This window comes from Aythya fuligula, chromosome Z, assembly GCF_009819795.1.
Source record: "Aythya fuligula isolate bAytFul2 chromosome Z, bAytFul2.pri, whole genome shotgun sequence".
Taxonomy (NCBI): domain Eukaryota; kingdom Metazoa; phylum Chordata; class Aves; order Anseriformes; family Anatidae; genus Aythya; species Aythya fuligula.
Window position 1 is genome coordinate 50,681,185 of NC_045593.1, and position 144,179 is coordinate 50,825,363.

Below are 144,179 nucleotides of genomic sequence, written 5' to 3' on the forward strand. Positions count from 1 at the left end.
TTAAAAAAAAAAAAAAGTCATTCTGAAAGAAATGACACTGAATTCATAGAAGTCATGTTTCCTGGATATACAGTTAAGGACAATCATTTATTAGAATACATCTGGATTCCTGTAAGTCATGACTTTTCAGGAAAATTGTATAACCCTATCTTATTTTACAGAATGCATCTTGGTAAATCTTCAGAATTTCTCTAGTGTAGGACTGAATTGTTACGCATTGCTGGTCTCAGTCCATTCTGTAGACTGGCTGAGTATCCTCCTGGGTACTCATTAAAATAAAATAACTGTCTGAAACAATACAACTGGTCTTCTTTAGCTTTTCAGCTTCAGCCCTTTGCTTGACCTCCACATAATTGTGAGAGATGTTTACCACAGAGCAGGGAATAGTGGTTCCTTGGCAGACTTTAGGCTCTCCCCTTTAATGTCACCCCAGTAGAGAGAGATGCATCTAAACATTCAACTACTTCTGACTCCTAGGAGGAAATCTGCTATTTCACTCTCAGAGGCTGCTTGCACTCCCTAGAGTGACTGATGCTGTGCATTGCAAAATGACTGACACTCTGCATTGTCTTCTGGAGCTAGCAAAGCCTGCTCCAGGCTTTCAGATGGTCCTGGCACTACTATTTCTTGTCACCTCCTGTCATGGCCATCCAGGAATGGCACTGAGTAACTCACTATGGTGGAGTGGATTTACACTGTAGATAGACCAGGGGTAACAGCAGTGTACTGGATTCATGCCCTGAATCTGACCGTGACGTAGATTAGATCAGATTGTCCTTACATTCCTGACATGCATTAAGTAAAACTCATCTACTTTTTAATTCAGGAGAGGGAGAGAGATTCTCTGAGAGAGAAGGGATTAAAAAAAAAAAAAAAAAAAAAAAAAAAAGATGTAAAGGATGATTCTTAACTTTAAAGATATACCCAGAAGTATATCCTACTTATTTTAGCAATAAAAATGCTACCTCTCAGACATGGCAGGACACTGAATTCCTTTTAACTGCTTGAAAGCTTAAAACTTATTCCATGTAATATCCATTCATTGCAGGCCACTTGGAACCCAGCCTGTTGCAGGACCATAGCTAATGGGCTCTCTAGACAGCAGCTTACCTAGGGGCTTGGCTGTAAGTCAGAATTTGCCAGAGGAAACAGACTAGGGATGAAGTAGCAGCACCATCAGAACTGAATGCATTGGTCCCAGCAAGTGCACAACCATGTGCTGCGCTTTGGCTCCACACAGCTAAGTCAGAGCTCAGTCAGCTACTCTCTTTCAGTCTGTAACAGGGACTGATAGCCTGGCACAGATGGGAGTTCAACAGTAAAACTCCCATGTAATTCACTGGAGTGAGATTTTGCCCATACAACTACTTCTGCACCTTGGGAATTTTAATATATTAATCCTTGCACAAAAAAATTGCAGAAATAAGGTTTGCAATCTTGACAACCATGTGTTCTTTTTAGTATATGGAAACTACACGGCAACATAACAATCTAGTAGGCTACTAATCCTGATTAGTAGGGTTTTACAAGATTATGAGTAACACATCTCCTGTTATGTGTCATTTCTAGTGATTTTAGCAATTTTAGTGAAACTGCTATTTTTAATCATATTTATTAGTCAAATATGGCTACTAAGCAGTAATAGAACTCTGCAAGTACTTCTGCTCACCCAATTTTAGACTATTTTTCTTTTCCCAGTAAGGGTCTTGAAGTAGCCTGAAACTTGGTAGCAGGTAACACCTCCTCCTCCAACATCCCTCCCTGCCACACCTCACTTAAGATGTCTGAAACTACTGAAATTAGGTCTGGGGTTTTTAGGTTAGCCAGAGACGTGAATTGGAAATACTGATACTGTAAGTTGGCTAAGCACACTGGTGAACAGTCTGACAACTTATTCCCTGATATGTCCAATCAGCAATGTGACTTTATGACCTGGAAAGAAATCCAGATTGAGTCTTCTCTGTGTGTAACACTTTGATTCAAACTCCACAGACATCACTAAGATACCCAATGGAATTTTTAGGCTCTGGATCAAAATCTAAAGACCAGATCATCACAGAATCACAGAATCATCTAGGTTGGAAGAGACCTCCAATATCACCGAGTTCAACCTCTGACATAACACTAGCAAGTCCTCCACTAAACCATATCACTAAGCTCTAGATGTAAATGTCTTTTAAAGACCTTCAGGGATGGTGACTCAACTACTTCCCTGGGCAGCCCGTTCCAATGCCTAACAACCCTTTCAGTAAAGTTGTTTTGCCTAATATCCAACCTAAACCTTCCCTGGTGCAACTTTAGCTCATTCCCCCTCATCCTGTCACCAGGCACATGGGACCAATCCCCACCTCACTACAGCCTCCTTTAAGGTTCCTGTAGAGAGCGATAAGGTCACCCCTGAGCCTCCTCTTCTCCAGGCTGAACAAGCCCAGCTCCCACAGCCACTCCTTACAAGAATTGTTCTCCAGACCCTCCAGCAGCTTCATTGCTCTCCTCTTCGACTCACTTGAGCACCTCGATGTCCTTCTTGTAGTGAGGAGCCCAAAACTGAACACAGTACTCGAGGTGCAGCCTCACCAGAGCTGAGTACAGGGGAACAATCACTTCTCTAGCCCTGCTGGTCACACTGTTTCTGATACAAGGCAGGATGCTGTTGGCCTTCTTGGCCACCTGAGCACACTGCTGGCTCATATTCAGCCGACTATCAACCAATGCTCCCAGGTCCTTCTCTGCCTGGCAGCTCTCCAACCATTCCTCTCCCAGCCTGTAGCTCTGCTTGGGGTTATTGCGCCCCAGGTGCAGGACCTGGCACTTGGCCTTGTTGAACTTCATGCAGTTGACCTCAGCCCATCGGTCCAGCCTATCCAGATCCTTCTGCAGAGCCTTCCTACCCTTGAGCAGATCAACACATGCACCTAGCTTGGTGTTGTCTGCAAATTTACTGAGGGTGCACTCGATCCCCTCATCCAGATTATCGATAAAGTTATTAAAGAGAAGTGGCCCCAGTACTGAGCCCTGGGGGACGCCACTAGTGACTGGCCTCCAACTGGATTTGACTCCATTCACCACACCTCTTTGGGCCCAGCTTCCCAGCCAGTTTTTAACCCAACAAAGCGTATGCCAGCCCAAGCCATGAGCAGCCAGTTTCTTGAGGAGAATGTTGTGAGGAACTGTGTCAAAAGCCTATCGAATAATAGAGTCACACAATCATTAAATCTTAGAATAGTTCAGGTTGGAAGGGACCTTAAAGGGATGCCACCCACTACATCAGGTTGGCCAAGGCTCCACTCAACCTGTCCTTGAACACCTTCAGAGATGGGACATCCACAACTTCACTTGGCAACCTGTTCCAGTGCCTCACTACCCTTACAGTGAAGAATTTCCTCCTAATGTCTAGTCTAAATCTATCCTTTTTTAGTTTAGGACCATTACTCCTTGTCCTATCATTATCTACCCAAGTAAAGAGTCCTTCTCCATCTTTTTTATAAGACCCTTTTAAGTACTAAAAGATCACAATGAGGTCTCCCTGGAGACTTCTCTTCTCCAGGCTGAACATCACCAGCTCTCTCAGCCTTTCTTCGTAGTAGAGGTGTTCCAGCCCTCTGACAATCAGATGGTCTACTGTGCTTTGCAGGGACACTACTAAGACATGCAGGTAGACAATAGAACATCGAAATTATTGTAGCAGTACACTTAATTTTAATAAGCTTTTAAAAAACGTGGAAACAATCTGCTAGCCAGTTGTCTGCCTTTCTTGATGCTTGAACATTTTTATTATTTATTTTTTTTTAAATCCAGCTTCAAGACTTCAATTGAGCTAAGGTTTTATGAAAAGGTTTGTGAAACTGATCCTGTAAATTTTCTCAAATAAATATTCCAAATATCCTCAGTAGGATTAACTCCAAATGTCTGCTTCCCTAGGGCAGCATGGTGAGAGGCCCAACTAACAATTTTGATCCAACTAACAATCCAGCCCACTTTTTAGTGTGCAGGATATATGGACATTGAGATCTAACTCACTTCTTTTAAAGTGCACAAAGATCTTTTAGCTGTAAAAATCCATGTCCTAGACAGGTAAAATAATTCCAATTTTGATTACTTTTTTTTTTTTTTTCCCCACAGAATGCTGTATTTTCTCTAAGTCTCATTTGTATATATTCCTGCTTTTGAATCCACAGCAGGTAACAGTTTACACTTGCCTTAGGGATGTCAGTGCTGAGTATGTGATGTTCTGCAGTCTTCGCTCCAATATCTGCACTTTCCTTTTGCATTTGATGGCAAAATAACTACCTTTCTAGTTGTAGCCAGCAAATTTTATGATACTCAGAGGCAGAAAGGTCAGGACAGTCTCTTTTACAGACAGCTACAAGGTAATGAAAATAGGGTGCTGAGACCTATTGGTTTTGGGAACTTCAGTTGTATAATTCCATGTTCTTAACCGTTCCAGTTTCCCAATAACACCATAAAATAATAATAATAATAAAACCCAGTTAAAAATACAACAAAAAAGCTTTTTTTTTTTTTTTTCACATTTTGCCATTGCACTTTACCATCTATTCTCTATTAACTGTTCTCTTAATTTGTTTGCTCAGTCTTCTCTCTTGAGCAGATAAAAAGGATTCATTAAAGCAAAGTCTAATGCTGTCAGTGGCAGGAGAGCTGACAACCCTGGCAGTTTTGGCAAGTCTATTAAGCTGACCTAAGCATGCTAATATTTTCTAAATTGCCTCTATTCAGAGCACTACTTTGCAAGCATCATTTGCATATTTCATACATCTACAAGAAACTAAGTTATGCAATTCTAACGAGTAATAAAAAAGCACACCCCTCCTCCCTTTTAGTTCTGTCCTAAAAGCAGCAGCAACAGCATATTATCACTTGTACCAGAAGCACTTCTTGAGATTACAGAAAGATCTAACATCAGTTTCATGACAGTACTCAATTTCAGACACTATTAGAAAAAGTGAGAAAGAAAGAGAGAAAGAGAGAAATAAAATGAAAGAAAGGAAGAAAGGAAGGAAGGAAGGAAGAAGGAAGGAAGGAAGGAAGGAAGGAAGGAAGGAAGGAAGGAAGGAAGGAAGGAAGAAGGAAGGAAGGAAGGAAGGAAGGAGAACTGGACAATCAAAAACAACCTTATTTTTTTATTTTTTTATTTTTTTGTAAGGATTTCCTGCTATAACCCTTTTGCCGAACAGATGTTCCGAACCTATCTAAAGAACATCTGTTATACCCATCTAGTATAGTTTATCTCCAGTTTATCCAAAGGGAAGAAACAGATTCTACAAATCAGTGACATCTGCTGTCATTGCAATAGCACTTAATATGGTAGAAGATACTCTGAAGAGTGATATTCATAAGTGAAATATATAACAGTCAGCACCATCCAAGTAAAAGCTTTTATCCTCCCTAGTAGCATTTGCCATTCTTTAATTGAAACAAGGCTTTTAAAGCAAGAAAGTACTGAACATTCATCTCCTACACAAGAGAACAAATTTGTAGCAGTAGATGTGTTATTGTTTGATAAAGATCTTAAAAAAAAATCTATAAGGCTTCTAAAGTGCTCGTTTCAAAAAAAGAAATGATCTTAATTCTTGCCTCCTGAAAGATTAATGCTATTGTTTAGGTAATGTAGTAAATATTGGGGTGGGGGAAGGAACCCTAATGTCTGACAGGAAACATAATCAATAAGCAGTATGATTTATTTAAGTGCAGATTTACCTGAAAGCTATTGTCAGGCAAGTGCAGAAATGAGGGTGGAGCAGTCCTATCACATAATTTCTCCAGCCATTTGTGATGATCACAATAACAAAGATTGGTTAGTGACTGCTAATTATTTATTCATTCTCCATTTTAGGGTTTTACAAATGGTACTGCTGACCTTACTTGTTTATTCATGCAGTTATTTCAGAGGTGGAAAAAAAAATAAGGAACACAGTTCTGTGAATAAATAGGATCATAGTTTTATCATATTTTTAAAGTCAAAACCATACCTGTCCCCAAAAGAAAACACACACACAAAACAAACAAACAAACAAACAAAAAACCTACCTCTCATCTTTATAAGGATTAAGTAGACAAAAACTATCACACAAGCTCTTCTTATATTTTGTATAGAACTTATACACCACTTATTCAAGTGAGGGTAACAACATATCAGGAGTTTCACACTGATGCAGACCACTTAACGAGGAAAATAAAACAGTCTTCTCCATCGAGGATTATCTTTCTGCTTCCCCAGGGAAAGAGAAATTATGGTGAAGCCAACTACAGCGGGTAACGTGTGTTGCTTACTTGTAAGAGTGGTGAAGGCTTCAAATAAAGGATAGCTAGGCACTTAGATAATGAGGAATCACATCAGAGTACCCCCTAAGCAATTCTCCTGGTTCTTTTATTAACTTAGTTCATTCTTCCAGGATAAAACAGTACTTACACTAGGTAACACAACTATCATTTTGTGAACAGTACAGCTCATTTAAGAATTTTATGACAATGAACAAACCAATTCACCCTTTTATACATAACAAGAAGAAATCATGAAGGTATTGTGTTAAGAAAGGTAGAAAATATAATCAGCTTAACATTCATTTTCTAGGTTTTCATGTCAACATATATCAAATGCCATTTGCTTCCAGAATTCACAGCAAAAGGTCACTGTTAATCTTCAGAGATGATGTACACCAGAAGCACTGTTAAAGACAGGCCTTCTTACACAACTCAGTTTTGGTGTTTTATGGCATGAGATTTTGCACTTGTCAGAGAACAAAAAATACAGTTGAGTAAGAATATGAAGAAGTAAATATCCTCTATTGAACAAACTTAGTGTAGATAAAGAAATATGGCAACACTTTTCTCTTCTTCTTTTTAAATAAATGATCTTAAAATCTTATTTGATGATCCACATGATGCTGATTAAACCACTGAATGGAACAGAATTAATTTATTCTGCACCTTAAATTCTATTGAAGAATTTAGTTTTATGTCAAAACACTAGCTATTCCTGTGATGCTTTTTTAAGTTTATGGAAAAAACACAAATAGAGAACATTGAAAAAAAAATATAGTTTGCCACAGAAGACCATGAAAATACCCCCCCCCCAAAAAAAAAAAAAAAAAGTAATAGCAAAATCATCACAGAGAATATAAATTTATTTTAAAGATTCTTTTCTAATGTCATCTTGTTACAAACTAATTCCTCCTGTGGTAAAAGCCAATACAAAGAAAGGACAGTGTGCAAAGGAACTTGTGACATTTGGCCTCCAATTTATGTTTGCATTAAAACTGGTAATTTTTTAGAAACAAATATAGTTACCTCTTGAAAATAAGTATCTGCCATTGATGAAACTAATACTGTTTTAAAAAGAAACACTTTTTTTTGTCACTATTCCTTCTATTACTAACTATGTATGATCAACACATAGTAAAAAAGCAATAAAACCATATTTCATAAGAAATTTATAGTATTTTTGTGCACAGATGCTGATTTATGTAAGTGGACTTTACACTGCTAGGCAACGTCATTAATATAGCAGAAAAGAAGGTAAAAAGTAGGTCAGTGATATAGGACAATGGTTCTTCAACTTAACTCCCCTCCCCTGCCTCTGACTTGAAGCATAATGTTCATTCCTCAAATTTTGGAGCTCTGAATAACACTGCAACATGACACAGAAAGCATGAATTATTAGACATTATCCATCCTTGATCTTTACACAAAATTCCCATGACATCTATAGAAATTCCACAGCTGCACAAAATAGAATAACGTCTATGGCAAAAAAAGCTTTCAGGATTTGCTCTTCAATAAATATCACAAGCATAAGAGAGACAGCAAATGTTAACATTTTATTTGTTTTGAACATATAAAGGTTGTAACTCTGAAACAATTCTTTTAGAGCCATCTTGTGGGGAAAATAAGCAATTTAAAAACATACACGTAGTGTAATTACTTTTCTACCAAAAAGATAAATGTTCAGTATGATATCTTCTAGTATTCTTTTAAAAAAATAAATGTCTCACTCACACTGTAAACTTTATATAACATTGTTTAAACTATTGGAACATGAAGGAAGTGCCTTTATGAACAATCCTGTGTTAAAAGTTTGGTTTAAGATAGAAAATATATATATCAATAAGTTACAGATGCATTTTTCTGAATTATGCTTTTAGGCCAGGTTTCATTCAAACTCCACCCAACTGCAGCCTACAAAAATAAGCACAAACCTAGAGAAGCTGAGGTTTGTTTCAAAGCTTGCTTGGCCAAATGAGTAAATCCAATGGAATTACTAAATGTAACCAAAATGGGATAAAAAAAAAATAATAACAAAATAACTCTAAACACAGTAGTAGAATCAGCAGTCAGAGCTGAAAAGTTTTTGTTCTTTAAATTCTTAACATTACCAAATTATTTAACGTTTTGGTAATCTGTTAGTTCTGAATGATTTAAACCAGTTGTTTATAAAGATCTCATTAAATAACAATTTTCTGTATGTATCTACTTCAATGAAGTACAGGTTTGGGCAGTCAGTTTCAGAATAATTGAAAATTATGACACAAGCTTCAGCTATTGAAAGCAATCAAACATCAGCAGCTGCTTGATCTATGCATCTTGTCTATTAAGTAAAGCACTTAAATTGTATCCTAAAGAACAAATGCACACAGGTATTCCAGATAACTTAGTCCTTTTTAATTTAAGTCCTATTAAAATATTTGATTTAGATAGAACATTAAAGCATATCGCATCACATTTATCCAGCATGTATTTATCTTCTATTAATACAAAAGTAAAACAGAATATCACAGAATATTTCTACAAAGTGCACGATCAAGAAGTTTCACATAAATACGCACTTTTTTTAGCTGTTACAATCAGTGTATAGGATAGATTAGCAGGCACCTCTGTTGATTTGTGTTTGCTTATTTGTTTTTAATAAATATTGAAATCTGACAACAAAAGGGTCCTATGGTACCCAAAGCCTCTGACAGCTGTGACTAAACAGAACATACTGGCACCCAGAAATATAACCAGACAATTTTTGCTAAGGCAAGCACAAGGATGTCAATTTTTAATTTTACACTGCTGCCAAACTTAGTGTGAAAGAAGGTTGACATGTGCACTTACAGCTTTCCATAATATTTAAAGATGACAATGACATTTGCTTCCTCCACATCCTCTTTAAACTTTGGAAAGGAGCCCTGACTCAGGGGCACTCGCCTTAATGAGATTTTGGATTTCTTTGAATTTTGGATGTTCTTTATCAGCTACCAGCTGCAGCAAAATAGCTTCACTAGTAGTAACTATAATTCCAGTACGAGCAAGACGCTGAAATAGAGAAGAGCAGAAAGAGACAAATGTGAGATGTTTTGAAGTGTGAATGAGCATACACTTTGTAAAAAAGATGGATGGTGTTTTTTAAAAACAGCTCCTATTAGCAAGGTATTGCCAATTCAATTACAGAACTTCTTAACGGTGCCATTTCTAAAACTACGATGGAAAGTGACTTGTTAGACTTCATTTAGGAAAAAGGCTGCCCTGGGTTACAAATAAGACTTTATAGTTGGACTAGATTTTTTTCTCCAAGTCAGATTAATTAAAAAGAAGACCCATGCCCTCTTCTATTAACACCTCTTTTCCCCTATATACTGATGAGGATAGCTTTCTTAATTTTCATGCAGATTTGAAAGGCCTTAGGAAAAAAGAATATAGCTAAATTGGAGCAAAAGGTGTTAAGCAAGAAACATAATTGTAACACTTTCTCTTTCAGGGCTTGTTATCTACTAGCATTTTAGTCTTTGGACTACACTGCACAGTCATACTAAAAACCCCAGGAGACAGAGAGAGAAGCTCTTCTACAGAATGTATATATCACACTAGTAGAACAGTGGTTGCTTTTAACTGACTTCTCATTATAGCCTAAGTAACCCCCAGGCTAGCTCTGAAAGAATAGCTGTATAAAAAGCAAAACTGAGAGAGGTCTGCTAGATGTTTTAAGTGTGCTAATAAACAAAGCAATTCTTTGAGTAGTCCAAACCATGTGACATACTGCAGTTTTTACACTTCTTAAGACTGTGGTTGCTGCCTATCTATACAGCAGAATTATCCTTAAGTATGGGCTACTTCTACCCACCCCACTCCTCTACCCCCAAGCTTCACAGCAATTGAACAGATGTTTTGGCAGTAAAACTCTTAATGGATCTGTCTTTCCTTCCATCATCCTCTGCCTAGCTGTATGGTCCACCAAATCTAGTGCATCTACAAGGTTCTGAATTTACCACGGGAAGGAAAGAGGCGGGAAATACGCAAATAAGTACATTTTCAGTCTGGTTTCTACTGTAATTACTAAAGGAAAGAGATGCTCCAGACTTTCTAGGGCACACAAAGGTCACTGCTGTTTAGTTCTTCAATTACACAGCACTTGATAAGGAAAAATTATTAATTTAGGGGACCAATAAAGTGTACATATATTTCTTCAAGGAAAGGAAATGTTTTCTTAGAAGACTGCCCTGCAGACAAAGGAAAGAAACAAGCATGCACTGTGTCTACATCACACGAAGCCATTAGAATAGATGAAGAAGAGTAAAACTCAGCAGGAACAGATTCAGCTGGCTCAATCTAAGATTAAAAGTGACACAAGGCCTCTTCTGCAGATAGGGCAGAGATCAAGAACAGCCACAACCTCAAGAACAGCTGGGCTGGATTATTTTAGTAATGGAAAATTTGAACTTCTTGATTGCAAGGTTTTGCCTGCTCACATTCTTAAGCACACAACAGAAGCAGATAGAAAAACTATTTAGTGGTGTTCAGGCAGACATGAAGCTTTGGCTATCAGTTAATTCCAACTGCATTTCATAATACATCTGTTCAAATATTCATATATTCTTCACCAGCACCATCAAAACATATATGATACGGGAGGGGAAATGTGAAGAAGTAAAGGGGTATGTGAGACCAAACAGGATTTATTTGAGGCTGCTGAGGAATTTAGTTGGAATCATGGCAAGATCATTCTTTACCGTCTGTGAAAGGTCACTGTGAACAGAAGAGGGCTCTCTTCAGGGAAAAGGCAAATGTTACCTTCATCTTCACAGAAAGGAAGAAGGATCCAATGAACTTGGATCAATGAACCTTAGCTCGGCCAATCAGGTATAGAGCAAGTTCTCATGAAAGACAACATAAGGCTCACCAACTAAAAGACTGTGACCAGGAACTGTCAGCTGTACGTTGAGACTAAGGCAGAATTATCCAGTGCTTTGATATTTTACCAACTTTCTTAAGAAACACATCGCCATGGTTAATCAGGATCATTGACACTCCCACCATGTGACTGTTTTTCCTGGTCTCCCATACCCTGATGTGCCCAGCTCATGCCTTTTCTAGTCCACAGCCCTCACTGTCATTTTTAACAGAGGTTCTATGGCACAGAAAGAAGACAGAGTTGGCAGGGGCAGCCATAGAGAAGGAGGAGGAGTTATCACTATGCAGCTTGATGGCTCACCACAGCAAGAAAAACAAAGCTAGCTATTCATTACCTCAACCTCTGTTGCACTGAACTAATTTCTATGCTTGCAGACACAGTTTAAGTGATAATCAAATGTACAAAGACATACAAAATAAGGCAAATAGGTTACAGTTTGGGTTTTGTTTATTTTGTCTATGGCCACTACTACAACACCACACTGACTTAAGAAGTCCATGATTTCAGTAGATCTCACACTGTGCGTGTCACAATGCAGTACCTCACAGACATCAAGCTTCCATTTCATACAAGTCATGGGTTTCATCAACTGCTATAGGCTAGTGATTTGTCTTTAGCCCCTAATTTTCCCATTCATGAAAAAGGAGAAATTAAAACTTCTTCACATCCATGAAAAAAGTATAAAATGCTACAGTTATTACCAGCTTCAATTTCCAAATAACTATAAGGGCCCAGGGCAAAAATTGCAATGCTTAATGCATATATCAGTTTTTGACTCACAACAACGATGCCTGTAGGCAAGTTAGAGTACAGCATAGAAGTATCATTTGCATGAACTTGCTACCACATACTTGTACCTGCTTTGAAATTTTTGTGTTACATTTATCTCCACTTTCTCAACATAAATGTTAAGGTACTAAATGTTAACATAAATGTCTGACTAAGCTCTTTAAAAAAAAAAGAAAAAAAAAAAAGAAAAACAAAGTCTACTATAATCACAGAGTCTTGAGATTAAGCTTTAATTTGCACTGATGAGGAAGACCAGAGGGAAGGACAGACAAGAATGACTTTTCGACTTGCTGTATCACATTTCATTTCAGGGAATTTCAACATCAGAATAAATACTGTTTGGAAAAACGAAAACAAAAGCTCTGTAGTACTTTTACTCTGCTGTAGACATATCACTCCTTAACAAAATATCAGAAAATGCTAATGGTTAGTAAGGGTAACTTAGCCTGCACAAACCAATTACTTTTTTAATCCTAATGTCCTGAACTGCGTTCTACATATTAAATCATGACTTAGGGAGGAAAAATAAAAAGCTATTCCTTCTGTACTGTGGAAGCTATTTTGAGAATCACAGCATTCTCCTCTCCTTAAGTCTGCATTTGTCCACTGGTTACTGTACTTGTTAGCAAATGCAGAAATTAGCATACAGACCCAAGGGGTAGAAAACCTTAATTAGGAAACATTACCTCAAGAGCAAACATTCTGTCCATCATACTTCTTGATGAGGTGGCATCAGCTACAATATGAACTTCCAGACCTCTGCCAATTAATTCCAGTGCTGTTTGCTGGATGCAGACATGAGTCTACAGGGGAGAAAATGAAGGCCCCCAAAAAAATGTAATAAATCATTACTGCAAAACATGAGTAGCACAATGCGAAGTTAAAGTACATAATTAATCAGGGTTCAAACGTGTACTTTTCTAAGCATTACAATAATAGGGAACTCAATGTGGATTTTAAAATGCCAACTACGTTTGAGACAAGAGACTGTAGCTTAAAAATATCTAATTTCAAATTTTATGAGAAAGTATCAAAGAAAAAGAGCATGCGAATAATTCAATCTGTAGAAGATATCTGAACTTTAAGTTCTAAGAAATATAAACTGACCTTTTTTAATTATAGAAAGCAACGATAATTTGTTGGCCAACAGATAATATCAATAAAACTGCAAGAACGGCAAGGCACATACTTCTACTCCAAACAGGACAACACTGCGGACTCCAGGAATCTCTGCTAATGCTGCTTCAACTTCTGGCAATACCATTGAAAATTTTGTTTTAGGAAGCACAAGTTTTGCTCCTGTTAAATCAATTTCTTGTACAGTGCTGCCAAGACCTTTGGGATACTGTTCAGTTACAATGACTGGAATTCCTAAGAGCCGTGCACCTTGGAGCTGCAAGAGGAATGCGGAGGAAAGTGTACAAAAATAAATTATTAGAGAATGGTAATAGCAAAGATACTGTTATTATCTGAAACTGAATAATCAGTAAGCTAGCTATATATAATAATTTACGTTTGTTATCAAAATGTACTACAAGGAAAAAGCAATGAATGAACATACCAGACGTTGACCTACACTGATGATATCGCCAAAGTATTTGATGGCAGGCCGGAATCTCTCCTGCATATCACAACAAAAAAACACAGTGCTTGAGGGTGTCAGGTTGCCCAAAGTAGTCATCTGAAAAACAAAATCGTATTTTTAATGTCAGTGAGGACCTTTCCCAAAGAGCAGTGGAACAAGGAAGAGTCTGGAAAACTTCCAGCATGGCATCTGCAAGAGTACAGGGCATTTGAGCATCAAGGGACCTTGGAACACTGTGGGGACTTGGAACACCAAAGGGCCTGGAAGCACCTTGAGGCCTTCCCTATTTCTCATGTAATGCTTCTTTGCTGTAGCCGGAGCATTATGGCCTCGCAAAATCCCATTGCTATGAGCAGGGAGCCATGGGATCTGGCCCTGTGCTCCTGTCAGCCTCCCTGTGTTGATTTGATCACTGTTGAGACCAGCTGACTGGCCTTGCTGAACCTCGTTCCCCTCATTCAAGTATTATGGCATTTAGTCTTCTGCTCATACAGGGCATCTTTCCCAGCGCACAGTCCCATGCTGCCTGAGCCTCCAGTCCTGCAGGGGACTTTCCCATCTCTCAAGCCCCAGGATTCCTGGCACTATGGCTTCACAGGGCTTCCTTTGTCTGTCTTAGGTACCACGGCACTTAGCCCTCTATCCTTAAAATACAAACCCCATGGGCCTTTGTCCCTGGTCTTTGAGGGCTTCCTTTGCTTCACTTGAGGACCATGGGGACTGGCCCTACAGAACTCTTTCCCCTGCTAAGGGCTACGGGGCCTGTCCCTCAGCAGCAGGTGCAAGGCTCTGCAACCTAGTCTGAAAACCATGGCAACCCAGAAAGGTTTTGGATGCTCCATCTCTGCATGGTATTCAAAGCCAGGCTGGACAGGGCCCTGGCAAACATGATCTAGTGGGTGGGGGGTTGATCTATGGCAGGGGGGTTGAAACTAGATGATCTTTAGCAAGGCTTTTGATACTGTCTCCTATGACATCCTGGTAGCAAAGCTGAGAAAGTGTGGGATAGAGGAGTGGACAGTAAGGTGGGTTGAGAACTGGCTGACTGGCTGAGCCCAGAGGCTAGGGATTGGCAGCGCAGAGTCCGGCTGGAGACCTGTGACTAGTGGTGTTCCCCAGGGGTTGGTGCTGGGTCCAGTCTTGTTCAACATCTTCATTGACGACCTTCATGAGGGAACAGTGTCTGCCCTCAGCAAGTACGCTGATGACACAAAGCTGGGAGGAATGGCCGACAAGCCAGAAGGCTGTGCTGCCATTCAGCGAGACCTGGACAGGCTGGAGAGATGGGTGGGAAGTAACCAAATGAGGTTTAACATGAGCAAGTGTAGAATCCTGCACCTGGGAAGGAACAACCGCACGTATCAGTACAGACTGGGGCATGACCTGCTGGAGAGGAGCTCTGTGGAGAAGGATCTGGGGGTCCTCGTGGATGACAGGTTGACCATGAGCCAGCAGCGTGCCCTGGTGGCCAAGAAGGCCAATGGGATCCTGGTGTGCATAAAAAGAATCATGACCAGCAGGTCAAGGGAGATGATCCTCCCCTTCTACTCTGCCCTGGTCAGGCCTCATCTGGGGTACTGTGTCCTGTTCTGGGTTCCCCAGTACAAGAAAGACAGGGATTTTCTGGAAACAGTCCAGTGGAGGGCAACGAAGATGATACAGGACCTGGAGCATCTTCCCTATGAGGAAAGACTGAGAGACATGGGTCTGTTCAGCCTTGAGAAAACTGGGAGGGGATCTTATCAATGTTTACAAATACCTTAAGTGTGGGAGACAGTGGGATTTGGCCAAACTCTTTTCAGTTGTTTATGGGGATAGGACAAGGGGCAATGGTCAAAAAATTGAGCACAGAAAGTTCTGCACCAACATGCGAAAGAACTTCTTCATGGTGAGGGTGCCAGAGCACTGGAACAGGCTGAACAGGGAGGTTGTGGAGTCTCCTTCTCTGGAGATATTCAAGGTCCATCTGGATGTCTACCAGGGCAGCCTGCTCTAGGGGACCTGCTTTGGCAGGGGGGTTGGACTTGATGATCTCTTGAGGTGCTTTCCATTCCCTACAACTCTGTGATTCTGAGTTCTTTAAGGTCCGTTACAACCCAAGCCATTCTACAATTCTATGGTTCTATGAACCCAGATAACTGGCCAACAGAGCTGGAGGGTGAGGAGAGCATGTGGGACTGTCGTGCTGCCTCAAAGGCAGGTGCGAGGTATTATTGAACAAATACCCTTGCTGAATGGACTTGGAGATGTCTGCTGTGGCCAGGGTGAGCTGATGGTGCTCTGGAAAGATCTGGCCAAGGTTGCAGTGACTGGTGCATGACACCGACGTCGAGAAGACAAACAGTTTGTGGGACAGAGTGGTAAGTGACATTGTGCTAGGCACAGACGCATGTGTGGGGCCAGAGCTCTGCCAGAGTGAGCGCTGAGGGGCAGGATGGCCCATTGTGATGGCTCGGAGCGATGCCCTGTGAGAGCCGTGAGCGACGCATTGTGACTGCGTGGCCCTCGCTGCTCATATGCGGGCGCAGAGTCCCACCCCACCGGCTAGTGCCCGCACTCCGGCTGAGCGGTTCCGTGAGGTCTGGAGTGAGGAGCGAGGTTGGCCTTGGTGCTGGTGTCGTGCCCTGGGAGTTGCTGCAGTAGCTCTCAGTGCCCTTCCCAGAGCCATCAGAGATCCTTCTGCGGCCCTGCCTCGTTTGGACCATCGGGAAACCCAGGAGGAGTGCTTGCAGCAGCAGAGGTGAGTGCTATGGAAACATCTCTCCCTGGACAGCTGGAAGGGTTTCCTCTTTGAGGGACCTGCACAACTCTTCCAGCTGCCCCCCGCTCAGCCCATGACCATGGCCTCTTCTCTGCCTTTTGCAGCGTGACTCCTGCTGCTGCAGCGCCGGTGAGAGGGAGCGGCTCGTCGTCATCAGTTCTCCCCGGCTCACCTCAGCACGTGGAGAGCATGGCCACGGAGCTGGACACCCGCTGTCCCATCTGTCTAGACAGCTGGGTCAATGCCAGCTATGTGGTGCCATGCCTCCACCGTTTCTGCTTTGTCTGCATCCAGCGGTGGGCTGAGAGCAAGCCCGAGTGCCCCCTCTGCAAGAGGAGGATGCGCTCCATTCTACATTCAATGAAGGCAGACAACAGCTTTGAGGAGCTTGTCCTTGCACCACCTGCAGGGACATCAGCCAGCGCCCAGCAGCCAGGGACAGCACCTGGACACCATGTCTTCCGACCACAGGCAGCTGGACCAGTGCAAAGGGATCCTGTGGGCAACCTCCAACCCCATATCTGGGCATCCCTCTTCCGACGGCATCCAGCTATGCTCCAGCCCCTGCTGCCGTGGCTGCGCGAGGAGCTGAGGCAGCTCTTTCGGAATGACAGAAGGGCAGCCTCTGCAGCGCAACACCATGTCATCTCTAGGCTGCGCTTCTTCGGCCTGAATGAGGCAGCTCTGACAGTGCTGCTACGGACGACCCTGGGAAGACACACGGCTGGCTTCGTGCAGCGACTCATTGCCACTGCCGTGCAGCGCTGCAGCGAGGAGGCCCAAAACCTGCTGGGTCGGGGGGCCTCCCGTGCTGCCGGAAGACAAGAGGGCAGCCCTGCAGCAGTCCCCAGCCACGCTGACACCTCAGTGGGGACACCGGCTCCTGGAGCAGAGCACTCCGAGGGAACCAACACAGAAGAGCTCCCTGGAACCTCAACTGCTGCCCTCCGGGAGGGGCCCAGCCACCCCCCATCCATCCCAGTTCCCAACCCTGGTGATCAGGAAGTGCCCCAGCAGGAACCACAGGAGGCTGAGGCTGGTCCCTCCACTGCCGGCCAGGGCAGGAACCAGCCACGCAGGGGACCCTGGCGAGCTGCGAAGAGGAGGGCCCCCACTTCCCAGGACTCTGCCCCACCTGCAAAGAGGCCACCCCGCCGACGACACTAGGACAGAGCCCCAGGAGCTGGCCTAGCTGGGGCTGGGCCAGCAACTGGGGCACGTGCCGGCATTCGGGTGGGACCAGAAGGCTCACAGCAGTCTGAAGCTATTGGACAAAAGAAATAAAACTATGAAAGCTATCGAAAAAGTCTCTGTATTGCTAACAACACGGCTGGCACTGCTGTCCCCACCCCTGCTGCCATCTGCCCCTCTTCCTACTGCTGTGCCCACCGCTTCCTCCCAGGGCTGTGGGGCCCAAAGGCCGATGGGGTCGGTCTGCTGGGATTGGGGCGCGGCGATGCCGCCCCTTCCCAGCAGGGCTGGGGTGTTCGTCTCAGCGCTTCCTTCCCCAGGTGCCCGGCCCCACTGCTGTGCTCCCCCTGACAGCGCGTGCTGCCCAGCTGCAGGCCTGCAGCTCCGCAGAGCTGCTCCCAGGGAGAGGCTTCCAGCCTGGGGTGCCCGGGGCCAGCGCGTGCCCATCTCCATCGCCCCAGGCCTGGCCTCCAGCTCACCGCCCCCTCTGCCCCCGCGGCTCGAGGCTCTGCCCTCCCGCCAGCCTGCCCTGCTGCCTGTGGCCTGGCGATGATGCTGTCGAGATAGCTCCTCCTGCACAGTGCGCCTTGGTGCTGCTGCTCTCTGTAGCAAGCTGGGCTTGTGCCCTGCCAAGACAGGAACCCCAAGCAGTTCAACAAGGGGAAGGGCAAAGCCAGGCACATGCTGGGGGCTGCCCAGCTCAAAAACAGCTTTGCCAAGGACTTGGGAGTCCTGGTGTACACCAAATTATATGTAAGTCAGTAATAAGCCCTTGTGACAAAGGTGTCCAATTGTACCCTGGGCAGCATTAGGAATGTTGCCAGGAGGATGACAGAAAAGATCCCTCCCCTGTCCTCAGCACTGCTGGCTACACCTCACCAGTGTGTCCAGTTTGGGGCTCCCCTGTCAAGAGGCATGCAGGCACACTGAATAGAGTCTAGTGCATGGCCACAAAGAAGAAGGAACTGAAGAGTCTCTCTTCTGAGAAAAGGCTAAGACAGCTGTGACTGCTCAGCCTAGAGAAGAGGAAGCTTTTATGAAGACCTTGTCAATGTCTATAAACACCTGAAGGGGGTACTAAGTGAATGGAACCAGGCTCTCTTCAGCGGTGCTCAGTAACAGGTCAAGAAACAATGGGCACAAACTGAAACACGTGAGGTTCCCTCTGAACATCAACAAACTTTTTTACTGTGATGTTGCCCTGACAGGTGGTGCTGTCTCCCTCCTTGGAGATATTCAAAAGCTGTCTGGACATGGTCTTGGTTGCAGAGGACTGTGGCCCTGAGTGACAAGAAGGATTGGACCAGACTACCTCCAGAGGTCCCTGCCCCTTTCAGCCATTCTGTGATGCAGGTGACATCTTGCGAGGCTGTCCCTTTCCCCCACCCTCCCAGACAAACATGATCTCCATCCATGACTGCCCCAAGGCAGAGCACTGGGGAACGGGGCAGGCAGGCTGGTGCTAAGAAAAGAACGGTCAGCTTGGCTGCAGGTCTCCAAGAGCCTCAAGAGTTCAGTTTCTATCAAGTGAAAGTCTCTCCAGGTGCATTCCCATAGGAAGACCAGGTCCTCCTCCACGTCTTTTGGATGCTGCTTGCTACTGGCATTCGCAAAACTGGAGGCACAAGGGGCACCCAGCACACAAAGACAAGCTGAGGGAACTGTCTCTCTGCATCTGGGGGAGGAAGCAGCTCATGGCTCCTGGTAGCTGCTGTTGCCCAGTAAATGAGCTAGAGGAGGGAGGCATGTCCTGTTGTCTGCACTCTCCCAGAAAGAAACCTTCCTTAATGACCTCTGCTGGGCAGAAAAGCTGTCCAAAAAAAAAAAAAACAAAAAAAAGGAAGAGAGAAGAGAGCTAAAGTCCTGAAGGTCTCCTCGTGTTTGCTTGTGCTAAAAATCCATGGTGCCCTGAGCAGGTGATGCACAACAGGGCCTGGCCAACTGCAAATGTAGGGCTTCCTTCCCTTCATTTGAGGTCCATAGGTTTTGGCCTAATGGACTTGTAAAGGGCATCTTTATGCTGCTTTTAGTGTCAGTGAGACTGGCCACTTGCGCTTGTGGGTACTCTTTTCCCTCCCTGAGTCAATTGCCATGCATGCTCATGGGCAATAACACACAGGGTCTGTAAGTCCTGCTCAAAGCAAAGGGGAGTCCTTGCACTCTGCTCTCAGAGGACCTCCTTCTTCTCCCTGCCAGATCAGCAGCCATGGGATGGGGCCTGGCCTTCTGCTCTTGCACAGCCTCTCTACTTTGATTTGAGCATCCTTTGTCTTGGCCCTGCACTTTTCAAGGGTAAGACTTATGATACTTCAAGTTTTCAAGTTAGATTCGTGGTACTTTGAGCCAAAATATAAAGGTTTCATAAGTCTGATTTTTTTATGTTTCTGAAACAAAATGAATGGCAGTGATACTGAGCAGTACAGTATAGCCACAAATAGGGAATCAAGATTTTATTAGGTGGGACACCTAAGTCACTTTAGATGTACACGGAAACTTCTGAGCTCTGAAATGGGACAAAGGAGCACACTGCTTATAGCCCTGTTAAAAAATATATATCAACAAAATTACATTCTTAAAATTTATATTTGTATCTCCATCTCTTAAAACTAGCACAAAATCGGAATGAATTAAAGATTAAAAAGACCTTCACTTTATACTTAATTATAAAGATTTTAAAATACCTTCACTTTATTTATAAATAGTGCACATACACACAGCTTCATTGTGTAGTCAGTTTCTTTTGTCTATGAGATCTTGTAGCACAACGCTGATGAAGTCCAAAGGCTAAAACAAAAGCAGAGAAGCTTGTCCGCATTACTACCAGAAACTGAACTGAATGCATGTTAATGATGAAAATAATCTCCCAGAGTTTCCCTTGAGGATGCCAGAGTGTAGTGAAAGGGGGCTAAGAAAAAAAAAAAAAAAGACAAAAAATCAAAGATAGCATTTTCACACAGTTTGAAAGAGTGCTTTTTATTTGTATGAAATTGCTTGCATTACCTGCAGAAGCAAAAGATAAGGCTCCAGCTATAGACTACAGGAAAAAAAAGGAACTACATACTATTCTTAGTTATAAGGCAACTAAAGAGAAATTACTTCCATTCTAAAGCTTTTCAGCAGACTGATAAATCAAATTGAATAAACTCCTCCTGGCAAGCACCCATTAATTTTCTACACTTCATTTTCTGCAAATAGAGGTTGAGGTATTTTAAACTAAACTAAAGTTAAAAATGTCAGTAAAATATTTCATTTTGGAAGAACAGGGAATCAGGAAAACTTACATATTAGTCCCAAATTTTTCACTGATTTATCTCATGTCTCTTAAGTAAGTCACTTTTAATCTCAATTCCAAGGCTACAAAAGAAAAAAAGTATAGCAGTAGCTATGCTCACATATATGAAATGGCTTGTTCAAGTTACTGTGAAAAGTACACGTGTGTTGTACTGTAAACAGCAAATTCCCACACCTATCAGATTCAGTATGCCACTACTCTCAAAATGTCAAATGTCTGTAACTGTCATTCCTCTAATTCTTATCCATGAAATGGCAACACTATAACCACAAGCAGTTATGAACACAAATTCAGTAATAACTGCAGAGCAGATGCTCTAACACCAGACCCACAGATGCCATGGGAAGATGAAAACGCATCACAAAAGACATCAGGGAAATCTTTTTTCACCAGGAGGGCACAGCAGCACATAAACAGGTTACTGCAGGTGGTAGGATCGTGGATGTTTTCATCAGTCAGTAAGGCAAAATAATAGCCGCTTTGGTCAAGTGCTGGCTTTGCACATGAGTTAGGGAAAACAGCCTCCAGAAATCTCCAAAATTCTTCTGCAATTGTACACCATGTAGTAAACGAGGCCTGGGACCAAGAATGTTTGAAAATATAAGTAAATATTGAGCATCTGTCTCGTTCTTGAACACTGTCCCTCTACGTACTTGCACAATACAGAAGTCACTTGCCAGCAAGTAGTAAAGTACAACTGAACACAGTGAGCACCTCTTGTAACCCATTCTAACTCTGGCCCTTACCAGCATCACACTATTCAGCCATGACATTTAGCTTCCCTACTGCTCAGCAGAGCAACTGGAATTGAAAATGCTCAGCAGTGTGTCTCCTACTCCAAAAATCTGTCATTTTGTCTCAGCATTTATATGACAAGCAAAGATCATTATTTTCTCCTATAAATCTATTCACCACTTTAAAAATTTTAGGATCACTTTCAACTAGGCAAATCATCATGGGATTTTAGATTGATCTACATGGAGTTAATCTGCTGCCTTATGGAACACCTTCCTACGCCAGGGCAACAGATGGCACTAGCTTCCTCAGCAGAGGAACAAAAATGAGTATAAAAGAAAAAGACAAGTCAGAAAGAAGTTTAAGAGTCTATCCTTACAGAAGGATCAACTGCACCAAGATTTTCTCTGCAAAGACCTACCTGGTCTGACATGTGTAAACAAACAAACAAAAAAACAGTGATACACAATTTATATAACTCCTACACAATCCATTCCAAAGCTGTATCTTTACCTTTCATCTCTTTCCTCACCCACAGCACTTGTTGCAACCCAAGAGCATTATTTCCAGTTCTGTCCATGGTGGATTTGAAAAAATAACAGCATTACCTTCCTCTTCCACATGTACAGTTATATACAAACATCTATTACCACATCTCAAGACTCAGATCAGGTCTCAGTTTATTTTATTTTATTTTTTTTTTTGCCCATACTCTAAAATGTATCTAATGTTTTCGGTCTTTCCTCCTACTACTGTAATAATTTTCATTGCTCTCCTTGAGGGCCTTTTCCAGCTACAGTCTACAGTAAGGCCACCAACTACTGTAGCAGTAGTACTTCTCAGCCCACACGACTTTTCAATACCAGTAAAGCCTCTGATAAAATGGATCAATTCACAGGCCTTGTAGACTCCATTCAGCTTATATTTTCCATTATTCTATTTGCCTCTTTTGTGTGTGTGTGTGTGAGTGATCCATGATACTTTGACTCCTGAGGTCCATTTTAACCTCTAAATCATTACCTGAACCCTCCCTCATCTTTTATTTGCATAGTTGATTATTTCTACTTTACTTGCTTCTTTCCCGTTTGAACTGCATTGTATTTCACCTTGTTTCTGCAACTTTTCAGAAAAATGCAGATTTCCGTTCTATTTCTTTCAGATGTTTGCATTTCCTCACAGCTTAGACCCTATTGCAAAAACAGTATTCATCCAGAGTTACAGTAGTGACTTGCATGACTATTTCCAAGCAGCAGACTCAGAACAGATTTTATTCTGTTCCATTTGACATTAAAGCACTAAAGATAACTGACTGCCTTTCCAGCCAGAGTGTCCTTGTCCCAGACTTCCACTAAATCCCATGTGTTTATGACAAGCATTACATGTAGCAGAAGCAAAAGCCTTTTGCTTTTCTTTATTATCACGTTGGTTTAATATGATTTAATTTCTGTACTTCAGTTTAATATCAGGAACATTAAAACAAAGTTGTGTTGACAGAATATATTTGCTATATAACAACTCTTACAAAATCTAACACAATTCTTAAATTCATTCTCCTATTTATTTTCTACTGATTTCTATTTTCTATTAACTTGCAATCTGCAACAAACTATGCAACATGTGGCAGGACAAGAAATAGGAAGAAGTTGATGGTGAGATCAAAACCCATACTTGCTTGTTTTCCTCAGAAGAGGACATTTGAAAAAAACAAAGAGCATCAAGAAGTAGAAAGGCAGGTTGGACAAACCAAAAATGGTACTCCACTGCAGCCACACATTCTCTGTCAAAATCCAGCCCAAGCAGAAATCTGCTCAGTTACAATACCATTAAACAGCATTTTTATTTATTTTATTTTTATCAGCTGAAGTTCCCCTAAACTGTATGCAAACTTTTGCATTTGTTTTGTTTCAGTCCTCCTAGTTAAATTATCAGGGCTTTCTTCCTTCCAGCTGGAAGTTACCACAGCAAAACAAGAATAGGTATGTCAGATGGCAACGTAACCTGATGCAGTTCTTTTACCCAGCTAGAGAAGTCATCTCTAGGACCTTATCCAGACCAGGATTTAAAGGTATGTTACCAGGAGTTACACACAGCTTTAAATCCTACTCTAGAAAAGGCCCAGGTGAGAAAGGACAGGTGTTTTTTTCACATCTATTTCATCTCTGCTGATCATTATTAATCATACAAAGTGTGACTGTGATGAAGGACTGTAATTACAGAATCAAATTGACAAAAGTATTCATGTATACTAGCCCTTTATCTGTACTTTCCCTATCAAACTTCAGGGAACCATTACACAAAAAATGCAATTTTCCCCCAGTATTTGTAGTGGATGAGAACTGAAGCAGAGAGTGTCCCATGTGACATCACTTACAGATGTCTTGCCAAGGTTATGCGCTAGTACGGCAGAAGAGAGGGCCTTGCAGATATGGTATTTCAAAAACTGCATAGAAAGACAATGAAAAGAAGTTGAGTATCATATTTTCTGATCCTTTGTTTTTAAAAGGAAATCTGTAAGATTGTTGTTTATCTTTCAAAGAGAAAACAAACTGAAGAAATTCATCTGCATATAGTCCAATGGAAAAATTAGTTGTAAGTATCTCAGTTTATGATTATATTTATTTCATGTTAAGCTGAAGTGCATTCTTTTACATGCAATTCAATACTTAAAAGTAAAGATTTATCAAGATAAGCATATCATGTTCATATAATTAAGACAATATGAAATTCTTGATAACAACCTGAAGTGATCAAAATGCCTGCTGTGGATTAATGATACACAAACAAAAAAGTGTCTCAATTAGAAGAAACCTTTCATTTTTTTTAGCTCCTTGTTTCCAAATGTTCCTTTCTTCCATCTTGAAATACTGTTTCTTAATTGCAGTAGTAACAGAATTTAAAACTGCACCATTAAAAGTTTAAAGTAAAAATAATTCCTCTCACCTAACTCACATATTGTAATCTGTAGTTTGGCCAGGATTTTCCTGGTCTTCAGAAATACTCAGGCTCCTGCGTTAGGATTCCTTCTATTTCCAAAGCATCCGAATGCTAGACAGATGTACTCAATACATATAAATACATTTGTGTATAAATTGTTTTATTTTTATTTAGTTTGCGTCTCAACAACAATTAAGCATCATTCTCCAAGCTTTTCCACACAAGAAAAGATATGCATGAGATGTCAACATGTCTTTCGAAAAGAGCTTAAAGCAGAGGCCTTTTACCCTCTTATTTCAATAATAATCTTACCCTCTTACCTACAGAATCTTAAGGTTACAAGTTTATAGATGTAGAACAAGTATTACCAATGAGAAGTCACCTTGAAGTTATGACAGCAACAGTGAACTCCTCTATTACATAGCCATAATAAGCATAGCTGTTTTCTCTTCTGATATTTCCAGTGTTTTTCCTTACTGCTCCTCTTCTCTCTCCAAAGGTTACATTTACAGCAAAAACAATAGTTCTAGCAGTACTATTCAGATGTATTTACAGTTAGAAAAGGTTAATGCAGTCCTGCACCTTTCCCCAAAGACTATAACTATTATTCTGCTAAATGTTTTAAAACATGTAAATTCCATGAAAAGTAACCATTTCCCTTCTGTTAGTCCCTCAAGGTGTAAGCGAATACCCTCCTCACAGAGGTCAGAGAAGTTCCTTTTTGTTGCAAGTCTATAGCTGAGAAGTTTCAAGACCAGTAGCCAAGCTGAACAGCTGGCTCTATTATAACCTCTCCACAACACTAGATGGAAATTAGAAGTTCAAGTGAGAGTTTTGTAGCAGTACAGCTAAAGAGAACAAATGTAGCTACAAGAGCACAGTAAAAAGGCACAAATATGACTGGAGAAGAAACATACAGTAAAAACATCCCTGTACAGATCAAGTCTTATACTGAACTGTGCGGAGTGGCTTTCAGAGGGGAGCATATGGTGATTCCTCAGCGAGATTACTACCTTCCTCAACTGCAGAGACAGGAAATTGAAATAGTCCAGTCAAATATCACTCAGTGCTGGTATTTCTTGAGATACTGCAACGAAACACATCTTTTCACAACAGGTCTGCATAGAAGAGGAATCATTACAAATGAGGACACAACTACACCAGGGGTTAAAAAAAGATTATAAAATATATGTGTGCATTTAGTTAAAAAACACCCCTACAAAAATACTGAAATTAATATCTAGAATTATGGATTCTAGTATCTATGAGTCTCAATTTTAAAGCAAATGTCTTTCTGAAAAAGCAAGTCAACTCATATCATTGAGTAAAGGGTATCTCCTTTGAAAGACATGTTCAAAATGGTATTTTTATTGACTATGCTAATTGTAGAGTTGCCAAATCTGTGTTACATATAGCTGCCGAAAAACACCATGAAAATGAAGGCAAGCAATACTGGCACTGTATGAATCAACACAGGGAAAGAAAGTATAATCTTCCCATCTCTAAATCTCGTGCATCCTGCAGAATCTAAGGTCTTAAAAAGCACAGCTGTGTCTGCATCAGACCAAGTGTTCCCAAAACAAGTGATCTGTGAGCACCTGCCGGTGGCTTAAGGAGAGCTGACTGACATCACTGATGTCTCCGTCTCATTCTCAGCTGCTGAAACACATCACAGAGGTAACTAAAATAATATTAAAGTACTATCCTTTTCATATCAACAGTTGGTATTGTCAGAGTTGTAACAGTACCAGTGAAAGCAGCTAATCAGTTAGACATTGTATTTACACTGTGGCTCATCCTGAATCCTTGCAGTCAAGTTAAAGCTGCGTTGTTGTATGCACTCCGGGAATGATGTATTCTTCCATGTCCCAATACTGACCTTTTACACCATGGTGTGTATACTGCTACAAATGCTTGTGTTGCATTTATAGTTTCAGTACAGACAGCCATCTGCGAAAGGGTCTCTGCAGAGACCTGCACACAGAAGAAACAAAATTCTGACCTGCATTGCTGCTGTCATAGCCTCAGATTACGCAAGGTGTTTTTGAAATCCTTACTTGACTTAACATCACTCGTACCGACTCTTTGCAAGTTGGGGAGACTGTCCTTTGCAGTTTCTATTGCTGGACTCCCATCCATTCCGCCTCCAACACAGAAAGAAGGAAGGCTTTAAGCTAAATATGATGAGTGACAAATGGTAAAATGAATAATGAATGATCAAATAAGTTTTTCAATGAGTTAAGTCCTTATTTTTATTTCCATACAGAGGGTTAAGGAAAGGAAAAGGACTTCAAAGGCATCCTTGATATACAGGCTAAGCCAACAGGCCACCTTGAGAGTTTACGAGTTCAAGACACTATGATTAAGCAGAGTTTACAAACACTGTGAATTAGACTGTTTCTGGAAACAGAGCAAAGACTACCAATGCTTCAGTGTTTGTGACATTGTTTTTTCAACTTACTTGTAATTTTGGCTCACCAAACTAATACTTCTTAGTTACAAATTAAGAAGAATGCTCTAAATAAAAACCATTTTAAAAAGGTTGAATTCTTTAACATTGGAAAAAGAAAAAAAAAAGCAATTTTGCTTCGAGTGCAACTACTACAGCATGACTGGCACGAATCTCCAGTATGCATAAAGACATCTTAGTATGAAACACACGTACTGTATCTGTCTGGCAGTCTGGTCTCCTGGTTTATGGCCACAAAACTAGTGAGTTATGAAACTGTAAATTGTAAAGAGCTCTTTAGGCAAGAATGGATACAGAAATCCTAGAGCTGCGAAACCAAGCTCTGGAAAGAGCAACCTTTGAGTTTCCACCTAATAACATTATCGCTACCCAAAGCCGGCTAACTCCAGCTGCCTCTTTTAAAGAAGAAGCGTTTATTATCCCAGCCACCGCTCCGCTTCCCTCCCGAGGGGAGAAACAAGTTCTCACTCGCCGCACACACGTGGCTGGAGCTCAGACGCCTCCCCAGCCGAGTGAAATTAAAGTTTCCACGCGGAAACGCCGCGGGGACGGGCCGCTCCCTCGGGGCTGTCCCCGGCGCCGTGCTCCGCGGGCGCCGAACAGCCGCCGCACCGAGGGCTGGGGCACCCGGACGGCTCTGCCGGGCTGTGCCGTGCCGGGCTGTGCCGTGCCGTGCCCCCGGCAGCGCTCCCGCAGCTCCCCGCCGCTCCTCCGCGTCCCCTCCGGCGCCGTCGCGGCCGCCCCCCCGGTCCCGGTCCCGGTCCCGGTCCCGGTCCCGGTCCCGGTCCCGGTCCCGGTCCCGGTCCCGGTCCCGGTCCCGGTCCGCCCCACACCTGTGGCGGGTCTCACCTGGATCTGCAGCGGCACCAGGCGCACCTTGCAGCGCTCGCTGACCAGGAAGCCCTTGGGCAGGTCTATGTACTGGCTCCACTCCTCGGCGAAGAGCTGCACCACGAACTTGCGGTGCATGTCGATCTGGTCCCCGTAGAGGCTGAGGAACTTCTGGATCAGCAGCTCGTAGCCGGCGCCGTGCGGCACGGTGGAGGGCCGCGCGAAGACGGAGAAGCAGAAGAGGACGGGCACGGAGCCGCCGCCCGCCGCCGGGCAGCCCCCGCCCGGAGGAGCGGCTGCCTCCGCCGCCGCCATCTTCAGGGGCAGCCGAGCCAGCTCGCTGCGGCCCGCTCCTCCTCCTCCTGCTGCTGCTGCTGCTGCCGCCTCCTCCCCTTGGCCAGGCGGGCGGCGCCGGCGGCCCCCAATCCCGGCTGCGGCTCCTCCTCCCCGCCATGGGGCCCGGCCCGGCCCCGCCGGCCCTCGGGGCAGGGCACACCGCCGGGGCGCCGGGGCAGGGCGGGAAGGGGCGGTGGGGCGGCTCTGTGGGGCCGCCCTTCGCCTCCGCCTCGCAGCGGGCAAGGACCTGTTGCTGCGGGCCGGGGACGGGTCGGCTCCCTCGGGCTGCCCTCGCCCACCCGTGGCAAGCGGTGGCTGGGTGCGGCGCGGCGTGGTGCTGGCAGGCAGGTGGCTGCGGAGCGTCCCGCCTGCTCCATGCTGGGCTCCTCAGATCCACGGAGGTGTGAGGAGGATGCAGTGCAGCCGCACGTTTTTGTCATTTGCAGCTTCTCTACAATAAAGTCCCAGATTAATTAACCTTCTCTCCGTTCTCGTTCTCATCAGGAACTGATCAGCCACTAGAAATGTTGCCCAAATCTTTCCTGTAACTGCCAGGTCTTCTGTTCCTCCTCATTGTGCTTGGGGAACAGGCTCCAAGCAGCTTGTGGAAAGACAATGCCCTCAGTTAATACTACACGAATGTTCTTATGCATTGCCCAGTGTAGTTGCACCACCATCAAGGTTAATGCCAGTCTGCCTGGCAATATGAAGCTTGAAGTTTTTTTGTCTGTTTGTTTGTTTGTTTGTTTGTTTGTTACAAAATACATCACTTATATGAATTGATTTAAAAACTGCAAACATAAGGAACCTTTCAGAATTATATATTTACACGCTGATAAGCTGACTGCACTGGAGCAGCTTGAAGAGAGTATTTTACACTTCATCCAAAAGGCAAATGTGCAATGACTTTTGCACGTTACAGGAAAAACATGCAAACTGTATTTTTCCTAGGCATAAATTGTACAAAGTAAAAATTTAAGAGAATTCATTTGCAAATCTAAAATATGCATTGATATTGTCTTTTACTGTCAGTAAAATCAGAGGATTTATACACAGTTTCAATCTTCTTGCCAAAGCAGATAGTGTCAGTCAAAGAGTATTCAGTCTAACTGGGTCCATCCCTTTGATAAAAAATATTTTTAAATGGTGTAAACATAAGAGATCCAGTCCATCTGGGTTCTGTTTAAACATCTGATACAGTTCTGTGTGTGATAATATTTAGCTGAAAAAAGAGCAGTTTTCACCTCCAGAAATACATACATTGGAGCCTTCCATGCAGTCTGTACTATAGCTAGTCTGTACATACGGCTAATTATGTTACACCTAGTCTGCTGGCCATAAAAATATCCAGTAGCCTGAGTTCATGACTTATTTTAATTATTTGTCCATGCGTACCATTCTGCTGATTTAATTTATGAATACAACCAGTCGCTTAATGCTATTACAGTGGAGCCATAGAAGGTAAACAACTTTATGGCCCAGTCATTTATGGCCCAGCTGGCTTGAATAAGTTCCAGTTTTCTAAATGAAAAGGTGACAAATTGAAAACTCGTGGAATCTTATTTATTTTATGTGACTTAAATTGGTTTCTAGTTTTTAATTTGTACTTTGTTTTAATTGAGTACATTTCTAAAGTTCAATATATTTTTGCAACATCACATGGGTAGTGGTTTTGTTGATTAATGATGTCTTAAATCTGCTTCTTTTTTCCATTATAGCAACACAGGGCTATCTGTATTAAGAAAATATGCCATAGCAAGTTCTTACCTTTCTACAATTACAGTCTACAATGAATATATTTGAATAGAAATTACTCAGTTTTTATGCAGAATACATAACCAATATCTCGGTATGTTGGCAAGATTTGAGCTTATTTAAATAGCAAAAAACTTCTTGTTATCAAGGCTGGGATTGTGCAGGGGAACAGTACTCGGATTCATCTAGAAACTGCATGGGGAGAGACTCCTCTGCAGCTGCTGTTGGTCCCTCCCCTCTCCCAGGCCCAGAAGCAAGCAGGCAGCTGGGCCCAGAGCCAGCAGGGGCTGTCCAAGGTTTTATAGGCAAAGGGGCACAATGGCCAGATCCCTGCACACGTGGAGGTAAAAGCTGGCAGCTGCCTTCCTCACAACACAACCCACATGTCTCTACCAGAGGACACCAAACCTTGGCCTTTATCTTCCTCTTAACTTCCCTCATGTCTTACTGGATTGCCCTGGATCTTTTTACATTTCAAATCCTCTCTTCCCCCAGCAGTGCCACCATCAGTCTTTCCACTAATGCAGTTTTTCTTCTGAAAAGACCTTACATGCTTTTTAGTAGTCTTCTGTGCTTGGACCACACTGACCCACAGAAGAAGACACTTCTGATGGAGGCTGATCTCAAACTGTGGACTTTTCCTCTCAAGCTGTGTTCATCTTCAGGTTTCAAAGGATCACCCTGAGACAGTGCAACTCAGGAAGGTATGCTTTCCAAGCATGAACACCTGGTTTTACTGACCTTTCCTATGTCTTTTAATCACACAGTTCTTCTGGCACTGGCAAATCGGGTTGCCTATAAGTTGCAGAGGTATGGCACCATCATGAATATGGATTCATGATGCTGGATATTCTACCCCACCTGGAAAATCCAGCATAGCATCTTTTGTTTCACAGAAAGAAAATAAGACTAAAATGGACTACACATGGAAAATGTCCAGTGGCCAACCTTGTTTTGACCATTGAACTGACCAAACATGACCAAAGCAACCATGTAACTTTTACTCAGGTTGAACAACAGAAGTGTTAATAGAATTTGTAAAGTGCCCTTCTGACATTTCACATTGCAAGTTATGTGTGATAAATCCTTGTACACATTTAAGAGAAAAATATATTAAACTAGAAAGTCACTTATACTGATCTATGTACCCCATTTTTTAAGACACTGCCAACCTTACTCTTAGAAGTTCAGCATATGCAAAGTCATAAGAAGGGGTATAATCACAGAAAATACACATCTTGGGTTGTGTCTACACGCTATGAAAAATTGTGAAGAAATTGAAAACGAAGCATTAAAGATTTTAATTGCAGGCCAAATTTTCTTAGTCTAATTCTGAAATATTTATATCAAATCTTCCTACTAACAATACCATTGGTATTCTGCTCAGATGCAAGGCTCTGCCCACCACATGGGACCTCCTTTTCCTCCAGCAGAACTATACAAGGTCATCTGATTTGAAGTCTCTGGAAAGCCTTTTTTTGTATGTCCCATTTTCAGCAGTTAAAGAGAACTTCCATCAAGAGCAAGGGTGGGTGAGAAAGATGGCAGCTCGTGGCAGTCCACTTTCAAAATACAGCCATGCACTGGATTTCAGATTGAAGGTTAGAGTTCAGGGTATTAAAATGTAAGCTTCTTAGTAAGTAAAAAAAAAGCTACATATCTACATTTTTATAAGAAAAAAGCAATACAGAGTTCTGATTGTTGGATGTGGGTTTATCTGTTTCACAATCCAAAGTTTCAGAAATATATTTTCTGCTTGATTTATTTTATTTGTTTATTTCACTCTGCCTGAAAGCCTATTTTACAGTCATTTTGTGTAGAACGAACAAATGTCAAAGTGAATCTACTAAAATTGTACGCTCCCCAAAACATTCTGTTGCAAACTACAGCAAAATCATGTAACAGAATAAGTCCTAGAGAAAATTGTTTACTGCTCTTATGATGCCCTCTATCACTGAGAAAAATGTGAATGGTGTGTCATGCAGATAGCACTTTTGTGCTTTTAAACACCAAAGTGAACAGGTGGTTTTAAAATCAAAGAGAGCTGACAAATTTCCTACAGTTAAAATTTTCTTTGACATAGCAACTACTTGAAATTTACACAGCAGATACAATAGGAAGGAAGTCAAGGAAAAGGGAATGGGCATACTACTATACTTTATAAACTGGCATGCATAAATAAACTGCCTTTCTGCGCAGTTTCATTGATTTTCTATTATTTTGGTGTTACTCAGTTCCCCGGTGATGTTTAAGATTTTATTTTTTTTTTTTTCACAAGTCCAAATTAATTGTTTTAGTCTGCATGAGGGCATGACACAGATTATGTTGTTACAGCAGTAGCGTTACCACAAAGACCTTTGTTAGATCTCAAAACTTGTGCTGCAAACCTGTGTTAAGTTATCTTGTTGCATCAATGTAACCACATTAGAATACTGCTCAACAGACAGAGCTTAAGTTTTGCAGTCCTGGCTTTGCTGTTCTGGCTTTGCAGTCCCAACTGAACCTCTCTGCTGACTTCAATATATCTGGCTAGATCTGCATTGCATTTTGAAGTACCCTTGAAACTGGGCTTACATCCAAATTTAGTTGCTATCTGTGCTACATACCTGAGATAGTGTCCCTTGCACTGGCTGTGGGGCAATTCTGCTGATACTGCTGGAGAGAGGACATTGTAGGTGTGTACTCTGTACTTCAAAGTCGTGCAAACTGTGACATGGACTTGCCTCAGCAGCCTATTCCTGGCATAGCCACTTCCATTTAACCTCATCTGCAGGAATATTGTATTAACATCGTGCAAGATCCTTGCTAAGAGATGTCTATATTGTGGCTGCAATTGCCTGTAATGGTAATTTTTGTATGGAATGGTTGTGTCTTTGGGCATCCTGCATGTCAAATCAACCAAAATATCGAATAGTTCAGGTGTAGTGTGGAGGTAAGCTTTGATTGCCTATAAGTGAGCTAAACACGTCCTGCAACTGTGTTGATGCTGTTCAAATGGCAGACATGTTTTTGCAGCAGTGTAGATGGAAGGAGGTGTGATTGTTAAAAAGATTCTGTATTTTCCTGGAAGAATAAAGCACTGTTCACCTGTTTTGTAGCTTCATAGGTGTTTTAAAGCTCCATATTTAATAACCAATTCAATACCATGTCATTTAGTCTATATTTTCATATTCCAAATTGTGTTCATGTATAATGGCAGTTGGAACAGCATAGTAAATGTGGCAGTAGTGACCATATTGATAAAACATTTAATTATAATTTTTAAAGCATTTACTCACAAAATAATTATATGATTATTTTCTCTGTGCTACGTAAAAGAATGCTACGGCTTTTTCAAATATGGTAATGGTAACCCTCACATTTAAATTTCTATGAATAACTACATCTTTCTTCATTATTGACATTAAATGTGCTAGAGTCAATCTATTAAAGCACATTCCTAGTGTTGTGATTATCATTTATCTAGCTCTGAACAAGAAACTACAACAGACATAGTTGTCAGTATTTATTTCTTCAAGATCAAGCATTTCTGCCACTTCTTTTGAGGTCAGAGAATTACTTGGTACAAAGCATCACACCAGCTGCTGTTCCAAAATTTCATCCATTTTCTTCTGAGACAGGTTAATTATTTAAAAAAAAAAAAAAAAAAAAAAAAAAAAAAAGCTAATGAGCTAATGTAAGTGTACAAAAATTATATACTTTGCTGGTCACACTAAATGCCATCAAATGGAAGAGGGCTTTCTGTCTTCCTGGTTTCAAGCTGGCTAATGCCAAAGGCAGATATGTAAACTCATACTTGATGGAATCCATTTTTTTGACTGTAGGTTGATGAATTTGAACACATGTAACATTTCCTTTATGATATAATTGATCTACATGTCTTGCAGTCACTCCTCCATTATGTTTACATGTATCAGTTTTTGTGTTGTTAGGTTTGTTTTGGTTTGGTTTGGGATTTTTTTGAGTTTCTACTTATTTTTTTATTTGGAATTAAAGATCTTTAGCCACTGTTTTGAGTGTTGTCTGTACTGTGTCTTTTGCCTGACCCACAGTTTATTTTCATTTCTTTGATGACGTGCATGTTATTGGATCGAATGAGCATTAGTCACAAGCTACTCTTGAAAAAATTCTCTGTGCAAGTCCTCCACTGGGTTGTATAATTTTCTCCAGTTCAGCACAGCTCTTCTAGTTCATGTAATCCTCTCATAAGTTCACAATTCAATTAATCTGGGTTTGTTTTTTTTATAAGGCAAAAATGTATAAACAGTCATATCTGGGGGACTGTTGATTCTGCAGAGTTTTCGTAGTTTCAACAAGCCTCTTTCATTCATCCCTGAAGGAGTTTGCATGCTACCCAGGAGGTAATATTTTCTAGTGCTGTCACATCTCTAAAATGGTACCTTTTTCTCTTCCTTCATCTTCTTTACAGATTGTTCTAGTTTTTCTAATTGGTTGGACAGACACCTGGGAAGCTATCAGACTCCCCAGCTAAACAAGATTTTCAAACTTTGAGTAGTTTTGCTCCCAAATGAGTTGTTCATTCACAAACCAGTGCCTACCAGTTCAGCTTGCTTTTCAAATTTGTCATCTGTACTCTTACTCTCTGCTTTGTCTTTATCCCCAGCTATTGTGGCTTTTGGTTTTTGAACAAAAGCTGTAATAAATGTTGACATTACCTGGTAGTACCCCCTGGATGCAGCATTATATGTGAGGCAGCTGACTGTAACTGTGGTAGGGCAGGCAAGATTTTCTGAGCAGCTTTGTGGCCTGTACAAGTCATACTTGTGGGCTGTATGGCCAGGATGTTAAAGCATCACTTTGGAGCCAGTGGTTCTTCAGGCAGGAGAAAGGATCACAGACATCACAAGTCATATTCAGGGGTGGAAAATAAGAGGTAGGGTGAGGTGCCTGGTTCTTTGATGCTTTACTGGTGTCCCTCCATTAATACTCTGTATAGTGAAAGGTGTGTTTTGTGCTGTACAACTTTTGGTGGGGCATAATGCTTCTTCCACAAATGGGAGCAGTGCATTTTTTTGAACTGTACAGTCTGTTTTGTTCTTGGTAGCTGCTGTGCACAAAGTCACAAAAGCTATTTATTTTCTCAACTGATCATTATTTTATTATGTTGAGGCCTACTTTGCTTCCATTGATAAACTGCATGACCTTTTTGTAGTACCTACTGCAGTAGATTGCATTTACTGATGAAAAAAGAAAGCATTTGATCTATTTGAATAGTCAAGACAATTAAAAACTTCAGCTCTCAAAGATAAGTTGAAGCCATCCCTGCAGTTACATTCTGTCTACTGAACTGAGTTTGCAGTAACTGTCATTTTTCTCTCCAGTTTTACATAAATCATCTTAGTCAGCTACCTGAAGACATTAAATACAGCCAGTGGTGATATTTACATTAAAAGAGGCCTCAAGGAATAGTAGCTATTATCATTCTCTAATGCACCTGACTTTATGGGCTGCAAAACCCTCTGAGATGTCTGTCTCTGGACCCTAGGAATAACTGAAAGTGTGCAAAGGTTTTTTGTTTGTTTGTTTGTTTGTTTGTTTGTTTTCCATAGGGGAGGGCTGATCCACTAGGGAAAGCAAAAGGCAGCACCAGCAAGGACAGGGTCCCACTCTGGTCAGACCAGAAATGCAAAGCACTTTGCCAGCAGCCCACGGTCAGGTGATTGCTCCAGCATGGCCTGCCGAACCCCGAGGAGCAGAAGATGGCTGAACCTGTTGGTGCACGCAGGGTCTCAATGCAAGGCCTTGTCTTGTAACATGAGGTATGCATCCTAGCTTTGACAGATAGGGTAAAGTGTACAGGTTAGCCTTCATCCTTTGAAAATACAAGTAGATTATTCTGAGCTAAACTCTGCAGTGTCCATTTAAAAACAACCAAGTTCTTGCACTCTGTGCTCCCTTCTCCATGTATATAGCTACCCAAACCAAGAAGGTTCTTCTATCACATTTTATTCTTGCATTTTCTCTAGACATGCTATTCTTTTCGGAATATATTCTGTCCTATAATGGTGGGTATAGTTCCACTGTTAAAAGTTGTATCAGCAATCTGTAACACAAAGGAAAATGATAGAGATTTTTAAGAAGAGAAATATCTTCTTCCTGCTCTTCGAATGTCAGCATTCATCTCCATTTATTTTTAAATCAGTCACTCTAGCCCTCAGTTTCCCAGTTCTAAATATTTTATTTTGAGGATGTAATTTACTAACTCAAGAGCTCTTTCAAAAGCTTTCTAACTTGATTACTGCCATTTGGAACATCTGCCTGATAAACTTCTGCATTAGCAACCATTGAATGACATGTGGTTTTCATTCCTCAGGAGATTCATAAGTTTAATTCCGGGAATCCTTAATCCATGAGTGATTTTACATTAAAGAAAGAATTATCCCTTGCTTCCTTTTTCCATAAAATTGACCTTTTCTTTTCTTTTCTTTTCTTTTCTTTTCTTTTCTTTTCTTTTCTTTTCTTTTCTTTTCTTTTCTTTTCTTTTCTTTTCTTTTCTTTTCTTTTCTTTTCTTTTCTTTTCTTTTCTTTTCTTTTCTTTTCTTTTCTTTTCTTTTCTTTTCTTTTCTTTCCTTTCCTTTCCTTTCCTTTCCTTTCCTTTCCTTTCCTTTCCTTTCCTTCCCTTTCCTTCCCTTCCCTTCCCTTCCCTTCCCTTCCCTTCCCTTCCCTTCCCTTCCCTTCCCTTCCCTTCCCTTCCCTTCCCTTCCCTTCCCTTCCCTTCCCTTCCCTTCCCTTCCCTTCCCTTCCCTTCCCTTCCCTTCCCTTCCCTTCCCTTCCCTTCCCTTCCCTTCCCTTCCCTTCCCTTCCCTTCCCTTCCCTTCCCTTCCCTTCCCTTCCCTTCCCTTCCCTTCCCTTCCCTTCCCTTCCCTTCCCTTCCCTTCCCTTCCCTTCCCTTCCCTTCCCTTCCCTTCCCTTCCCTTCCCTTCCCTTCCCTTCCCTTCCCTTCCCTTCTCTTCTCTTCTCTTCTCTTCTCTTCTCTTCTCTTCTCTTCTCTTCTCTTCTCTTCTCTTCTCTTCTCTTCTCTTCTCTTCTCTTCTCTTCTCTTCTCTTTTCTCTTCTCTTCTCTTCTCTTCTCTTCTCTTCTCTTCTCTTCTCTTCTCTTCTCTTCTCTTCTCTTCTCTTCTCTTCTCTTCTCTTCTCTTCTCTTCTCTTCTCTTCTCTTCTCTTCTCTTCTCTTCTCTTCTCTTCTCTTCTCTTCTCTTCTCTTCTCTTCTCTTCTCTTCTCATTTTCTTTCCTTTTCATGGAGAAACAGAATATAGGGGAAAAAAAGAGATCCGGAGATCTTTTTTAGCTGTAATCTGTAGTTAGTATCTTTGAAAGAACAGAATGAATACTCTCATAGTCACTCCAGGTCTGGCAACACCTGCACAATTAATTAACCATATTCATAACAGCAGGGCTGAGTGGGAATTGACCAATTTTTGCAGGTAACGTATATAAATATGTCTGAGGCATTTTGTAAGAATATGTACTTTTTCTTGAGGTGTGTGTTAGTGCTGTAGCATCCAAAGAAAGGCAAAACATAAAAATAAAATAAAATAAAATAAAATAAAATAAAATAAAATAAAATAAAATAAAATAAAATAAAATAAAATAAAATAAAATAAAATAAAATAAAATAAAATAAAATAAAATAAAATAAAATATGAGACAAATATACAAGTGCTTTTCCTTTTTCTGATTTTTTTTTTTTCTCTTTGGGGGGTTTCTTCTGCTAGGAGTAGAGATTGTGTGACTGTGGGCTGTAAAATGAATATTTTTTCACAACTAGAGCTTAAAAATCAGTAATATTAACAGGGCTTTATAAATTAAGAATGATGCACTGAAATATATAGGGCCAAAGTTATTCCTTGTGTTTTTTCAGTGAGTTCAACTGATTGGCATTGGCAGTGTTACTAAGAATTCTAGTAGCTGAAATCCTTTTTCTTTTTCCTAGTAACCCTTGGGGGTGTTACTTCAAAGCAGAATGATCACATGCGATATTTAGGCTTTAGAAAAGGAAAGGAAAGGGAAAGCAGAACTCCAGTGCTGACTATAGGATTATGACTTTCAGCCATCCATACTACGAGGTGCAATGTCTTGTTCTCTTTAAGAATTTACAGTGAGAGAAGCTCAGCTATGACCACAGCTATCAGATGTGTAAATTAGCTCTTGTCATACACATTTTCACTGTTCAGGAAGAAACTTTTTTTTTTTTTTTTTTTAAATCTAATCTTGAGAACCAGCCATAACTTTTTCAAATGACTGCTTCCGGGTGACTCTAGTCTTAATGTCACAGTAAATATGTAATTCTTTTTTTTTTTTTTTTTTAAGGAACATTTAAATAGTACTATTTTTTCAACAAAATGACATCAAAATGAGTCATAGTTTTTTGTTTTTTTTTTTTTTTTTTTAAATGCAGCAGACCCTATGCTACCTAGTGCGTTGATTTCACTCTGTACAGTTTCAAGGTTCTGTAGGCTTCTGTACTGAGAATGCTTAACAGCTTTATTAAGCAGAGTCAGGGTGATGGTGACACAAGGTGAGATACTATGATTTATGAGATGCGGAAAGAATGGTTTCCACTGAATTTCTGTGGGAATTGCCAACAGAACGTGTACAGGGCAGCTAACACAAGTGTAATTGTCACCCACTGCCTGCCTGTGTAAAGAAAGGCTCACCTGACAAAGCTACTAATAATTCACTGACAGTCCTCATTAAATCCTGGAAACTGTTTCTAGAGAACTCCTTTTATGGTCTTTGTCTACCAAAGCAAAGCAGAGATTATCTTAACTAGGTCACGTGTTTCTGAAGAAAAACACTTGTACTGAACATTGTGTAGAGAAATTCAAGGAAAATAGAGACCATAGGATCAACATTTTGGTTAGGGAGGATTTATTTTCATTTCCTGTTACAAGATAGCTGAACAAACTGAGAGATCTTAGGCTACTGTTTTGACTGCATTTTGCTTTCTTATATGACACATTTCTCTAAAGAATTTTAATATAGCACAAGAGGAAACCAAACGGTGTTTTAAAAAATCTGTACATCTGGAGATGTACAACCTCGAGGTAGTTCAGAATGTACCTGGCAAACAGCACAGGGACTTGTTATTGTAAACAAAGATGCGCCAGTATAAAAATGTATTAAGACAATGGTGAGTCATACTTGTTGGTTCAAAAGTATGAATTTCCCAATAAAACCACTTTGTTAATGGCAGATTACAGGTATTTGGGTAGATGTAAGCTTCTCTTCACAAAAATTGGATTTGGATAACAAAATGGAAATGGAGTCATATAGCTTACACTCCAAAAGAGGTTTTCCTCATCTTATTACAGAATACAGCTTTGTTAGTGCAGCGATGTATGACTGATTAGAGTGCTTTCACATAACCATCAATAAATAATTTCCTCTCCTACCTTTAATTTTTAATTCTAGTGAAATGCTTGTATAGAGACTGAGATGAATGCACATGGCCAACTCTTACTGACAATCTGTAGAATTATAAGCATTTGGAAAAAAAAAAAAAGTTTGTTTGTTTTTGTGTAATTCCAGGAGAGTACTCTGTGCCCCCAGCAAATCAGAATTATATTCCTAAAGGCTGCCAGGAGGATTTACTATATAATCCTCTTCTCACTGTTCCCCACTACTCAATTTAAGCAGTTCTTGCTCTTCAAGTTGAGTTTTATGTATCCTGTTCTCAGGCATATACATGTAGTTCTGCCTTTACTTTTTGTAAGGAGCTGTTACTCTGCTTAATAGCTATGAATTCTGCTAAGCATCCAAGCTGTTGAACATCCAAGCACTGGAACAATGCCTGTAGCTTCTTGGGTTCTTTCAGCCACTTAGCTTCAAGGATGAGTAATATTTGAATCAAGCATAATGGTTTCAAATGAAGCAAGAACTTAGATCTCTTATAGATATATCCATAAGATATATATATATATACATGATACAATATGATAAAATATATATATAAATACATACAAAGATATATAGATAGATAGATGGACATAGATATGCTTAGTGCAGTGCAAATTTATATAGCTAATGAGCTGTTTTTATTTAGGGCTTTTAAAATATTTTTTTCATAGACTGAGGACTTCATCCTGTTGCTTATGAAGCCTTACATACCCAGGAGTAAGTGCTAGTCTCTATGAGAAGATAGCAAGTGGTGGAAAAAATGTCTCTTTCTTCCTTGTCTATCACTCTCTGTGACTGACTTAATCACCTCCCATTCTTTACATTTCAGTGGTTAATTTGGGGTGTACCATGCTTACTGGCAACTGACAATTTCTTTGACAACTTTATTTTAAAAAGTGAGAAAAGATATCAAAAACTTGCATAATAAAATGCAGCTAATGGAGATATTTAAGAGGTGTGTTTTTCAGATATATAAATTGTGTTAATTTCATGAGAACGATAATAGAATTATAATCTACAAGTATTAAATTTCACTGCAATGTTAGTGACATGAAAAACAAACTACAGTTCCCGATACTCCATCTAAACCTAAGAGGGTGCTGTTTTTTAGAAACTGACAGACATAAATACTTCTTTTAAGTTTAAAACTCTGACATTTGAATCAATGACTTCATTAGCTTTTTATGCATCCACTAAATATAGCTGGTAGTTTTCCTTGACAAAAAAAAGTTAAATGTCAGAATACAATTTTAATGTTCATACCTTTCATGTTAGTTTTGCTTTCTGTGACTATTATGAACTTACTAAGAAGTCTTATAATTCAAATGTCAATAAAATAGACATCAGAGAGGGCTCTTACTTACTAACGTAAATATTCATGTGGGGCATGCTGTTCTTACATACCTTTAGGACAAGAAGCAGGCAGAGTGAACTAATGCTCAGGCTTGTCTCTCCAGAGATCAGTAAAACTGAATGTACCAGCCTGAATCCTGTTACATGGAAAGCACAGTTTGGCACAAATTAATCCCTCTTTACTGTTTTGCTCATGAACTAAGACTGGTATACCATATACATTTCTGCCTGAGCTTGACAAGCTGTGTCCAGGGGAAGGAGGGGGAGGGAGAAGGGGTCATATCCTGCCTGTAATTTTAACAGTGTGTTACACTCAATGGAGAAAACTATTAGAATATAATAGAAGTTAGGCATGCTAATATGTTGTTAGAAAAGTATTGTAAAGAACCTAGTAACATTGACTTCCAAAAGAACACTTTGGAGACATGTAGGTAGATAAGGAAATGTTTAATAATCTCAGAGGTTTAATAAATATTAAAATAAATATCAGAGGTAAAATCAGAGTAAAGATCAGAGGTAAATATCAGAGGTAAAAATCAGAGGTAAATATCAGAGGTCCAACAGACTTCCTATCTAAAGTGACAATTTCAGCATTAGTATGTTCTGTTATGATTACTTTTTTTTTTTTTTTAATATTTCTGAGGAGAAAAGAATAAATGAGAAATGAAGCATAAAAAGAGAACTGAATGGAAATTGTGCTCACAACTAAAACATGTTTTTCTTGAATCACAAGCAAATTTCTAGTTGGCATTACTGATGAAGTCACCAGTTAGTTTCTCTGCCATCCATCATTCCACAGCTGGAATGCAAATCAAGAATGTACAGAGACCTTTTCCTCTTTACATTTGTATTTTTTTAGGTTGAGAGACTTCAATCAGAAAATATTATCTCAACGCCTATTAAAAGTTTCATTTCTAAAATTGAAAAGATATGCAGCTATTTAACTGTCTAATTAACTATTTTGAGCATAAATAGTATTGATGCCAGAGTTTGGCAATTACAGATACCTTCCATGCATGTTAGATTAAGTGAACTTGTCTGATTTTGAAACCTGTGAGTATATTTTGTCCACATTCTCTTAACAAAGATGAACAAATACCTGTCAAAAGCAAATGAGTGATGACAATTACTAGACAAATGACTGAATAACAAAAAAAGATGTCAGGTTTTGGATTGAACCTATTTTTTTCAACGGTATTTTAAAAGCAAAGGTATGTCCTTCCACACATTAAGTGCTGTAAAAGAATGAAAACTCTTTATCTGCACACAACAGGCTGTACTGAATGAAAGAGCATAATTAGTCAGCATTGTTCATATTAGAATTCTAATCAAGGCATTCACTCCTCTCTTGCAAAAATGTACTTCAGATAGTTAAAGGTGCTCAGAACTCAATTTGTTATGATGTTCTTTTTTCCTTTTATTTATTTATTTATTAGCTATGTAATTGAGTTCTAAACCCAGAGCCACCACAATTTATCAGGCTTGGCCAGTCCTATTACTTACCAGTAATGCATACTTGAAAGAACTATTAATTTCTTCAGTATATCAGTACCAGTTACTTGAAGAAAAGGAGGCACAACAAAAATATATATATATATATATATGTGGTTTTGTTTTTATTTTATTTTTTGCCAGCATAAGTGTCCTTCTTATGAGTAATAATTATGGAGTAATAATAGTAAAAATATATATGGGACAGGAGATCTTATGTGAGAAAACATTTCCAATATGGGAATATTGGAAATATTTAATAATGGGAACTGTGCAAACCTCATAGTGCCAGGAACAATTCTAGATGGAAGTAGGTCAGTGTATCTCCTGCTGCAAGACTGATTTGCTAAATCCCTCTCTCCTTTAACTATGTCAGTAAAAGCAACTCTTAACTGCCAGATTTGAACCATATCTGATGCAGTGTTTGGAGATACTGAATGAAGACTATTTCAGTAGGAGATTCTGAATGAAGACTATTTCATGGAGAAGTTGTAGATTTGTTAGTTATACAGGAATTTTATTCCCCTCTGGTAATGACCTGGTTTATTTTAAACTACCATTGCCATCTACATAATATAATCTATCATTAAGGGTGTATATGATGCGTCAGGAGTTATGTCCCAAACCCCAGGACATAATGTGATGATTTTCTGATGTTACCCTTGTAGTGCAGTTAATTACCAGACTATGCTGTCAGTTATTGACAGCACTGCTAATTATATAAGATCTCACTAAATTTATTCCTAAAATTACTGCTGTTCATTTAGAACATTCTTTGGCTGTCTGCTGAATCTTTGCACCTAATTTTACATTAAATACTTTTTGAAGATGGCAAATTTTAAACAGATGGAAATTACTCACTTAAAATCAGTTTTGACTTAATGAATAATTTCCATAGAAATTAGTATGTGTCATAATTTCTGCAATGAGTGAGAATGCAGTTCAAGTAACCAGTTTCATAGTTAACTGAAAAGGAATATTTATTTATTTATTATTTAGAAGCAAAGGGTCTTTTTTGTTTGTTTGTTTTTCCCTGCATATCTGTCTAGCAATTTCAATTAAAAAAAAATGTAAGCAGGACTGCTTCTCTCTACCTCTTTTTGTCTTACACACACACAAAATAAATGAGAAATCAAAACCAGCGAAATCATTTACTTTGTCATCTACAGGGAGTTTGTAGAACAATTGAAATAATTTCTCTGTGGTGGCTGATATGGACACAGGAATGCTGATGGGCATGTGAGGGTGTACTGGATTCACCTGGCAAGATTTTGTCAGAGCGAGAGGGAGCTGCAGGGCCATCTCCTGTTGGGAAAGGCCAGGGCTGTCCTGTGCTTGTTGCAGCTGGCTCCAAAAGCGACCTGCTGCTTGCCAAAGCTGGGCCCATCAGCAATGCTGGTTGCACTCTGAGAGAGAAGATTTAAGAAAGAGGGGAAAACATTGCACAAGAGCAGGTGAGAGAGGGGAACGAGGTAGTGTGAGAGAAGCAGCCTCGCAGCCCCCAGGTGAGTGCCGCAGGAGGGCAGGAGGCAGCAGCAGGCACAGGGCAGCAGCAGTTCCCCTGCGGGCTGTGCAGGGAGAGGCCCCTGGTGGAGCAGGCTGTCCCCCTGCAGCCCATGGGTCCCACATGGAGCAGATCTCCACGCTGCAGCCCCCCCATGGGTGGAGGAGCCCCCGGTGGAGCAGGTGGATGTGGCCTGGAGGAGGCTGCGGCCCATGGAGAGCCCCCGCAGGAGCAGGCCCCGGGCTGGAGCTGCAGCCCGTGGAGAGGAGCCCCCGCAGGAGCAGGGGGTCTGGGGGGAGCTGCCGCCCACCTGTGAGGGACCCGTGCTGGAGCAGTTTGCTCCTGGGGGATGGATGGATGGACACCGTGGGACGGAGCCGTGTGGGAGCAGTGCTTGGAGAGCTGCTGCCTGTGGGCAGCCCCCGCAGGCTCAGTTGGGGAAGGACGGCATCCATGGGAGGGACCCCACGGGGAGCATGGGAAGAGCATGAGGAGGAAAGAACAGCAGAGATAAATCCTTATGAGCTGACCACAATCCCCATTCCCCATCCTAGTGCACCATTTGGTGTGGGGAGGAGGTTGAAGAATCATAAACAGGGGCAGTTTAGATTCCTCCTCATCTCTTGAAAAGCTATATCCACCTGAGTTAGTGGAGGGGAAAAAAATTCAGGCTGTGATCTGCTTATAACTTTGTATTTTTTGCCATTTCCTGAGGATTCTGAGAGAGACTTGTGAAACTTACCCAGACTGCAGCTGTATTAACTATACCAGGTCCTCTAGGACAAAGAGAGTGGGTAGTGTTGACACTTAGCATTTTACACTCCCTAAATAAGCATCCCAAATTCAGGTCTTTAATTTTTTTAATAAATGCTTCTTTCACCATTGACCATCCCAACTTGCAAATAATACTCTAAAGCTCAAAAGTAATTACTTGTATTTATTTTAATCCTTTTTTTTTTTTTTCCCTTCTTTTTTCTAATAAGTGACCTTAGCAGTGCAGCTCTCCATCCATACCCCTGCCACCCTGTTGCTGCTGTACCCTCACTGCACAAACTAAAACTTCCCAGGCACAATTTTGCAGCAACACTTAAGCCCCCAGCCCATTCCACATGTTGATCTGAGCATGAGGGCAGGAAATGAACAGGTTGGTCAAAATACCTCAGCTTTCTCATTCTGAAAGGAGGGCCTTCGCAGTGTCTTACATAAACCTCATTATAATTTGGCCTAATATCAGTACCAATTCAACAACTTACGTTAACTGTGGGAAATAAAACATTTTGCAGTAACATGCTTCAGTGCATGCTGACACCTAACCTACTAGCTAAAAAAAAGCAAACAACAGCATGGCAAAAATATTGTTTTTCCCCTAGGAAATACAAAGCCTATGGCTATGTAGTTTTTCCTGTTTTTCATTCTTGATCTCATAACCATCACAGGGATAGAAGAGCTCTTTTGAAGGGCTCTTTTGCAAGTCTTTGGAAACAATGAGATTGTCATGATAATGTCATAAATACATAATGTCAGAATGTCATAAATACAGGGGAGTTGCTGGAATTCTGTATTCTCTAGCGGTCACAGCTAGGAAACCAATTCACATAGACTATTCAAACCAGCTGAGTTAGAAGAGTACTGCTACTGCTGTAAAGCACCTCAGAGCTCAGAGACACCATTGGCAGTACTGCCACATGCAAGTTAGACACCTGAATTTTCTCATCTGTAATGCTGTTTCTGTCCTAACCTTCCCATGCAGAAACAGTCTTCTCCATCTTAGGTACATTACAAATTAAGCCACCAAATAGTGATAGTCCCAAATTTTTTCTTTATTTCTTTCTTTCTTTATTTTTTTTTTTTTTTTTTGGAAAAGTATTTACTTGTCTGCTTGTATTTTTTTTTCATGTTTCTTTTTTTCTCCTTTCTTTTGATGTTAATGGTAGAACCTTTTCACTAGTCATAAGCAGTATCAAACATTTTAAAGCAGAACAAATAAAAAGTGGTAAATATAACAACAAAGTTGAGTATTTGATTTCAATATACTAAGTTTTATTCTATTACAAGATTTAAGAAATTACTGTAGATCTCAGGGTACATTTTTTTTTTTTTAATTATGAAAAATGTATTATTTGCCACATTAGTGTTGCAATAAAAGAAAAGAGATCCTGAAGTATAGTCAACACACATATATGGTGAGATGGACATAAAAGATAAAATAGTTTTGATTTCAACAACAATGTTGCTGAAAATTGTAATCTATCTTGCAAAGTTAGATTTAACTCTACTGTAAATACTTGACTCTTAAATTTGCAGTCCATGATTAGAAAAGTGGAACTGTGTTCAGAACAAAACATTAATATTTGTATCAAACCAAAACAAGAAGCAAAAAAAAAAAATCTTCCTGGTGTTGACAGCAATTTGGGGAACTACAAAAAGAAGCAGATACAAAAAGTGGAACTGCTCAGGAAGTGCTAGACCATACCAACCCCTTTCACTCTTACCTAGCAGTTGTCTCCTTTCCTCTTTATGTGCTTAACACATAACATCTAACATATAATAACATCTAACATGAAGCATGATGTTGGTGACATATTGTTTGGTTTTGCTTACTTGTGAATGACAAAACTGCAAACTTGCTTATTTGTACCGGCAGTCCCATGAAGAATATAGCATTCAGAAGCAAGCAAGTTAAGAGTCTTTGTATAATTTCTATTGCATTCTTGTGTGCAGAATAAAAGGTCTGGAGTTCACAGTTGGCAAGAATCCAAACAGTAGACAATAGGTGCAATGCAGTTTATTAATCCTCCAGACAGCAGGAGAAGCCACAGGAGCCCTGCCAAGATAAGGAGACCACCAGGTGCTGAGGAGCATCAGCACGTGGTGGAGGCTTGCTCCTATTTAAGTGGTCAGCACTTTTCTAATACCGCTTCATGCACATTCGTGTATTGGGTTCTGGTCACAGTGGATGGTCCAATGTGGTCACCCTTATGGCAGCCACCCCATATGGTCAGCTTCCATGTCTGAGAAAGCTTGAAGCATGATGGGTGAGCTCCTATCAGAATATAGAATTTGTGTGGGCTTGACCTTCAGCCAAGCAAGTTACAGCTGGCTACTTGAAATATGCATGAGATAGCAACAAGCAAGAACAGTCACTAGCCAATCACCTAACTCCTTGCAGTGTCTTATAAAATGGCTCACATACATTGGTTTGGGATTTTAAGTAAAATCAATGAAAGTGATAATCAAAGAAACAGAAGTAGACACAATTTCTAATGCATTGTTTGATGAACAAAGTAGAAAGAAACAAAGAAAGACAGAACAGAATCCCCCTTGCAGTATTCCATAGTATTGGTATACTTCTGGCCATTAAGGCCACTGATCAAAGCTGGCAACATGATCCATTAGAGGAGGACATTGTCCCATTATTTGTACTGTGTAAGTAATGTATTGAAACAGGCTTTTAAAAAGTCTTTAAGCAATCAGACTTTAACTGAGACAGTACAAAATTTGTTTAAATAATCTTATATTTTATTTTAAAACTTTTGCAAAGCAGTGCATCAGAATATATTATTAGGAATTTTTTAATTTCTGCTATTTTTATACCCATAAAGAACAATTTCTGGCAATCATTAGTAAGAGTAAGGAGGCTATTTATTAGTCAGTATGTATGACATAAAGCCCTTTAAGAATTATTTTTGTGCTATATGAGTGATTTTCTTCCTACTTTTGACATGCTGCTAAACATTACACAAAAGTTTGGTCTGTCTTCATAACCTGATACTCCAAAGAGCCAGTTTAACAAATGGAAGAGCATGCATTATGACAAAAAATCCCAGCAATAATGTTAGTATTAACTTTCTAGTTTTGTTTTTGTTTGGAGGGCTTTCTTCTATTTCGTTATCTTTCATCTTATGTTCCATCAGAAAAGTCCTCCACATAAGAGTTTTCTTCCAACCCTTTTCAAGCCTTATTTCCTAAAACATATATTTGTAAGTACATATGAAATGTAAATTACACTAAAAATAAAAATATGTTACTGGCTTATTTTGTCTATATAGAACTAATAACAGTTTCTGTCACTACATTTTTATATGTTGGATCTTTTTTTTACTATTTCGCATTCCCCATATCATTCATGTTAATTTAGTACTAAAAAAAACTATCAGACTCTGCATCTATATTCCAAAATGAAGATAAAATAGATTTCAATCCTGTTTTACAGGTCATTTACTTGTAATTGATCTCAAGAGGTAGAAATGATTAATGAACAATTATCAACTGAGGAAAGATACAAGACATACTTGAAAGTAAATATAAAGTATATAAAATACTGTTCTGGATAATAACATATAAGTATTGGTAATTATTTTCACTGCTTCTAACACAGTAGCTCATGTAAAGACACAGACTGTCTCCTAATAGCCTATAAGCCTATACAGTTAATTAAAGTTTCATTTGCCCAGATAAGATCCTCTCATGTACTTCTTTGGTTAACAAGACGTATGCTTGCTTAGAATTATCTAAAAAATAAAGAGGATCAGTAACTGTAGATGGATTAAAACCTTCATCCACTAATCGAAATTTTTGTTGTTTGAAAGTTCCAGTCATTTCCATTGTTTCCTGTAGAAGAGATAAAAAATATATTTATTATTCAGTAGAAGAGCTGATTTTCTTTTGCTCACAACATTTGATTTGAAAACAAGTTTTTGTTTTTAAAAGTCTTACTTAATATAAGATCTGTTTGGCCTTATTACTTTGTAAAACAATGTTTTTCCCAGCATTTTTGTGCTGCACCACCACCTGTTGACATGTGGATAAACACTGCAGCCTCTTGCTTTCTGAATTGTTGTGTAGTTATCAAATGTTATCAAACCCTTTGGTGGAGCCCCACCATGCCTCAGACAACTTAGCATCTTCATTTGTACACATTATAAATCCACACATCAGAAAGAATCTCAACAAATAAAATATGCTATTAACAGGAACTACTTACTGAAAAAAAATCAGGAAATTCTCTATGTCTTTGACTATTTTGGTATTAAGAATGGGTTGAAAGAATCACACAAAATTATTGTGGTCCAAATAAAGCTGGATTTTTACTACACATTTTATAATGTTTTCAAGCTTCTCTTCAGAGTCACTGTGTCCCTTGGAAAAAGTAGTAGGAAACATCTCTACTGAGATTTTTTTTTCTGTATTTCTATTTTTTTTTCCTAAACTTCATCTTGTTTTTCAGTCCCTATGAACAATATAGAACTCTGCTCGTTTCCGATTTTTTTTTTCCAGGCATGCCTCATATACCTTTTTCTTCTCTCACATCGAAAAGAAAATTTCCATCTGCCTTGAAAAACAAGCACATCAATTTCTCCAGTAACTACACTCCATCTTCCTACTCTTCTGTTCTTAGTCCAGCACTAGATATTTTCTTTCTACATTCAAAACAAGTAGGATTTTCTGTCTTCCATCAAAACCCAGTGTCACAGGCACCACTATCCTCTGCAGTGACTAATTTACTTAATTCTCATCTCAAACTTCAGTAACCTTAACTGATTTACCACCAGTCTTGGATTTAACTCCTCCACTACCACTCTAGATCATGCCAGTTAAATCTCTGACTGTTGTGCTACTTAATTCATTAAATAATTTTGACAAAGTTCCTAATGAAATTTTACTTATGAAATTTTAGTACAGTTACTGTTTATTCCCTTGATCTGTCATCAACCCTTAATGCATAATTAATTAATTAATTCTGCTATTCATACTTTCTCATACTCCATGGACTTGTGAGAGTATGTTTCTTCATTATGTCTATCCTCCTTCTGTCTTCTGAGCTCCACTTACTGGTGTCTTCTATTCTATTTTTACATTTATATATTATATATGTGCAAATATCTGATTGATAGCAGAATGCTTTCTAGACTTACTATTTTTTTCTCATTTTCAAGGTTTTTCACAGTCTTTTCCTTTTTACCCCTTTATTCTAATCAGTATTCAATCTCTGACTGACCCAGAGAACCAACTCCCATAACCTATGTTCTTTTTTCAATGATTTTGTTTTTCAGCTTCCCTTTGGACAAAGAAGACTTTCTTCATAACCATCTTTTTGCTGTTTGCCTTTGTCATGGTGTTCCTAAAACACTTATCACAAATGAAGATGCTCACAAGCTTCACTTATCACAGCGATCCATACTGTGTGTTTTCTATACTCTCCCTATCTTTTTTCGTATCCATATATAGCCTATTGTAATCACATTTAAATTTTCAATTCTTTGGCAAAGGGACTCTTTTTTTCTGCAAACTGGACAAGTTACCACAGCAAAGCACTAGTATACAATTAGGCATGCTAGGCACTCTGATGGTTACGGTGGTGACAGTAATAATAAACATTTTTAATTTAGGCCCAGTAAATATGGCACCTTTTCAAATTCTTTTGTGTTTTTTGTCACTACATTACACAGCAAATAACATCTCATTTGTCTCATTTGCACTATCAATATGTCTCCTGCTCTACCTTTACTTTTCTATTCTCTTGTTTCCATCAAATAAAATAGATTTTAGATTATGAAATAAATAGATATATAATAAATAAATAAATAGATAAATAAAATAGATTTAGATTTTAGATGCAACGGTTTACATTTTACTAATCTGAACCTTTTGTTCTTCCATGTTCTTGCTTCTGATCTCCTTAAATCCTTTTGTATGGTATCCATTCTTACTGGTTTATGCAATTCCTCCCATTTTAACATAATCTGCAAATTTTATTATCTTTTTGTGTAATTCCTCTACCCAAAATACCGTAAATGGAGACAACAAATTGTGCCATTTCTAAAATTAAATTAAGTGATATATTTGCAAGCACTTTCTTTCTGTTATTCATTCAACTATCTCTGTATTGAAATGACATAGATGTTTGTATGCACAGTGCAGTAATGCAGCTTACCTGGACTCTTAAAAAAAGAGGACGGGCATAACTAGGTAGATAGGTCACCACTTGCTTATACATTTGCTCTAAGTCCAATGATTTATTCTGCTTTAAAATGAGAGAGGCCATTCCTGCTTTTCCTTCATGATCTGTGGAAAAGGAAGTAAAATGAGAATTTTCAAACATGAATAAAGTTAATTTTTTGTGAAGAGCGATACAAAAAAGAACTACACGAGACGTTTAGATGTAGAGCTTAGGGATATGGTTTAGTGGAGGGCTGTTAGCGTTAGGTTGAAGGTTGGACTCGATGACCTTGAGGTCTCTTCCAACCTAGAAATTCTGTGATTCTGTGTGATTCTGTGAATAATATATCATCTTCTGAGTTTCAGTAAAACAAAAAGATTGCATGTAGATTTTATATAGTATGACATACTTTTGGAGATTGTTCGAGTGATCAGTTAATAATGCTGCAAATGAGTTGGGCAAGTAAGACTAAATAGGGTACTGTCATGGAGTACCATACTCAATATTAATCAATATCTGAGGATAAATAACAAAACCCTCTCTCTCTCTCAAAAAGAGTGCTGAGGTGATTTCATGGATTACCAATTATATGTTCGCTTCAATTTTGGCCTTTCTCTCTTGCAAGTATGTTCCCTCAAAACTGTGGATATGAATGTTGACAACAGAGAGAGATTAAAAGTCCTAACTGGTTTGTGGGAAATGCAGGCATCACTGTTGGGGAAGAAAAACAAAAAAACAAAAACAAACAAACAAACAAACAAAACAAGTAGATAATAAAAACAATAAACCAGCAATCAAAAACAATTTCACATTTTAACCATCTGATATTAATAACAGCTAACCTTTTTCCTCCTTTCTATCCTCCCCCCCCCCTTTTTTTTTCTAATGCAATAGCTTCTATGAGGAAATTGATTTGCATACGTATTAAGTACAGCTCATGTACATCATGACAGCTCTATGAACTGATTCAGCTATTTCTTCATACAGGTAAGAATCAGCAAGCAAATGTATGCTCTCATATTTTTAATCCTGATTTTCAATCAGTCTTCTTCATTTTGATTTTTCTTGTTTTGTGGCTTTAAAGTAGTGGCAAGTGACACCTTTTCCACATTTTAAACACTTACCACATTACTTTTCCACATTTTAAACATTTTAAACATTATGTAGTGGGTTCACCTTGGCCAAGGGCTAAACATCCACCTAGCCTCTCACTCATTTTCGTTCTCTCACAGAATATGGAAAATAGAAAGAAGGTGAGAAAACTCATGGCAGTTTAAAAGGGAAAGCAAAATGTGTACACTAGCAAAGCAAAAAGCAGAATTCATTTACTACTTTCCACTGGTAGGCAAATATCCAGGCACTTAATGGAAAACAATGGCTCAGCCTGGGCAATGGTTGCTTGGGAAGGCAAATGCCATAAACAAAAATGTCCCCCCTCTTCTCCATTTCCCTAAACTTTTATTACTGAGCATGGCATCATATGATGTGGAATATCCTTTTGGTTAGTTTGGGTCAGCTGCCCTGTCTACATTTCCTCCTAGCCTCCTGCCCAACACTGCATACATACTGTAGAGAGAAAATCTTGACACTGTGTAAGCTTTGTTCAGCAATAGCCAAGCATTGGTGTGTTATCCACAAATGCAAAGCACAGAACCTTAAAGGTTACTATGAAGGAAGTCATCTCCCTCCCGGCCTCACCTAGAACATATTTTTAAAAGCCTTTAGCAATAATGGGGATCAGGCCCAAATAATCTCATGAAATTAAGCTTAAAAATATTACTGAAAAAAATACATTATTTTATGTATTAATAATTTATTTTTCTATCCGTTTGTTTCTTGCCCTGTCTTTAGTTTTATAATATTCCTGTTTTAGATGGTTATTAGGCTAAGTTAAAAGTGAAATAAAATAGTAGCCTTTATTCATATACTTTCAAGTAACTTTAATTCTTACCTTGTTGATGTGATTATTGTCTGACACATTAAAGTGTGGATTTTCCATGGCTGTATATTTAATAAAGCTTGAAACTTTTATTTAGGTTTTGTAGCTATCACAGTTTCATGAAAGATAGATAATTTTTCAAAAGTACACAACATTGCATGCAGATAAAAATACATGATTCACTGGCTCATTCACGAACAGTTGGTATTTTCTTCATCTACGTACAGATTTTAACTAGGTATTAAGCAGATGACTCAATGAGAAATGATTCATAGACTTATGACGTGAAATAAAAAAGTTATGAGAGTTAACAAATAAACCTAGGGGAAGAAAAACATAAAACTGAAGCTTTCTTTACCTGGCACCGATACACCATACACATTTGCTTCTTGTATGAAGTCCAACATTACGATGACATCAGAAACTTCTGTTGTTGCAACATTCTCCCCTTTCCATCTAAAACATGAAAAAAATAATTTAATACCATGAAAACATATGGTCATCTACTCTTTAAAAAACATTACCTTTAGTAAGACTTCCATTCAATTTAGGCTATTAAAAACTCAAATGTGTTCCTGCTAGTCATCTCGGTATATTGGTCTCATAACCAGCACTTGTAAACTAAAGTTATTACTTTAACTAAAGTTATTACATAAAGTTATGTAAACATATCTAGCACTTGTAATTAAAAGTGCTACTGGATATATCTATCACTATAAAGCACAATTAAAATTTATCATAATCTGATTTAATGGTTTGCAAAATTTTGATGTATGTCAAAATATATCAGATGTGACCAGTCTTCAGTATTGATATGTTTTTCTCTATTTCAGTATCCACTTCTCCTTACCCAAACCAAAACTATCATTGTTCAGTATGATCAGTGGAAATATTGTTCAAAGACCTGGACCTCCCACAAAACCTTCTGGAAATGATTTATCCAGCTCTGCAGGAGCACTTTTTACTAAATTAAGCTCCTATCATCCACTTCAAAATCATTATATACTACATCACAGTAGTTATAAACTGAACATTTCCTGCTGAAAACAAATAGAACAAGTATTATTCTACCCTGCATGTATGTTTTTTAATGAATAAAAAAAATGTAAAAAGAGACAATGATTATACCTGAAGGTATCTCCAATTCTGTCCCAAAAATACAGGAAGTTCTCATGGTCTTGAACCATTAGATCTCCAGTATTAAAATAAAGATCTCCCTTCTTAAATACTTCACTGAGTAATTTCTTTTCTGTATGTCTCTTATTGCCAGCATAACCAAAGAAGGGGTTCTTTGCATTCACTTTGGAAATGAGAAGACCAGCCTCACCTATATAGAGAAATTGAAATGAATTGAAATGAACCTATGATACACAATTCCTGTACTGCACATTAGTGTTTGTTTGCTACATGTGATATTTACAAGACCAGGACCCAAATTTGTCAAGGTCCAGTACATAAGGCCAAATAATAAAAGCTTACCTGCTTTGCAATTCATGTAGCAAAGTGACCGTAAAGACACAGTACAATATTCTCCACTTAAATTCCCAGTATTTTGTATTTCTTCTTGATGACTAAACAGTTCTCATCCCTCAACTGTGAGTTTAGTCACAGTAACTTTATCTTCTGAAAGCACTCACTCCAAGTGAATATTATGTCCCACCTCCCACACCTTACCAAATTTTTAGTGATGAGTCTCAACTTCAGCACTTTCCTACTGAATTAAAAAGCTAGGGTTTCTAAAGAAGCAGGTGTTCAACCAAGAGAGTAAATCCTTATTTAAACTCAGAACTTCAGAAATTCTGAGGACACTTCTGACGAATTTTCATTAATGTGATAAAACATTGTTGCTTTCTTTGCAAAGTAAAATATCAATGTTTTAATATATTTTTTCCTAAAAACAAACAATCAGAACAAACTAAAACAAGCAAACAAACAAACAAACAAACAAAAAAAAAAACAAGCAACAGAGATATGGGAATAGGATGATCCTGTTATGCATGTCGTATATCACAGGATTAGTTTCCTGAAAGTGGAATAGTATGAACTCCTAACAGTTTTGGAAGCATGTTCTGAACAACAAAACTTAAGTGTTGCATTACTTTATCAAATAAAAGAATTACAATGATAAAAATATGTAAAATAAAAATATATCTGAAGTTACGTCACTTACACCTTTTGGGAACCATATTTTCCTGGAACTGCCCATGTTTGATTAAGATGTGCTACAGAATCCAAACTCCTTTGAAAAATCTGCCTCAGCTCCCTGTTAAAGCAGTTTGCCTGATCTTTAAATATGAGTTTTTCTCACTTCAGCTTCCAGGCATTAATTACAGCTGTTATCTTCCCACAGTACAATAGGGATGCTTTAGTATCTGATAAACACTTTGAAAATAGGTACAATAAAGAAAAACTAGATATCTAATAAGTCTTTTGAAGACAGTTATAATCAAGCAACCTCTTACATATGTATATATTTGATAAACTAAGTACAGGAACAGTTTATCCACAGCAGTTAATCTCCAAAAACCATTTGCTCTAATTCAACAGACTTTCTTGTAGATCTCTTAGGCAATCATCTCAGTTTGTTAACCTCCTTTAAAAAATACAGATCACATTACTTACATATTCAGTGATAATACCATATTGTCACTTTTATACATTGCTCTCTGTGAACATATCCAAGTATCTCCTAAATTCTTTTGGTGTCAGCACTGCTGTGCTTAATAATGTTCTGTCTTATATCAAAAATCATATTGCTTTTTTCAGAGTAAACAATAATAGTTTATGTTGGCATACTACAGTAATACAATAGCAATTAAAAAAATAATCTTTGAAGTATTTGTATTGCAATCAAAAGACCATTGTATTCTACTGTAAAACATGCTTACCTTTATTAACTTTCTCACACCAACCGTGCTTATTTCTAATTGGTTCATCTTTTTGGAAATCATACTTGATTAAATCAAATGGAAAAAAAAGCTAAAAAGGGGAAAAAGTGTCATCAGTTATTCATCTACACAGTGACATCTGGTGGCAGCAGACATAAGCAAAAAAACCCTTTAGTCTTGGACATCTAAAAGAAGAATGCATTTCATTTAAACCTTGTGTGTGTAAACTTACACCATTTCCTGGAGGGAAGTAACATCAGAATGTTTATATAATCTGTAACTTTCAAAAATACTTCGTGAAGACAGAATTTTGATTTTGTTCATTTTCTTATAAATTAGTTGTGGGATGCACATATCAGTGGAACAGCTTACTGACTCAGGATAATAGAAGCATATCGGAGATTTGAACTGACATTTAATGGTGGCTGATATGAAAAGTATATTTTTATATAGGGATATTCTGGTGCCTAAAACAAATGGGAAAGCACAGGACTACATATCCTTACAAACAGAAACTTGCTTCCTACTGGGCTTTATTGCCTAACTAGCCTCAGTTCTTCCCTCTGAAAAGTCCTACCACAAGCATCAGCAGAAAGATATGTACTCCTATGTCATTTTACAAAGTTATGTAGCTGTAGATGTGCCATAGTTATGTCAGTATCAGTTCTGCATTTCTTGGAAATACTGTAAACCCATGTGTCCTAACACTGGTGATCTAACTGATCTACTTTTATTTTACAACCAACCTTCCTCTCATAAGTATCACAGAGAATATGACTCTGAGTAAGCTGAAGGCAAGATATTCTTATCAACACTACAAATCATGATATTTTTCCTACTAGATATGCAGGGTCTGACTCTTACTGCAGCTTCTTTTTCTACTGTGATATAAATCTAAATTAGACTTCAAAGACAGCGATAGGCTTGATACCACATGGACCACTGTTGTTGTGGTTATTATCCTAAGGCTTTAATTTGTCCAGCTTGGGAGTCTTCTAATTTCTGTTTTCATAAAGAAGTATATAGGCAATTTATTTAACAATGTATTTAATCTATTTAATGTTAGTCAAACCAAAGATATATAATATCTTTTCCCACAAAAATCCTGACAAGCAGAGAAAACAATTAAAAAAACCTGCACTTTTCACTATAAAGAAATATAATGTAATTGAAGGATGTTGTTATGAAAGTGACTGCAGTAATGGATAAAGTGCCAAAGCATAAAACCCTTTGCTTTTCTGCACCTAGTTTACACAAGTTGTACAATGATTTTATTCTAACTTGAAATGTCTTTGTACCTATATAACATCATTTTGTTTTCAAGAAGTCCAAATAAATAGGGGCTTGAATCAAACATTAAGCACACAGTTTCAGCCTCCTTTAGAAAAAAAATGTTTCACTTTTCAAAACTGACCATTGTATTGTAACCTATATCTAAATAAAAAGATATTTTAAACAGTTGACCAAATGAACAAGGTTGAAGTGTACTGCGCAAAATCAAGTCATGATCTAAGAGTTGGACACTTTTTTAATAAAGTCATAGGAAATTTTTCTTTATAACAACATTCTATAGTGTTTATCAAAGACAAGAATTTGAGAGCTAAAGGGTCTACCTTAATTAGAAAATAACTGTTTTACTCTTGACAAGCCACATGAGAGGTATTCATAATGAACAGTAAACAGAAGGGTTTTTTGCTGCTGTTGTTGTTTGTTTGTTTTGTTTTGTTTTTCCCTTGGAGAATTTGCTTTGGATTTCTACATTTAACACCTCCCACCCCCCTATTTCCCCCCTTTTTTTCTAAACAATGATATTTACTACTTCTATAATATGAAACGTTATTCTGATATTTTTGTATTTGTTCAGAATAGCATTTTGCCCTGCTCAGTTCCATTTTCATCCATTTACTCCTTCAGAGCTCAGTAGATATGTTTTGTCAACATATTAGTCTGAATGATGTATTATTTTAAGTTGTTTGAAATAGTCAGTAGCTTTAATTCAGTATTTGAGATCATCCAAGACTGATGTGACTCTTACTATTTATGTCACTCCATTTATCTTTTACTGCTTGCAGCTTTGACATATTATCTATGCCTATCTATGCCTAGTTAGGTCTTTGAAATAAGTCATGCAAATACTTGATTAAAAGGAGAAAACAACATGTATTGCATTAGACATGCACAATGAAAGCATATGCCAATATACTTTCTGTTCAAACTGCTGTCTTTATGTAAACAGCTTTCTTTCCATATTAAATAATAGAAAATGAAAGCTCCAGAGCAAAGCATTTAGTCTGGGTACTGGTCTACATTTGTTTTATCCCATTTAAAATTTATTGGAAAAGAGAGCCTGAACTGCTGAAGCATTACCATATTATTTTCACACAGTAGTGCATGCAGCATTCATAATTTTAATGTGTATTTTGTTCCCTAAAGCACCATGTAAATGCATCAAAAAAAAAAAAAAAAAAAGAGCACCATTTACTTAGTTGAAACTTAAAGTGAGTTAAACTGCAACATTACTGTCTATTACTGTGCAATTTGGATGTTATTTAACAACAGCATTGCAAAACCCTATATATTAAAAAAAAAAGAAAGAAAGAAAGAAAGAAAGAAAGAAAGAAAGAAAGAAAGAAAGAAAGAAAGAAAGAAAGAAAGAAAGAAAGAAAGAAAGAAAGAAAGAAAGAAAGAAAGAAAGAAAAAAAGAAAGAAAGAAAGAAAATTTAAGTTGTTAAATGTTTCAAAACTAGCTTTGATATTCCTAGTTTCAACTTATACTGAATGACAATAAAAAAAATATTAAAGCTAAGCTTGATATTAACAGAATCATCATATATTCCACCACAAGTAAGATAATTTGGAATACACTTAAAGTACCTTAGATTATCTTAGATCAAAACTAGTCAAAAGAGCAGAACCAACACTAATTTTTAGTTAATATGATACACATTCCTGTCCATTGACCAATGAACTTAAGAGCTGCCAGTGCTTGCACAAACACATATCAATGTCTTGTCCATGAATACAGTTTCACAGGGTCTTAAGACTTGGTTAAACAGCTTTTAAACTAAAAATGATATCTTCTGCCATTTGCTTCTATGGCTTCTATGGAAAAAAAAAAAGTGCATAGTACTAATTCTGTGTTGCTGTTTTACATAAGATGTTTTATATGCTGAAATGACATATGGATGTATTAGAACAAGTTCAGAGGAGGGCCACAAAGATCAAGGGGCTGGAGCACCTCTCCCACAAAGACAGACTGAGAGAATTGGGCTTGTTCAGCCTGGAGTATAGGGGGCTCCAGGAAGACCTTATAGCAGTCTTCCTGTACCTAGAAGGGGCCTACAGGAGAGCTGGGGAGGGAGTCTTTGTCAGGGAATGGAGTGATAGGACAAGGGGTAATGGCATTAAACCAAAAAAACAGAGATATTTAGATGAGGAAGAAATATAAGGAAGAAATCCTTCACTCCGAGGGTGGTGAGGCACTGGCACAGGTTGCCCAGAGAAGCTGTGGATGCCCCATCCCTGGAGGTATTCAAGGCCAGGCTGGGTGGGGTTTCGGGCAACCTGGTCTCATGGGAAATGTACCTGCCCATGACAGGGAGACTGGAAATAGGTGATCTTTAAGATCCTTTCAAATCCAAGCCATTCAATGATTCTATGAATGTTACCAATTTACATTTTCCATCAAATATGACTTAAATGTTTTTCAGCTCACAGCTGATTTTGATGCATACAATTTTGAGTAAGAAAGGTTTAGATTCCCGTAATTGTTGCAATACTTATGCTTAAAATAATGAAAAAATATAAATAAAAATTTGAATACATATTTTGTATGCTGTTCTTTCAGGTATTCTTGCCATGGATTATTTTTAGGCCTTATTATAAGCTTTCTTGTATCTCATCAGTTCTATTCCCCCATTGAATATTCTCTGCTGTCACACAGTATATATTTCAGTGGAAGACAGACATTTACATACTTATTTGATAGATGTTACTGAGAGTCTTTTTCAAAAAAAAAAAAAAAAATTATATGTATATACATAATTGATTTCATAATAAATTTAATGTATTATGATAATGTCATAATAAAATTAATCATAAATGTTAGCATACAGATATATGTCGGGTATAAACTTCAGACAGCATTTATTATACTACTATACTAATCTACATAATCTTCTTTGTAAAATATTTCAAGAGCTATCATCTAAAAAGCTAGTCAAATGATTCTACTATTCTTTTCACTAAGTCTATATGAACATTATGAATATCCACATTTAAGGGTTTATTGATATACCACAGTGATGCTTTCAAGCACATGAATCAATTCCTCTTACATAAAGAGTACTATGTGACAAACAGGTGCAAACAAGAGCAGTGCCTTGAGTTAACATCTCACACACAATCACTTCTTGGATGTCTGGCAACTGCTCCACCATTCATGAAAAATTACAAAATTTTTTCTCATTCTGAGGGCTTTTTTTTTTTTTTTTTTTTTTTTTTTTTTTTTTACAGATGTAACCTTTGTCAGCACTTCACCTTTGGAAACTGTGCCTTTATTGCCATTACAGAATCACAGAATCACAGAATTTCTAGGTTGGAAGAGACCTCAAGATTATCGAGTCCAACCTCTACCTAACGCTAACAGTCCCCACTAAACCATATCCCTAAGCTCTACATCTAAACGTCTTTTAAAGACTTCCAGGGATGGTGACTCCACCACTTCCCTGGGCAGCCTGTTCCAATGCCTCACAACCCTTTCAGTAAAGAAGTTCTTCCTAACATCTAGCCTAAAACTCCCCTGGCGCAACTTAAGCCCATTCCCCCTCATCCTGTCGCCAGGCACGTGGGAGAACAGATCAACCCCCACCTCGCTACAGCCTCCTTTAAGGTACCTGTAGAGAGCGATAAGGTCGCCCCTGAGCCTCCTCTTCTCCTGGCTGAACAAGCCCAGCTCCCTCAGCCGCTCCTCGTAGGACTTGTTCTCCAGGCCCCTCACCAGCTTCGTCGCCCTTCTCTGGACCCGCTCAAGCACCTCCATGTCCTTCTTGTAGCGAGGGGCCCAAAACTGAACACAGTACTCGAGGTGCGGCCTCACCAGAGCTGAGTACAGGGGGACAATCACCTCCCTAGCCCTGCTGGTCACACTGTTCCTGATACAAGCCAGGATGCCATTGGCCTTCTTGGCCACCTGAGCACACTGCTGCCTCATATTCAGCCAACTATCAACCATCACTCCCAGGTCCTTCTCTGCCTGGCAGTTCTCCAACCATTCCTCTCCCAGCCTGTAGCTCTGCTTGGGGTTCTTGCGCCCCAGGTGCAGGACCCGGCACTTGGCCTTGTTGAACTTCATGCAGTTGGCCTCAGCCCATCGGTCCAGCCTATCCAGATCCTCCTGCAGAGCCTTCCTACCCTCAAGCAGATCGACACACGCACCTAACTTGGTGTCATCTGCAAATTTACTGAGGGTGCACTCAATGCCCTCGTCCAGATCATCGATGAAGATATTAAAGAGGACCGGCCCCAGCACTGAGCCCTGGGGGACGCCACTAGTGACTGGCCTGCAACTAGACTTGGCTCCATTCACCACGACTCTTTGGGCCCGGCTATCCAGCCAGTTTCTAACCCAACGAAGCGTGCGCCAGTCCAAGCCAAGAGTAGCCAGTTCCTTGAGGAGAATGCAGTGGGAGACGGTGTCAAAAGCCTTGCTGAAGTCAAGGTAGACCATATCCACAGCCTTTCCCTCATCCACCCAGCATGTCACCTTGTCATAGAAGGAGATCAGGTTCATCAAGCAGGATCTGCCTTTCATAAACCCATGCTGACTGGGCCTGATCGCCTGCTTGCCCTGCAAGTGCTGCGTGATGACTCTCAGGAGGATCTGCTCCATGAGCTTCCCTGGTACTGAGGTCAAACTGACAGGCCTGTAGTTTCCCGGGTCTGCCCTCTGGCCCTTCTTGTAGATGGGCGTCACATTTGCTAGCCACCAGTCAACTGGGACCTCCCCCGATAGCCAGGACTGTTGATAAATGATGGACATTAGGCACAAAAGAAATGACATCGTATTTCTATTAGTTTTTCCCCACTAAAAGTATTATACTTCAAACATTTCAAACCTACCTGCTGTTATTCCAACTATACTTTTGCTTTTTGTATGTATGTATCACTTCATTCTAACTGTGTAACTATGCCAATAGAGAGTATATTTATTCCTTTGCTGTTATCACATGTACAGTCACACAAATCTCTTCTCCCCTTTTTCAATTTTCTTTCTTTCTGTTCCCAGATTAAGAAAGAGGTGTGTAGGAAATTCACAGAATATATGTCTAAGGATATCTCATCATACCATCCTATATGTCAAGAGGGTAAGATTTCAAACGTAGCATGATTTCTTTGCAGAAACAAAATAATTTAGTAACTGGAAAGATGTGCCCTCTTTGTGCCATTCTCTGCTTTCCAGCATAAGACAGTCTCACTTTTGAACTTCAGATCATTCTAAGGTCAGAGAATCAGAAATAGAGCTGCTCTTGTTTACATATCGCTAGATGTCCAGTGGATATCATGCAGACTGAAGTAAACAAACACAACAGCTACACTGCAGAATGCATTGTCTAATAACCTACAACCTGTAAAACATATTTAAAAACAGCAAAAGCCTTAAATAAGTCAAAACTTAGATATGGCATTAAAACACAGTGTGAGTTTGTGTCACAATACTCAGTTGCAGAATAATGAAAAACACATATAAAAGTAGGTCCCCAGACTTTATTATTATTATTTTTTAATATATGAAAACCACAAAAAGTATGTCTCATGTTTTCACCACTCATTCTCTCTCTTGACCTCGTTTTGATTTTTCTTTTCTGCAACTCCTTACACAATCCATACAGATACATAAACGTTTGTTCATGTCAACACTACTTTGCTTCAGCATATGGGGGAGCTAGCTGCTCCTGCAAACTAGAAAGTGTCACAAAGCAGACTGAAGGAGCTGTCATTCCAGAGTGACTACACAGGCAAAAAGAGCAAAGTCCCATCAGTTAACAGCCTGGAAAAAAAATAATTTGACACATCTAAGTAGTGTAATACAAAAATATTAATGTGTCATTTTGTTCTGCTGACATAAATTATTTGAGAGAAAGATCACAGAATCACAGAATCACAGAATTTTCTAGGTTGGAAGAGACCTCAAGATCATCGAGTCCAACCTCTGACCTAAAACCTAGATCAGGTACATCATGCAACCATATATGTTCTCAATCAAAACAGAGTACTTATGAAAAAGTGCCTGATATGGCTTTGGAAAAGTCTTTCAGAACACCTCAATTTGGAAGATATTTCTGCCAGATCTATTCCCACATAATGAGGGTCATATAATTCACCCACAAACCTAGCTAAAGATACCATGCCTATGTAATCAAGGTGAGGTAATTTGTCTCCACACTGAAACTCATTTTCAGTGACAACTTTGTTCCTCTCTACAGACACAGAAGGCCAAATTCATGTATGTTGGTGGAAGGGGTGTATACCTTAGGCCTGCATGGACAATGGTAGTAGCTAAACACTGAGCCTGCTCACAAATAATGTGCTTTAGCTACGTTCCTGATGACAGAAACTAAAGAAATAACTGAAGACTCACTGTAGATGTATTTCTAAGGAAAACAGAGTAAAAAAGACAGAACATAAATTGATTTCAAGCCAAGCCAAATGCTATGAATGGCTTTTTCTGGTTTATAAAATCCCTTATTGTCTTTCCATATTCATACTGAGTAAGCAAGGGGACAATCCATAATTATCTTAGCAGACTATACTGATGTTTCCACAGACTGCAGCAGTTTGAACTTGAAAAAGCATATAAATTATAGAAAAGATGTCTAGTGAAATCAAGTAGTTAGTTACAACTGCATTTGTTTTTTTAATTGCAGTTTGCATGAGCTATTTTTTCTCCTTATCTGCAGCAACTATCTTAAATTGTAAATCCAGTCATTGAAGAAGAACAAGCATCATGTTTCATGTGAAATAAATAAATAAATAAATAAATAAATAAAAGCCCCAAATACTAATCTGCCTTTTGGGAATGCATAAAACAAATTTTATTGATATATGACATGCCAATATTAATGCATGCAAAAAGTACAAACTACTACTTGTCTAAAAGTAGAGAAAAGCCAATAAATAGGTAATTTCAAGTATAATCCTTTTTCTGCTGTAACTTAGTCCAGAAGATTAGTGACTTCTGACAAAAATCTGTCAACAGTTCTAAAATTCTGAAAACATATTCAAGTTCTGAACAAATGTAACATTTCCTGAGATAGAAGGAAAAAATGGTTTACAAGTAATTAGATCATTTAGCCCTCTAAAAGAAAATGTAACATGAGCTCTGAGGCTCCCGATTCAGCTACTACTCCCCTAAGTTCCAGATTCCTTATATCCTGTGGTGGATCTGTATGTTTCTAGAGACAGCTATCAGCACCAGATATCCACTGTGCAAATTACAAAGTATCAATGATATACAACACACAAAATCAGCAGAGTAAATTTGCTTTAATTCCTGAGCTCTCAATGGTTTCTGAAAAACACTGCAGCTCTTGTGGTCTCTTTCTGAATGTTTCCAAGTTGCCCCCTACAGAGTCTGAAGGCAAAACATAGGCTGATTGGTTCCAATCCCTGAAGAGAAGAACTGGGAAATTCTCTGGGCCCTGAGTTGTGAAGTAGTCTATGTGATGATGATGTATTGAGATCGTGAAACCTGGGACATTAGCTGTCTACAAACATATTTCCACTTCATCCAAAGTCACCTCACACAGATGTGTTTCAAAACAATATTTTTACATCATAGTGAAAATAGATTGGTATGGATATTTTACTGTTAGTTTTCCTTTGAAGTACAAATGCCACTTCAGTCAGGAGGATTTGTACACACAGATAGGTATCTGAGTTACTTTTGTAAATTCTAGGCAACGTGTGTAGTCCTATTTTATTTTGAGTAAAAATTGACATAAATAGCAACATAACATAACATACCTAGTCTCCTTTTTAGAAACCATTGCAAAGTAATTTTACATGTTATTAGCTAAAGCTTGAGACTTTATGTATTATTTACTGTTCTCTCTAGTTGTTTAAGTGTGGTATTAATAGCACTCCAAGGGCAAAATGTGTAAAGTTTTGGTGAAATACTTTTAGGTATGTATGTGGACATACCACTTGATAAGCTGACCCATCACACAATTTGTCTTCATTTAACTGGACAGGTGAAGGAGAAGAGAGCATGTATGATATAAGTTACAAGTACTGCTCTTCCCCAAAACATATAACTTCATCAAAGTTGCTGAAATACAAAACAAGACTTTGGCAGCTGATGTTTTATAGGCAATCAATTAAACTTGCAACAACTAAGTTAGAAAATTTACCTTATACTTACGACTGTAGCCCCATGCCTTATGGTCAAACTGAGAAACACATTGACCTTCAGCACACCCTTTTACAAAGTAAAATATAAATAGTCACCTTATAAAAGTAATTGGTGCGTCCAACAGATCCAATTTTTCCTGTGTGGTTCATGAAACAAATGTTTCCTTCAGTAGCACCATAAAACTCACAGATCTTAATGGCACCAAATCTGTCTAAAAATTCTCTCCACACATCATTTCTTACTCCGTTTCCAACTGCCAGTCGGACTTTATGATTTTTTTCTCCATCCTTCTGTTAAACAAACAAACAAACAAACCAAACAAACAAACAAAACAACAACAACAAAAAAAAAAAACAGAATATTTTGATACCTGCATTTGATGTTGCCTATTTGGTGGGTTAAATGTAATTTCTTATATACATCAAGTATAAATAGGGGAGGGAAAGTAAAAGGGAAAGGGAAGGGGAAGGGAAAAGGATAAGGAAAGGAAAAAAGGAAGAGGAAAGAAATGGGGAAGAAAAAGGGAAAGGGCAAGAAAAATGTAAATGGCAAGGGCAAGGGGAAACAATAGGAAGTTAAAGGAAGCTGGCACAGCTACAGCTACAAGGTAGCACACTGCAATTCAAAAGCTATTATCTCATTGAATAAACAAATTATTGCCTGAATAATGGCTACACTAATTTATACAAGTATTTCTGTATTTTAAAAGGTGTATCATCTCAGTCTGTTTCCGCTCAGAGCAATTAGAAAACTGAGAAAAATGCAGAAAGGTAGGCATTGTTTCTGATAAGTGATTAAAGTCATCAGACATTAATAGTTACTTTCCCCATGTCTTCAGATTGATTAAAAGAAACAATCAGATTACACATGCTTGTAATTTGTGTTCCTTCCCACACATTGCATGAGTCATATTCTGTATTTTTTTCAACATTAAGTCTTGCAAGGTTTTGTTTATTGTTACTTAGAATACAGTATACCTTGGTGAACTTGAATCTTTTCTGTTGTCAACTCTCATGTTTTCTTACAAGAAATACTATGTTATGTGTTCAAACAGTTCAGTGAGACAGATTCTATGAATACTTTCCCAAACACAGTGATTGCAAGGAGCACCTTAAAAATAAAATCAAATTTAAGTTGAAGTATCAGAAAGCAAAAGACCTAATATATAGATATATTATTTCACTTATTTTAAAACCAGAGTCAGTTTTTAATCATTGCAAATGATTAAATGGCAATACAGTAAGCCACAGAAATGATGTAGCACAAAATTAATAAGGTATCATTTATTACCGCATACCTTTAGAAGTGAATGTCACTCTGGTACTCCAAGACTATGTGTATGTATATCACAGAATCACAGAATCACAGAATTTCTAGGTTGGAAGAGACCTCAAGATCATCGAGTCCAACCTCTACCTAACGCTAACAGTCCCCACTAAACCATATCCCTAAGCTCTACATCTAAACGTCTTTTAAAGACTTCCAGGGATGGTGACTCCACCACTTCCCTGGGCAGCCTGTTCCAATGCCTCACAACCCTTTCAGTAAAGAAGTTCTTCCTAACATCTAGCCTAAAACTCCCCTGGCGCAACTTAAGCCCATTCCCCCTCGTCCTGTCACCAGGCACATGGGAGAACAGGCCAACCCCCACCTCGCTACAGCCTCCTTTGAGGTACCTGTAGAGAGCGATAAGGTCGCCCCTGAGCCTCCTCTTCTCCTGGCTGAACAAGCCCAGCTCCCTCAGCCGCTCCTCGTAGGACTTGTTCTCCAGGCCCCTCACCAGCTTCGTCGCCCTTCTCTGGACTCGCTCAAGCACCTCCATGTCCTTCTTGTAGCGAGAGGCCCAAAACTGAACACAGTACTCAAGGTGCGGCCTCACCAGAGCCAAGTACAGGGGGACGATCACCTCCCTAGCCCTGCTGGTCACACTGTTCCTGATACAAGCCAGGATGCCATTGGCCTTCTTGGCCACCTGAGCACACTGCTGCCTCATATTCAGCCAACTATCAACCATCACTCCCAGGTCCTTCTCTGCCTGGCAGTTCTCCAACCATTCCTCTCCCAGCCTGTAGCTCTGCTTGGGGTTCTTGCGCCCCAGGTGCAGGACCCGGCACTTGGCCTTGTTGAACTTCATGCAGTTGGCCTCAGCCCATCGGTCCAGCCTATCCAGATCCTCCTGCAGAGCCTTCCTACCCTCAAGCAGATCGACACACGCACCTAACTTGGTGTCATCTGCAAACTTACTGAGGGTGCACTCAATGCCCTCGTCCAGATCATCGATGAAGATATTAAAGAGGACCGGCCCCAGCACTGAGCCCTGGGGGACGCCACTAGTGACTGGCCTGCAACTAGACTTGGCTCCATTCACCACGACTCTTTGGGCCCGGCTATCCAGCCAGTTTCTAACCCAACGAAGCGTGCGCCAGTCCAAGCCAAGAGCAGCCAGTTTCTCGAGGAGAATGCTGTGGGAGACGGTGTCAAAAGCCTTGCTGAAGTCAAGGTAGACCACATCCACAGCCTTTCCCTCGTCCACCCAGCGTGTCACTTTGTCATAGAAGGAGATCAGGTTCGTCAAGCAGGATCTGCCTTTCATAAACCCATGCTGACTGGGCCTGATCGCCTGCTTGCCCTGCAAGTGCTGCGTGATGACTCTCAGGAGGATCTGCTCCATGAGCTTCCCTGGCACTGAGGTCAAACTGACAGGCCTGTAGTTTCCCGGGTCAGTCCTCTGGCCCTTCTTGTAGATGGGCATCATGTTTGCTAGCTGCCAGTCAACTGGGACCTCCCCCGATAGCCAGGACTGCTGATAAATGATGGAAAGCAGCTTGGCCAGCTCCTCTGCCAGTTCTCTCAGTACCCTTGGGTGGATCCCATCCAGCCCCATTGACTTGTGCACATCCAAGTGCCATAGCAGGTCACCAACCAGTTCTTCATGGATAGTGAGGGCCACATCCTGCTCCCCATCCCCTTCCGCCAGCTCAGGGTACTGGGTATCCAGAGAACAACCGGTATTGCCTCTAAAGACTGAGGCAAAGAAGGCATTGAGCACCTCTGCCTTTTCCTCATCTCTTGTAACTAAGTTTCCCCCCGCATACAGTAAAGGATGGAGATTCTCCTTAGTCCTCCTTTTTGTGTTGATGTATTTATAGAAACGTTTTTTGTTATCTTTAACGGCAGTAGCCAGATTGAGCTCCAGATGAGCTTTGGCCTTCCTAATTTTTTCCCTGCACAGCCTCGCTACATCCTTAAAGTCCTCCCTAGTGGCCTGCCCACTTTTCCAAAGATTATAATCCCTCTTTTTTCTCCTAAGATCAAGCCACAATTCTCTGTTGAGCCAGGCTGGTCTTCTTCCCCACCAGCTCGTCTTTGGGCACGTGGGAACAGACCGTTCCTGCGCCATTAAGATTTCCCTCTTGAAGAGTGCCCAGCCTTCCTGGACCCCTCTGCCCTTCAGAACTGCTTCCCAAGGGACTCTACCAACCAGTGTCCTGAGCAGCTCAAAGTCAGCCCTCCGAAAGTCCAATACAGTGGTTTTACTGGTCCCCTTCCTGGCCTCGCCAAGAATAGTGAACTCCACCATTTTGTGGTCACTCTGCCCAAGACAGCTCCCAACAATCACATCCTCCACCAGTCCTTCTCTGTTTGTGAAGAGAAGGTCTAGCGGGGCACCACCCCTGGTAGGTTCACTAACCAGCTGCGTCAGGAAGCTATCTTCCACGCTCTCCAGAAACCTTCTGGACTGCTTTCTCTGGGCTGTGTTGTGCTTCCAGGATATGTCAGGGAAGTTGAAGTCCCCCATGAGTACAAGCTCTGAAGATTTTGCAACTTCTGTCAGCTGCCTGTAGAATTCCTCATCTGTCTCCTCATCCTGGTTCGGCGGTCTATAGCAGACCCTGACCAGGACACTAGCCTTGTTGTCCCTGCCGATCCTAACCCAAAGGGACTCGACCTTGTCATTCCCAGCGTCAAGTTCTACAACCTCGAAAGACTCTCTAATATAGAGAGCCACACCACCACCCCTTCTGTGCTGCCTGTCCCTTCTGAAGAGCTTATAGCCAGGCATTGCAGCACTCCAGTCATGAGACTGGTCCCACCACGTCTCCGTGATGGCAACCAAGTCGTAGCCTGCCTGCTGCACGATGGCTTCCAGCTCCTCCTGTTTGTTACCCATGCTGCGTGCATTGGTGTAGATGCACTTCAGCGGGGCCATTGCCTTATCCTTCGGCCTTGCCATTGTTCCCCCTGGCACAGCCCCAACAATCCTTGCTTCAGCCCCATCCCCCTTCCTACCTAGTTTAAAGCCCTCTCAATGAGCCCTGCCAGCTCCTGGCCCAGGATCCTTTTTCCCCTAAAAGATAGGGACCCGTCTGTGGCCATCAGGCCAGGTGCTGAGTAAAGTGCCCCATGATCGAAAAACCCAAGATTTCTGCGTTGGCACCAGCCCCGGAGCCACGTGTTTATCAGGTGGGCTTTCCGTGTCCTCTCTGTACCCCTCACTGCCACCGTAGGGATGGATGAAAACACCACCTGCACTCCCGCTCCATCCACTAACCGACCCAGCCCCCTAAAGTCTCTTTTGATAGCCTTCAGGCTTCTCTCTTCAATGTTGTCACTGCCTGCCTGGACTATCAAAAGAGGATAATAGTCAGAGGGGCGTACCAGGTTGGGAAGCTTCCTGGCAACGTCCCTGACCCTGCCCCCAGGGAGACAGCAGACTTCCCTACGGGTAGGGTCAGGCCGACAAATAGGGCCCTCTGTTCCCCTAAGAATCGAGTCTCCAACAACAATAACCCTCCTGTCTTTCTTGATGGAGGCAGTCTTGAGGCGCGGAGTCGACCTCCTCGCCCTAGGCATCCTCCTGGGAACACTTGCTACCTCTTCCTCAGCTACTGGTCTGTCGAGCTCCAGGGCCTCAAACCTGTTGTGTAAGGTCACCTGGGAAGATGGGACCGGAAGGGGAGGGCATCACCTGCGATGTCGAGCAGGGACCTGTTTCCAGTTCTCCTCAACTCCAAGATTCCCTCCCTCTGCCCGATGGCTACAGGGCAGGGGGTCCACACCCATTTGGGGTGTCACCGAATCACAGAATCACAGAATTTCTAGGTTGGAAGAGACCTCAAGATCATCGAGTCCAACCTCTGACCTAACACTAACAGTCCCCACTAAACCATATCCCTAAGCTCTACATCTAAACGTCTTTTGAAGACTTCCAGGGATGGTGACTCCACCACTTCCCCGGTACCTCTCTTTGAGGCCCTGCAGGGAGTTACTCCACAAGTCTATCTCTCGCTCACACTCCCTGATGGCCCTCAACCTGTCCACCTCCTCCTTGAGCTCCGCCACCATGCGGACCAGGTCATCCACCTGCTCGCACCTCACGCACGCAGTTGAGGTCTCTACATGTATATCTGTATACTTTTGCATATGTATGCAAATCTCCCTATACATACATACACATGCACATATACATATATTACAGAAAGCTGAAGGTCCTTATTTTCTGATCCCTTTCAGTCTACTTTCCCTCTTTCAATTCTAGTCCAGTATAAATTAGAATCATGGAATCATAGAATCATATAGGTTGGAAAAGACCTCTACGATCATGAAGTTCAACCTTTAACCTAGCACTGCCAAGTTCACCATTAAATTATGTCACCAAGCTCTACATCTACACATTTTTGAATATCTCCTAGTTGAATACCTCCTAGTTGACTCAACTACTTCCTTGGGCAGCTTGTTCCAATACTTCACAATTATTTCAGTGAAGAATTTTTTTTTCTAATATCCAACCTAAACCTCCCCTGGTGCAACTTGAGGCCATTTCCTCTAGTCTTATCACCTGGGAGAACAGACCAATGCCCACCTCGCTACAGCCTCCTTTAAGGTAATTGTAGAGTGCAATAAGGTCTCCCCTGAGCCTCCTTTTGTCTAGGCTAAATAAACACACTTCCCTCAGCTGCTTCTCATCAGACTTGTTCTCTAGACCCTTCACCAACTTTGTTGTCCTTCTTTGGACATGCTCCAGCACCTCAATGTCCTCCTTGTAGTGGGATGCCCAAAACTGAATACAGCATTCAAGGTGTGGCCTCACCAGAACCAAATACAGGGTGGCAATCTCTTCCCCAGTCCTGCTGGCCACACTGTTTCTGACACAAGCCAGGATCCTGTTGGCATCTTGGCCGCCTGAGCAAACTGCTGGCTTATGTTCAGCTGGCTGTCAACCAATACACCCAGGTCCCTTTCTGCCAGACAGTATACTATCCACTCTTCCCCAGCCTGTAGTGTTGCATGGGTTTGTTGTGCCCCAAGTGCAGGACCTGGCACCTAGCCTTGTAGAATCTCATACAGTTGGCCTTAATCCATAAATCCAGCCTATCCAGATCCCTCTGCAGAGCCCTGCTGCCCTCAAGCAGATCAACAATCATACCTAACTTGGTGTTGTCTGCAAACTTTTGTCACTGTGTCTATTGTCACTATGTCTCCCCCCACATCCAATAAAGGATGGAGATTCTCCTTAGTCTTTTTCTTGTTTATGTATTTATAAAATCATGTTTTATTGTCTTTAACAGCAGTAGCCAGATTGAGCTCCATCTGGGCTTTGGCCCTTCTAATTTTCCCTCTCCACAGCCTCACAACATCTTTGTCCTCCTGAGTGGCCCGCCCCTTCTTCCAAAGGTCACTTTATTTATTTATTTTTTTATTTTACTTTCTGAGCCCTAGCCACAAATCTCTGCTCAGGCAGGCAGGTTTTCTTCTGGACCAGATCATCTTTCAGCATGTGGGGATGGCTTGCTCCTTCACCTTTAAGATTTTCTTCTTGAAGAGTGCCCAGCCTTCCTAGACTCCTTTGCCCTTCAGGACTGCCTCCCAAGGGACTCCTCCAACCAGTGTCCTGAACAGGCCAAAATCTTTCATCCAGTTTCAGTCTTTCTTCAGTGATTCAGCAAGGAATGCATACATTTCACTAGATGCAGACAGCTCTTGGCAATTACAAACTGAAGCATTATCCTGCTATATCGTCCCAAAACTACATCACTCACAAGCCTCCCTCAGTTGCTAACCATTTGTTTTTCACATCAACTAAATTATTTTATTTTCCTTTCTCCTCTCCTACTTTACTGTAGATGCAAAAGTCATTTCTAAATACGTAAGCACAAACTTCACTGACTTTCTAAGTCATTATTAACAATTGTATTGTGTCATGTTACACAGTACAATGAAATTATCCATGGACATGACCTGTAATAAAGTGTCTAAAAATGACCCATAGATGTAATTTTTGGAGTGATTTTATTTTTTTTTTTTCCACTTCAGATACAGTATCACAAAGCAACTCTGTAGATTTTCACATATCTGAAATAATAAGGTCTGTTCCATATTCAAAGATCATTACACTGTCAAGGAACCATAAATATATATATATATATTTATTTATTTTAATAAGAAAGTGATTCAGTACTACAGCAGGAAAGCCTTTTTCTTACAGAAAATTGTTTACCATCTTTGGAATATTCTACACAGCTCAACTTAAAACTATTCAAAGTGGGATATTTTCTCTACAGTTTCGTTGATAAACTGAAATTAAGGTACCAGTAACTGAACTGCAGTTACCCCTCACTGACACCACTGATTTATTCAAATGTTCTGCCTCTGCTAAGATATGAAATATAGCACAAGAGATCCTTTGTTCCAAAATGAACAAAAGAGACAAATATGTGTGTATATATACATACTAATTAAGTGGGTCATTCATCAGTCTGGGAACATTCTAATTCTCTAGAGTCCAAGTTAATAAACAGGTGAGTTTGCTTTTATTTGTACATCAGGTTAATAAAAATACTGATGACAGTTTGCTGAAAAGACACAGATTAGGATGAGCTAGAAAACAATCACCTACACTACTTTTTTTTTTTTTTTTTTTTTTTTTTTTTTTTCAAATGGACAAATATAATATATAAGGTTGGTTAGTTCAAATCTTTCAGCTCCTCTTGTTGTTTTGGCTGTTTTAAGTTACTACAGCACAACATTGTTTCTCCAGTGCAAGACACAAAATAGAATCATAGAATACCCCAAGTTCTTGGAAGAGACCCACAAGGGTCACTGAGTCCAACTCTTGGCACCACAAAGAACTACCTAAAAATCGGACCATATATCTGAAAGCATTGTCCAAATGCTTCTTGAACTCTGGCAAACTTGGTGACATGACCACCTACCTACAAAGCCTGTTCAAGTGCCCAACCACCTTTTCTCAGTGAAGAATCTTTTCCCAGTATCCAAGCTGAACCTCCCTCCTTTGTGCTCCTCAGCTTTGTGCTGTTCCCTCCAGCCCTGGTCAGCATTCTACTGTGCTTGCAACAACACAGCGTATGACTGCCTTACTTTAGGAAGTATTCTCTTAAGGCACTGAGGCCTTTCACAAAAATATAGAGTAAATATCTGAAGTCATCAAAAACTGATTGCAGAAGGAAAGCTTTCTTAAAAGACAAAATAATAATTTGCTTATCGTTCACAACTAAGGTAAATTTCCTATTAGACTGCATTGCTGCAACTGCAGTGTTTGTGACTGAGGTAGCTCCATCACAGTTGTACCAATCTGTTGATACAAGGATACTTGAAGGGTATTGCAGGGCTTTCTGAGGAAAAAGCATTAAAACTGGCATACCTTTTGGTAGTCCTCCAACTGCAAGAATGAAAACCATATATAATTTATCTTCCAGTAGATATTTAATGAGTATGAAGATTATAAATGAGGGAAATTTTAAACAGTGTAATTTGCTGTAGTTTTAAATGCAAATACATTCACAGAGCTAATTTTAACATTTTTATCTAGATGTTATGTATAACTACTATATGACATTAATTAGCTTTACATATAACTAACTTTCAATGGTAAGTGTGCCACAGTAAATAAAATGGATTTAGCTATATTGACACCATTTTCATGATTCGATCTGTAAGTATTTATCATCTGTATTATTGTCCAGCTCATTGCCAGGCTCCAAATCTGACAGGAACAGAGATATCCACTGCCACCATGGCGGAATACCTCTGCAGTAAATCAAATGCAATAAATAAGAGAAGGAAAGGAAAAGGGATGATAATTCCAACACGTGCTAAAAACACAGCTAAGCAATGCACAGAGTGTTCTATACATATGAATATCTAAATAAACTAAAAATGCAGGAACATATGCCAACAGCCTATGGCACCAAACAGTCATGTTTTGAATTTCTGCTGTATTCACATAGCATTTCATCAACTAGTTTCCCATCACTACAGAACCTAGAGGTATAAGACTAGGAGGGATTTCAAAGAGTCACTTAGTACACAGCTTTGCTGGAAGATAAACTGCTCTCCCTTGCAGCTGAACAAGCTGCAGCAAGTCAGCTTGCTACTGTGCAGCTGCTGGTACAACGTAGTTGTCTGCAAGCATATTCTTAGTACACTGCAAAAGTGTACACTAAGACCTAAATTTCCTTACAATCCCTGAGTTAGGAAGGGCTCAGAACCTTGCCCAGACTCGCAATCTTAGATAGCTCAAACAATTTGTGTCCTCTGATAATTTGTTTATGTTTTTGCTTCTGAGTGTGATTAATAGTTCTGTCTGGATAATTCCAAAGACAATATTTGTAATATGATATTAGAATAACAGAATGTTAGAACACCTTTTCAAGGGTTTTAAAACTATTTATTTTCCTGCACTGTGATTTTCTTTCATTATTGAGTGATTTTTAAACAAAATGGGGATTCAATCTCTACTTACCTATTTGTAACGGTAGAAGTGAAATTTTTTTTCAATGCCTTTCTGAAGCATTAATAAGACGGCACTTCATACCTTACACCTGGACTTTTATTCAGTGCATTCAGCCAAAATCTTTGAACCATATATAAAATATTTGCATACATTATGAATCAGTTTTTGACACACTATTCCTCCATTCTGTGAGCTTGTTTCATTTGTATAGTAATTAATTGACAAGTCAAGATCTGCCTTATTATACTAAATACCACATAGCTGGGATTCTTCATCTGCCAGTCTTTCCTCCTTAAGTGTTCTTTGTAAACTATGTGGACTATTTGCATGATTAAGTCACTGATAAAAAGAAGTCTTTTAAAGGGCCATCAACACGATATTAATCAGGTGTGGGAAGAACTCGTGACTGCAGCAGTATAAAAACGTATTTAGCAGTTTCATTAAAGGCATCCAAGAAAAAAAGTTAATTGTCTTACTTTTACCATTTACACAGCAGGAAAAGCTAAGTGGAGAGAAGCAAAGGCAACTTCAAGCAAAGAAGGTATGAAGTGTTCCTTTATTGAGGCATTGATGAACCTAAAAGCAGTATCAGGGCCTGAGACTTGCAAAAATCTCTTAAATATAAGATATGGACAGACCATACAGGATTTACATTCATGTATTTACAGGAATGCATATGACAGTACATTCACTGGTTATCTGTTGACTCATTAGCCCTGTAAAAAAAAGGGGGCATCAGGTAGTTATTAGGGACACTATGAAATGAGAAATATCTTATTGCCATTAAATTGATGAATGCAATAATTTTTTCAAGATAATATGCTTCATTCAATTCACCTTGCACAAACACTTTATTATAAACTTCATCTAGATTTTTTGAGTAACACATATAGCCAAATTTAAAAACAAAAGTGAAGGAAAATTTTACTTTTTTACGTCTGTCTTGAACTGATGCACCATATGAAGGAAACAGGAAAATTTAGCAACAGCGTACATTTTCCAGCTCAGGAATCAATTGTTTACTATTGCAGTACAGCTCACTCTCACCACACTTTCATTAATGAATCTCCTGATGATCTAATAGCATTAGATTCTAATGGTATTGATTCTAGTGGGGAATGTTTTCTTTAGCTGTACTTTTATTTCCTCAGAATATATATACCAATAAAAAAAAGTCACTTTTGTCAGTGACTAGTCACTTTTGTCAGTGACTATTTCACCCAGAAATACAAAGTAGATCATTGTATTTTTACTGATTGCCCTAGGAGCCCAAATGTCAAAACAAATTACACAAAACTTTCCGAAGGTCAGTTTAGAGAATTAAAACATGCACAGATTTTTATTTTATTTTATTTTATTTTATTTTATTTTATTTTATTTTATTTTATTTTATTTTATTTTATTTTTCATTCTGAAGTATTCTGTGAATATGAGCTTCTCTTTGCAAAACTATGAATGTGATTTCAAGGCTCCACTATCAGGACATCAGAAATGGTGTGGCCAGCAGGACTAGAGAAGTCATTACTTCCTTGTACACTGCACTGGTAAGACCACACTTCACATACTGAACAAAACTATTTCAGTTTTGGGGCCCTCACCAGAAGAGGATAGGGAGTTGCTGGAACGCATTTAGAAAAGTGCAATGAAACTGGTGAAAGGACTAGAAAACAAGACATATGAGGAACAGCTAAGTAAACTCCCTTGTTCCAGTGGAAACTCCTATTGGGGATGTTTCCTCTGTAGAAAAGGGGACTGAAAGAAGACCTTATTGCCCTCTACCACTACCTGAGCAAAGGCTGTAGGAAGGAGGGTATCCACTCCATGTGTTAATGACAAGACTAAGAACAATTTACAGTACAGAACGTCAATTGAACAAAACTGTGCCTGCTGACTCATTTTTCCTTCTCTACTTTACTCAATCAGATTTTCTTCCTTCAAAGAAACCTGTTTCCAGGTGGGACACACTGTTATCCTGTTGAAGGATTTCTTGAAACAGCAAAAATCCCATGGCTTGCTGTAGCTGAGTAAAGCAAGCTACCAGGGCGACTATGAGAAGTTCCCATGACAGTGTTCCCACATCGCCCAATTGAGGAATTCAGAAAAATATTGTTACCAGTAGCTGGCTTCAAGGACAAGGTCTATGTGACTGCTAATCACAAGGGGGTTGTTTTCTTGCAGGTGGGGTTGTTTTCTTGTAGTTGTTTGTCTGAGTGCTTTTGACAATAATCTTGTGTGAAACACTGTCCGCCCCTGTTAAGTTCACTATAAAAGTTAGGCTATTCGGGCAATAAAATGGAGCATGATCTACTGGCGTCTGTCGTGCTTTCGGCCGTGCCTCCTGCAACATTATCCAACATACCTGCCCTTATACCCCTTCCCACAGCACCTGAGTCAACAGCGGGGAAATGTGTTCACTCTGTTTGCTGATGCCAGCAGTATGAACTTCCTTGTTTTCTTCTTTTCAATTACTATTGTTCTAATGCAGAAGAGTTTTAATAAAATAAATCCTTAAGCATCTTTTCTAAAGTCACTTCAGAGCTTAATCCTATCCAAAGAAAACCTTGGCCAAACTGGTTCTAGTAAAGAGATTGGCTAGCTTCAGCTTAACAAAATTAAGTCTGAAAGCTGATATACAAAATCTTACATGTTTGAGGTAACCCAAGGAAAAAGGAATTGTTACTGATGCCAAAGGATAACACCAGCTCAATACCAAATGGAGATAAAAACAGGATTGATACTTAAGAAGATTTTGAAGCAATGATTTTTTGAACTGTGAAACAGACTTTGAATATCAGTAGAGGTGAACTCCAGCTTTAATAGAGAGCTTACCAAGTTCATGCAAAGGATTGTATATCAAATAATTAATGTCATAATGTCTGACAGGTTGTGACAGATTTCCAACAGGTTCTTAGAAATCTAACAGGTTGTGACTGATTTCTAACCTGTATTTGTAAACCATTTCAGGATTCAGGACACCTTTATTGAAAAGCATGAAAGAGATGGTACATTTCGACTCCTATCTTTCCAAAAGCTTCATGTCTTGTTATATGTAAGTAAATCCTTACTTCAAATTAGAAACAAATTTTGTTGAAACCCCCTAGGGAAAATACATACACAGATTAGTAGGATCTAAGGCCTTTGTCTAAAGAGGAAATAGGGAGCTACATCGAGCTGTCCTTTCTTCTCATATTTTTTAGAGCACTCTAACTTGAGACTTTAAGCAATGTCAACCAGCAAGACTAAGTTTTGCTGAAGACCTTTAGTAGCCATTTTAGAGCATGATCCATTTTCTAGCTACTGATAGCTAGTAACCATTAGTACTGGCTGTTGTACTTTCACTACTATCAAAAGAGAGAAGACGTTTAGAGGTGGGCAGGCGTGAGGATTACTCACTGTTTTAGGAGCCCAGAAAAAGCTAAAAGCATCATACAGTGCATGACCTTTGTGCTTGTACTTAGAGGAAAAAAAAAGGATTCTTTTTCTAATGAGTGGTCTTTCCAGTCAACAAGTTACTAAAACAAACTTGATGCAGAACAGGTTTCAGAAGAATTCCCCTGCAAGAAGTTTTCAAGAGCAATTGCAGATGTGAGTGAGAGGCAGAAAGATCAAACAAGACAGAACCCATACAGGAAAGCTAACCTAAAAGTCTGGATGCTACCACAAAGACTTGACAAATGTTCATTTCAAAATCTATGAAATAAGAAGCATCAGAGAACTATGGCCTCCAACTGTAGAAACACACCATTTATTTCAAATTTAGAATTAAAGAAAAAAATGAGCAGTTAATAGAATTGCTATGGTTTTAATATATGCTTATTATAAGGGCTTTAGAGTATTTGAACCTTGAGAACACTGTCTACATAGCATCTTCATAGAAGTTTAGAACTTCTATTAGCCAGACCTTTTTCATGCTGCCAGTATACATACCACTTTTAAGCAGATTAAACTTAACAAGAGATAACTTGGCAAATTATTTCACTAGCTTGAAAAATAATGATGGATTGCACAACCTACTTAGAATCCTTCCACTTACATGTGTGAACATGTTTCTCTTCCAGTTCAAACTTGAGGAATAGTTACTACTTTTCAAGTACAATCTAGCTACATATCAAATTCATTCATTTTATATATATATAATATTTTATATATTTTAATATAAAAATATAAATATAAAAATATTTTTATATAAAAAATAAAAATATATAAAATATTTTTTATATTTTATAATATATATATTTTTTGTTGTTGTTGTTCTTGAGAAGGACTATTAGATTTATCTTTAGTCAGTAGCCTCACAGAGCAAAGAGTTTAGATATGCCAGCTCTTGGAAAGTACTCACATAACAAATAGAATACCTATTTAATGATGGTTCGGTATAACTGTCTTTATTTGCCGAACTCCTTCAACCTTATGATGGTTTTGGAAGGATTTAAAAAAGAAAGACTTTGTTTAGAAATGAAGTACATCATTGTTGCTCTAAGACACTGAACCAGATAAAATGAACAATACAAAATGCCATACTCAACTCTACGGAGAACAGTTTCTAAAGGACAGAAAAAAAGAACAATTAATATCTGAGTCTGGAAACACAGCAAAAGTTGGAAAGTGTTAAAGAGAAGGGGATATCTTTGGGGAAATTATGTTGGCCTACAACGAAGAAAAAAATCCTATTAAAAAAGCTGGGCCTTTCAAATGTTCTGATTTTCTTTGTAGTCTTTAACTTTTCTCCATCCACAGCCACTAGTGATCACTGGGACATCAGCCATGTCCTCTTTAATACAAATATATTTTCTTTGCTGAGACATTCATGGATAGGGATGTAGGACATATGAGCCTAACTACATTAGTTAAATATGCTCCTGAAAATTTTCAGGAGGAAAAAAAAAATAATCCATTGTCTTTTTTGCACTCTCCTAATCATTTTGTTAAATTAAAAGATATTACTCCTTATGCTTAATACAATATAGTTACTCTCCAGCAGTTATTAATTTTATGAATTATTCAAAATAAAAGCCGTTTATGATCATAATTTACTTTTAAAAAACATTTATTAAAATGATTTACCAAGTAAGGTAATCAATGAAAGATTTAACGTGTATTATTAAAACACAACAGGACAACCTGCAGCTTATAAATGAATGGAACAACAGTTACCAGCATTAGCAAGATGAATTTTAGTTTATATGGGACTATGAATGCTTGTTTCATGTTCATTTTGACACACTGAGCACTAGCACTTGACAGAAAGTCAATTGGGCTTGCTATGCAACAGGTTATATGCTTGATCCATTCTGTCTATTACATATATTCCATATTACATTTTGAATTAATTCCAACAAATTTTAGGCATTTAATTTAACCTGAATATCTTGGATTCTCTCAACTAATGGGTAGCTCTATGAACATACCACAAAAAAAAAGCCAGACCAAGAGTTAATTCAATTAATCTGAGTCAGCTGTACGTGGTTTTTATAACAGGTTCAGCACACTTAGTATTTGATAGAACAGATAGAACATCACACCACTGACTGCCAAGGGAAAAGAAGCATGCTCAAGTTAGGGCTTACACAGTTTCAGGGAGGAATGTCATTTTAACAAACGTTGCTTTGTTGTCTGGAATAGCTCTCTAACTAGAACAAAAGCATCTTTCCTTTGAGCTGCTAATCATACCAAACTGCTTAAAAATTATAAAATATGTTCCATATGGTCTAAATATAAGGAAATTCCACAAGTCAAAGCAGTGTTAAAACATGACCTACAAAACTTTAGACCTCTCATATAATTATATTCCAAGAAACAAAGTTTTGAAAATTCTAAAAGGGCATTTAACAGTAATAAAGGCTTTCTGACATTAGATAGTGAAACTTTAACAATATTTCTTCACCAAATCACTTTGATTCACTTGTTAATATCTGAATCTTTTCTCTTAATACTTTTATTTTTTGCAAATTATTTTTTTTACAATTTAGTTTTTTACAATTCAAACTTTTTTTTTTTTTTTTTGGTGTCTATAGACCACCAAATACTTGAGAAACCTCACATAAGATGAAGGGCAAAGGAGCAGGCTTGGTATAGTACAATACGGTACTTCTGTCTTAACATAACCACAGTAAGAACAACACACATACAAGTAACTTACAGATAAATAGCAATCATCTTGGTTCTACTTACCACTGGTTGGCTGCAAAGGTAACGGCAAAGTTCTCCAATGTACTGGATGACAGTCACATTGTACTTTTTGCAGTCATTCCAGAACTGACTAGCTGAGAACTTCTTTCTTAAGACACAGGTTGCCCCTTCAGGAAAACAGAAAAATGGGAAACAAAGCATTTCTCTATGTGGCAGCTTAGCTAGCCATATTTGTATTTAGCAGTCTTTTTAAGTTCACCAAAATACATTTAATTCTATTCCAGAGTACAATACTTAGTCTGTACACACACTGTGCTATGTACATTGTCAAAATATACATCCCTAAGTTCCTTTTTACACAAATAAAAAAGTAAGAACACCTTTTACACAAGTAACTGTAATAATTCTTCTCCAATACCACAAAGATAGTCAGTAAAAGAGATCCTTTGCTATTACAACACTCTTCCACATCCCCCAAAATTCAAAAACATAAAGCTATTCAGAAAAGCGTATTTGTTAATTTGCAGTTTCCCTAATGGCAGTGAGCCTAAATGTGTTTTAATACAATTTTATAATAATTAATACTCTGTTAAAAAGACAATTTAATGAAATGAGTCCTGCCTAATTCGATGCATCCACCGATGCCAAGGAGAGATGCTGCACTGTGATAAAGAGGCAGGGTGATATAAATGATGTCTTCTGCAGTAGCACCAAAAGCCCACAGTCCAGCAGCTCCTTTAAGAACTTGCATGTGACTGATGACTGCTGCCTTTGGAAGACCTGTAATGAAAACAAAAAATTTGCATAAAGCCTCTCCTCATGAGAAGCCTTTTTTTTTTTTTTTTCTCCAAAGTCTCTGTAATCATAACAGAATCAATACCATACAGACAAATTTTCAGACAATGATTTAGTTAAATAGACAACTGGATGTTTAATACAGTATTGTGTGTTTCTGTACACATAAACATGCAAGAGCCAGTTTGTAATCTCATGTGTTAGTTATTTATTCTGATGTAAATCTATTCAAATAGGAAGAAACATGAAGAAACTCCTCACCTAACACACTATCAAATTACACAGAACCAAAAAAGGGTTAAAAACATTCATTATCCATATGTACTTCTTTTAACATATAGCAACATCTTTCAAGCAGAAGCCAAAGTGACTGCAACGTAGTTAAGAGCTAAGGTACATGAGCTGTACCAGGCAAAGTAGTGGATGCTTATCTAAAAACATGTTCATCTAAGTCTAGATAGTCTTTCAGAACACTATGAAGACTATGTAGAATTTAACACAATCCAGCAAAAGATGTTGAGAGTCCATTCAAATTATATTCTTCCGTACGAGATTCTTCAGGTTCAGCAGAGACTTTCTGTTCAGGAATACGAAGACTCACACAGGAGTTCATTGGACTTCTACTCTGGTACTTACTATTTTGAGTGTGTATTTTAATGTGTTCTTGTTTGATATGTGTTCTTACATTCATTCAAAATGATTTAGTCCTACTGATGAACAGTGAGAACTATTAAAATTTCAAAAGCTATAAAAGATCAGGAAGTTTTATCACCTATTCTAATATAGCCACTGTTACTTTGAGCTGTTAACTGGAAGTGTAATCTCTGGAGATTCTAGCTATGCTTCAAACCAATTCCAAAACTCACACTGAAGAGAAACACTGAAGAGAAAATGCATTATATTAAACATATAATTAATGCATTATATGTTATCAATGAACATATAGCAAGAAGGAATTCCACTGGAATACATTGATCAGAGCGGCTCTGGTGCCTCCCTCCTTGGAGATCTTCAGAAGCTGTCTGGACATGATCCTGGACATCCTGCTCTGGGTGTTCCTGCTTGACCAGGGGGGAGCAGGAGGTTCAAACCTCCAAAGATCACTTCCAACCTCAACTATTCCATAACTTTGTGATGCTGGAGAGTCCTGAGTTTTTTTTCTTCTGCCCTATATTTTCCCTAGGGGGTTTCAACACAAAGAGCTGACTATAGACCATGCAAGGTAATACTTTATTTCAAATAAGTTTATACACCATTGATTTTATACTAGAAACTATGCTCTGGTATTATCAAAAATGTGAAAATGCTGAATTACTTTAGACTAGAACTAGTTATCCCACACTTCTCAAGCTGAGTCAGTCTTATTCTTCCAATTGCATAGTATGAAAAAAAAAATATAAATGTAAATAAATGTAATATATGTAAACATTCAGTTATATTAGTAGTTTTTCAACACACCTGACATCTGGACGATATTAACAGCTTTAAAAATATATATTTTATGTACATATATACACACACTATTCTAGACCATCTCTTTCTGTTTCTAAATTTTCCCAAGAATTTAATTTTTTTTAATTTAATTTTAATTCCCAAGCAAATAAATTAAATAATTATTTATATTGAGGAAACAAGCCATAATATGAATCTTCATTATAATCCTTCTTGTGGCTACTGTAGTGTTCAGCTGAAGGAGAATGCCAATCTGCTTATCTTAACAACATCATGCTGCTTTTCATGTCACTGATCACTTTTTTTTTTTTTTTTTTTTAAGCCTTAGCTTCTTAGCTGCTGGGGGACTGGTAATAAATTCAGCCATCTGCTTCTAAACTTAAAGGCTAGTAACTTAATCCTATTTTCTGTCACTACAGTGACCTGCATAGAACTTAACTCAAGGAAGAAAAAGTAAATGTAAATTTGCTAGTTTTAAGATTGTTTTTTAAAATTCTGGGTACGTTAGCTGTACTGTGGCATATGATCACAAAACAGCACTTACTACTGTTGAAAACCCATAGAATAAGCAAAACATTTTATAAACACCTTAGCACTATTTGTACAACCTGACAAATAAAAAAGGTGCATAAAATATTGAATATAAACAGTCAACTATAACAAGCGTGCTTATTTCCTACCAAAAGGATATGAAATAATGATATTCAATTATGAAAAGATTAACAAACAGACTAGAGTGTCAGAAAATCAGGTTTCTAGATGAATGCTTTAGGAAAATATTGCCTCTTTAGCAGACCAGTACCTGTTGTTCCTGAAGTAAATATATATAAAACAGATGACTTGAGGTTATTGGCAGAGCGTCGATTAATTGGAACAGGGTCTTCAGAAACAGCCTCCATTTTGTCTAAAAGTGTATGTACACTTGGAAAAGTCGAGTCTTTGGTCATTATCCAAACACTAATGTCCTTCTGGAGATTAGGAAGAATTTCTTCTAGTGTCCCAAGCAAATCTTAAAGATTAACATAAAATAATGTTACTTACATCACATCCTCACAAAACTAAATGCAAGTAAGGTATGTTTCCTCCAAAAGTTCTTATTTCTATAATAGAAATAGGAATTGTATTTACCCCTATGAATGTAAATAAATAATAAAGTAAAATAATGATGAGCTGGAATGGATATTCATTGAAAACTAGATATAAGGTGGTAAAAGTACTGATTACTTTCTGACTCCACAAGGTATAATTGTCGTCTTGTCCTCAAGGCAAAACACTGAGCCTTGATTACTAGTTCCTGCTTCCCACTGCATTTTGGGTAACCCTTTGTTATTGCTGAAATCAGAATGAAGTGTTGTTAAGCTTCAAATTAAAGATGAACAAATCTGTTAAAGATGCAGGGCAAACATATATGTTTCGTTGGAGGCCATCAACAGCAATTGTTCATCAAACAGTATTTTTTCATTAGCACAGAAGTGACTGATTTGGGGAAAAAAAAAAAGTATCATGTGAAAAAAAGTAAAATGTATCATGTGTACCTGTGCATGATTCAGGTGTCCGTACACCTGCATCATGTGTATGGACACCTGAATTTCAGTGAATAGAAATGTGATACAGACCTGTGGATTATTCATACACTTCTGAAAAATCATGTGGCTCTTTCAAACAACTTTATTTTCTTATGACCAAACATTCACTCACTAAAAGGAATTCATTCCATTAGCTTTTACCTGAATATAAATACAAACTCACTGTTATAAAATTATAACAACAGTAGTGTAAATAAGATCTATTTTGTTCATTTAAGCAGAAAAGAAACAGAGAGACCTAGATTAAACAAAAAGGAAAAAAAAAATTTATATAAGTAGAGGTCAGTTCCTAAGTAATACATTTGGTATTTATCTTTTTAAGCATTTTTACAATCTGTCACTTTCACAGAATACTGGACAGGCATTAAAGTACTAATCCAGCAAAATTCTCAAGAATAGTCGTATTGCTTTCAATAGAATCATTCATATACTTAAAGAAACATTTACACTTAAGTGCTTTGCTGGATCTCAGCCTAAGCAATTAATCTTGTAAATATCCCTGTGGGTATAAATGTATGTTATTATCTCATTTTTTATAAATGAATAAACATAAAAAGTTGAAATGACTCACCCAGAGCCTCATAATGAGGCTCTGAAAGAGCCAGCATTTCAACTCCCAATGTCAACCCCAAGCTCATTTTGAAAATATTAAATATGGGTATCATTAATAGAACTCACAACTCACTCTCATATACTGTGCAAGATTTTTAATCCTTCAAAAAAATTTTTGCTAGTGACAGACTGCTGTAAATGTTTTAGTGAATGACATTCTAATCTGTTACCGTAACAGAGAATAGCCTACTGTCCCTGACTATATGTAGGTCTTACAAACCTGAAGCCAGAGGGCAAGTTCTGTATATTTTGTGAATGTTTAGAAAACATTCTGATAGGGTGTGACATAAAAATTTTGGTGTCCTAACTTCTGCAGAATGATTTCAGGAAGAAATTACCTAAATAATTATGAAAATCTAAAAGATAGCCTCTTGTTTGAATCACCAGAGTACAGTCCCTTTTCACTTACTACACATAGCAATAGAATAATTAAAGTGAATGCAAAGTCATGTTAGGGACAGTAATGTCAACTGCAGGAAACCTGATGCACTGAAAATCCAGGTTCACTCATCAGTAATTCTGCTTTGCTGTCACATTGTACAATTAGGGCATGTTTTTCTAGTCATAAGTATTAAAATATAACAGTAATATTTCTCATGAAAAACAGGTGCTAATAGACCAAACGTGACAGAATAACTATGTACTAAGTAGCTTCCAATTGTGATTTTTATCTTCCTCTTAAATGTCTTGTAAATACACAATATAAATATAAATATATAGTTTGTGTAGGTACAAGTTAGGCTGAGAATCTAGCAAGGGCAACGTGTGTTTGAATTTGCTGGAGTTCAATTTCTCTTCTCAAAAATAGTAAAAGTATGTAACATCCTCTGCCACTGTTTGTTGATGCATTGGCACTAACTACAGTGCCAGCAAAGATGTTAAGGATTTTGAATTATTAATGTCAAGGATTTCGTGGTTTCTCCAACTTACAGCAATCATATACGCCAGACCGCCAGACTCAGATGGCTGTCCTGTGTAGAGACCTTACCAAATAATCAGCATGATGTACAAATATTGAGAAAAAATGTGCAATAAAAGTTATCAAGCAAAATTTTCCTGTGTAACTGAAGTGTTTGTAAATGAAAGTTTACATATTGTTGAATTACAAACTATCCTCTTGCAAAAGGCCTGAAAAACAAACAAACAAACAAAAAAACAAACAAAAAAAACTTTTAAGTACTGCAGATACTAAATATGCCATTACTGAATTTCTTTATTTTCCAGAGCTAGATTATTTACTCCTTGCATTGCCTTTAATTGTTTTGCCTTCCATGTTTTTTAAAGTGATAAAGATGGCCAGTGTAATACTGGCCAGCTATTGTTTTCTCTACAGAAGACATTTTTGTTCAGAACTGCACAACGGAAATATTTGTGAATTCCTTCATACTTCTTCAGTATTCAGAAATGCTAGATAAGATGTGCACCCACTTCTCTACGTGTTTGAGTAACATGAACTGCAAGTTTATCAAAAAGATTTCTCTCTTCTGTTTCATTTTTTCCTCTTTTCATTTGTGTCTTTTAAGGAAGGAAAATAGCAACTACTGATTTCAACTGTACATGCATAATCGGTTAAGATTCAAGAGTGACAGGAGGACATAACTCCCTTTTAGTAGATTGAAACACTTTTGCGCTAAATAATTAAGATCACTGTTCAAATTAGGCATGCATACTGTTCACTGTTTCTCTAAACACACACACATATAACCTAAAGCTTTTTTTGTTGTACAAGGCCTTACTTTTTTTTTTTTTTTTTTTTTTTTTTTTCTAGTTGCTATTGAACACTTGTTCTGTGAGTGAATTATACAATAGTTTTTTCTTTTGTGCTAGGGAATCTAGTACTCAGAACAATATGTGAACAGTTCGTAATGATATGTTATCTTGAAAGAAGTTTCTAGCTAGATAGCAGAGGACAATAAGTCATTTCCCAAAGAAGAAAGAGTAATTTAAAACAGCTGTTTTCAAAGTGCCAGAAACTTAAAATTACTTCTGGAACAGGCATGAGCATAGGGTGTTTGAAGATAACTCTTAGTTGTACTAATATATTCCCAAAGAATAATTCTGATTATAGTCAACTAATGTTTTGTACTGTGAACAAAAAACTTCTGTGCCAGATGTTGTGTAGAACTCATTGGTCTTTACAAATAATCTTGTCCATGTGTCAGGAATAAATAGCCCTCTTGGAGGATCTACAGTTCAATTATTTTTAGAAGTACCTTGTATGTGTACTCAGCCATATAGTAAAGCAATAATAGTAAATCAATTTAGCTATTTAAACTTGTGGTTTCTCTCAAGTACTTGTTGACTCTTTAAACTATGAAATTATACTCAGGTTTTGGTTTATTTGTTTTGGAGCACATGAATATTTATCTAACGTTTGGCAATGTAGTCAGAAGTTCTGTGTGCACTGTTTACATATTTTATATGTGAATATTCCCCATTTGCTAACTATTTGGCTTCCACTGAAAAAAATCTATTATTTTGTCGAAACTAATATGCTTCTTCAAACATTTTTTTTCTCTTGCTTTTATAGAAACTTATTGTTTAAAAGAAAGTTTTTGAAACTGTGTTACATTAAATTCACATGAATACGTAAGTTACATCTTTTGAGAAAACAAGTAAAATATGTTTTGGTTTTAACCTACTGTTCTAGGCTTCAAGTTGCACAAAGGGTTTGTTATATTAATTTCTAGCAAAGAAACAATGCAGCCTATTGGCAAACAGACAAGTCCTACACTGATGAAAGGAATAAATGAGGTTATGAGATCTAGTTGTACTGAACAAAAAGTTACTCAGAGAGCAAGCTATATGAAATGGTTCTTAACAAATCTTATGTGCACCCTGAATTATATGCTCCATAGGCCATGGCAAGTTCAAACTGTTTCCCACTCTGCCTGGCATCAGAAAAATTAGTTACCTGTATTACCTGATACCAGTTACCCGATTAGTCACCAATCCCTAAATGACTCCTTACACCTAGGAGTAAGCAATAATAACAGAAATCTCATTTCAGTTGCAGATCAGCATCAGTGCTGGAATCTCGAACTGTCACTGAAGGCAATAAAGGCAGTACAGCAGAAACTAGCTTGGGAATCATAGTGGGCACTGCTTTCTCATCAAGCACTGTCTTAGAGACACAGACTGAAAGAAAACAAGTGATCAAACAGATACAGTGTCAAGAATCTGTTCTGCAGGTCTTCTGTGATGTCCTTTATCTGGATGTTTAGGTCTAGATACCTTTAATCATTTCTTCCAAACTTAAGAAAAGATGAAGGTTTTGACAAAATCTATTCCTTTTTTTTTTTTTTTTCCAGATGACTAACATATGAGAGATGACACTGCTGTTCGTATATATCACCTGATCATAATCCACAAATGCCAAGAATATTTTCCTAAATCCCTTTCTTCAGGAATTGTCTTAACTTTACACCTGTCAGCAATAAACCCTGGTTCTGAGCTCAAATGACAAAAAGTTCAGATTACGCTCACCAGCAGCAGAAAGCACTGATGATGCCTAAAGAGTACAGAACCCTGGCCAAGAAAATGCTATACCTTGCACAGCTGTGAGAATGGCAGAATCACAGAATGGATGAGGTTGGAAAGGAACAACTGCTGGAGGTCATCTTGGTCTGAAACAGTCACGGTTTTGCCTAAGCACAGTCACCTACAGCAGGCTGTCCATGCGTATCCATACAGCATGTACTCTGAATGTACTCTGAACAGCATTTGCTATCAGGACTGTTGTAAACGAATCTCCTGGAGCTTTGTAATGCAATCCTTTCACAGATGAATCCTTGAATCAGAAGTCATGATGGCAATCAGGGATGTCCTACTAAGATCTGAACTCTTCTGTTTATAACATACTATAAACACACCATAAAAATTCAATTTGTACCTGTATACTGGGTCACTAGGTTATGAACGTATTACTTCTATACAGCTTTTGTCCTACAGGTAAAATGTAGTTTCTTGGTCAGGTAAGACTCCAATGAATAGAAATAGTCCCTAGAAAGGCCATAGGGCCTTAAAAGATAACACAGAACAGTAACTTACTCCACTGTTTATCGCACTTTTTTTTTTTTTCAAAGGAATACGGGCAGCAGAATCTGGTAATAAAGGTAGTACAGATAAGCACCTTATAAACAGGTCAGATTCCTGCTAAACTGATACTAGCAGTCTTACAGAGAGAAGGCATACAGCCTCCTTCTCCTTCACAAATTCCTTATTTGCTTGCACATTAGTTACCTGTTTTATTAAAAAGGCGGTTTCAAACTCCAACTTTTGAATCTCTTACAACAGACATTCCCCAGAATGGGAGTGGTGACAGAGAGTTTCTGGGGATGGAATACTGAGAATGTTACACAATAAATTAAAGTAAGAGCTAAAAATCCCAGAGCAGCTGAAATGCTCTGAGAGCACAGCAGGAAAGTGATAGTAGTTAAAGCAAAAACTCATTAATTTCTACAAAGACATGTGCAAATTCTAGGAAGGAAAACAGGGTATAAATATTAGCAAACCAGAAAATCTCTTTCTTTTACAGCCAATGCTTGAATGAGAAGGAAGGAACCAAGATACTAGATTATGCTAAATGAACTACAAGATGTTATCCTATTAAAAATTCAGCCTTTTAGAGATAACCATTTCATACAAGAAACCAACAAAAGGAGAAATTCTGGAGCTTGAATAACATATCAGAGTCTGAAGAATCAAAGTTTCAGTTACAGAGAGGCTGTAGAATACCTAAGTCAAAACCAAATCCCCAAATTTAAGTATTACTAAAATACCCCAATCTGCAGTTAGATAAAGTATTCAAAATATCAGAGAATTGTCAGAACTGAACAAGACCTGACTGCAAGGGAAGATAATACTGTAGTAATTGAGCTGTGCTACCAAATCACATCCTCTGAAAAACATGCAGACAAAAAAGACAACTGAAGAGTACAAAGTCCACAAAATGGGATAGATTTTGGAAGCATGGAAGGTATGGAAGAAAATGCAACCATAAACAGTACCTGGACTATTTGAATATCTATCCGGGTATCACATTCAAAAAAAACTAAAACATTTTTGAAAAAATTACAGGATGCACTAACAAAAGAATTCACATACAATTGTTGCACACAGAGACACCAACATATTCGAAACAGAGAAGATTTAGCAATAAACAATGATCTGTGTGAACTGTTCCAGATATCATCAGAAGGTGGGAAGTCCCCTTCAACAGAAATTAAATCTCAAGTGGATTTAAATGCATGTTCTAGACTTAATATGTCATTACAGACAAGAATTTCAACAGCAAATTCGGTCATGCTGAGCACAGACAGTTAATGACCAAATTGTAAGGAGATGATTTATGCTGCGCTACAGTATACAAACTAGATAAAAGGTCATCTGAAGTCTTGAAAACATAGCTTTGTAACTGTTTTAATGGAGTTGCTGAGTCAAGCCTAGATTTGTCTGTGGGGCCTGCAAAGCATGCATACAGCTGAAAATCAGAATTTCCTCTATCCAGAAAGAATACCTTTATAAATTGATGTCTAAAAATAAAATTTAAAATAAATAAATAAACAAATCCTTATTTGCCAAACATGATTCTAACTATGACAATGATAGATATTGGACCACTGGTTGAATGCTTTTAGTGTATATTTTTTGCTAAAGAATGTCCAATTTAGTGGAAAAAGTGCAAAGCACACAAGGAAAGCTCAGGTCACGCCTACTGTTAAGGCTCTTTAAACACAAACACTGGATGAAAAGATGTTAATACACCTCTGGTAATATATCTAATTGACTGTGTAACCTCAGTGTTAAATACTGCCCTGCAATTTTCATAAACATTGTTGGGAAGTGTTATGTGTAATAAAGATGTATAATACTGTGCTTTTGTTGCAAGTGATGTGAGTTAGTCCTCATGGCCACTAAAGAGCACATGAGCCTTCAACTGCAAAACTCAGACCCCTTTGGAGAGGCTCCTCTATTATATGACAAGGCCAACAAACAAAGACGAAACAGAATTTCCAGTTCTGTCACAGAGATGGACAAATTGAGCCTCCAAATCCTGAAGAATACTGTGATGCCTTGTAGACTTGAGGGACTGATTATCTTAATGCACACACTGAAATCCGTGAATAAGGTTCACCAACATGTAAAAGACCAACTCAGAGACTAGCTTGTTGATACTACATGTTCACACACAGCTTTTCCCCTGTGAGCTGAGATGGCCAGACTCTTAAGACAAGTTTGTAGTTCAACATAGTCACTACAACTAGAAGCTGCTGATATCAGATTAAGAGTGGAGCAACATGGATCCTGTTCCTGATTTGCATATACTTTTCTCATTCATTATTTAACCTCTCATTTTAATAAAGATGACCTCTAGATACAAATTTTGATCCAAAGTTCTCTTCAACTGCAGTCAATGATCAAGAATTGCCTTAATTTGATTCCTCAGTCACATTCAAAAGCACATATTAAAAGAGGTTGTGTTAAATGAGTTATTTTTTTTTATTAAGTAAGAAGGCAAAATTAAAAATTGCCAGTTCAGAAACATTTTAATCATTTGCTTTGGGATTATATTTAAATTGTCTCATTTTAATTAACAAGTACTCTATTCTTAAACCGCCATGGCATAAACAATTGGAATTACATAATTTGAATTGAAAAATATGCAAGGGAAAAATATTAAACAAAATTGTTAAAGCATATTTTTGCAGCAGCTGCACAGAGCACACAAAAGGAAATTCTACCAGTTAGGTGTCACTGATGCAAACAAAACTCCACAATCTTTTTAACAGAAAATGAAGCTGTGAACTAGAAATAAGGCATACTACACTTGAAATAATAATTTTAGAGAGGGAGTTCAACACTCATATTTTGAAATATCTTTCTCCATCCAAAAAGTCAAGGTTCTGTGTCATTTTTTTCGCAATTGTAGTTTTATTTGCAATTAATCATAAAAGCTGAGATGCTCAGCAGCACAACTTTACGTTTTATATCTCTGGCTTTGGTTTATAGATCTATATAACTGAAGCTCAATTACAACATACAATGCACAATATATCTACATAAAGATTTTAAATTCTTTTGAAGCATGTAATAAATAATGTAGTACATTGGAAACTTACATAAAACATTGTTATCACCTATTCAGACACAGCAGTTTCCTCTACAATCTGATGCCAACACTAATTTGCTTATTGCAAATCTATCTTCTACATCTATAAAACTCCCAATTTTAATTCTTGGAAAACAAGTATACCTCTGTGCATAGTGGTACAGCAGAATACGTATAATGTGTAGCTTTGGCCTTCTAGATCATAAAGGAATTGATCACTACAACTATGGAACAGAAAAAGAAAGTTCATGACTTGGTAAGATAAAAATTGACTATTTAAAAAGAATTGGAAATTATTCTTAATTAAGGTCATTTTAACCTTTTCTGACACCTATTTGGCAACTCTTGAAGTAATTAAACACTTGGGACAGGCTACACTTAGATGTTGCAAACTTTCCAGCAACCTATACTTTTAAGAACAGTTTAAAACAATGTCCCCAAACATGGATATACTTGACTCAGGCTAAGTGGCTTAAGCTTTATACTCTCTTGAAGTCCCTTCTAGCCCTAGATCTCTTTCTTTCTGTGAACATCTGAAAATTTGGTTTTCAGTGTAGGAGCTGAAGACACATATACAGGGGAGATGTGACATTTAAAGCTTTGGATGTGCAAAGTAACTGTATACTCTACCTGCTCCCACAATCAGTATCTTGGGCTCACAGCTACTGAGACAGTGCAGGAGAGATCTGGAGCGGACATTGAAGTTGAGGAAAGCCACCACGCAGCCCAGCTTGGCGAGTCCAAACCACACATGGATGAAGTCGGGCTCATTGCCCATCAGCAAGGCCACTGTGTCACCCTTTTTCAGAGCACCGTGGTGAAGGAAGACCTGGGCTACCCTGTTACTCCGCCTGTCCACATCCCGGTAGGTGTGCACCTTCCCTTCGTAGATGAGGAACGGCTTGTGGGGCTGCTCCTCAGCCAGCTTCACAAACTTGTCCAGGACGGTGACAATCTTCCCCCGCAGCCTGTAGATCTCCACTTTCAGCCCATACATCAGTACTTTCAGCAAGTATCTCAGGTCAGCCCAGAAGTAGGGGAAGAGGAGTTTCTGGATGAGGTGCAAGGAGGCAATCCCGGCGGCAACGCCCGGAACCCAGGAGGGCAGCATTAGGAATGGAGCAAGGCTGTCCCAGACACGCATGTCCCCACAGCCAGACGGCTCGAGGCACGGAGTCGGCACCCGGGGAGCCGCCTGGCAGGGAGCGGAGCCTGACAGGAGACCCCAAAGAGGTCGAGGCTTTCCCCTGCCTCTCCTCCTACAGACAGGAGCGCCTGCAGCCCGCAACAACACCCCCGCCGGGCAACTGCAGCGCGGGGGGAACCCGGCCAGCCGCCGGCTGCCACAAGCCGCCCGCCTCAGCCCCGGCTCGGCCGCTCTCTCCGCCGCCCGCCCGCCGCGACCAGCCCCGCACCTGCGGAACGGCACGCCCCGCTGGGGGCGGCGAGGGCGGGCAGGGCTGGGCAGGGGAGAGAGCGGCCCCCTCCGGCCCTCCCGCCCCCAGCTCGGGGCTGCCGGGGCCGCGCTGCGCTGCCGGCGAGGCGGGGGCGGCCGCTCCCTGAGCCGCTTGCATAAGGCGGGGAGCTGCTGCTTCCACCGCCTCTTTCCACCCCCGGCGGCAGCAGCCCCGGGGGACGGTGCCTACGCAAGGCAGTGGCGGCCGGGCGAGGGCTGTTTAGTCCACGTGGAAATGTAGGGTTGGTTCAGGGTCAGTGTACCACAGAAAGGTCTTAATTCGTGCCGAAGGAATGACACTAGCAAAAAGCTGTGGGCATCTCGTCATGATGTTGATACTGCTGCTGGTGAAGTCTGTCATTCCAAGCATGTCAACATGTTGATGGAGCCAGGCTTCCATTGTGGTTGCCCTTGGATTGAGACACATAACCATAGAATCGTTAAGACCTCCAAGATCATCTGGTCAACACATCCCCCTACCACCAATATCACCCATAAAACCATATTCCCTAAGCACCATGTCCAACCTTTCCTTAAACACCCCGAAGGACAATGACTCCACCATCTCCCTGAGCAACCCATTCCAATGCCTAAAATGTGATGTTCATGTGTTTTATTGCAACTGAGCCTGTAGTCACACAAACCATGAAAAACTGAGGTTGTTTTCTGAATAACATATTTTCTGCAGTTGTGCTTGCTACAAACAATTTGAACAGAACTGTAGTGCATCCTGACAGCAATTCAGCAGTACTTACTGTAGACTAAGTACATGATTTTTTTTTTACAGGGTATACAGGCACTTTTGAGTAATTCTGACTTTGCTAAAGTCATAAGGCCAAAAGTACTGGTTCACAATATGAACTCTTCTGCAGTATGAGTTCCTTTCCCATGCCACATCCAACTGTGATCCCAGAATAAACTGGCCTCTTGCTGTTTTCCACACCCCTAACCTATTTACCTCATGTACCAGGATACTGTCCTGGTTCTTGACTAGGGCTGCAGAGTATTACTGCGATATCTGCAAGAATGTACTTCACATCTGTCCCACTAGCACTTGATATTCAAATCTTGTTACTCCCCAAAATGGTATGTCTTAACTAAAAGCAGACAGTGTAGCCCTTTTTTCCATTGTGTTCTTCAGATACCAAGCCAGCCAGCTACATCACTTTCGAGTCTATGAGAAATGTCTTCCTTCTCTTGACAAAGAAGATCTTTTTATATGTCAGAGGATACTGGAGGGTGCAGTGGAGCTGAAAAAAAGTAAGGTCATTATTTAACATAGTTCGTTCTATACAATGACCTAACAAAAATGACTACACACTGACATAAAGCAGTGATGCCCCAGAACTATGGAGCTTTTCCTGCAAAATTTGCTTTGTCTAGCTTCTGTGGGCTTCTCAGATCAAAGAACTATATAATCATTTAGGTTGGAAAAGACCTCTAAGACCTCTAAAGTCAAACCTTTAACCTAGCACTGCCAACTTTACTACTAAACCATGTCCCTAAGCAACTGCTCTACACATCTTTTGAAAAACTCAAGGGATGGTGAATCAACTGCTTCTTTGAGTAGCTTGTTTTTAATACTTCACAACCCTTTCAGTAAAGATTTTTTTTCCTAATATCCAACCTAAACATCTCCTGGTGCAACTTGAGGCAATTTCCCCTTGCCCTATCAGTTGTTGCTTGGGAGAAGAAACCCACCCCTCTATAGCCTCCTTTAAGGTAACTGTAGAGCATGATAAGGTTTCCCCTGAGCCTTTTTTTCTCTAGGCTAAACTTTTCTCCAGTTCCCACAGCTCCCCCTCATATATGACCATATTTCCATTCGTATGAATGGAAATGTTTATTTGCGAGAAAGCAATAGCAGAAAAAGGGTTAATAGGATTTGTGCTGATAATGAAGAATGCAGTAGCCAGGCAATCAGATTGCTGATTTGCACTGTTTCTGGCAAGCCAGTAGGCCTGCACGCAGATTAAACCACAACACAATTGTCTCATTAAGGGACAAACCTGCCCTCTCACAAAAGGAAGATATCAACAACATTGAAGCATGTCACATACTGCAATTGCTCTCCTGGTAGTTCACTAAGTAGTAAAAAATCACAGAACTAATAACCCAAGAGACATTATTTTAATACTTCAATCAATTCTTCAAATTACTGTGTTACTATAAGAAGATTTTCTCCTCCATAGTAGATGTGATACAGATTTCTGTTCCGTAAACTCAAAAACTCATAAATCACTCTAAATCACAGTGCACACTGCGTTCCCCAATGTTTGAAAAAAAATGGCTATAGAAGAATAATAACTGAAATAGTGGATCATCAATTTATTTTTGAGGCTTCCTGGCATACGTACCACATCATGCAATCTAAGGATTTCTACTTTATTTGCTGAGGGGAAAGACTTGATTCCATCAAAGCTTTTGAAGGTAGATTTTTTGTACCATTCTGCCACCAATCTTAACAGTTCATTTTTTTTTTCATGTCTTTGAAACTGAAGAACACAAGGAATAATGGAAATTTAATTTTGGCAGTTTGATTCAAACCCAAAGCTCAGCTTCATACTCATTTCTTAAAGTGGTTTGAAAAAAACATTTTAGTACTTGCTTTAAAACATGGGGATCATAGAATCATAGAATGGTTTGGTTTGGAAGGGACCTTAAAGATCACCTAATCCCAACTAGCCAGGCATAGGCATAGACACCTTCCACTAGACCAGGTTGTTCAAAGCCCCATCCATCTTGGCCTTAAACACTTTGAGGGGCGGGGCATTCACAACTTCTCTGGTAAACCTGTTCCAGTGCCTCACCACCCTCTGAGTGAAGAATTTCTTCCTTAAAACTCATATAAATCTCTCAATTTTTGTTTAAATCCATTAATCCATGTCCTATCAGAATACTCCCTGACAAAGGGTCCTTCCCCACCCTACCCAGCTTTCTCTCCTCTAGGCAGAACAGCCCCAACTCCCTTAGCCCGTCTTCACAGGAGAGGTGCTCTAGCCCTCTGATCATCTTCATGGTCTTTATCTGGACTCATTCTAATCCTTCATTGTCATTGTGCTGGGTGCCTTGGAGCTGTAAGCAGTGTCCCAGGTGGGGTCTCACAAGAGGAGAGTAGAGGAGAGAATCACCTCATTTGCCCTGCTGGCCACACTGCTTTTGATGCAGACCAGGATATGGGTCGCTTTCTGGGCTTCAGGTGTACATTGCTGGCTCACGTTGAGCTTTTCATCAATCAACATCCCCAGGTCTTTCTCCTCAGGGCTGCTCTCAATCCATTCTCTGACCATGCTGTATTTGTGCTTGGGATTGCTCCAGCCCAGATGCAGGATTTTGCACTTGGCCTTGTTGAATCTCAATGAGATTCTCAAAGGCCCACTTCTCAAGCCTGTTCAGGTCCATCTGGATGATATCCCTTCCCTTCAGAGTGTTGGTGTCATCAGCAAACTTGCTGAGGGTGCACTCAATCCCACTGCCCATGTCACCAACAGAGACGTTAAACAGCACTGGCCCCAGTACTGACACCTGAAGAACACCACTCGTTACTGATCTCCACCTGGACATTGAGCCATTGACTGCAACTCTTTTAGTATGACCATCCAGGCAATTCCTTACCCACTGAGTAGTCCATCTGTCAAATCCATGTGTCTCCAATTTAGAGACAAGGATATCCTGGGGGTAATGTCAAATGCTTTGCACCGTTCCAGGTAGATGATGTCAGATGCTCTTCACCTATCCACCAACGCTGTAACCCCATTCTAGGTGGCCACCAAATTTGTCAGGCACAATTTGCCCTCAATGAAGCCATGCTGGCTGTCACCAATCACCTCTTTATTTTGCTATGCTATGCTATGTCTTAGCATAGTTTCCAGGAGGATCTGCTCCATGATCTTGCCAGGTAAGAGGTGAGATGGACTAGCCTGTAATTCTCCAGGTCTCTTCCTTTTTTTCCTTTTTAAAAATAGGGGTTATGTTTCCCCTTTTCCAGTCATCAAGAACCTCATCAGACTGTCACAACTTCTTACATATGATGGGCAATGGCTTAGCAAGTTCATCCACTGGGTCCCTCAGGTCTTGAGTATGTATATCATCAGGTGCCATGAGGTACTGGAAGAGGTTGCCCAGAGAAGTTGTCAATGCCCCATCTCTGGAGGCATTCAAGGCCAGGTTGGATGGGGCCTTGGCCAACCTGACTTAGTGGGTGGTATCCTTGCCTGTGGCAGGGAGATTGGAACTAGATTATCTTTAAGGTCCCTTCTAAACCAAGTCATTTTATGAATCTATGACTTGTGCACCTTCAGGTTCCTTAGCTGGTCTCAAACCTGATCTTCTACACTGGGCAGTTCATCCTTCTCCTAGTCCTTGCCTTTGCCTTCTGGGCCCTGGCCAATGTGGCTAGAGTTCTCGCTGGTGAAGACATGGGCAAAAATTTCATTTAATACCTCAGCCTTCTCTGTATCCTGGTCTCCCATTTCTTTCTGGAGAGGGTACACAATTTCCCTAGTCTTTCTTTTATCATCAGTTCACTTATAGAAGCATTTCTTGTGTCCCTTTATGTACCTGGCCAAATTTAATTCTAAAAGAGCTTTGGCTTTTCTAACCTGATCCCTGACTACTCAGACATAATGCTCTTAGAAAAAAAAAATGTATATTAATATGAAATCAAAATTGCTAACTTAGCACATACTTGCAAGTGGTTTATTAATATTTTGAAGAATCCTTAATTAAGACTATTCAAAAGATTATGTTTTAAAAAAAGAGAACTCTTATATGCTCCTATATTTTACATGTAATGATATATGTTTTTGATAAAGAATACCCAATATCCATCAAGAAAATTACCTGTTATTCAGCCTTTTGTTATATTTCATGAGCTGCAGTCTTCTTTGCTATTGATGTTATATAGATCTCAGACTACAGACAAACCATTGGGCCCTAAACAACTTAGTACACTATAATTATTGTACTCAGTTTCCCTTCAACAGAAAACATACCTAACCAAGAGTTAGGTATGACCCAATAATGAAAGATTTTAATTTACTTCTGCTGCAACACAGGAAAAAAAACGTTTTTGAAAAATGTGATTAGATAAAACTAAAACATTCCTGGTAACATCTCTAGGCAGTAAGAAAATATACACAAGTTGCCACATGTAAAAAACATAATGTTTCAATGTCATCATTTTGACACGTTATAAAGTCCAGGTAATACAATATAGTGCTGCTTCTAGATTCACATTAACTCTGAACCTGGCTAATATTACTAAGGGCTATGTCTTAGTATAAGTATACTTAGTAGAATTATAAATGTCAAGAAAATTAAATACTTCATTAAAAAATTATTAATTAATTTATTAAATTGTTTTAAATAAGTTCTTTTATGCATATGATTCTTCCCCCAATAGTATAACAATAGCATAAATTTGAATAGTCAGCTATGTATTTAAATTTTTATTAAAGTAATTTTAAAATTCTGACAGTTCTTGTGGAATAAAAGTTTCAAATTTTACAGCAGAGAAAGCAGTAGAAGTTTCTAGAAGAAAAGAGCGTCTATGTCTTAAAAACAGCTAGCTTTCCAACTTTTTAGAGAATGCTGAAAATTCAGAAAATATTGAGATAGAAGGAAACAGCTTTACAGTCTGAAGATTGTCTTTTACATTGTCCGCCACTTAGTAACCATTGAAGCTCTTTCTGTTTTAAATTACAGAAACATATAATATAGAAAATATTATTTCCACAACCTGTCTGTGAACATTATTTCTAGCAAAGTCTAAAATCTAAAACAAAACCAGCAATAAGCAAATCTGGAATGGATGGCTGAGTCAGCAAGTCATAGGACTGAAGCAGCCACACAGAACTAACTCTTGACAAATAATGTCATGTGAGCAACTTGGGAATGAGTGGTATAATCACTCTAGAGGTAGTGCAGGAGGTCAAGACAAGGGCTGTTGCGATGATAGGGACAGGACATTATGGAAGGTTTTAATCATTGCAAAGCATTTAGGACTCAAATCCAGGAAGTGATAAGTCATTTTTATAATATTTTAGAAGCTTCCTTATACTGTATTTCTGTGAGAACATTAAAGTACTTACATTGCATGAAGTTTTTTGTCTCGAGTCATGCATTATAGGATCTCAACACTATAGACTTGCGTCAGCCTTTCAAGAATAATAATGAAATATCATCTCTGATAGGTGTAGTATATTAACAGAAAGCCTTACTGTCAATATACTATAGGATAAAAAATAGTGCACTTTATTGCTTTCTGCACATTTGTATTAAGTTCCATGGGTAAATCTATAGCTTTGCCAGAATTTATTAAATTGTGTTTGTACTAGAACCCATTTTCCTGTATATTATGCCAATTTTTTAGTGTTCCAGTAAAATTTAGCTATAGTCTTCTATAGAAACAAATGGAAATATTCAGATTTTCTCACTCCTGAAATAATTTTATTGTGTGCTGGTTGAATAAGCTCACAACAGTGATTTTTTTTTTTTATGAATTTATTTATTTATTTATTTATTTTTGTATCTACAAAGATAGAGCTGTGATTCAGTCTCACTGTCATCCAGAAGTGATCTGCATTAAGAATGGGTAGCAATCTGCAAAACACACTTTTTTTAAAAATTTATTTTTATTTTTATTTAGTTGCCAGTGTATGCATTTGAGATGAAATATATTACTGATATGGAAGAGTTTCATATTTTACTGTGATAGCCTCAGGCAAATACATTTTTGATTTTACTCCTTACAAAACTACTGCTTTGTTAGTCAAGTACAGGAAATGGCAGCTGACCTGTCAAAGAGTCACTTACCTAAGTTGAGGATAGCTCATAATTTGTAGAAAAAAGACAAAAGCATATCTTAAATGAAAGGCAGATGAAGATTTGAATATGAATGTAAATCCTTTAGGAAGACTATGGTGGTGAATATGGACAGTCAGGTGCAAGATATACAAGAAAACTTAAAAAAAAAAAAAAAAAAGGAGAAAGCCAGAAAAGAAGTGAACTGAGAAGTGAAAGAGCTCATCTCAGTATAAAGTGTCATGTGTTTTAAATCCTTTATTGACTGTTAGTTTAACTTGGTTGAAATTATGAATGATTTGAAAGTACCTTACTAACCTATGGGCATTCCATTCCTTCATTTGTGGCTACCCTCTAATTGCTGTTCTAGACTACTAATGCAGAATGTAGCATCCCTATAAAGTTTTTAAAGAGTTGGTGAATAATAAAAACATACTTCTATGTAATCTTATCTGTGTTGGAATAGTATAACATAGAAGTCCAGCAGAAAGTTTCTAGTGATCACCAGGGAAATTTTCTGGCATATTGACCTGTCTCAAAACACCAAGGAGCACATCTGAGATATGAAGGCCTTGAGCAAAACTGCAGCAATGTGGATTGACAAACTATCTCTAAGAAGTTCTCTCTGAACCAGATGCCTAGTATTTGCATTCTGTTTGCTTCTGTTTTGTGAGTATTTTCTAGGAAGATCAAAGTTTATTTTATGTGTGTGTATATATATATATATATATATATATTTCTAATCAGGGTGCTTTGAATAGCTACCAGTTGGAAGTATTAAGTCTTTTTCTTATCCTGTGAAATTTCTAGGTGAAAGTGTTGTCAGAATCATCCTTCAAAGGATTAGAACAGGGTGTTTGCTTTCTGTGCCTTTGGGCATGTCTAAGATAGTTTTCAACTTGCCTCTGTTTTCTGAGCTTTAATGTTTCCATCAAAATATTAAATAGTATGCCAGAGAACATCTGTCACTTATTTGTGCTTTCATTATTTTTTACTTTACTGATTGCACTGGAAATGTTCCTTGGTGTTTGTCAGTACTGCTTCTTGCTCATAGTATTTTCCTGTAATTGTACTGCCATTTCTGAATGTGTCCATACATTTTTAAAAAAGTGTCTTCTATACGTGACACCATTTTCAGAAGTACTTTGTCATCTGGTATAACTGGAGTATGTGATAAAATATTGACTTCTGTAAATTCAATAGAAAGAAATACACTTTTTTTTTTTTTTTTTTTTTTTTCTCCCAGTTTTCTTTTCACAGCCTCTTTTCCTGTCATATGGAAATAAAGAGGGGAAACATCTCCCTTGAAAGCTGAAGAACCGACTTTCAGTGGGCGAGGGGAGAAAAGAATTTTAGGTACTTAAAGTTACAGGTACTTGCACTTCTCCACACATGTTTGGGCCATTTCTTCTGAATCCTTAAACCACAATCATTTTGTGGTGTGGAAGACTCACTCCTCAAGCATCTTTTACCTAGATCCTGGTAAACATAATTGTGAAGCAAATTGTTTTTGTATTAAGTCGTCTGTATTGAGCTTGTGTTTTTTCTTTACAGCTAATAAGAGTTTCTGGCACACCACAATTTCAGGCTTGCTTGAAGAAATGTTTGACGTGCTCTTTGTGCTCCCCATTTTCCCCTAGTATTCACTTTTCCCCCTTCACAAGGCAGCCTATTTTGAGAGATGATTGAAGATCTGACTGAGATGAATATTACTGTAATCGCCTTTCACACATTCAAGCAGCAACAGCAAGGCTATTCAACAGGAGGTGACAAGACAGGTCCAGAGGACATCCACAATACAGTCAGTGGTACCCTTCCTTACCAGAGGGCAGTCTTGCAGCACCTGAACACACCATGGTCTAAAGTACTTCAACATAGGGCCTGTTAGAAGTCCCATATAAGGAATGAGGATGAATGAGTTCCAGGATCCATACAGTGTGTCCAGACAGGAAAAAGATCAGAAGCAAAACTAGAAACAAAGATAAAGCAAGATTCATCCACAGGACCAGACAGCATAGCTCAGATGGGAGTGGCTGCCCAGGCTAGAGCTTAAATGGAGCTCTTGTGCTCTTTGAGTGCGTAGGGGAGATCCCAGGTGACATTGGCCAGGGTCGTTAAAGCTAGTTAGTGACACAATTGCCCATCATGACATTCTGATTCCATTCTGATTCCATCCTGGAGCTACGTGTGTTTAACAGTTTTCTGAAAAGTGTTTATAGAAAAACAAATCCTTTATGTTAATTCCTGACCATGCCTGGTTGGGTGGAACTAGGTGATTAAGGTCCCTTCCAACCCAAACCATTCTATGATCTTTTGATTCTATGATTCCAGGTAATTTCTCATAAGAAGTATAGATTAGATCTGTCATATAAAACCACCTTGATTGATACACCTTGTGAAGTTAATGAGAAACAAAAAAAGTGACTTAATCAGATATATTAATGTCTTTGTATTTATTTGATATAATCACTACTAAATAGACATAAAATATTTTTGTATGTGCATGTGTCTCTTTGTGGTGTTTCTAAGTTGTAAGATGTGAACATTTCAGAACAATTGGTGATTTTCTCAGTTTTTAACTGATTGGGGTGTGTCTGTGTTATTAAATGGTTATCTCAGGAATAGGGAGGTAAATATGTAGGTATGTCCAAATGCTAACTTGGCAGTAAAAGCAAAAATGAAAGTGGTAACAATGAGGCAAGTATAGACACTTACCAAAAAAAAAAAAAAAAAAAAAGCATTATGTAAGCAAATAAGTATGCTTTTGTTTCTGGAAGTGTTTTGCTTGCCAAAAAAAAAAAAAAAAAAAACAAACCAAACCAAACCAAACCAAACCAAAACAAACCAAACCAAAACAAAACAAAACCCTTCAGCTGGATGTAATTTAAGTTTTTATATCTATATTAATGATATTGTTGCAAAATGTAACTTTCATGCCAGGGTGTTGAAAAAGAAATTTTCAAGGATATGTCTATGCAGTGGACAATTTTTTTAAAAGACCTACTGTAATGAATATTAGTAACCTGTGTTGTACACTAGTACCATAACCACTTAATCATAGAATCATAGAATATCCTGAGTTGGAAGGGACCCTTAAGGATCATCAAGTCCAACTCTTGACACCGCACAGGTCTACCCAAAGTTCAGACCATGTGACTAAGTGCACAGTCCAATCTCTTCTTAAATTCAGACAGGCTCGGTGCAGTGACCACTTCCCTGGGGAGCCTGTTCCAGTGTGCAACCACCCTCTCTGTGAAGAACCCCCTCCTGATGTCAAGCCTAAATTTCCCCTGCCTCAGCTTAACCCCGTTCCCGCAGGTCCTGTCACTGGTGTTAATGGAGAAAAGGTCTCCTGCCTCTCGACACCCCCTTACGAGGAAGTTGTAGACTGTGATGAGGTCTCCCCTCAGCCTCCTCTTCTCCAGGCTGAACAGGCCCAGTGACCTCAGCCGTTCTTTGTACGTCTTCCCCTCCAGGCCTTTCACCATCTTCGTAGCCCTCCTCTGGACACTCTCCAACAGTTTCATGTCCTTTTTATACTGTGGTGCCCAGAACTGCACACAGTACTCGAGGTGAGGCCACACCAGCGCAGAGTAGAGCGGGACAATCACCTCCCTTGACCTACTAGCGATGCTGTGCTTGATGCACCCCAGGACACGGTTGGCCCTCCTGGCTGCCAGGGCACACTGCTGGCTCATATTCAACTTGCTGTGTACCACGACCCCCAGATCCCTCTCTTCTAGGCTGCTCTCCAGCGTCTCATCGCCCAGTCTGTACGTGCAGCCAGGGTTTCCCCGTCCCAGGTGCAGGACCCGGCACTTGCTCTTATTGAACTTCATGCGGTTGGTGATCGCCCAGCTCTCCAACCTATCCAGATTGCTCTGCAAGGCCTTTACACCCTCATTCAAGTCCACAACTCCTCCAAGTTTGGTGTCATCAGCAAACTTGCTCAAAATACCTTCTATTCCTACATCCAGATCGTTTATAAAAATATTGAAAAGTACCGGCCGTAAAATGGAGCCTTGAGGGACCCCACTGGTGACCGCCCGCCAGCCTGTCGCAGCCCCATTTACCATAACCCTTTGGGCCCTGCCCGTTAGCCAATTGCTCACCCATCGTATGATGTTTTTGTTTAGCTGTATGGTGGACATTTTGTCCAGTAGGATCCTATGGGAAACCGTGTCAAAAGCCTTGCTGAAGTCCAAAAAAATCACATCAGCTGGTTTCCCTCGGTCCACCATACGGGTGATCTTATCATAAAAGGAAATCAGGTTAGTTAGGCAGGACCTACCCTTCACAAACCCATGCTGGCTGGGACCAATGACTGCTTTGTGCCCCAGGTGTGCCTCAATAAGTTCGAGAACCATCTTCTCCATGATTTTACCAGGCACTGACGTGAGATTGACAGGCCTGTAATTGCTAGGGTCTTCTTTCTGACCCTTCTTGAAAATCGGCACAACATTTGCCAGCTTCCAGTCTACCGGGACCTCTCCAAATTCCCAGGATCGTTGAAAAATAATTGAGAGAGGTTCCGCGATGACGTCCGCCAGCTCTTTCAGCACCCGGGGATGAATCCCATCCGGACCCATGGACTTGTAGGGATCCAGGTGGAGTAGCAAATCCCGCACACGTTCAGGGTCGGTTGGGAGTTTGTCATCCCCACCGTCTGTACGTCATACTGGTCATACTGTAATGAATATTAGTAACCTGTGTTGTACACTAGTACCATAACCACTTAATAAATGGCCTGATTTTGCAACATTACTAATCACAATTTCATACTCCTGTCTCAGTAGTGTTAAGAATCCCCTTACAGCATGTTAACAGCCAAACAATTTCTAATACAAGCTGAGATAATCCCTCTTAGCATTTGCTCAGCTAGCATACTCTCCACTAAGGTGCCACTGTGTTGGCAACACTGAAAATGTCTTATGAGTTATTCCACACCACTGAAAGAAAAAGGAATTCAGGAAGATCTCTGCATCTCAGCTGACTCTGCAAAGATTGACAAAGATGGGCATCAAACAGATGGTCTGACTGGAGTCTTCGTGGTTAGTATGTCTTCCTGCATTTCAGTCTGTATGTAAACCATCATACCAGACTGGGGAAATGAGCTTTAGAGTTGCTTTTGCAATTGCTACAGAATGCCAAGGCAGGAAATTTCATGCCTTATTAGCTTGTGGAATAAACTAATCCTAGCTGGAGGAATAAAATCACAGCTTGTAGAAGAGTTTCATGCTTGTAGTAGTAGTGTCATGGAGACTATAGCAGCCTGCCTAGACAGAACTCTGTATCAGGCATGGCAAATGGCAATAAGTCTATAAGTCTCTCTTTTTTTTTTTTTTTTTTTTTTGCCTGCAGGCAAGGAGGGCAGCAGTCATCTGCCTCAACAACTCAACAACAGGAAGGATACACAGGATAACTACATGCCATGTCATTATTTTTTGTTGTTATTTTATTGTCTGCATCCTATCCTTTGCTCCTCAGCACTACATTGCCTCCCAAAGGCTGGGCATGTGCTCTTTGCATCTTTGCATTGTCAGAGTGTGGTGATGGTAAGCAGACAAGGAACATGACATAATCAAGTTCCATGAAGCCTGATAGCTATTCAAACTTTCAGTACTGATTATTTATTTTTGAGACTTCCCTACAAAGTTTGAAAACATTTTGGTATGTTTTATTGTTATAGTTCAGAAATACAGCCTTTATTAGTATCAGGTTTTCTGATGGATCCTAGAGGCACAAAAGACATTTTTCTGAAGGAGCCTTGTTATTAATTTAGGGCAGTACCTTGGAAAGTGATAATAAAACATCCAGATTTTTAACATATGGAAGCTGCTAAAAATCCTTTTATGAATTAGTGCAGAGTGTATTCAGGATATGGTTACTCCATATTTATTTGTGTTTTTAAGTAACAAAATTACTTAATTTGCATGGTGTGCAAATGCTGTATTCAGAAATTTGTACTGATTAGTGAAGTAATTTGAGAAAAGCTGTATCATGATATGAAGGGTTACTCAGCCTAGGTTTGTAGGATCCTGTAATATACAAGGACACGGAGGCTTTAGTTTTCTGAAAATTTCTATCCATTACAGATTGCCACCAACCACCACTCCCATATATACTATGGTTAATAAGGCAAACCTATAGATAGATAGATAATAACCTATTACAGATATTAGCAGGAAGCAAATAAATGCAATAGATTTTTAAAGTATAGTACTAATTAGTAGCAACAGCAATTAAAGGTAGTAGAAAGAAAACTAAAGGCAGTAAGAATCAGTCATATACTAATCAGTACCAAATATAGATCAATATTGTAGTTTCAACATTAGTAATACTCTGGAAGTAAGTATAGTTGTGTGTTGAGTGCTTTTAACACATACTGCAGAATGAATGTGGGGAAGAAGTTGAACGTAGAGGATAAAAGGCTGAGGAACAAAGGCATTATTTCTCATAATGGGCAGATAATGTTCTGTAATGCATCTTTATAATGAAAATAAAGTTGGATATGCAACCAGAGTTTTGTGTGAATTTTTGGGAGCTCTCTAATAACATTAGCTCATTATTAGAAGACACTTATGTTTAGGTAATATTAAAAAGAAGAGTGTCTGGAGCTACACTAGGAAGAGTGCTGCCAGCAGGTTGAGGGAGGTGATCCTTCCCCTCTCATTAGCACTGGTGAGGACTCTGTGGCCTATGTTGTCAAGTTTTGGTCTCCCAAATAGAAGAGACATAGACATACTGGAGAAAGTCCAACAAAGGGTAACTAATGTGATGGAACATCTCTTCTGCAAAGAAAGGCTAACAGAGCTGGGTACTGATTAGCCTAGACTGGGGGACTTTATCAAGCTGTACAAGTACCTGAGAGACATGTGCAAACAGGACAGAGCCAGGCTCTTTTCAGTGGTACTCTGTGACAAGAAAGGAAGCAATGGGCACAAACTGAAATACAAGTGGTTCCCCCTTACCATCAGAAAACATGTTTGTATTGGGAGGTTGACAGCCCTGACACAGGTTGCCCAGAGCATTGTGGAGACTCCCTCCTTGGAGATATTCAAAAGCCATCTGGATATGTTCCTGGGCAAATTGGTCTAGCTGGCCCTGATTGAGGGGGGCAGTTGGAGAAGATGGCCACTGAAGATACCTTTTGACCTCAACCATTCTGCGATTCTGTCATTAAAAATCAGACTACTCTTCGTAAATTCCGTGTTGAAACTTACTGGAGAGAAATGCAAGTATCAGTAACATTCAGAAATGCTACCATCTTGTGGTGTTTTAAATGACCAAATGCAGTGATAGCATTTTTAAAAATAAATCCTTACGCACATAATCATATGTAGTGTCTACATGCCTGCTAAGACAACCTTTCAAAACAATATTGTGATTCCTTGGTACTATTCTAATACTTCCTTTCAGCAGATTAGGTTGTTTTGGTTTTGAAATGAAATATTTTTCAATTGCTTTCCAAGAAATTATTATAAAAGATTATAAATGATCTATGCCTTACTGGCATATCAAATAGATATGTATGTTTCTAAAACAAAATGCCATGCTGACAGGTTCTGTGACTTTCAGGAAGATCCTCAAAGTGGAAGAAAAATATTCTTTGCTTACAACTGATGTGCTTTTAAAAATACGACCTGATTATATTAATATAGATTCTATGTCACAACATCTGTCTTTTATAATGCTTGGTAAAGACTTTGTTCCCATCAATTTTATAATTACATTAAAATGCCTTGATGTCACATAATGTCTATCCTTCCTTATTTTCACTGCCTCAGGCATTAAGCATTATGCTTCTATCTGTTTATATTACCGTTTTCAGTTACTGGAAAGATTTTCTTTATTTCTTTGGAGAAGATAGGTTAAAAAAATACATTATACAAAAATGTACATGTATATACTTTGAAGTTCTTGGTTATAATGTATATAAATTAAGTCAATATCTAAACATTACAGCTAAATATGTTTTATAGTTGATACAAAATTATTGCTTTGGTAATTTGTTTCACATTATTTAGTATGAAGCATAGCTTATTGAAAGCAGGATGTTATATTAGAATCATACAATCATTTTGATTGGATAACACCTCTAGGAACAAGTCTAACTGTTAACCTACCACTGCCAACTCTAGCACTAAACCAGGTCCCTAAGCACCACATCTACATTGTGAATACCTCCAGGGATGGCAAATCAACTGCTTCCTCAGGCAGCTTGTTCCAATGCTTCACAACTCTTTCAGTGAAGAAATTTTTCCTAATATACAACCTAAACCTCTCCTGTTGCAACTTGAACCCATTTCTTCTTGTCTTATTTCTTGTTGCTTGGGAGAAGAGATCAATCCCCACCTCTCTATAGCCTCCTTTAAGGTAACTGTAGAGCACAATAAGGTTTTCCCTGAGCTTCCTTTTCTTTAGGCTAAATAAACCCAGTTCCCACATGTGCTCCTCATTCAACTCATTCTCTAGACCCTTCACCAACTTTGTTGTCCTTCTTTGGACATGCTCCACCACCTCAATGTCCTTCTTGTAGTGAGGGACCCAAACTGAATGCAGTATTCAAGATGTGGCCTCACCAGAACCAAGGGTGGCAATCTCTTCCCTAGTCCTGCTGGCCACACTATTTCTGATATAAACCAGGATGTTGTTGGCATCTTGGCTACCTAAGCACACTGCTGGCTCATGTTCAGCCAGCTGTTGGTAACACCCCCAGGTCCCTTTCCGCTGGGCAGCTTTCAATCCACTCTTCCTCCAGACTGCAGTGTTGCATGGGGTTGTTGTGCCCTGAGTGCAGGACCTGGCACCTGGCCTTGTTGAACCTCAAGATGCAGTATTTATTGTTTAGATGCAGTATTTACCATTTGTTGTATCTACAAAACTATGTCATATTAGAAGCTTTTTTTCTAGTTTCCTAAACACAAAATAATGCCTACTTTCTAATAATGACTGTCACTTGTAAATCTTGAAGTATTTTTCTTGAGATGAGTAAATCACAATAGCAAGATAATATGAATACTATAACAAATTTTATTGTTCTTTTAATATCAGACCCCAATTAAGCTATAGGTCTTCAAGTGTCTTTCTCTTAAGCAATTTTTTATTACATTGTACGAATACTTCCAGTAATGTTTTATGTTTACAGTTTGTTCTATTATTTACATGTTTTGTGGTCAGCATAGGTGTAAGTGTATAAGCTACCGAATTTTAACTGTGCAGCAAGGGATAGAATTGATGTCTGTGTTTTTCATTATCTTAATTGTTTTGAAGAGTGAATGTTGGGAAAGAATTGAATGTAGAAACAAAAGCACTGAGGAGGAAAGGAACAAATAACAGGCAGAAAAAGAGTGGTTTGTAATACATCTCTGTTAGAAAAATCAAGCTAAATGTATGGCCAAATTTTGTCTGGATTTTCTGAAGTTCTTTAAATACTGCTAACCTAAAATTGAATCCATTTCTATAAATGGTAGTGATGATAGTGCCCATAAAGCTTAAAAGTATGTATGTTGAAGGGGTGCAAGTGTGTGTATTGAAAAAAAAAAAAATTTAGATCATAAGAAAGATCATAAGAAAATTAGAAATGTTTGATGTTTTGTTTTCACTAACCTATTCAGTGCTGTTTGAATACCATGGCATAATCTGAAGACTTTTTACATTTTGGGAAAAAAGTGTTAAGTTTTGAGCTCTAGATGAGCCCTATTTTGTGTGTTAGAAGACCAATGGGGGAAGTAGGTGGAGGAATCAGTGTATTCAAGAGGCTTTAGTAACTGGCCACTTCTTTTCTGACACTAGGATGTCCATAAATGGAGAACCATATGAAGTTTGTTGCCTCCCATCTCAGACGTTACCTTAGTCCCACATTGTCCTCTGTGTTCTTCCTAGTCCACAAACAGCCAGTTCTTAAGAATAAGAACTTGGAAAACTTTTTTTTCATGGAGCTTGGCTTACCTCACTCCAAGACCAGAAACTTTGTCTCAAGGGAAATGTAAGTGTGCCATTGGTATATGTTGTATGCTGGTTAGAGTATGTTCCCGTTATATATCTACTTGTTTTATTTACCAGTTTTTAGATATTGAGTATCCCATTTCCACTGGATGTATTAGATCTTGTTGCACATGGACTTTTTCTCATAATTTGGAATTGCTGAAGCACAATTAGGTCTTAAAAGATACACCACCTCATACTTTGTCCACCAAAGAAAACAGGGAGGATCACAGGCATTTATGATCACATTAAAAGTTGTTTGTTTGTTAGTCAAACTGCTTCTTAAATTAGATAATGAACATTTGTGGGGTACAACTGGCTTCTGTTTGTTCAATAGACAAGTAGTGTTTTGGTCAGTTACTACATTTCAATTCAATATGGCAGTAGTAGTGGTAGCAATAGCACATATTGAAAACCAAGAAAAAAATCTTATTTTGTGTCTGAGAAATCTGTGCAAGTCAGTGAAATGGGCTACAAATGTGAGAAGAAGTAGCTTAATATTATAGCTGTTTCGTTTATCTGTTCAGGTGAATTTAGGAAAATTTACAGGGAGGTTTTCCCTCACCTAAGTATGAACTTGCTTGATTTTTAAAAACAGTAAACAGGAAAGTACTTCCATAGATACACTAATGTGTTCTCTGATCTATTTCTGCCTGGGAACCTATATAGCACCTTTTAACTTATGCTAGATGTTCACTTCCAGCAAAAGCTGGAATACAAAATGTAAGAGTCATTTCTGTCCTGCTTGCATGAGAACTCTGTTTCAGGAGTAATAACAAAAAGCGTGGTTGAATTTTTGCAAATAGTTTAATCTATATCAGTGCTGGTCTAAACTGGGAAAAATGATAAGATAATTAAATACTAGACCTGTATTTTAATATAGAATATTTATTTTTTAAGAAAATCTGAAAGTGAATACCACATAAAATATTTCAATTACACGCATATCAGATAATTAACAAATATTGAACTGACACCTATATGTAGTACCTGTGAAGTATTTTGTTGGTGCGCATTCTGTATTTTATTAATTCCTTTGACATCTAATATTTTCTGCTTTCTAAAAGCAGAATCAATATTATGATCTAAAGTAGTAAAATATTCAAATAAATTAAGATACTGATGGCTTAGACAAAAATAATTTTAATCAGCAAGATGTGTAAAATAAAAATTTCTATGTGCAGCCATTGGAAGTAACATGAACAGATTCAATGCAGCTTAAGCGACACACATAACTTGTGGGTCAGTATTATGAAGGAGCAAACTATCACAGAAAGACTAACTTGATCATTTTATGGTTTTAAAACAAATATTATGTATAGATTTTTCTTGAAATTATTGCAGTAGTATGTTTAAAATTTACTTTCTATATTGTAGAACATTTTTATTTGTATACTTTACAAACATATTTCACCAGAAGCCACATTTTTGTATATCTCTCTTGTCAAAGGAACATAGGAACATGAAGGTTCATGCAAGAAATACAAAGGTTCAGATATAATTTCTGGATTAAATCCTTCATCCACCAAATGCATTTTCTGATGCTTGAAAGTTGGTGTAATTTGCATAGCATCCTAAAAAAAAAAAAAAAAAAAAGAAAGAATTCAAGTAAAGTGCAATATTTCATTTCAGCCTGTATCAATGAAAAAAGTGATGCAATTACTGATTAAAATGGATCAAAGAATTTTTCTATAGAATGGCTTCATTTAGAAGGAGTGATGTGGTTAACAGATGCAATATAATCTAAATCTAAATGCTCCTTTTATTTTGTATTCAACTTTCTATGAAAGCAACATTCAAGCTCTGCTTCAAAATAAGCATTCTTTAACTTTCATTAGGGCAGCTGATCACAAAATCTGTAGTTTATGAAACACGTGTTGGTGGTCTGCAGAGTGCTAACTGATTTTATGGTACTGGTTCTCCTCTGATTTCCAGACGCTAAACTTCATTTAAGAAATTAAATACAAATATGTTAAATGCCTTCCTGTGTTATTGTTATGTGTAAACAGTTGCTGTAAAAAAGTTACACAATTGCCAATTCATGAACAAGTTGGTTGCACACAATAGTTAGCGTATGAGAGCAGAAGTGGTGTATAAAATAATCTCTCTTCAAAAGTATGAGACACCTGATCTCAAGCATTGTTATTGTACATTATTTTCAATGTAGCCTAAATTTTCTTTTACTCCTCATGTTGAAATAATAGGCAACTTTTCAGTTTATATTTATTTTTATTCTCTTGATTTAGAATATAACTGATTTCCACTTCCCCCTGCTATTCCATATCCATAATTCTCAGATCATTTTGTCTTTGGCTTCTGAGCTAAGACTGCTAATATGTTTGCAAGTTCATTCACTTTTTTTTGGCAGCACTTATGATAGGAACCATACTTAGATCACCAAGTCATTTCACACAAGAACTGAATAGCTGCCACATGGCAGTAATATTCAATCATTATCAATTGAGTTTGCTTCAAATTGAATAGACAACAGGATTTTTTTCCAGTAATTATTAAAAAGTTTCAATGATTAATATTAAAAGTTTGATAAAGACAGGTTAAATATTAACTTAAATATTTTAAATATGCATTATGAATACAGATTGTTGAGATTTTCTTTTGAAATTATCCTCTGATGTTATTTTAATAAAGTCAGATTTTTTTCACACAGGAATACAGTTTGGGGAAAAACAACAACAAAACCTGACCAAAAATGTAGTACTGAAATTAATCCCTGGATGCTCTCAGAAACCTCTTCCTAATGCTTTTTTTTTTTTTTTTAATACAAAATTAAAATAAACAACAGTTGGCTGAAAAAAGGAGTACCTCAGAGCCTTAGAACATCCTGTTTCATTGTCCCTGTAATGCATTTCTTTTATAGTCCTCTCCTTTTCTTTTAGGGTCAAGTCAAAGAAGTTGAGAAGAACAACTTCCATTTTCACAAAATCAAATTTTGTGAAAAATTAATGAAAATTTTGTGAAAAACTCTTTTTCACAAAATCAATTGACCATGTTTGCAAGTTGCATTATATAGAGCCTACTAATGAACAGGTGAAAAGATTTCAAGATTATATGAAGTCCGTTTTTGTGTAAGAATTTCATGTTTTTGTTTGCAATTCTTGATTAGGATGAACTCTTCAAATTTTTTTTTATTTTTTTTTTTCCCAGAAGACTTCATTTTCTGACCATTTACAATCAGAAAATGTTCACTTTTTTAGCTTTTATCATATCCTCCACTAGAATGTGGTTTGTTTTTTTTTTTTCCTTTTTTACAGTAACATGTTTTTGATTATTTAGATTTTATTATGAAATTGGCTTTATTTCCTTTAATAAGGTTTTGCAGATAGTGAAATATTCATAGATTAGTACCAGTAGTGTATATCTTTTTACTAGTGGTGTCAGAGATGATTTTGGTAGTAAGATCCCTTCAGTTAGCTAAACAAAGCTTTAGTCAAAGAATGCATAAAATGCAAACAGGCTTAAATGGTTCCACACATGTAGACACTAGAGCTCCTGATAGGTATTCTGTGTTTAACAGAACTATAAAGACATGTCTGTTCCAAAATTTTTCCCCAGAGGAGAGCATTGGTGCTCTGAGGCACCACTTACTACCTTACAGTCTACACTTACTGCCTTTGAAGTTGTGTTTACTAGTACAGTAACCTCCATTGGTGAAAAAATAGCTTTCCTCAAACTTTTAAACTCTTCATTATAATTCTTTCTAAATGTATACATTCTCCACCTCCTCTTCCTATCCAGACTCACTCCATTACAATTCCATCCTGTTCTCAATCCAATTTATGCCTTTCAGAAAATCTATCTATATTGATGGAGAGATAAAACTGTTAATGTGCTTCTCAACATACCATAACAGCAGAAAACTTTCTGCTATAAACTTTGTGATGTGATGCAGGGCCCCTACCTGCTTTTTGTAGTTCATGCTCTCTCCTGTTGCAGAAGATTGTATTGTGGGGAGAACATAAGGGCTGCACTTTTAAATTGCACTTGTAAGAGAATTTTATTCCATCTCTGCTTTTATACCACAGAGCATATGGGTGCATTCTAGTTCTCTGATTTTGAGATCTTCACTGTAAAGTATTTATCTTGCTGTCAGTTGTGAAGTCATAGATGTTTCTTTGCTGCTGTGTCAGTAACAGTGGGTAATAATCACTTCAAGAACAAATACTAGGAAAAAAGTTTTGAATGGATCATGCCATCCGAAAATGTATTATGAAAATATGTAGACACATATTTTCTGTATATGAAAATATGTAGACACATATTGTCTACAGACAACAGCCATGTGTGTCTTCTTTGTCTTCCATTAGCTAGAAGAACACACTAGCTGAAGAGTTTTGAAGCAAAATCCAACTTTGCCAAGTTATGAACTACATCTAAGATTTGTAAGTACAAACGGATCTTTAAAGCAACATATACTTTTAAGTCATCAAATATTTGCTTCATTTGGCTTAATGTTTTCTGCATGTCAGACCTTTTGTGTTTCATTTCTTGAAAGTGTTTGTAAATCACTTTCTACTTTCCATGACTGTAGAGAACAATTTTTATGTCAGACCAAAGATAAATACAAGTAGGAAATGGCAGTCTTACCATGATTCTCACAAAGCGTGGGCGGGCATAACTTGGAAGAAAGTCCACAAGATGCTTATAAAGTCTTTCTCCATCAAAGGCTTGGTCGGGTTTAAGCACAACAGCTGCCATCCCTATTCTTCCTTCACAGTCTAAAGTAAAAATAAATAAATATTATGACAAATATGAGTATGTGTGAGTCTTGTATGACTTTTGTGGGGATTTAGTACTGATCTGAAAAAGATCTTGATATTTTGAAATATCTGCCCTAATCTCTCAGACATCATTCTGTATAAGTTACAAGATATTTTATTGTGTAAGACTAACTGTTACTTTCAGAGTTTCACTCAAATAAAAAATGTCACCAATCTATTTTTTATTGGTACGTCTATATGGCTGGGAGCTGGGTGCTAGGTGTTCTTCCTATCTTGCTCATTTTTAATGTTGGTAACATAGATGCCTGACAAATTGAGTAACCACTAGTTCAATAAAAAGATGAAAGAAGTTCCAAAAAGACTAGTGCAAAAAGTAGAAATGTATAAGACTATGCTTGTTTTTTATATCAAATCTAGTGGTTACAGAACTATATGGTGATGACTATATGGACAGATTAGAGACAAATAACAGAAATAGGTCTTAATGAACTGCAAAGAGCAAATCATGTCCCATGTGAAAACAGAAACACAAGCCCGTTAACAAGTACGTGACAAATATAGTTACTGCTTTCTCTTAACTCAAACAAAAATAATAATTCAAAATGGAGAAAACATTTAAATTAGAAGAAATGAGCTGTCAAGGTCAAATCTGACCAGAATGAAATACCATCTTTATGATTTGGCCAAGGCATTGGATGTATAAGTATGGATGTTCCCTTTTCTTGAAAATTAATTGGCAGTTGCTCAATTAACATGTTTTTTAAAGTCTCTTTTGGTCATTTGTGAGACTCATGTTGATTCAGAAATATGAAAGACTTTGTTAATACCGAAACTCAGAATAAATGCTTAAGCTCTTGAGGTTTTGATTTGACAGTGTATGCTAGTCACTCTCCTGAGACAGCAGTAGTCTTTCAGGAATCCTTGTCACCTTGTGTCATCTATAGTTTGTCCACTGTAGATTAAAAAGAAATACACTTTCTAAGTTACATTACAATTTTATTTGTGTCCAGATGAATAATGCCATCTCTCATAAATCAGAATGCTGGCATTTGGTAGCCACCTGCTGAACAACCATTCAGATTATGGCCTGTTTTCTGTTTACTTTTCATACATCCTCTTTTTCTTTGAATCCATTGAGTTTCCTTTCTCTTAATGTTAAATAGTAGCTGGTATCCTGATCGCTTCTTCTTTATGTGCATAGTGCAGTTTCTTTTACCATTATACTTTGTTTGTCTTCTACCAAAGGAAGCACAGAACAGCTATTCAACTCCATAATAAAGTTTGCCTTCTTTAAACTGTTCATTCTTATGATGCATATTCTGAGCTTTTCTATGTCATCTTGTCACTTAGTTACCCACAGATTTTCCACATGGTATTGCACATCTTATGAAGCACCATAAGCCATTGGGAATATTCCATTTATGAAAAAAATACGAACCTTCTACTTACAGGATAGTGACAAGTGTTTTCAGATGCTATCTTTTAATATGCTCCCTGTTTTAGCATTTTTCAGATGAAAGGATATAGTCTAAGAGAAGTCGTAGTTTGTGGTTTATAATTTTGTAATTGTTATATCTATATTAAATAATCTCAAAGTTTCTGCTATTCACTACAAACTTTCAGCCTGTCATTTTACTAAATACAGCATTTTACTTTTACTCAAATTTCAAAGCACTATAGGGATGCTTGAATTGTTGAGTTGATATGACTGATTTCCTCACATATAAGTTTGCATTCTGTTGTATGCAAAGAAAGGACTGAGTATAAAATTACTATTTTCATTTTGTTATTCTCAAATTAAAAGTAGTGTCTTACTTTTAACATTTACACCGTAAACATTAGCTTCTTGAATGAAGTCCATCATAGTGATAATTTCAGCAACTTCTACAGTGGCAACATTTTCTCCTTTCCACCTGTTGAAAATATTTTTAAAATAAGATAGATTTTACAGAATCACAGAATCGCAGAATCACAGAATTTCTAGGTTGGAAGAGACCTCAAGATCATCGAGTCCAACTGTAGTGGGTTTACGTGGCAAGGTTTTGGTAGCAGGGGGCCATAGGGGTGGTTTCTGTGAGAAAGATCTAGAAGCTGCCCCATGTTTGGGAAGGGCCCCATTGTTTTCCAGAGCTGAGCCAATAAGCGATGTTGTTTTACGCCTCTGCGAGAGCATATTTAAGACAGGGAAAAAACGCTGCGCCACACAGCAGCTGGGAGAGTGAAGGGAGTGGGGAATAGCCTTGCAGGTGCCAAGGTCAGTGAAGAAGGAGGGAGAAAGGTGCCAGAGCAGAAGTCCCCTGTGGCCTGTGGTGAGGACCATGGTGAAGCAGGATGTCCCCCTGCAGCCCATGGAGTACCACGGCGGAGCAGGGTTCCACGCTGCAGCCTGTGGAGGAGACCACGGTGGAGCAGGTGGCCCTGCACCAATGGAGGCTGCCGCCTGTGGAAGACCCCTGCCGGAGCAGATTCCGGGCCGGACCTGTAGCCTGTGGAGAGGATACCACGCAGGAGCAGGTGACCTAGCAGGAGCTGCTGCCCATAGGGGAGCCAGGTTGGAGCGGTTTTCTCCTGAGGGATGGACCCCGTGGTACGGACCCATATCTGGAGCAGCTCTGGGAGAGCTGCTGCCTGTGGGAAGCCCACGCCGGATCAGTTCATCAAGGACTGCATCCCATGGGTGGGACCCCACAGCACAGGGGACGGGAGTGACCGAGAAGGAGCGGCAGAGAAGAAGTGCTGTAGACTGACCATAACCCCCATTCCCCCGTTCCCCTGCGCCGCTCGGGGGGAGGAGGTGGAAGAGGGTGGATGGGGGGGAAGGTGCTTTTGGTTTCTTTCCTTTTTTTCTCACTTCTCTAGCTTGTTAGTAATGAGCAATAAATCTTACTATCTTCTTATGCTGAGTCTGTTTTGACTGTTAAAATAATTTTTGTGTGATTTTCTCGTCCTTATCTCAACCCTTGAGCCCTTTTCACATATTTTCTCCCCATTCCTCTTTGAGGAGGGGGAGTGAGAGAGTGGCTGTGGTGGAGCTCAGCTGCCCACTCGAGCGGAACCACGACACCAACCTCTGACCTAACACTAACAGTCCCCACTAAACCATATCCCTAAGCTCTACATCTAAACGTCTTTTAAAGACCTCCAGGGATGGTGACTCCACCACTTCCCTGGGCAGCCTGTTCCAATGTCTAACAACCCTTTCAGTAAAGTCTAATAACCCTTTCAGTAAAGAAGTTCTTCCTAAGATTCAATCTAAAACTCCCCTGGCGCAACTTAAGCCCATTCCCCCTTGTCCTGTCACCAGGCACGTGGGAGAACAGATCAACCCCCACCTCTCTACAGCCTCCTTTAAGGTATCTGTAGAGAGTGATAAGGTCGCCCCTGAGCCTCCTTTTCTCCAGGCTGAACAAGCCCAGCTCCCTCAGCCGCTCCTCATAGGACTTGTTCTCCAGGCCCCTCACCAGCTTTGTCGCCCTTCTCTGGACCCGCTCAAGCACCTCCATGTCCTTCTTGTAGCGAGGGGCCCAAAACACAGTACTCGAGGTGCGGCCTCACCAGAGCCAAGTACAGGGGGACAATCCTTTCCCTAGCCCTGCTGGCCACACTATTTCTTATGTAAGGCAGGATGCTGTTGGCCTTCTTGGCCACCTGAGCACACTGCTGGCTCATATTCAGCCGACTATCCACCATCACTCCCAGGTCCTTCTCTGCCTGGCAGCTCTCCAACCACTCATCTCCCAGCCTGTAGCTCTGCTTGGGGTTCTTGCGCCCCAGGTGCAGGATCCGGCACTTAGCCTTGTTGAACTTCATGCAGTTGACCTCAGCCCATCGGTGCAGCCTATCCAGATCCTCCTGCAGAGCCTCCCTACCTTCAAGCAGATCGACACACACACCTAACTTGGTGTCATCTACAAACTTACTGAGGGTGCACTCAATGCCCTCATCCAGATCATCGATGAAGATATTAAAGAGAACCGGCCCCAGCACCGAGCCCTGGGGAACGCCACTAGTGACTGGCCTCCAACTGGACTTGACTCCATTTACCACGACTCTTTGGGACCGGCTATCCAGCCAGTTTCCAACCCAACTTAGCGTGCACCAGTCCAAGCCAAGAGCAGCCAGTTTCTCGAGGAGAATGCTGTGGGAGACGGTGTCAAAAGCCTTGCTGAAGTCAAGGTAGACCACATCCACAGCCTTTCCCTCGTCCACCCAGCGTGTCACTTTGTCATAGAAGGAGATCAGGTTCGTCAAGCAAGACCTGTCTTTCATAAACCCATGCTAACTGGGCCTGATCGCCTGCTTGCTCTACAAGTGCTGCATGATGACTCTCAAGAGAATCTGCTCCATGAGCTTCCCTGGCACTGAGGTCAAACTGACAGGCCTGTAGTTTCCCGGGTCAGTCCTCTGGCCCTTCTTGTAGATGGGCATCATGTTTGCTAGCTGCCAGTCAACTGGGACCTCCCCCGATAGCCAGGACTGCTGATAAATGATGGAAAGCAGCTTGGCCAGCTCCTCTGCCAGTTCTCTCAGTACCCTTGGGTGGATCCCATCCAGCCCCATTGACTTGTGCACATCCAAGTGCCATAGCAGGTCACCAACCAGTTCTTCATGGATAGTGAGGGCCACATCCTGCTCCCCATCCCCTTCCGCCAGCTCAGGGTACTGGGTATCCAGAGAACAACCGGTATTGCCTCTAAAGACTGAGGCGAAGAAGGCATTGAGCACCTCCACCTTTTCCCCTTTTCCTCATCTCTTGTAACTAAGTTTCCCCCCTCATCCAGTAAAGGATGGAGATTCTCCTTAGTCCTTTTTGTGTTGATGTATTTATAAAAACATTTTTTGTTATCTTTAATGGCAGTAGCCAGATTGAGCTCCAGATGAGCTTTGGCCTGTCTGTATTTTATTTATTTTTATTTATTTTTATTTATTATGTCTGTGTATTTTAGCTAACAAGATTTTTCTATACATGGCTATATGTGATGGAGCCCTACTTTTGTTGTTGACTTTTGTTATTCTTGGCTGAAGAATGCAGACAGATAAAACCTTTTCTGATTTAGAGCCTTCTCTTCTGAAACCTCAACCTTAGAGGAAAAGGAAGTGCCATTTGGCTCAAATTTTAAAAATTCTACAGATTGGGTGTGAACTTTGGTGAATTTTGGATGAGATACTTAAGGTTTCCGTTAAAACAAAGTTAATTGGGTTAAAGTGTGATCTGTGTCATCTGGTTCTGCATATATGAGATTTCTTTCAAGCTCACTGGATTTACTGTTAACTCTATACCACACCTGAATGTGTCTCCCACTCGGTCAGTGAAATAGAGGAAGCCATTATCATCCATCACTAGGAGATCTCCTGTATTAAAATATACATCTCCTTTCACAAACACGTTACGTAGGAGTTTCTTCTCAGAGGCCTCATTGTTTCCAACATATCCAGAAAATGGGGCTTCCTGAGTAACTTGAGTAACCAGAAGACCAGGTTCACCTGCAGGCCATGAAAGGGTGACAGAAAAAAAAACATATTAACTGTGGGCTATTTAGAGCATAAAGTGTTGTATTAAAAATCTTTTTGAAAGCCACACCTGCTCTACTCATTTTTACATTTCCATAACTATTTCCTGAACAGCAGAAACAGGTGAGTGGAAGAGGGTACATAATATGGGTTCCCTCTGTGCAAATCTAGCTCTTAGGAAGAGCTTTGTGGTGTACAGTGCCCAAGGAAAGGAAAACTATTCTGTCATTTGAAAATAATGCTGGTAGTCAAATAGTACTGATGTGGGCAAATGACAGTGCTTGACTTTCTTGTGCTTTATCTTTTTCCAGTGGATATGGTTGCTAGAGCTCTCTGCAGTGTGCTATTGTGGAAAACACATATCGTAAACCATGGTGGGACATTTGATGGTGTGCCTAGGCATCACAGAATTCTTAAAGTCTGCAACATTTCCCTACCGGGCAACAATCCTTGCTGCTGTGTAAGTCCCATTTATACCAAGGGCAAAGATCACATTGCTTTACTGGGATTGGCTTGGAATATCCTTTTTAATGCATTTTTATTGTTCTATATCTATGATGGGTACTGGCTTACTTCCCAGTCTGCTTCTCTGTTTAAAACACATTTCCAGCTTCTATAGATTTTTATTGTTTTTCCTTCAACAGATTTATGGAGATGCTTTCAAACAAATAGTTTTCTTCAGAGCTGTATAGCTGCCTCATAGCCTCATATTTAGTTCTCAATATTGGCTTGAATGCTAGATGTCAAAAGTGAAATGAAAGCAAAAGCTCGTGACAATTCAAAAGAAGAACTTAAATCATTGCAAATAGGGTGCATAATGTGTGACAACAGAAAAAGAAAACACACACACACAAGCTAAAAAGGTTGAATTGGAAAAAAAGTTGCCCTGTGCCCCAGGCACTTTTGCAAGATGATTCCATACTCCAGTTTGGGAATTTACTGATGTTACTGTCTCACTTGACATCAAGTAGGCTTCAGAGTTACCTATAACATTCATGGAACGGTTTTTCTAGTTGTGTAGTGAAACTGGTACAATTTATTAATTCCTCTAGGAAACCAAGATTTTTTGGCCAGTTTTTAATGTACCTATCCTAAGGGCATAAGCTGTTTTAAAGGGGAAAAAAAAAAAAAAAAAAAAAAGAAAGAAAGAAAAAAAGAGAAGAGAAGAGAAGAGAAGAGAAGAGAAGAGAAGAGAAGAGAAGAGAAGAGAAGAGAAGAGAAGAGAAGAGAAGAGAAGAGAAGAGAAGAGAAGAGAAGAGAAGAGAAGAGAAGAGAAGAGAAGAGAAGAGAAGAGAAAGATCTGAAAAGAAGTGAAAAAAAAAAAGTAAAAATAAAACATTATCTACGGGTCCCTATTTGGATCTGCTTATAATACATTTTTCCCTGTTTTGTTTTCAAGTTCAAAGTATAGATCAAGAATCTTTTGCACAAAGAACAGAGAATTAATCCCTGGCCCCAAAATCCACCATCTAAATTGAGTTATCTGATAATTAATATATAACTAATTCTCCTTACCTATTCGTGCTTTCTTACACCTTCCATGCTTGTCCTTCATAAGTTCTTCTTTTGAGATATCATATTTCAACAACTCAAAAGAATGTAGGAACTAAATATAATAACAATAATAATAATAATAATAATAAATTTTAAACATATACATGCTTAAAAACCTCACTGTCTTACTTTATTCTTGGTCAGATAAAAATGTAATTAAACAGATAAAAATTAACGGATAGTACCCAATTACATTTGAGAGATTCGGAGCAACCTGAAATACACTGAAATATACTGAGAGTATTCTGACAAGCTGTTATCAGAAAATGTTAATATCATGGCAAGAAATATTCCCTCACAGATGAGATATTTGTCTACTTCGATGATAAAAATCCATTATTTTAGAGTATAGTCTGATTAAAAAAAATTATATAAATTAAAACAACGTAGTACTTTTGATCAGATTGTTGATTTTGCTTCAAACCTACCATCAACTTCTAAGTAAGAATTTAACATTACTGAAATGAAAATAAAGAAGATTCTTTGACAAAAATCCAAATTAAATTTACAGGCATCTCAAAAATTATTTTAGCCAGATCAAAGTGGAAACTTACAGGTCTATGGTTTGATTTAGACTTTCCTGCTTTTGTCCCCTGTCCACACAGTTAAGATTGCTAAAAGATCAAAAGCATTGCAGAGTTAGTATTATGGTCATGGGAAGACATTGTCAGCACCTCAGATTAAAAGCAGAAATCATTTGGAAATCATTAATTTCTTTTTGATGTTAAGTGATCTGAATCTCTAGTATCATTTGAACAGTATTTTATTGTAGTATAATATTCATGATTCACAAAAAGTCTGAACAAGTAAGAAAAGCATTTGAGACTGTCATGGTATTTTTATGAGGGAAAGATGTGTATCTCCAGTCAGAGTTTCAACAGTAGTCATGTATATAAATTTATATTTCAGGTAGTTTGATATTTTTATTTTCTAGTTGCTAAGCTTTTGTTTGTTTGTTTATTTTTTGTTTGTTTGTTTGCTTACTTAACTTACTTCAGAGAAGAAAGTGTGATGCTGCTTTTAATGACTGAAAAAGCAGTCATTAAATTTGTGTGGGTTTGCTCTAGAACATATATCTCCTGATTTATACCAAAAGTCAAATCAAAATTATTTCTGACTCATTACTAAATATGTGTGGTCTTTGAGGATGACAAACTCCAGTGAACGTTGCTTTTAATCATTCCTATGGACATGTACTTCTATATAGTCTGTTTTGTTTTGCTTTTTTTAATTCTGGGGGAAAAATTGGCAGCTTTGCTGGACTTTTTTTTTTGTGTGTATTTATGTACAGAGAACAGAATAAAGTAAGGGAGTAAAAATAAGATTTCCATTTTCACAAATGCCTTTTTCTGCCTTTGACCTGCTCTTTCTTTTTTTTTTTTTTTTTTTTTTTTTTTTTTTTTTTTTTCTTGGCTGACTAATTGGTTGATTGGTTGACTTGTGTACATTTACCTTACCTTTGAGAAGATGCCAGCACGTCCCACAGCTCCTATCTTATTTGTGTAGTTAAAGAAACCAACATTTCCTTCTGTGGATCCATAGAATTCAAATATTTTAATTGGGCCAAACCTCATCAGGAATTCTTTCCAGATAGCAGGTCTTATACCATTTCCTAGAGCAATGCGTACTTTGTGAACTCTGTCCCCTTCTTTCTGTGAACAGCAAAAAAGAATATTCTGCAGCTGAGAAAAGGGACTTTAAATATCTCTAGAGATCTAAAATTTTCTATAGAAGATGAAAAATACCACTTTGACTAAAAGACTTCAAAGGAAGATATTAGTTTTGTAAAAATAGAACAGAAAAACATCAGGATTAGTTTGCCTGAGGTTGAAGGACTCTCATAAGGCAAGAACTTTAATTTCATAGTTTGCCTTTGTTTTTTTCACTTAGAAATACAATGCTTGTGTGACTGAGCACTGGAACATATTGCCCAAACAGCTTGTGGAGATTCCCTCCCTGGAAATCTGAAAAAGTCATCTGGACATCATACTGGACAACCTTACATGATTTCCCTACTTGAACAGGGGGTTTTGACCAGGTGACCTCCAGAAGTCCCTTCCAACCTCATCTATTCTGTGCTTCTGTGAAATTCAGTAACTGAAGTGCATACTACAAAGTTTAAAAGATTCATTTTATCTTGAAAAAAAAGTATTATTATTTTTTTAAATATGCTCAATATCGCATTGGATCACATGGAAATTCTTTTTTGAAACAACTGCATAAGTAACATACTATCTTAGAAAAAAACTATTACACATTATGGTTGATCCTACACATGAAAGGCTCAACATAAGACAGCAGTGTGCACTTGCAGCCCAGAAGACTAATTCTGTCCTGGGCTGCATCAAAAGTGGCATGACCAACAGGTCAAGGTAGGTGACTACCCCACTGTACTCTGCTAGTGAGGCCCCACTTGGAGTACTGCATCTAGGTTTGGGGCACCCAGCATAAGAAAGATGTAGACCTGTTAGAGTGAGTCCAGAGGAGGGCCACAAAGATGATCAGAGGGCTAGATCATCTTTCCTGTGAAGACAGACTGAGAGAGCTGGGAATGTTCAGCCTGGAGAAGAGAAGGCTCCAAGGAAACTTCATTGTGGCCTTTCAGTACTTAAAGGGGGCTAATAAAAATGATGGAGAAGGACTCTTTACTTGGCTAAATAATGATAGGACAAGGGGGAATGGTCTTAAACTAAAAGAGGATAGATTTAGATTAGACATTAAGAGGAAACTCTTTGTGAAGGTAGTGAGGAACTGGAACAGGTTGCCCACAGCAGTTGTGGATGTCCAATCCCTGGAGGTATTCAAGGCCAGGCTGAGTGGGCTCTTGGCCAACCTGATCTAATGGGTGCTATCACTACCTATGGCAGGGGGGTTGGAGTTAGATGACCTTCAAGGTCCCTTCCAACCCAAGCCATTCTATGAATCTATTGTATTACTTGGTATTAAATTTAACAAGTCTGTCATGTTACCTAAGGAACATGGAAAAGTAGCATCATGACTTAAATCTCCTTAACTGACCTCATATAATGTGCAGTTTTAATCTTAAGATCAAATTCAGAAAAGCTGGTAATCAAACTTGGAGTCAAAAGTAATTCTTAACGTGTCATGGTTACATGTCAGTTATGTCATTATTGTGCAATATTCAGATGTTTCCTGCATTGGGCCAGACTGCTCAGCTATCTATATATGAACCTGTAGTCAAGTATCTGCCTATGAAAAAGTCCTCACTTTTTGTGGATATATAGGTAGGATTGAATGATTAATCTACTGCCATGACTGGACAGCAACAAAAAGTAAAAAGACCAACTTATTTCAGGTCAAAAACAATGGTTTCCTCAAGCCAAATAATAATTTTTTTTTTTTTTCAATTTTTAGTGTGATTTGAAACTTATAAAATTGTAATAATAAAATTGATTTCTAAATAACAGAGTTGATTTTAAAATGGAAAGTTTTGAAGAAGTTTAGTCTAACTAGAATTATGCTGAAATATTTTAAATGACTCTGAGTGTTTTAATGTTTTCACCTAATACTGAGATAAAATTGTTTTGTGAACTCTGGGTTAACTGATGATTTAATTTGATCCAGCACTGCATGTCTGATAGACAAATAATATGTATTTTGTCATGATATGATCAGCAGTAGTGCAGACTAGACTCCACTTGTTAAGACAGGAGTGGAAACTTCTCTGCTTCTGTTTAAGTAGCTCTGCTTTCTTTTGTCATTGTGAAGGTAAACCTGAAAGGACAGCATGGCACATGATGTGATCAAACTCTGTTATGAACAAGTTGGTGGGCTGGTTGGGAGAATTACTTTATATCTAACATTGTATATTCTTTAACACTTCATCTTCAGAGGAAAATAATGCTGTTTTGTTGTTGTTGTTTGGTTATCTGTTTTTTTTTGTTTGTTTGTTTGTTTGTTTGTTTGTTTTTGGTTTGGTTTGGTTTGGCTTTCACATAGCTGGCTTGTCTGATTCTAAGACGAAGTAAATTTTAGCATGTTCAGAGATTATAAGGCTAAGAGGAACTATTATGGTGGTTTCATCTTCACATTATTTCAAATTTTAATATATATTTGAAGTTTTATAGTTCTTTTTAAAAACACTCCTTGGCACATAGTCTGTTTTGTTTGTTGCCTGGTTTGGGGTGCCATGTTTAAAATGTGTTTTTTATCATAGGTACATGGATGCTGGATCAGCTGGTTGCTGATATTCCAGTCAGAGTTGGGTTCTAGTTGCAGGGTCCATTAGGTAGCCCTAATCCTGGGCAACACCAAGACTGCTTTGGTCTGGCATGCCACAGCACAAAGAGTTTAGGTGAAACATATCTGCTTGACTTATTGGCTTAAGCAGATTTCTTTCACTGTGGAAGAATCTGTGTGGTACACAATAGTTTATAGGTAGTACACATTGGTAAGATAACTGATCTTAACAGGTCTCTGTATCTACTCTGATTTCTGTTGACATCCTGAACTTCCTTAACAGCTGGACCACTGTACAGTTTTTCCCTCTTTTTACCAGTTGTGAGTTAAACATAAATATCCTCTGTGTTACGTTCTTGTTATTGTGCCAAGTGAAGGAAGTTCTTCCTGCCTTTTCATGCAGGAGAGACCTTTACACAACTAGTTTTGTCTAGTTAATTATTCCTTTGTTGTTTGATCCATGGACTACTGACATATTGTTTGTACAGACTTGAGGTCTGGCCAGCAGCTTTTCTAGCTTGTTCCCTCCGATGCTTTTTTGTTTTTGACCTCTCTCCTACATCCAGACCACACAATAATAATTTTCTGTTCAAATCAGCACATGAATTCTCTCAGATGTTGCTTCATTGCTAGTTCTTGTGCCAATCTCTGGGAAATGAAGTTGGAGAGCATTTTTTAACTTTGTGCTTGTACGTGATGTTTTCTGTGGTAGGTAGGAATCTTTGTCACCTCCCTTCAGTAACTTTGTAACTCCCAAGTATAAAATTAAGAAAATTAACCAATCTTAGTCACTTTTCACCATCACCTACAAACAAGCATTGCAACATAATATTTTCAGGCTTACATGCTTGCTTTTCTGCTGCTGCTCTGCTCAGTGACATGGTACTTTTGTCCTAAGTCTAATCATGATTTAGCTCCATGCCATTCAGACTATTGTTGCAGGGGCAAACAAGATTTTGCACCACACTAATAACCATATGCCTTTTACAAGGATGATTCTATAATCATATTCAGAGCTATGGAGCAAAAGATGCATTTGGAGCAACTCACCAGGAAAAAAAAACAAACAAAACAAAACAAAACAAAATAAAATAAAATAAAATAAAATAAAATAAAATAAAATAAAATAAAATAAAATAAAGTCATCACATCCAAAGCCATGCAAAAAAAGAATTATCAGCTGAATTATTATACTGGGTAGAGTAGCCTTCTCTTAATAAGTAATTAGTTTGGAACAAAGCAGTGCAAGTGGTTAATGATTTGATCTGGTTCACACTCTTTTGATCACCAAGTCTGATAAAGCATCTCCTGCTTATACCTTTACTTACTGACCTGCCACTTGCCTATCACTCAGATGAAAAATCAACAAACTTGGCTTTACAGAAGAATTAATGATAGTTTGTAGGAATAACTGTCCCATCCTGCCAGACATAACTCCATAACTCCACATGCATAACCTGCAAAACTCCAGTAAATGTGCTTATACATACTTCAGTGCTATTGTAGAACTACAAGCTACACAAGATCCAAAATTTGAATCCACTTTCAAACATTAAGAATATTATAACATTGAGAAATGAACAGATCTATAACACTTAGAAAATACAGATTTACTTGTAAAGGAGAATTTACCCTGGGCTGGTTACAAAGATAGCGACAGAGCTCCCCAATGTACAAAAACATTGTCACATTGTATTTTCTACAGTCATTCCAAAACTGGCTTGCAGAAAATTTCTTCTTCAAAACACAAGTTGCACCTAGGTGATGAAAAAAGATAAGAAATTTCAACCATTTTGTTTATATCAAGATGGTTACTGGTGTAAGCCTGAAAAGAGAGAGCTTGCAATGGGAGAGAAGGTAGCTTGCAGTCTTTTGTATTTGTGTGGGCAGGGAAATTATCTTAGAGACTTCATTATTTTTGTCTTGCTCCCCTTTTGTGTTTCATGTCATCATCCTCAATTTATTTTTGCAGCTCTAAAGTTGCTTAACGCTTTCCATTCCAAAAATATCCCTTCCTAGAGTTCTCATGTCTCCCAGCCTGTTCCTTTTCCATAGTTTTTTCGAAGTGTTGTCAGCTAGGAATTTCCAATTTCCTTGTCTCTTTCCTTTCCAAAATGTGTTTCTGCCTGAGTCCTATTTGACCAACATAAAGTTTCCCAGTGCCTTTCAAGTAACAAATCCCTTCTAGTCCACTTGTTCTTAGCTCCCCAATTCCTCCTTGACCGAGGTACCAGGTACTCTCTTGCAAGACATGAAGCTCTCAGAGCTCTTCAGCCTCACTCATCTCAAAGCCTGCCTTGTTATTCAAAACACAGACCCATCAGAGTCCCAGTCTGAATGGCCCATCTAAGAAAGCTGCTATTCTACTTTTTCTCCCCCAAGACAAATCAAAGCCTCAAACCTTTTCATACACTACTTCTTCCACCCCCTTCATGTTTCTGTTAGGCAGCAGATGTCTGTTATCTGTTGCTGCAACCCAGCAAACCCAGCACACCTGTCCGTGCTGTTCCTGAAGAAGTAAAGCACTGAAATGGCTTTAAAACAGCTCAGATGTATAATTACCATAGCAATAAATAAATAAATAAATTCATAAATAAAATAAAAAATAATAAATAAATAAAATAAAAAAAAAAAAATGGGCAAGACTCTGAGGACAAGAAAGGAGGCCACATCCAAAAAAAATTGATTGCTAGCCCTGTACATAAAACTCCAAGAAGTCCATTATCATAATCAAAAGTGGAGATTCAGACTTTTCAGGCTTTTGGTGTTAGGATACAATGTAATTTCAGGTTAAACTTACAAAACACATGGAGTCATTTCAGCAATATACACAATTCAAGTCATGTTATGTTGTATCTATGTAACAGATGGTGTCTGCTCCAGGCTTCAAAACTACAAATAGATATTGTTTTCCCACTGAGGAAGGTGATAAAAATGAGAAGGTAACAAAAGTCTATTGGCACACATAATGTTGGAGTTACTCACCAAATGGAGTTATTCACCAAATGATAAGATGTTACAGCATTCTTAAGTTAATGAAACTTCACTTGAAAGTCAATATTACCTAATTCAATGCATCCACCAATGCCAAGAAGAGAAGCACTGATGTGGTACAAAGGAAGAGTGAGATACATAATATCCTGAGAAGTTGCTCCACACTGAATAAATGCTAAGCAGGCAGATAGGGCTCTTAGATGAGTGATGATAGCAGCTTTTGGGAAACCTGCCAAAGTAAGAAGAGCAAATAATTATATAGTGCTTGCATTAATAATTTTGCTGCAAACATAAGATTATGTTTGTAATATACTGGGAGAGTTGTTTTTTCTTCTTAGTCTTTGTCTGTCCTGTCTTTCAGTTTTCACCTCATATCTCCTTAGCCTCTCAGCTTCTCTAAGACTATTTGATCCCGTTCTCTTCTTGACCTGGGGAGGAAAGTCCGTACCTGTCACAGACCAGTGGAGACTGTGTACACAGTGTTCCCTCAACACAAAGAAAGAAATGAAAAGGTTCTGAAGAGGCCTTGTGCCTTGTGTCCTCAGCTTCTATTTGCAGTAAGAGTAACTTTTATTATGAACTTCTTTGTCTTGACTAGAGGAAGCATTCTTCTTTCCTTTCTAGTGATGGAAAGTGAAACTTCACTTCTCAGGTCAGTCACAGAGGAAAAGTTTTCTCCCAAAGCCTAAGCACTTGTGCTGGCTGTATTTCTTTCTAGTCTGGACTTGTGAATTTCTGTTACTATGAACTGACAGCAGCTGTTAGAGACTGACTTTACTGCCCTTACTTTTAAGAAATAAAGTTCAGGCATGGAACATCTATATGAAAATGCACTAACTGGAATTATGTCATTGTTATGGCAAAGTAAAAATGGACTAAACAAATTTATTTTTAACTAAACAGATTCAGTTTTAACTAAACAGATTCCTCCATATCTTGACTGCAAAATTCAAGTTCTTCAAGTGCTTCTTGTGTGCATGTCTTTCTGCTAAGTTTATACCAAATGAAGTTTTGGAGCTGCAATTTTACATTGTTGTACACATTCTCACCTGTACTTCCCGATGTGAAGATATACATGGCTGTGCATTTTCCATTATTGGCAGCTCTAAGGTGAGACGAAACAGGGTGATCAGGGACTTTATCTAGCTTGTCTAGTATAGTGCCAACACGATGGAAAGGAGAACTGGTGCTCATTAGCCAGACAGTAATATTGTTTTCCAAGAGATGAAAAATAAACTCAGTCTCTATTGATCCCAAACAATCTGTCAAGTTAAAAACAAACAAAAACAAACAAACAAACAAAAAACACTGTTATTAAAATAATTGCAAGTACATCCCTGATTGTCTGCACTGGAATTATCTACCCAGCCACCACATCAGTCACAGGACAACTCAACCTATCAGGCAGGGAAAAAAATGATCATGGTGTTTAATTAAAACTAATAATATAAAAACAATGAAGATACTTATACTTAATTTCTCTATACTTCTGATGTGGCTTTAGTTGTAATGGAAAAAAAAATAACTGATCTTTATAGTATTAAAATAACAGGATTTAATTTAGTCAGTATGCCACAACATTTGCACATCTTAAAGCTTTTAAAGCATAATATATGCTTTATATATAATATATAAGGCCCTCACAGGTTCACATATGTAAATTACAGAAGTATTGCCAACTTGTATTCAAGCTGGGAAAAGAGGAGTGGAAATGTTAAATAAACTGCCCAGGATTACATAATATGCCAGTTAGAGGGCCAAAATTAAATTTATGCTAAATTGTTTGATTTAAGCATTGCAACCTCTGGACCACTACTGGGCCACTTCTTTGAAGCAGTTCTAAAGTGACAATACATTTGTATATATGGATTTTGATTATAAAGAAAAGGTGAGCCTTCCTGTAGTCAGTATACTTGCATCTATGTAAGCTAATAAAGAGAAATAGAAAGGAAATGCTGCTGAAGTATATCTCCCAACTGTTCACTTGTTCATGAGTAATTGTTCATGCTGTTACATTGTCCAGTACTTGGAGTTTCAGTTTTAAGCCTTTTATTATACTAATTAATTCCAAATACTTTGGTGTTTATACATTTGAAATTCAAACAGGCCTTTATCTTTCCCCTCCTTTTTAGCCAAAATATATGTATATATATATACACGAGTTCTTATGGAGCTGAGCAGAGGGGCAGGCGCTGAACTCTGCTCTCTGAGGACAGCAACAGAACCCGAGGGAACAGCATGGAGCTTGGGCAGGGGAGGGCCAGGCTGGGTGTTAGGGAAAGGTTCTTCACCAGGAAGGTGGTTGGACACTGGGACAGGCTCCCCAGGGAAGTGGCCACAGCACCAAGTCTGATGGAGTTCAGGAAGCATTTGGACAGTGCTCTCAGACCTATTGCCTATCTTTGGAAGGTCCTCTCTATAGCCAGGAGAAGGGACTGCAGTTCCTTCCAAATTATTGTATTCTATGATTCTGCTTCTATATTGTTCTGTATATGAAGTGCTTTCAGCTTTGAACTGTTCTGATTATCTATTTCTGATAGCCAAACACAGTAGAAAGTAGTAAACCAAATACAATGCAAGACTTACCTTCTCCTATCACCACTGCTTTTGCTGCACAAGTATTACAACAATGCAGGAGAGATCTGGAGCGGACATTGAAGTTGAGGAAAGCCACCACACAGCCCAGTTTTGCCAGTCCAAACCACACATGAATGAAGTCAGGTCCATTACACATCAGCAGGGCCACGGTATCACCATTTTTCAAAGCCCCATGTTGTAAGAAAACCTGCGCTACCCTGTTACTCCTCCTGTCCACATCCTCGTAGGTATGCACATTCCCTTCATAGATGAGGAATGGCTTGTGGGGTATCTTTCCCACTCTATGTATGAAAAGATCAATTATGGAGAGAATTCCATTTTTTGCCCGTTTCTTTATCATTGATTTTAACCTCTTCCGCTTCAAGAAGAAGACCAGATCCTCCCAGAAGTATGGAAAAAAAATCTTCAGAGAGACAAACAGTACCAGTATTCCTCCAGTAACTGTTGAAAGCCACGTGCATGCCATGCTGGGGTGAAAATAATAGGTTAGGTATGCTAGAGATATAAAATACAATGCATTAATATAACTGATAAGGAGTTTTAGGAAGACAGACACTGCAAGATAATAAAGTAATTACAGTCCAATCAAATAATTTGACAACTCTTTAAAATACTAAATTGGAGTTTGATAAAAAAAAGGGGGGGGGGGGGGCGAGAAAAAAAGGAAAGGAAAGGAAAGGAAAGGAAAGGAAAGGAAAGGAAAGGAAAGGAAAGGAAAGGAAAGGAAAGGAAAGGAAAGGAAAGGAAAGGAAAGGAAAGGAAAGGAAAGGAAAGGAAAGGAAAGGAAAGGAAAGGAAAGGAAAGGAAAGGAAAGGAAAGGAAAGGAAAGGAAAGGAAAGGAAAGGAAAGGAAAGGAAAGGAAAGGAAAGGAAAGGAAAGGAAAGGAAAGGAAAGGAAAGGAAAGGAAAGGGGAGATTGTACAGTTTAGAAAGACATTCTAAACTGAAAAAGAATGAAATAGTTCATTCAGAGTGGAAAAAAAAGGAACAACACATTTTTTATAATGTGGCCAGGGTGACAGTACAACAAAAAAGACATTGACAATTAAATACCAGATGGAAATTTAAAAGTATTTAAAATATCTAAAGAACATACCAAAAATAAATAAATAAATGAATAGATAAAAACAGGGAAAAATATTGACACAATTTTTCTTAATCTGGAGACAAAATTTTGTCTACAGTATTTATTATACCACAGAAAATCCTAAAAAAGTAATAATCAAAAAGTTAAATCTTGCAGTATCACATTCATATTATCTAAATTTATTATGTGGAGAACATTTATTAAATTTATTAATGTATTAAATTTATTTATTAAATTTATTAAATTATTAAATTTATTAAATTTAAATTTAATTAAATTTATTAAATTTATTATTTTATTAAATTTATTAATAATTTATTTATTTAATTTTTGGAGAACATTTATTAAATTTATTATTTGGAGAACAAGTCCTATGAGGAGCGGCTGAGGGAGCTGGGCTTGTTCAGCCTGGAGAAGAGGAGGCTCAGGGGCGACCTTATCACTCTCTACAGATACCTTAAAGGAGGCTGTAGAGAGGTGGGGGTTGATCTGTTCTCCCACGTGCCTGGTGACAGGACTAGGGGGAATGGGCTTAAGTTGAGCCAGGGGAGTTTTAGGTTAGATGTTAGGAAGAACTTCTTTACTGAAAGGGTTGTTAGGCATTGGAACAGGCTGCCCAGGGAAGTGGTGGAGTCACCATCCCTGGAAGTCTTCAAAAGACGTTTAGATGTAGAGCTTAGGGATATGGTTTAGTGGGGACTGTTAGTGTTGGGTCAGAGGTTGGACTCGATGATCTTGAGGTCTCCTCCAACCTAGAAATTCTGTGATTCTGTGATTCTGTATCCTATATCTGTAAGATGCACCAAATATTTGTTGTTATATCAGGTGTTTTTTAGTGGAGTTTGAGACCATCATGTAGTTCACAGACAATAGGTTTGAATAGTCTAATGAACATGCACAAATTTCAAGTAATATACTGTGAACCTGCATCTTCTTAAATAGTCAAATTTTACCTCAGAGTTTTCTGGCATTTGCAGCAAATGATGATTAATACCTGTGTATTAATTGTGTATATTACAATATCTGTGTATATTGTATTCATTATTTAAAGTAGTACCCAGAAATCTCAAACAAAACCATGACCGTTGTTACACAAACATATGCTAAGAATTGAAAAAACACTTATGGCATTATTGTTATTAACGTATTTCAGGTAACCATTGCCATATTTTCAATCAACCTTAGAGGAACTGAAGGCTTTTAACAATCATGCAAAATCCTTACATTTTTAAAATATGTAACATTGACAAGTCATGTTTTTAAAGTTTGCAGGATAACAACAAATCTTTACATGATACATGTAATTAAGGAACACACGAGCAGTCTGTGAGGCTTTTCTAAACTATTTTGCAGTTCAGATTTTTTTATTATTTTTTTTTACAAACTAGCTCTACTTTTGATATGTTCATCAAGCTTGTTTACACTTTTTTACAATAGTCACACTACCCTACATAATTTACTACTTTGTGGAATTTACTACCTTGTAGAATTTAGTACCCTGTAGATTTTTTAGCAGCAAGCAGGATCTTGTATGTATTACAAAGTATATGCAAAGTATATGCAACATTGTATGGGATAAAAAAGCAGCTTAAAAATGTTACATTCATTGACTACAAATGTATAAAAGAAGGTAAAGTATGAAATGTATTTGGTATTTTTGTTTGTTTGTTCTTTGTTTTATTATTTGTCAAGGTCCTTTGTCAAACTAAGAGATATATGCTTGACTTTTTCATCTCTGCTTTGCATTCTTTTTTTCCAAGTTTCAAACAACAGAATTTTGCATGCTCTCAGATATTTTCTGTGAAATCTGGGAAAAAGCACTTAAACATTAGCTTGAAATACCCAAATAATTCCTTCAGCCTTGTACTAATTAATAGGTGATTTGTTATTTCTAGTCCTCATTTATATGACTAAAATCATTTTATATCAAAAAAAAAAAAAAAAGTTACTTTAACAAAAACTGCTTTTTGGCTGTTCTTAGTCTCCAACCAGTCTTCAGTCCTCTCTTATAAAAAGGGATAACAAAACAACAGACCTGCCACTACAAGACACAACGACAACTAGACACAGCTACTACATGTGCACAGAACAATGACCACATACAGAGTAGCTCTTACAGGCAGGGGACACACTGCAGAGGGGAAAACAAACAAACAAACAAAGCACCAGCACAGGGAACAGTCAAAGAGCTGGAAAAATAAATAAATAAATAAATAAAAACAATCCAGAAATGTTCTAATGGCAGCTTTGTTCCAAACCAAGGGGAACAAGAACAGTTTTGTGTGTTAGCCCTAATGTAAACTTTGTGTCCTTGTTCTCTAAGATATCTTAGGTATCTGAGGTATCTGGTAGAAATACTGTTTTGAACAGTTACTACGAAGTCTCATTATTATTATTATTATTATTACTATTATTACTATTATTATTATTATTATTATTATTAGACTATTTTAATCAACGCTTTGCTGCAAATTAAATTGGTACTAAATTCAAGAAAATTGGTCACCAAACTCTTATTACTTCTTTGTGCATGTGTGTGTGTGTTTTAGACTAATAAATTGTAGCAATACAGAGTTTTGTTTACTTACTCTCTCTGCTTTATTCCTGTTTGTTTATTTTAAACTTTTCCACTGTAGTCACAAGGGTTTAAAACACTTCTTTTTTAATGAAAATTGAGATCTTAATTATGTCATAACATATTGAGCTTGAAGGAAAACAGAAAATACTGAGAAAGTAGTCAATGGTGTTGAAGAATACAATTAACTGTTTTTCAATATCTAGACAACCACACTGACAATGACAAACAACAAATGGAAAGGTTTCCAAATACAGGGAATCCAACCAATCACTTAGAATACAAATACTCTCTTTTTCCAAGTAATTGGTCTGCTTTCTCAGTAAAACAACATGTTACCTTGCTAAAAGCAATGCAATCAATAGGCAACAAAAGTTCAGTTTAGAAGCTCATTGGACTGTTTTATTAGTAAGAATAAATTAAGATGTTTATCTGAATGAGGCAAAGGGACAAAAAGCCAACCTCAGAAAAGTGTAATGCAAGCAAATAAAGGAATGAGTCTGATCTGACTTCAGAAGCATGCTGTGAGCATTGTTTCATGTAAATAGTAAGTAACCTGTAAAAGAAATGCAAACACCAGAATTTAGCTAAGTTTACAACCACCCAGCATGTGAAGGATCAGTAATGAACAAATATTTTCTTACCACCTCTTTGATTTTATAGTTCTCCTCCCAGACACCTCAGGTCTCTCGTTCTTTATTTCTTTAGCCTCTCAGCTCGCTGTCCCGTAGGGAAGTGACTGGCAGGCAGGCAGGGCAGGCAGGGTAGGCAGTACAGCTATGTGTACTGTGGGCAGCCCTCGCTAGCAGTGACCAAGGCTGGCCAGGTGCCCGGTGCCACTGAACTGGGCTCTGCTTCCTGCCCATCCCCAACCATTGGAAGGCTGCCATCCTGGCCCCCTGGGGGCTTCCAGAGGGGACACTGAGGCAGCCCCATGGTGGCCCAGACAGGCTGCAGGACCTGACTGCTGCAAGTCTCTGAGATGGAGATTGACAGACAGCAGGTCTGCGGCAGGTGTGCCTGCAGGGGGAAGTACTGCTCTGCCCTGTGGCCAAGCTTCAGGAGGAGCATCCCAGAGTCTGAGAAGGTGATAGATCAAAGGACCTGTGCTCTGCACTCTCTGGTGCACAGGTGCCAGCCTAGCACAGCCAACACCAAGACTGATCTCACACCTGTTCAGCACTGGGATGGAAATGGAGAGGGATGGACAGGGAGAAGTGGAAGTCAGTCAGCTTGGAGCCACAAGAAGATCCTTTCCTTGCACCCCCAGCTATCTTTATGTAATAGGTAAGAGGATCTGAAGAAGGTAGACAAGGGACATAATGAAATGGAAAGAGAGGAATCAGTGCATGAGATGCTAAAACTACCTCCTTCACCAAGGTTAGATCAACAATCTCCTCACATCAAGAATAGCGTTAAGACCAGCACTGGGAAGAAAAAAGTTATGGTTATAGGGCACTCCCTATTGAAGGGAACGGAGGCTCCCATCTGTAGACCAGAGTCTATTTTCAGAGAAGTGTGCTGCCTCCCCCGGGATCAGGTCATGGATTTCACCAAAGAGCTCAGCACAACCTTCAGAGCCTTATCCATTTCTTCTGTTTCACATAGGTTAGGTACCAGTGATGTCACATCAAGAAGTTTTAAGAGATTTTAGGGTACTGGGAAAATTGCTGAAGAATTCACCACCTTAACTATTCTGTGTTTCAGCTGCTCTGGTAGTGTTTTCCTCTATCCTCCCAGTAACAGGGAAGAAACAGGTAATGCCAGGACATCAATGTCTGGCTCCAACGTTGATACCTCTTGCACAATTCTGGTTGATGTAGATACATCAGATTCTTTGAGACACAAGATTTGCTGGGGCCTGACAAGAACTACCTGTTGTCGTGGTTCCGCTCGAGTGGGCAGCCGAGCTCCACCACAGCCGCTCTCTCACTCCCCCTCCTCAAAGAGGAATGGGGAGAAAATATGTGAAAAGGGCTCAAGGATTGAGATAAGGACGAGAAAATCACGCAATAATTATTGTAACGGGCAAAACAGACTCAGCATAAGGAGATAGTAAGATTTATTGCCTACAACTAACAAGCGAGAGAAGTGAGAAAACAAAGGAAAAAAAAAAACAAAAGCACCTTCCCCCCCCATCCACCCTTTTCCACCTCCTCCCCCCGAGCGGCGCAGGGGAACGGGGAATGGGGGTTATGGTCAGTCTACAGCACTTCTTCTCTGCCGCTCCTTCTCGGTCACTCTCGTCCCTTGTGCTGTGGGGTCCCACCCACGGGATGCAGTCCTTGATGAACTGATCCGGCGTGGGCTTCCCACAGGCAGCAGCTCTTCCAGAACTGCTCCAGATATGGGTCCGTACCACGGGGTCCATCCCTCAGGAGAAAACTGCTCCAACCTGGCTCCCCTACGGGCAGCAGCTCCTGCCAGATCACCTGCTCCTGCGTGGTCTCCTCTCCACGGGCTACAGGTCCGGCCCGGAATCTGCTCCGGCAGGGGTCTTCCACAGGCGGCAGCCTCCATTGGTGCAGGGCCACCTGCTCCACCGTGGTCTCCTCCACGGGCTGCAGCGTGGAACCCTGCTCCACCGTGGTACTCCATGGGCTGCAGGGGGACATCCTGCTTCACCATGGTCCTCACCACAGGCCACAGGGGACTTCTGCTCTGGCGCCTGGAGCACCTCTCCCCCTCCTTCTACACTGACCTTGGTGCAAGGCTGTTCTCCCACTCCCTTGACTCTCCCGGCTGCTGTGTGGCGCAGCGTTTTTTCCCTGTCTTAAATATGCTCTCACAGAGGCGCAAAACAACATCGCTTATTGGCTCGGATCTGGAAAACAATGGGGCCCTTCCCAAACATGGGGCAGCTTCTAGATCTTTCTCACAGAAACCACCCCTATGGCTCCCTGCTACCAAAACCTTGCCACGTAAACCCACTACACCTGTTTAGATGGGGAAGATGTTTCTTCACCTGTGAAATAGCAGGACTGACTGAGAGGACTTTAAACTAAGATTGCTGGGGAAGGGAATACCACTAGCAGTGCTATAGGTGAGTCAGTGGATGGCACAGTTAATGGGAGTATTTACACAGGTCCAGGGAGCAGCAAAGGTTTGGTAGCCCATCTGAAATGACTATACACCAATGCATGTAGTATGAAAAGAAAACAGGAGGACCTGGAAACTTTGATCCACTCCCAGAGCTAGGACATCATTGGTATTAGTGAGTCTTGGTGGAATGAGTCCCATGGTTGTCGTACTGGGATAGAGGACTACAGGCTGTTTAGGAGGAACAGATTGAGCAGGCAAGGTAGAGGTGCTGCACTGCGTGTAGGGAAGAGACTTGATTGTACAGCCCTTTCAGTTAGGGATGATGTGGTTGAGAGACTCAGGTTAATCATTAGGGGGATGTATAGACAATAAAGTAGATGTAGTTGTGGCTTTCTGCTATCATTCACCCAGCCATGATGAGTTATTCTGTAGGCAATTAGAAGAAAACTCTGGATCATCTGTCCTCATTTTGTGTGACATTTTGACTTCCCATACATTTATTGGGAATATCATACTTCAGTGACAAGTAAGTCTGAGCAACTCCTAAAGTGTGTTAAAGATAACCAGACAGGAAAATGCCCTCCTAGATTTGTTGAATATAAATAGAGAAGACCTCATGAGGGACGTAACGGTAGGTGGCTTAGGTCACTGTAATCATGAAATGGTTGAGATTACATTTTTTGGTGAAAAGAGAAAAATCATCAGCAGAGTTGTTACTCTTGATTTTAAAAGAGCAAAATTCAAAATTTAAAGGAGTTAGTTAGCAGGGTCTTCTGGAAATCTGCTCTTGAGAACTGGTCCATGAAAGCTGATTAGTTTTCAAGAACCATATTTTAAAAATACAGGAGTAAGCAATCCCATTGTGTCATAAGTCATGTAATTGGGGCAGAAGACTGTCTTGGCTGAACAGTTCCATTTCCTTCTGGAACCCAAGCAGAAAAAAAACCAAGTGTGATCTCACAGAAAGATTACCGAGCTGCAGGTCGCAGCTGAAGGAAGAAAGCACAAAAAAGCCAAAGCTGATCTAGAGTTAAAATTGGCCAGTGATGCTTCAGATAACAAAAAAGGCTTTTTAAGTATGTTAGTAGAAACAAAAGGTCTCAGGAAAACATTAGACCATTACTGGATGACGCCGGTCACTTGGAAGTAGGGATGATGAAAAGACAGAGGCATTTGTTAGACATTGGAACAGGCTGCCCAGGGAAGTGGTGGAGTCACCATCCCTGGAAGTCTTTAAAAGACGTTTAGATGTAGAGCTTAGGGATATGGCTTAGTGGGGACTGTTAGCGTTAGGTTAGAGGTTGGACTCGATGATCTTGAGGTCTCTTCCAACCTAGAAATTCTGTGATTCTGTGATTCTGTGATTTAATGCCTTTTTTGCTTCTGTCTTTAACATTAATGGTAGACCTTGGGTTGCCTGGTTCTGCAGGTTGGAGGGCCATGAGTGAGGCAACATGAACAGCAATATTCCATTTGTTGACACCAAAATTGTAAAGAATCAGATGTACCAGCTGAATATTTACAAGCCTGTGGAGCTTGATGGAATTCATCACAGAGTGCTGAGAGTGTTAGTGGAGGTTGTAGAAGGACACATCTCAATTATCTTTTAGAGGTCTTGGGAATCTGGAGAGGTCCCCACTCACTGGAAACTAGCCAATGTTATCCCAATTTGCAAGAAGGTCCCAGGGGAAGACCCTGGAAGTTACTTATCTGTTAATTTAACTTCAATACCTTGAAGAATTATGGAGATGATTACCCCAAGCACCGCTGAAAGGCCCTTAAACCATGGTGAAATCATCAGGCCCAGCCAACATGGGTTCATGAAAGGAAAGTCTCTCACCAATTTCGTAAGGTCACCTGCACAGTGGACAAAGGTGGTGGAATTTGTTTCCCTGGATCTTAACAAGGCTTTTGATACAGTCCCTCACAATGTTCTTCTGGAAAAAATATCCAATTGTGAAATGAACAGGTACACAGCATACTGGATGAAGAACAGGCTGAAAGGCTGGGCTTAAGGGGTTGTGAAAAGGGGCTGCATCTGGTAGTGGCCAGTCACAAGTGGTGTTCCCTCAAGGCTCAATCTTGGGGGAAATTCTGTTCGATATTTTTATTAATGATGTGGATGCAGGAGTTGAAGGCATTCTTAGTAAACTTGCTGATGATACTAAACTGGGAGGTACTGTTGACTCTGTGGAGGGACAAATGGCTTTACAGGGGGATCTAGATTGATCAGCAACATGATCAGGCCATCAGCAACAGCATAAAGGTTGAAGAAGGAAAACACTGGATTCTGCACCTCAGATGGAGTAATGCCAGACACAGGTACAGACTGGGAGATGAGTGACTGGAGAGACTTTCAAGGCAAGGCCCTGAGCAACCTGATCTAGTGGGTGGCACCCCTGCCTATGGCAAGGGGATTGGACCTGGATGATCTTTGAGGTCCCTTCCAACCTGAGCCATTCTATGATTCTATGACAAAGAGAGAGCTGCTCAGCAGAAAGAGACCTGGGGGTACTGGTGACAGCAGGCTCAGCATGAGCCAGCAGCGTGCCCTGCCAGCAAAGAGGGCAAACTGCATTGAGGGGAACATAAAGCACAGCAGAGCCAGAAAACCAAAAAGGTGATTCTCCCCCTGTATTTAACATTAGTGTGGTCTCACTTGGAATATTGTGTGCGGTTCTGGACTCCAGAGTTTTAAAAAGGATGTTGACATATTGAATCCATAGAGAGGAGGGCAACAAAGCTGGTAAAATAGACATGTCCTGTGAGGAGAGGTTGAGCATACTGGGTTTCTTAAACTTTGAGAAAATAAGGTTGAGATGCAGCCATCAACTGATTCCTGAGGATGTGAAGTGGAGAGGGAGGTGCTCATCTTTTCTCTTTCTTATCTGGTGACAGATCTTGTGAGAATGGCTCAAAGCTGTGCCAGGGAAGGTTCAGACTGGACACTGGGAAAAATGTCTTTGCTGGATAACATTGCAACAGGCTTCCTGGGAAAGTTGTTGATGTTTTAATTTTGGATCAGCCCTGAAGTAGTCTGACAGTTGGATTCAATCATCTTTGTAAGTCCCTTCCAACTGAACTACTCTGTTCTATTCTAATCTTGGAACACCATGCTTCTGCTGACTGTATTGAGAGTTAAGTGTTAAAAGAGAAAGTTGATTGTGTTCTGCTAGATTATATATCTCTAAGGATCATGAAAAACAAAGCAGAATTATGACAAAGCAAAAACTAATCCATAGAAATCACTGCTTCAGTGGAATAGAACAAGATTAGTCATGTTTCTATACTCTCCTAAATATAATAATTCAGCATATGGCAAACATTTCTACAGCATTTATGTCACATTATCAAATATTTGATGCAATGGGTGTAAAAACCTTATTAGGTTTCATAATATTTTCTGATTAATGCCTTTTTAAGCTTAATCATACACATAACAGAGGACTTTTTTGTTATGTACATACTGAAATGTACATACTGAAAAAGTGCGCTATAATGTATGTCACTGGCTGCCTAACTGCTTGAAGAATTGTGTAAGATTACATGAATATAGAAAGGCATAGGCAGTGTTAGCCACTGATTTAAATCATTAGGATCAAACCTCTAAGTTCTAAAACTCAAAATTACAAGGTGAGTAACTTTTGAATAATGTTGCTAATATACACAGATTGGATGCATTCTTGCCTTGTACACATTTTCATTTTTGACAAGTGTTTCAGTGTTTTCTTGTGTCAGTGTTTTCTGAGGCATAATTGTGGTATTCAGTTTTAGAAAAAAGGCCATTATCTTTATTGCAATTTATTTTACTGAATAATTAACAGATTTTGGTTTACATACTTTGTTCCATTCACAAACATTTTTTTTTTTTTTTTTTTTAATATATATTCCCTCTATCTGGAAGACATAATTGTTCTGGTCTGGTCATATGGTACATGGGCACTTTATGGAAGGGTTGGACTATTATCCAGACTGGAGGAAGATGATATTGTAAAAGTAGATTGTCGGAAAACATTGATGATCCATTAAAGAGCAAGAACAAGAAGCAAGCAGGTACAAGTGAGGTTCAGAGGCAGAGGAATCTTTCAGCATCAGGTGTCAGGATTAATCAGTGCAAGAGAGTATAAGCAAGAACTGCTTAGTAGAGTTAGGAGGAAGTTTTGCATTGTTTACAATTTACTGAATAAATCAGTATCCTGAAGGAGACGAAGTCACTGAGGACATGGTTATAGGGGTCAAAGTCTGCTTGCCTTTAAAAAAAAAAAAAAAAGGGGGTGGGGGGTGGAGAATTTTGTGCAAAATCTTCAAGTTGCTGCCTGGCCTCATTAGAGTCAGCTCAAAACTGACCTGGTCCCCATCTGTGCCAGCAACTTACCTGGGCCCCATGAAAACCTAGTGATGAAGAATTTTGACTTCTCAATTTCTCAGAATATCCAGTAGTGCTCAGAACTTCATAAAGGCTACATATTCTTAAAGTCAAAGATGAGGAATCTGGAAACTGACATGTCCTTAAGGAATATGACATTGACTTAAATTGCATGACATATATTTCAGGAAAGGCCATGGGAAACACTCCCACTCTTTCCCATCTCCCTAGCAGCTAGTGTTGGAATATTTTGTGGAATATTTTAGACAGCCACCTGGATTCTGCATATATGTTCCATAATTTCATGTCTTGATATTCCGGTGTAGGATAGCACACTAGCTCATGCCAAGATACAAATGCAGTAGTGAACTGATTTTTTTATTATTATTATTTTTATTTTTTTACCCTGAAAACATTTGGCCACAAAACATCTCTTTCATGGTTTTGCAACGAAGCATTCTAACATGGCATACAAAGCCTTCTTAAGTGCCACTTCATGAAGAAATGTAGCCAAGTGCAATGTAATATTTCTTCCTTGTAAGTCATATTAATAAATGAGAGAAGCAGTTACTGTAAGTGATCCAAACCATTCCACTTAAGTTGGCTCCTTTGCAACTAAGCTTTTATACCAAGTCTACTCTAAAAATTCTGTGATGTGGATTCTGCTCTCACTCACAACAGGGTACCTAAGGACAGAATGTAGCTTACAGTTTTACTTGCCAGAACTCTTCCTGTTTTTTTTTGTTTGTTTGTTTGTGTTGGTTTTTTTTTTGTGTGTGTGTGTTTTTTTTTGTTTTTTGTTTTTTTTTTTTAATGCAAAGACTTTTGTATACACTAATATTTATAACAACCCTTAAAAATATTTATATTAATACTAGACTATCTTGTTGTATGCATTCTGTATTAAAATGCACTTAATTAGGCAGGTATAAAAATGAGATGCAGTTTTTCTTATTTTAAATTGTATTTTATAAATGTTCTTACAATTCAATATTGATTAATGAAATACAAAT

The 144,179-nt window shown here is 38.8% G+C and overlaps 3 protein-coding genes across 4 annotated transcripts; all 3 read right to left on the bottom strand.

Moving 5' to 3' along the window:
- Positions 1 to 6,367: 6,367 nt before the first annotated feature.
- ISOC1 (isochorismatase domain containing 1) lies at positions 6,368 to 28,156 on the bottom strand. Its single transcript, XM_032205701.1, has 5 exons — positions 27,795 to 28,156; positions 13,539 to 13,658; positions 13,167 to 13,370; positions 12,664 to 12,780; positions 6,368 to 9,315 (listed from the first exon to the last, which is right to left on the bottom strand). The coding sequence occupies exons 1-5, from the start codon at positions 28,089 to 28,091 to the stop codon at positions 9,169 to 9,171; spliced, it is 885 nt and encodes a 294-aa protein (XP_032061592.1). The 5' UTR covers positions 28,092 to 28,156; the 3' UTR covers positions 6,368 to 9,168.
- Positions 28,157 to 45,765: 17,609 nt separating this feature from the next.
- LOC116500598 (long-chain fatty acid transport protein 6-like) lies at positions 45,766 to 93,594 on the bottom strand. Of its 2 annotated transcripts, XM_032205710.1 has the most exons (10): positions 92,885 to 93,593; positions 83,748 to 83,954; positions 81,320 to 81,478; positions 80,741 to 80,865; positions 64,911 to 65,105; positions 55,404 to 55,494; positions 53,644 to 53,842; positions 52,874 to 52,971; positions 50,571 to 50,701; positions 45,766 to 48,247 (listed from the first exon to the last, which is right to left on the bottom strand). In XM_032205710.1, the coding sequence occupies exons 1-10, from the start codon at positions 93,396 to 93,398 to the stop codon at positions 48,071 to 48,073; spliced, it is 1,896 nt and encodes a 631-aa protein (XP_032061601.1). In that variant the 5' UTR covers positions 93,399 to 93,593; the 3' UTR covers positions 45,766 to 48,070. The 2 variants fall into 2 exon arrangements, with proteins under 2 accessions (XP_032061601.1, XP_032061602.1); XM_032205711.1 differs by lacking the exon at positions 64,911 to 65,105 and having other exon boundaries at positions 92,885 to 93,594.
- Positions 93,595 to 111,898: 18,304 nt separating this feature from the next.
- Positions 111,899 to 132,563, bottom strand: LOC116500882 (long-chain fatty acid transport protein 6-like). Its single transcript, XM_032206201.1, has 10 exons — positions 132,086 to 132,563; positions 130,549 to 130,761; positions 129,570 to 129,728; positions 128,138 to 128,262; positions 123,763 to 123,957; positions 122,267 to 122,357; positions 120,526 to 120,724; positions 117,056 to 117,153; positions 115,107 to 115,237; positions 111,899 to 112,075 (listed from the first exon to the last, which is right to left on the bottom strand). The coding sequence occupies exons 1-10, from the start codon at positions 132,561 to 132,563 to the stop codon at positions 111,899 to 111,901; spliced, it is 1,866 nt and encodes a 621-aa protein (XP_032062092.1).
- Positions 132,564 to 144,179: the final 11,616 nt, after the last annotated feature.

Bases quoted from the DNA above. Each gene is read 5' to 3' on its own strand.
- LOC116500598 (XM_032205710.1), bottom strand. From the start codon at position 93,398: ATGCGTGTCTGGGACAGCCTTGCTCCATTCCTAATGCTGCCCTCCTGG. The intron at 80,866-81,319 runs GCAGGACTCATT...GTTTTCCTGAAG, and splicing joins CGGTGGATGCATCGAATTAG to GGGCAACCTGTGTCTTAAGA. The intron at 55,495-64,910 runs GTGACTATTTAT...TCCCCTTTTTAG, and splicing joins GCACCAATTACTTTTATAAG to CTTTTTTTTCCATTTGATTT.
- LOC116500882 (XM_032206201.1), bottom strand. From the start codon at position 132,563: ATGGCATGCACGTGGCTTTCAACAGTTACTGGAGGAATACTGGTACTG. The intron at 130,762-132,085 runs GTAAGTCTTGCA...TTAACTTGACAG, and splicing joins AGCAGTGGTGATAGGAGAAG to ATTGTTTGGGATCAATAGAG. The intron at 122,358-123,762 runs GTAAGGTAAATG...TATTATATTTAG, and splicing joins GTGCTGGCATCTTCTCAAAG to TTCCTACATTCTTTTGAGTT.
- ISOC1 (XM_032205701.1), bottom strand. From the start codon at position 28,091: ATGGCGGCGGCGGAGGCAGCCGCTCCTCCGGGCGGGGGCTGCCCGGCG. The intron at 13,659-27,794 runs GTGAGACCCGCC...TTTGTTTTTCAG, and splicing joins TGGTGCCGCTGCAGATCCAG to ATGACTACTTTGGGCAACCT. The intron at 9,316-12,663 runs GTAATGTTTCCT...TCTCTATTTCAG, and splicing joins ACAGAATGTTTGCTCTTGAG to CGTCTTGCTCGTACTGGAAT.